General features: G+C 40.2%; 8 protein-coding genes across 10 annotated transcripts; 2 read left to right on the top strand and 6 right to left on the bottom strand.

The window, feature by feature from the left end:
• Positions 1 to 1127: 1127 nt before the first annotated feature.
• On the top strand, positions 1128 to 44252 carry cecr2 (CECR2 histone acetyl-lysine reader). Its single transcript, XM_084735107.1, has 19 exons — positions 1128 to 1756; positions 22492 to 22586; positions 25116 to 25299; positions 26185 to 26312; positions 26544 to 26627; positions 27296 to 27363; positions 27520 to 27680; positions 31426 to 31515; positions 31762 to 31915; positions 32865 to 32994; positions 33088 to 33125; positions 33218 to 33309; positions 33459 to 33585; positions 34316 to 34695; positions 36204 to 36380; positions 36584 to 37388; positions 37929 to 39999; positions 41039 to 41106; positions 41396 to 44252. The coding sequence occupies exons 1-18, from the start codon at positions 1637 to 1639 to the stop codon at positions 41088 to 41090; spliced, it is 4956 nt and encodes a 1651-aa protein (XP_084591233.1). The 5' UTR covers positions 1128 to 1636; the 3' UTR covers positions 41091 to 41106; positions 41396 to 44252.
• A 1362-nt stretch (positions 44253 to 45614) lies between these two features.
• On the top strand, positions 45615 to 51916 carry ada2a (adenosine deaminase 2a). Of its 2 annotated transcripts, XM_084735109.1 has the most exons (10): positions 45615 to 45917; positions 46171 to 46500; positions 47333 to 47552; positions 48860 to 49073; positions 49154 to 49281; positions 49380 to 49470; positions 49583 to 49691; positions 50694 to 50851; positions 50992 to 51194; positions 51302 to 51916. In XM_084735109.1, exons 2-10 carry the CDS (start codon positions 46194 to 46196, stop codon positions 51390 to 51392), a joined length of 1521 nt encoding a protein of 506 aa, XP_084591235.1. In that variant the 5' UTR covers positions 45615 to 45917; positions 46171 to 46193; the 3' UTR covers positions 51393 to 51916. The 2 variants fall into 2 exon arrangements, with proteins under 2 accessions (XP_084591235.1, XP_084591234.1); XM_084735108.1 differs by lacking the exon at positions 45615 to 45917 and having other exon boundaries at positions 46155 to 46500.
• Position 51917: 1 nt separating this feature from the next.
• Positions 51918 to 55648, bottom strand: ribc2 (RIB43A domain with coiled-coils 2). The gene is made up of 7 exons (XM_084735110.1): positions 55432 to 55648; positions 54371 to 54452; positions 53814 to 54128; positions 53086 to 53204; positions 52602 to 52766; positions 52323 to 52489; positions 51918 to 52210 (listed from the first exon to the last, which is right to left on the bottom strand). Exons 1-7 carry the CDS (start codon positions 55546 to 55548, stop codon positions 52141 to 52143), a joined length of 1035 nt encoding a protein of 344 aa, XP_084591236.1. The 5' UTR covers positions 55549 to 55648; the 3' UTR covers positions 51918 to 52140.
• Positions 55649 to 58423: 2775 nt separating this feature from the next.
• LOC146316159 (putative polypeptide N-acetylgalactosaminyltransferase 8) lies at positions 58424 to 66343 on the bottom strand. Its single transcript, XM_084733859.1, has 11 exons — positions 66150 to 66343; positions 65106 to 65454; positions 64714 to 64880; positions 63657 to 63843; positions 62664 to 62861; positions 62404 to 62518; positions 60966 to 61151; positions 59555 to 59692; positions 59319 to 59411; positions 59021 to 59191; positions 58424 to 58885 (listed from the first exon to the last, which is right to left on the bottom strand). The coding sequence occupies exons 1-11, from the start codon at positions 66319 to 66321 to the stop codon at positions 58766 to 58768; spliced, it is 1896 nt and encodes a 631-aa protein (XP_084589985.1). The 5' UTR covers positions 66322 to 66343; the 3' UTR covers positions 58424 to 58765.
• An 806-nt stretch (positions 66344 to 67149) lies between these two features.
• Positions 67150 to 76118, bottom strand: LOC146316160 (putative polypeptide N-acetylgalactosaminyltransferase 8). Its single transcript, XM_084733860.1, has 11 exons — positions 75707 to 76118; positions 74442 to 74685; positions 73786 to 73952; positions 73427 to 73610; positions 72617 to 72814; positions 71944 to 72058; positions 71648 to 71833; positions 69936 to 70073; positions 67723 to 67818; positions 67468 to 67635; positions 67150 to 67298 (listed from the first exon to the last, which is right to left on the bottom strand). Exons 1-11 carry the CDS (start codon positions 75879 to 75881, stop codon positions 67164 to 67166), a joined length of 1806 nt encoding a protein of 601 aa, XP_084589986.1. The 5' UTR covers positions 75882 to 76118; the 3' UTR covers positions 67150 to 67163.
• Positions 76119 to 77192: 1074 nt separating this feature from the next.
• ndufa9a (NADH:ubiquinone oxidoreductase subunit A9a) lies at positions 77193 to 87722 on the bottom strand. Its single transcript, XM_084734679.1, has 11 exons — positions 87620 to 87722; positions 83350 to 83523; positions 82685 to 82782; positions 82457 to 82548; positions 82175 to 82316; positions 81602 to 81704; positions 79676 to 79746; positions 79166 to 79242; positions 78695 to 78790; positions 77620 to 77686; positions 77193 to 77467 (listed from the first exon to the last, which is right to left on the bottom strand). Exons 1-11 carry the CDS (start codon positions 87672 to 87674, stop codon positions 77297 to 77299), a joined length of 1146 nt encoding a protein of 381 aa, XP_084590805.1. The 5' UTR covers positions 87675 to 87722; the 3' UTR covers positions 77193 to 77296.
• Positions 87723 to 88509: 787 nt separating this feature from the next.
• dyrk4 (dual-specificity tyrosine-(Y)-phosphorylation regulated kinase 4) lies at positions 88510 to 104508 on the bottom strand. 2 transcript variants are annotated; one of them, XM_084734564.1, is made up of 14 exons: positions 104085 to 104506; positions 100813 to 100896; positions 98638 to 98790; positions 98252 to 98402; positions 97836 to 97999; positions 95768 to 95904; positions 93781 to 93921; positions 92462 to 92600; positions 92242 to 92323; positions 91526 to 91698; positions 91345 to 91405; positions 91098 to 91227; positions 90783 to 90964; positions 88510 to 90344 (listed from the first exon to the last, which is right to left on the bottom strand). In XM_084734564.1, the coding sequence occupies exons 1-14, from the start codon at positions 104106 to 104108 to the stop codon at positions 90067 to 90069; spliced, it is 1899 nt and encodes a 632-aa protein (XP_084590690.1). In that variant the 5' UTR covers positions 104109 to 104506; the 3' UTR covers positions 88510 to 90066. The 2 variants fall into 2 exon arrangements, with proteins under 2 accessions (XP_084590690.1, XP_084590691.1); XM_084734565.1 differs by lacking the exon at positions 98638 to 98790 and having other exon boundaries at positions 104085 to 104508.
• A 20294-nt stretch (positions 104509 to 124802) lies between these two features.
• On the bottom strand, positions 124803 to 143407 carry wfdc1 (WAP four-disulfide core domain 1). The gene is made up of 7 exons (XM_084735008.1): positions 142880 to 143407; positions 127916 to 128111; positions 127735 to 127818; positions 127206 to 127346; positions 125895 to 125945; positions 125737 to 125796; positions 124803 to 125637 (listed from the first exon to the last, which is right to left on the bottom strand). The coding sequence occupies exons 1-6, from the start codon at positions 142970 to 142972 to the stop codon at positions 125738 to 125740; spliced, it is 624 nt and encodes a 207-aa protein (XP_084591134.1). The 5' UTR covers positions 142973 to 143407; the 3' UTR covers positions 124803 to 125637; position 125737.
• Between the last annotated feature and the right edge of the window lie 111 nt (positions 143408 to 143518).

Below are 143518 nucleotides of genomic sequence, written 5' to 3' on the forward strand. Positions count from 1 at the left end.
CAGATGTAATAGTAAAACACTGGCAGTGGCTATTTCTGTGCAGAATGGGTACTTTTACATTATGTAATTTAAATACATTTGGCAGGACGTATACTTGTTGTGTAGTATTTTCATAGTGTTATGTAAGTACTTTTACTCAAATAAAGGATCTGAGTACTTCTTCCACCACTGTATATACTGTGTATCATGTATTTATTAGGTTTTCAACACAGTGAACTTTGCCCCTGTTGCAGAATTCATGAGCTTTCCTCTTGCACCACCTTTAGGCCAAAATGTAAACTTGCACACAGGACATCTCAAGAATAACCTAATTAATTTAATTTAATGCTGTAATTTGCTGATCACATTTGTGCTTTCAAGAAGATGAAATCCTTTTGATAAAAAAAAGAGCCCATCATGCATTTTTGTCTAACCATTGATACGTAAATATAATTAGGTGCAATAAAGCTGCATCCTCTAGGGGCCCCTTGAGTGGGCTTTATGTCTTTGACTTTAGGTCTAGCTAATTGCATAAGATGATTTGTCAGCCTTTATTTATTAATTTATATATTAAGGTTAATTTGGTCATTTCAATGCCTACAAGCTATATCAGTAAAACATTTTATAAAGAGAAATAATTTTATCCCAATATACAATGCTATATTTTTTTCTGAAACTGACAACTGTTTGCCTTATCCTACAGTAGTATTTATTTTTTTTTTCCCCTTTGGCAAACACCTGAATTAGAATGGGGGAAAATGTAACGTCCGATATCATACACTCTTTAAAAAAAAAAAATCTCTAAAATCGCATATAATAAGGCATCAAGTCTGCAAACAGCCCTACAGAGTAGAGTGCCCGCCTGTCATTTACAGCATGCACTTTTCACATATTGCGTTGGGGGGAGCCCCTGTGTTGCGTATTGCATCCAAACATTTCGCGTTGTTGTTTACAAAATCTAAATGTAATTGTCATTTTACTATAAGCGACACTGATCACCTTAACGAGGCTATTTTGGTTGAAGGTCTGTTTGAAAACAGTTGTTGTGAGTAAACTGAAGAATGATACGTAAATATACTGATAACTGAACGAAAATAAGCAAAATAATGACAACTGAAAGATGTTCTCCACACACACATAGCAAACTGATGTGTGTACAGCAAGTTACCTGGCTCCTACCTGTTTTAACTTTTTTTTTTTTTTATTTATTCACCATTCACAACCATTCCCTTTAAACGGTGGCGGCACCATTAAGCTCATGGGGTACAGTAGACTATATATCTTTTTTTTAACTAACGAAGGGACGAATCCAATTGCAAACATGTTGAACAGTTACAAGTTGTTGTCTTAAGATGCCAATATGCTCTACACAATAAAGACTACTTATGCTCATAGATAGTTTTAACATATACAGTTAAGTAGCCGCCCCCCCTCCTCGGCGTGCGGTGGTATCGCCCTCCCCATCTGTTCAGCTCCTGTGAGATTCTGATTGAAACAGATTGTAGCGCTCCGTGGATCGCAATGGCAAGTGTCCGGACAGAACGGCAGCAGCAACAACTTTTGTCGTATTTGTAATGTCACGGAGACATTTTAAGTCGCTGAAGAAACTACTTTCTAATGTGAGAAGCAAACGTTACACAATTTCTCCAGTCCGAAAATGTCCCAGGGATGTACAGTTTCTGTGGAAGAGATCCAGTCTTGGTGGGAAGTCCCCGCCATAGCCCACTTCTGCTCGCTGTTCAGGACAGCGTTCAACCTCCCAGACTTTGAAATAGAGGTAAATTAGTACTGTTGTTACTTTTATTAACGTTGAATGTCTTTCATTACGGAAATGAAGAGTTGTTTGTGTCAGCTTTTTTGTCAAAGTGGTCTGACGAACGAATTTTGTGTGAACTATCTGGTTAACGTTAACCAGCTTAGCAGTGTTCTCTGAACTTCTCATTCGTTAACATTACTAAGGCAATCCTGTTAGGTAACGAGCTAGCCACCTCGGTAGCACAGCTAAATGCTAGCCTTAATTGCTAATTGTTGGCCCCATAAGTTGAAAATGGCTTAAGAAACGTCAACTGAATATAGCGTTGATGATACAGTTTAATGACCAGATAGCTATATTAACGTTACGTGTTGCACTATGTGTAAGGATGCTCGGGTGTTCCTGAGTAACTTTAGATGGAGGTTCTCTTGTAACAGAACCATGTGCCGCTCGTTTGTTTTCATTTGGCCGGAGCCTCATGTTTATGTTGAAGAGCGGCATTAGTTCAGGTCACTTAAACGAAAAGCAAATGAAAGCAGATAATAAGAATATGCTTGGGGAAAAGTGACAAAACAATACAAAACTTGAGAACATTTAAGTCATAACGTTTAAATATATTTATGCGTCTATAGAAAAGTGTTTATAGAACGAGAAGTCGCGCACTAACTCAAATCGTTGTCCTGCACACTGTTTGGACAATGCTACTGTGTTTTGCTTCTATTTCTGTCATATAAAGTTAAGTTCATGGCGTGAGGTTCGAGTTTATTGTCTTCCAGTTGCAAGCCATCTGGCTTGGGTAGCCATAGGGACGCAGATGCTCTTCAGGCATTGTTTGCTCGCCCAAGACCCGTTTTGTTGCAAGAATCGATGGTTTTAACGTTTGTTTGCGATACCAATGGTAGAATAAGTTATAGGGGAAAGATCGTCCGTCGGCTCTCTGCTTTATCATAGAATAAACGAAATTTATTATACCACGATTACAAAATTAACTTTATCACTTGATTCCACCCACCCTGTTGTTTAAAATGTACTCGGGAGTTCACAGCTTATTCCGATATGCATCTAATGAAGTATTACATCATAGTCGATGGAGATTGTTTAATACATCGAGGAATGATTGCACTTGGTAAGGTCAACATCACGCTTCAACAGTCTCCATCACTCATTCATCCCCACCCCCTTCGGCAGAGAAACACACGCAGGCATCGCTTTGTTATTAAACGAGGTGCAAGCCAGATGGGGAATCGCATTGCGCCTAGTTTACATGAAAGTTGAGGATCTTGTGCTGTTGCATTTCTCATTGAGATGGGTTTTAATTCACACGAAAAACGCGTTATTTTAAGATGATTATGTCTTATCCAGTTGCAAAGAACTAATTGAGCTTCTTAATTTTAACTTAAGAAATGCTTAGGTCGACCAAACATGTTTCGAGCCACCCTTCAACGCGAGGGTTGTTCTGCTGCTACAGTGCAAATGATAAATTCGTCTTTAACTGCATCACTAAGCAGATAACATGTACGGATACACTCCTTCAGCTGGATTTCGAGGAAATATTTAGATTTATGTAGTAGTCTTATACTTTGACATCTTAATTATACACACAAGTGCTCAAGGTCATAACTTATTTGATTGCCAGAATAATTATCTGCCAGTGCAATTATGTTATAATAGCTAAATAGTAAATGTTAACAGAAGCTTACTGCTTTAGGTCTTTGATTGAAAGCCAGTGGAAAGGATAGTGCTTTGAGAAATGTTGTTTCTGTGCTATGTATTGTCAGTGCTGAAACCTCCACATTAAACTGTATAGGATGAAATTTTTTTTTGCATGTTTGTGATATTAGAAACCAGTGTGAAATTACCGAATGAATTGTGGGATGATTGTGTCAGATAATGAAATGGCTATGTGGCATTAACTACAGCATATGTTGTCAACTTTAACAAACTGTGTCCAGGTGTGGGTGATGAATGCTCTCTGCATGGGAAACAAGAAGTCATATTTTTCTAGTTTATGATTTCTGTATTGAATAAAATAGGTAGTTTTCTTAGTTTGCTCTGTACAATTAAAATGCTTTTAATGCTGCTAAGCTTTCTGCTCAGGGTGAATGGAAGACTAAATGTACTTGAGTAACTGTGTTGATATGAAAACTTTTTCCAGGAATAGTTTAAGTAAGATGCCAATCACAGCTGAAGTACTTCATGGGGCCATCCTGATCAGAATAAACTGGCCCATTATGAAATCTGTCATGTAAAGGACTTTTTTGCTTGCATTGGATTTTTAAATATCTACACACCCTTACATTCGTACTGGATTAAGTGATGTCCCTTAAACAGTATGCCCACTGCCTGCTCATGTATTGTGCCCCCATAGGGCTGCATCAGAATGTGGTCTTGAGATGACTATATGGACAAGATTGCATACTACGCTGAAATCCCATCTGTAGAGTGGCAAACTTCATAGCTTTGGTGAGGCTGCCTTTTTATTGTAAGGGAGGAAAATGGCTATACATTCACAGTTAATACACATATTCTGGGTGTATATTGAGAACCAACTGCCAGAGTGCGATTCCAAAACAGCATGCATTTAAAGGGAGAGTTATATCCCAGTCTGTTCAGAACTTCGTCTTGATTTATGTTTCTCTCCTCTTGTTTTTTTCATGGAAAGGATATCGGCTCTTAGGCTGAAAGCAAATGTAAAGAATGCTGCTTTTATACCAGTGTGCACAATGCCATTTTGTGAAATGGACTTTTGGAGAGATTTCAGTGTCATTAAGTCATAAAAATTAGACAGTGCGGACCACCTTAGTCCTCACTTCTGTCTCCAGCACAGCAGATATCAGGGGGGCTCTGCACAAATCACTGCACTTACAATATAATGATATTAAGATATCAGTTGATATATAGTCTTGTCCTATTAGCCTGTTTCTTGGTGCTCTGCACGTTTTCAAATTCAAATATTCGCAGTCAACTTCTGATACTCCAGTAATATTAAACCATAGTCAACCATGACTTGTTTCAGAGTCAGGATATGTGGATCCAATGTGTTTACTCACTGAGGACTTTGTATTGTAGAAGTAAGAGGAAACTGTCAGACAGACGTGTTTGTTTTGTTTAATGCCACATACCAGCAACAAGACAAGCTGGCCTGGGCACTGTCACGAGTGTAGCACTTTAAGGAGCTGACTCTCATTTACCTTTGTCCTTTTCTTGACTGTATAGTTAAGGTTGATGAAAATTGATGAGCCACTTGTAATGGTCAATCAATATAATTTGACAGATGACAGTCTTTCCACTTGAAGATCATTTTCCTTTGTCTTCCTCTAACAGTGGAAGTGTAAGAATGGTTGTGTGATGTCCATCACCTCCAGTTGCAATCCTATCTCAGGACGTATAGGTTGACTTACCCAAGAATTGAGGGGTTAAAAAGGGGGCAGGAAATGGCTGTCACTGGTCATGACAGAGTGGGGGGCGTTGAGTGATTTCACTCAATCCTGGGCTTTAGCGTCAACATGCTCTGACACCATTAGTCCTTCCTTGTGGACAATGCATCTTCTATTGGTTGCTGACATGAGTCTTTGCCACACTCTTCCTATGTTTTAGACAGTAGGGGTCAGTAATGTGGTTGTTGAGGACCCCAAACATCTATGCATATCAAAATATTTGCACGTGTTTCCTTGTTGGACATCTGTTCAGGTTTTCCAGCTGATGTCAGCTTTTGGAGGTGAGTAAAGCCTGGATTATACTCCCAAAGGGCACGTACACACACCGCTATGGAGACCATGGATGCACAGTAAATCTGTTAATACTACCTTTTGGAGCTTGTGTGTAAGACGCCTTACACATGTGCAGTAGATCTACAAGGTCTGTCTGTGGTCAAGTCCACGTACAGTCACAACAATTTCAGAATAAGCAGATGTCTGCACAGAGCCTGCTCATACAACCTCTGATGGCAGCATTTATGTCACACAGACCTTCTCCCACTCGCAGATGCAGAAGGGCTTGAGACTGTGCATGCTTCTACAGTATTAGTTTGTTGTGGAGCTGAACTATTAAAGGGAAACTTCACCCCAAACCGACAAATACACATTTTTCTTCTGGCTTGTAGTACTATTTATCCATCTGAATTGTTTTAGTGTGAGTCACTGAGTTTTGGAGATAGCAGCCATAGAGCCTTTTCTCAAATGTAATGGAACTACATGCAACTAAATGGCAAAATCTGAAAACTCAAAAGCAATGTCTCTTTCCAAAATGTATGACCTGGTTACTCAGCTCTTGGTGTAAGCTGCTTTATTTCTATGGTATAAATAAAACACTTCCATCATGAAACTGGTCACAACACAGTCTGTGGATTAGTGCAATGATTATTTTCATTATCGATTAGTCTGTTGATTAGTTGTTTGGTTCATAAAAATGTTGCAAAATGGTGAAAAATGTTCAAATTTCCCAAAGCCCAAGATGATGTCCTAAAATGTCTTGTTATGTCCACAACCCAAAGGTATTCAGTTTACTGCCATAGTGGACTAATGAAATCAGAAATATTCCCTGTTGAGAAGCTAAAATCATATCATGTCAAAATGAAAAAAAATGATTAGCAAAATATTTGGTGATTAATTTAATAGTGATCAATAATTGATTAATCTTTGCACCACAAGCCCAGTCCTAGTTCCATTATGTTTTAAAGAGGGCAGACTGCTGATAATTCCAAAATTGACAACCTACACCAAAACAATCTAGAGGGAAATAGCACTACAGACTACGGCTAGGTGAAATGGACAAAATCACATATCATGATAACTTTTACCAAATGTCTATTTATCAATAATACAACAATATTGTAGGAATGACGAATCATACTTTCACAAAATATTGATTTGATTTATTGATTTGGGGGGGTAACCTGTCTCTTTTAAGAGTTACTCTGAGGTTTTGTTGCCTATTTCATTACATTAAAAACATTAAGAACTGTTGGAGTCGAGTAAGTTTTAGGGGATTTTTTTCTGTGCAAGATTATGTATGATAAGGATGGAGAACTCAGGATGGCTAAGGCAGCTGACTAAACGTCTGCTGCAGTTGTGTCACTGAAACACCTGTTCCTTTTTTCCCATAATGAAGACTTTAGTAATGAATGTCACATTTGAGACCACAATGTTTTGTACCCTGTGGAACTGCTACCAGGATGATATTGACAACCTCAGTGATTCAGTGAAACAGTGCTGTTGTGATACTGTTGGGGCAGCTCTCTTTCCACAGTGCTGGTCAGTGATAATGGAGTCACCCCCCAATCTCCTCGGCTAGCCTTACAGAACAGACCCTTGCACATTGTTCCTGGGCTGATACACTTCACTGTCGCTGGTTTCCACTTTCCTCAGGCTGCAGGCAGTGAGCTGGGCAAAGTGTGTGTGTGTCTGTATGTGGGGTGTGGACGAGAGGGTCGAGTGGGTGAGATGGAGAGGAAAGAAAGAATGAGTGGGAGGTAAGGGGAAAGAGGGGAAGTGGAGAAAAAGTGACAGTGAGAAAGCAAAAGCACATCAGTATGAAAAAGTGAGAGAGCAATTTGTAGGAAAGATGCCCACGGTCAACATGTCTCCATTGCCTGGCTTTTTGTCTTTGTAGCATATGCTTGATTTCTGTGAAATGATGCCTGAAATCCTACAGCCAACAGACACTACAGGCCTCTGCTGCTGGACCCTCAATGATTTTCCCTTCATTGCCAGACATAGCCCTTTATGCCAAGGACCTCTGTCCCTGTTATCTTCCCTCTCTGAGCCCTCTTGGCAGTCTGTTTGGCACATTGTCATACATTTATTCCATGTATCTTCATCAGCTGCCTGTCACCATCTCAGTTGTGCCTTAAACTGGCCTCCTCCTCAGAGATGTTCATTATAAACTAGTGATGATTTAAATGACACTTAAAACCCTTTAAATTAGGCATCTGGTTTGTTCTAGCTGGAAAATAATCTTTGTAGAGTATGGGCATAAAAACAGTATGGCGCCTTGGCCATTCATGCAGCATATCTCTATGGATGGCGATGTCAGTCTGTCTGTGAGTTGGTCCACCATTTTGGTCTAGGCTGAATGTATCAACAACTACTGGATGGAATCCTAATACCTTTTGTCATCCCCTGGCTTTTCAAGGCAATTTTGAGCATTTCAAAGAGCTTACATATCCTGGAAATATCTTAATTTCTACTAGATGGCTAGCACATTGGAATGCACTGATCAATTTGCTTGATACCAGAATCAGTTCAAGTCTTTGGTTGGTTGATCCATCAGTATCACATACCTGATTCTGTGCCTGTCATATTCACACACATGGTCCGCATTATGGTCATTTCATGCGTCCAGTAACAGTAATGTCACAGTGACAACAGCGCTGGTCACAGCCACACATGCTTGCATGAGGTCAGCGTTAGCGATAGATTCTAAGAACAGGATAAAGAGGAGACAGACAGTCTGCAAGGAGACTGAGCAGCTGATTGTGTCGCTGAAAATGGTAACTTTCTAGCTCTTCAGGCTAATGTTAGTCAGCAGCATTCTACAACTCACAAATTGACAGTTAAAATCTCACCTCTTGTTCTGGCTGAAGAATAAATAACCTGTGTTGATGTGTCTCCTCAATCTTTTTTTTTTTAAATCCAGACTCGTTAAACTTCTCCTTCTGTTGCACTATGTTAGTCTCCAGTTTGTTTACATCTGCTTCCACAAGATCACATGAATCACGGTTATTGCAAGATCTTGCTCCCCTCTAGTACATAACCTCAATGCAATAATATATTAAGGCCTGGCTGTAACCTGGAGCCCTTTTCGAGAAATGTAAAAGTTATTTAATAGCCAGTGTTTTATTATATGTCCAATTTAATTTTACATTCAAGAAATGTTACAAAAATATTTGCATATTCTGTCAATTATAGTTCTTAGACTGAACGTCAGAATTGGCCAGAATTGTAATTGGAAGGTCAGGCCCATCAAAAATTGGAATCAGCCAAGAAAATTGCAATCGGTCTGACTGACTTCCCCTCAAGCGCCAGAAATTTCAATTTCTAATACATTTATGACCAAAAATGTGCAAAACTCAAATAAAAAAATCATCATCATCCACCACTGTACTTTGTGTTCAGTCCTAATTAGCATGTTAGCATAACATGATAAACTACTATATTGTGCATGCTAAACGTCAGCATCTTAGCGTTGTCATTGTGAGCATATTAGCATGGTAGCAGCAGACTCTTGAGGTGTACTATTAGTCCTGTTTGAAGGTTACAAAATATGTGCTTCTTAGTTTTACTTTGATTTATTCTAAAAAGTATAGTTTTTTTCTGTTATTGATACAATCATTAAAGGCTTCAAATGTGAAAGTGTTGAAGCTGGGCTTAGGATTGACCTTAAATTTTACAGTCATGGGCCATTTGGGTTATAGTGGCTGTTCTTTTATAGCAGGTCTGGTTTAAGTCCTATCCCAGAAGGTTTCAAGTCATAACCATTAGGCAAGGGCTTGTTGCTGCCCTGGTGTGAGAAGAATGTCACTTACTGTTCCCAACTGACCAAATTCCATTCATTATTGAATATGGTTGCGTATTGGCAAGAATATGATGATACCATATGTATCCCGATACAAGGTTTCCAATTCAATATATTGTGATACTGTAACTGTGACATGTGCATGGCTTTTTTCAGTCTAATGTTAGGGAACATGTAGTATAAATAACATAACACTACAGAGATAGATAACAACACTACCATTCATATTTAAACCGACAGGGTACCGGTACTGATAATTGGTACCCAATGATAGCTTTTTTAGGTACTTAACTCTTGCTGTAATGATAAAAATGTACTCACCACAGGAAGTAAAATCCCTCCTTAACTCCATGTCATCTCCCAGAACTGTCCCTACAACCTGCAGCCTGTTAGTCTGTCCTTAGTTTGTCCTTGGGGCATTTAACACTGTTGGGTCATGGAGGAACCACATGCTTTGCCACCGTCAAACAAGACAACCCAGTTATATCAAACAAAATTAATCCAACTAGGTAATTAAGTTTAAATGCCTTACTTATAGTTTTATTGTCCATGGAGGGTTAGGTTAAACGTTTTAATTGCTGGCCACTGTAACATATCTTTGCATGTATCACAATATCATGATACAGTGTTTTTTAGAATTGATGCTGTATGACAAAATATAACATTGCAATACTCAAGTGTATTTGATTTTCCACATCCCTAGTATCGAATTTGCTTGTTATTTATAAGACATGTTACTGACTCTGGTCAACGAAATTTCAGCAGTGTCAGTGCTGTTTTTGAATGTCTGATCCTCAGTATAAGTCATCCCAGTAATATAGTAATGCATTAGTTTTGCTTTTTTGCTTGTTATTACTGTCTCTGTCTTTCTTGTGTACATAATTTTGCTTACCTTGTCATAGTTTTTTCCATTTTAAATTCCAATCCTGAAGTTCACTTCGGAACCAGAAAGCTGTAGCCTATTTACAGTAATGAATACACCTCCAGTGTTGGTCACATCAGTTATTTTGAAAATAACTATTTCTTCTTGTAGCATAAAAATTCGACATCCTGATAAACAGAGTCTGCTAAAGCAACTTGGCTTTGCCTGCTGAGTATTTACTCTCAAAGCACTTAATTGCAGGTATTGCACATTTGTTAAGTTGTACTGTGTTGTTATTTTGTGATTGGTTAATTTGACTTTTTATATCTTTGTGTTGTAATTGTTTGATCAGTGATGTTATTATTGGTTAGTTGGATTATGTGATTGTTGCAACACATGTGATATTCGTATGATGGCCTCAGGCAAAGAGCTCAGCTATTACAGTGCAGTGAACTGCAGCAATGAGCAGATACTAACTCTTAAAAAGAAAATTTGTTTCTGACACCACTTCTGCTGTTTCACACTGGGTACAAAAATATTTTTGTCTATCCACTGGTCTCCATGGCACCCAATTTTAGTACCCAGTTTGAGTTTTTAATGTGTCCTTACATCCCTATACCTATATTGTTTTGATCACAACCATACCTGAATTTTATTGTGCTACCCTTTCAAAATTATGGCCTCTTTGGTATCTCCTGAACACCTATTATCCTTCCACACGGGTGTTTTCACTTATGTTGCCTGATTAAAACTCTTTGGTTTGTCTCTGTACAGACATCTGCATACCCTGATAAATAAAATGGGTAACATATTTGGACATCAACTTACAGAATGGGTTTTAATATATGATAGTATTGATCATTTTGTGCCTCCTAGGGGGCTGCCGTTGTTGTGTGATGTCAGACAACTTCTTCTCCATAAAGTCAAGGTAGAAGCATAGACATACTGTACATATACATAGACACTGCACTGGCCTCTGGATCATATGTGTATGTTGCTGCCATTTTCACTTTGGCAAGACTGACCTTTGAACAAATACATGTAAATGGGGGGGCTGCATTTTTTCCTGAATTAAAAAAAAACAAAAACAAAAAAACATTGTCTTTATTTTAGTTTATTCATGATCTACATGGAATGACAGGAAAAGTTTTTCTTTTTTTTTCTAACTCACACCACATAGATGATGGCTCCTTGAATATGAAACCACTCATTGAGATGAGTTGAAAAAGAAATGTAGTGCTTTTCATTGAGAAAAACCACAGCTCCATCATTTACATGTATTTGTTGACAGGTTAGACTTGACCTAGGGAAAATGGCACCAACAAAGCACAGCAACAAGCCAAAGTGGTCAATGCAGTGTCTAAGTATATATGTCTATGGGGTAGATGGATTTGCCCCAAGTTCACAAGTAGGAACTCCGACTTTGAGGGGCATGCCATTGTACTTTTTCTAGTAGGAGGTCTGAAAGTTTTTTATTATATTATTTTTTGTGCTTTTTGCCTTTATGTAGATAGGACAGCTGAAGATATGACAGGAGAAGGGGGAGAGAGAGAGGGGATGACATACAGCAAATGTGCTGCAGGCGGGAATCGAACCGGCAGTCGCTGCAGAGGACTGATAGCCTTAACACATGGTGCGCACACCCTACCAACTGAGCTATAGGGGTGCCCCGGAGGTCTGAAATTTTTGAGTACTGATTTGCCTGGAATGCAGCAATAGAGTTAATGACATCTTGTAATTCCCAACAAAGCCATACTTAATATCAACCTGACTAGCTGTTTAATCAGCCAGAGTATTTGAAAATTCCCGTTGAGACATGCAGAGCCTTGATTATCTCAATAAGCTTTTATTTCTGGTCTTGTTAATGAATTTTGAAATGATGTCTTGCTCATCTATACAAGCCAAAGTACTGCAACACAGCTTCATCTGCATCAACCCTGCATCCAAGGACCTGCCTCTCTATGTACCTTTCCCCAAGACCCATCTTCATTGCCATCACTTGTCTCTGTACACCATACCCATTAGCAGTCACTCTACCCCATCCCCTTCTGGAGCCCCAGCAGTCTCCCTGTCCCTGAGCCCCAGCCCCTGGCATCACCATGACTAAACCCCAGATGGTTGTTCTTTCTTTCCCTTCCCCCTGGAGGGTAGAGGCTCTCCACTCTGACTGGGTGCTAGCCGCTGCTGCTGCAGCCTTTCTGGGGAGGGGGCTCCTATTTTCGTAAAGCCCCCAGTGTGATTGTAAAAGAAGATTTAGTCCTATTAGATCTGGCAAATAAGCAAGAGCAGGCTGCCTGTGAGTATGTCCTTGTTTCTGTTGTCTAGAAAGCAAATGGATTAACGGGGAATAGGATCATGGCTCTTGCTCCATCATGGCCCAAATTCAGACACACACACACACTTGCTGATTCCTAGTTTTTGTGGATTATATCAGCAGATATCAGTCACTAAATATGTGTTGCCAAGCTGGCCTCAAACAGGGGGCTTAAATGTGAGTGCCAACAATGGTTGTGGTGAAGATATGTGGCAGGATGTCACTAGCAAAAGCAAGCAGCAGTTGGAATTTGGTGATTTTTCTTCTTCTGTATCTTCATAATGTGTAAAAGAGTCTTTGCTGTGATATCTGCACCATCATCATCAGGGGTTGGTGACTTAAATCACTGAAAATATGTTTACCTTCAAGCTTGGCCAGCTTTTACCTCCCTAGTCAATTCCAGAGAGGAGATAGGAGCCCCTCTTACAGCAATAATGATCCATTCTCATCCAAGATCTGCACTGTTCACTCATCCCTTGCATCCCTTTTTCCCCTCTGTCTCACCCACTGACACATCCCCAACTCAGCCCTTCTTACAGCCTCACAGACACCAACCTCTGACACTCCTCTCTCCAAATCAGGCTACACATTAAGCCTTTAAAACTTTTTTGCACTCTGTGAGTACCTCTGGAAGATTAGGAATCTGTTTGCATGTTTTCTTTTAATGCCCTCCCTTACACACACTGTGAGGGGGCTTTGAAGGAGCCTGCTGCCCCTCCCCCAGTTGTGATTGACAAGTGAGAGCAGCAGTACATGCATCAGATGGTTTCACATGGGGAGTGTGTGCACAGAGGGGGAGGCAGAGGGAGAGGCAGAGGGGCAGATACACCGGGGTTTGTTTCAGCCAGCTCCATTGTTGCAACTCCCCATGGTTCCCTCTCTCTGTCTCCAGTCTGGGGCGGCATCCCTCCAGTGTTGCTTTCTCACTCTGTGCCTTTGCAGCTGGTTATGTAGCAGAGATGAGAAGCTTGAGAGAAACAACATGATAATAACTTCACCAAACCAGGTCTTATCCAGTGGGAGCCCTGGAAAACATACTGGAGTCACAGGCTAATATATGTTGTTCAGCTTGCCTAGAAACAGTGTTCTCTGTTGTATTTGTGTCTTGTGTGATGCAACATCACACTGCGAAGACGTAATAAAGAGAGAGCTTTATTAGAGAACATGTTGCTGTTTGTTCCTATAGAAAGAAATAGTATAGGAAAGAGTTTTTAAAAAGTACAACATAAAGAGGGAATGAGTATTGGGAATATATGAGCTACATCAGAACTACTTTAGAGCAATGCTGCCTAGAAAGTTGTGTGAGAGCTGGCACAATCTAGGAGGGGTGTGGATCTGTGAGGCTTTAGTGGGGTGCAGACTGGCACACACTTGTCTGAATAAATGGATTGCGGGAGGCCACAGACTTAAATAAAGATTTCTGGCTGGCATACTCTGAGTGTTCTTAACTCCAGTGTTTCGCTTTACAGAGTTTGTTTTAAAAAATATTAACTAGTGATGAAATATGTAGGCTAGGCTATTCCACGCCTGTTGCTGTTACTGATGGATGTATGACACTGTAATTTGGAAATAAAAGGCCTGTGTGGGCATTAAGACTGAAAACAGTCCTGCGATATGAAAAGGTTACATGTTGCATTGTTGAGACTGTGGTTTCAGTCACTGGCAACACAATGTAATTACAATCCAGGAAAGCTGGTTTGAGCAATAGACACAAGTTATCAAAGGTGACAATCATATCTTTCATCTGATGATTGATTTCCAGATAAATAACAGAAATTTGGCATTGATGATATTTAGGAGTCTTTGCACATGAGCAGCGTCTCCATACTGTCAGTTACCTTTTGGAAAGTGATACATTTCTGTTTTCATTTTGCCACTTAACGTGTGAAAATGAAATATTTTCTTTAAAGGCCACTTTTGTTTGGCTATATTCCTCTCCTGTGAGGTATTAGTGTCTCCATATGTCTGTGCATTTAATTCCAAGCATGCAAGTCATGTGCTTCATGTGTTTTTCCCCGTTTCAAGACTCATCGTTCACAACCACACTGGTCAGGGACTATTTGTTTTCTCCTCTGTGCCAGCAGGCTTAGTTTTAACAATCTGTTTTTGTACATGTATATGCAGGTGCATGTTTATATAGTCAGAGAATGGGACCCCTGGGATGTCAGCTGACACAGGAAGCTCTATTTTATATGAGGAAGTTGATGATGTGTTTTCCTCAGAGCTGGCAGTGGAAGTATGAGAGAGGCGCTGGGCTGCCGTGGGTGGCCTCCCATCTCCTGTGCTTAATGATCTTCTCCCACATACCCAACAAGCAAGGCCAAGGCAAAGGGTCTCCATCCATTTGGAGAGAGCTTGTCTCAGGAAGTATCTGTCACCGCCCATCCCTGAACCCCCACACTGTCTCCTCTACTACCCCTTCATACAGCCCAGCCACCTGTCTCACCTGTCCCTGACATTGATGCTATAATAAAACTCAGTTGAAAGTTGAAACTGACCTTACAGTTGTGTTGTGTATGAGCTATATTTAGCGCTTGTCACTCTTCCCTCATGGTAGTGCCGCTCATTTAGACCAACCTGAAGTTGTTCTTCCTGTTCACATATTTTCATGAACAAATGGTGTTTTTGCCTGGGGGCTGTAATTAGTTGAATGTGTTAAAATGCTAGTTAAGGCAGGTGTGGAGGACACAACTTTTCACTCTGGCTCTAACAGACAAAAGACTGGTTGTACAGACAAATCAGCCAACAATTTCTTGTTTTGGTGTGACAGTCAAATGTGTCTGGCAGCAACTCAAAGATGTTGATGCTTTTCTCTGATGATCAGATGAACGGTACATCCTGAGGATGCGAGGGCGTTTTCCTGTGGTGTTATGGCTGTGTGTGCATGTTTGTCATGTGGCAGGAGGTGGTTATGTGTGGGGGAGGAGGGTGTTGTCAGATGATGGCTCCTGGAGGAACCATGTGTGAGATGAAAGTGGGAGGGGAGTGGGGGAGGAAGAAATAAAGAAAGAAGCAAAGGAGAGGAAGAGAGGAGCCTTTACACAACAAACGGGCCTCCCTTCCCCCTCCAGCTAGCTGTGCACACGTCCTCCAACTGTTGGTGATATAGACCCCGGAGGAGCTGTTAACGGCAGTGGCATGGAAAGTGTCTGCTGTGAGTGTAGCCAGAGAGGCCAACCCCCTGATACTACAGGCTCTGTGGATCAGCCACAACCTTGGAGCCGTTGATATGAATGCTGCCACTCTGTTTATCACAACCCCGTCTCTCTCTCTCACTTGCAGCCTGCGTTTGCCAGACGCACATATTTTATCAGTTTTCTCTCTCTCTTCAGATATGAATTCGGACACATGATGGGTCCATTCATGTCCACAGAGGAAAGCACATTTCACTTTTATCTGCAAATGCAGATGGTCTATTCTGCCTTGAAGTCAGTTTAACATTGATGTCTCCTTTCTTTTAAAAAGTCTGGTCCTCTCCTCTTCTCAGTTGATTCATGTCTTCTCGTGTCTCGTAATTTTTACCATCCTGGGTTTCTTGTCAAACAGAGACCTAGAGTTTTGTCCTCATAGGAGGAGACTCATCTTTAGCTAGACATGAAGCTCTTTTCATACAGATGCAAGCCTGATGCAGATTTTCTGAATACATGCTGAATCAACTCTTATGGCATAGTTGTCACAGGTTAATCTCTGTTTGTTATTTTTAACAAGGACACTAGTCTGCAGTACTTTGAACGTAGAATCACACATCTTTCTTTCTCTCTCTTTTTGGGGTCTTCTTAATTACGTCAACAATATCATTACATTATTTCCAATTCTATTAGAGACATTCTATTATGATCCCCGAAGCCAGGCATCTGACCAGGTGTCTGATCCAATGTTTGATTGACAGGAGGGTTGCAAAGTGTCACATGTTGACCCATTCAAATAGAATGCACTACACAGTTTTGGCCTGACTGATTAGTTAAAATACAGAGAGACTAAAATCTGAAATGTATTTGAGCAAGCCAAGCATTTTTATCTCTAGTATTCTGGGCTTTATATATGTGAGAGAGATGGACTCTAGCAAGGGCAAAGAGGCTCATGCTTCAACAATATTGTACCATGTCCAAGCATACAAGAGGAGAGAAGTTTTATGGAAAGCCTTCTAGCTTTTGCAAAATCTGCCCCATTTGCTGTTGTTTAGTTGTTGTTTTTTTTTTTTTTTTTGTATTGTTTACTGATTCTGACATCCTACAATAAAGTGAAACCTTTAGCCTTGTGTCTGTGTTTAAACTGTACTTGCGATTTTCTATGAAGTAAGAGGAAAATAGAGGTAGACTACCACTTTATCAAGCTCTTTTGACAGCGTCAAGCCTACCTGACTGACAAACTGCTTGTGTGTACTTTATGGACTGGATAGTAAGGGAATCTGCACAGCTCCACCTTTTAATTGTCTCAGTGGGCTGTAGGCCAGGGTGTATTCTACACAAGAAACAAGATTTGTTCCATGCACACACATTGTACAAACACTGTAAAACTCATAGACCAACGATTTGCTTCCATGAAACCACTCTCAAAATCTAAAATTTCAAAATGGCAACTCTATCACTGATGCAGTGATTTTACTATATGTTCCAGTTTGTTGCGGCCCATTTCTATTGACAACTGAAGCATTAGCTCAGTGCATTAAATCATTATCTGTACTCTGCTTTGCTGGATAGATAATGCAACCTAAATAATGTAAAGGACACTTAAGGAAACCCTCCTGCAAGGTACTAGCAGCAAGTGAAATTGAAATTTTCATGAAGGTTTGCCCTTGTCGATATTAAGTGATAGGGATGAGATTAGAAAATCACGCAAGTCTGTGACTTAAGTTACTTTTACATTGTCATTTTTGTTTCCTTCATGTTAGCCATAGGTCCAGCCTAAGCATAGCAAAACAGCAGCAGTTTTGATTGGTCCCCAATGAAGACAAAAGATACATTTCCAGTAATTTGACCTTGAGACAGTAATTCTTTTAGCTGTCATGCTTTTTCAGGAAGCATGACAGTTTGAAAAACCTACTCTTGGCATATTACATGAGTGATCTTTTAAAGCAATAGTTCACCCAAAAATGAAATTTCACTCAATATCTTCTCGCCCCTGTGCTGATGTGAGGATGGGTGAAGATCTCCAGTTCACAAAAACACTCCTGGAGCTTCAGCGGAAAACTGTGTTGCAGCCAAATCCAGTTCAATTGAAGTGAATGGTGACCAGTTTTAAAATGTAAAAAAAGAACACAAAAAACATAAAATGGCTCCATACTGCTTGTGTGGTGTAATCCAAGTGTCCGTAAGCTGTGACATTAAAATATGCAAGTTGGTCTGCCATCAGGCATGATGACACATGCGGTGCCAGCCTTCTCCTGGACTCGTGCACCTGTTGGCTTTGAATGTGAACATCTGACTGTCTCGGCTTAATAGAATGACTTTGACACAACAAATGACTTGTTTTAACAAATTTCATTAGTTTATGACATGAAGAATTGTAAAATATCACTTCCACAAGGCTGTTCAGTCAGACAGTGACAGATCACTGGTAATAAACTTGGCAGCTGCAGCCAAGTTGAAGCTGCTGCACAGGTTATGTTCATTCTAAAGCTGATTAATATAAATGTTGTACGTCTTCCTCAACAATTATACCACCAAATAACACACTAAAACTCAGGCTGGGAACCCACATTATTCTCTGTTGCACTTTGTGTTGCTTGAATTAAAACATGTGTGTTTTGACTGTAGCTGAGGTTTTACTTTAAGGTGTGCTTTTGTTCAGGGGTAGAAAATGTTACAGTTTTGTGAAGAATATTGATCCTTAGTGCATAGCCCTGTACTGGCATGCCACAGTAAAGCATGTTCATTTTTATATGTCAAAACATTTATCACGATAATCAATCTGTGTCGTGGGCAGTATGGCACCAGTGGTGGTGACGCCACCGGTATATTGTCCACCCTTAATGCTAGGGTATTGAAAAGTTGGCTGTTTCCACTTTAAGGGGTTACAGTGTATCTATTGCAATTGAGTAGGCCATTAAGTTACATTGTAGGCTATGTTGCAGCTTATGGCTTTGGCAGCTACCAACATACTGTATAGTGACAGCAAGAATTGTGACTGGTCAGCAACAAATTTCTGATGTTGATAGAAATTGTTCAGAGTGAGGACAATATGAAGCAAGTTAAAAAAAAAAACACAGCAGTCCTCTCCTTGTCTGTAACCCCTCTCTCTATTACAATGAAACTGCACAGAATAGTTTTATATTTAGTAATGAAATGAAGTGGACCTTCCCACTGTCTCACATTTCACATTGTTAACACAGTAACTGTGGGGAATAGAACTAGTGTTGCAGGATTACCATCAACAGGTAAAATGTAAAACTAGATCTAAAAACCTGCGCTTCAGGGACTATAATTACAGTAAGACTGCACTTATGTTGGTTATGAAATCCTGCTAAACCTTCATACAGGCATTTTTTAAAACAAAATATTAAACACCACAATTAGATTAAGGCATTGCTTGTGTGAATGACAGAGGCTGCTACCTTACCAGGGAAAGTGCAGCCATTTTATTCTGTTCATTGTGGAGGTACATTAGGTGTGACAGGGCCTTGTGAGGTAGAGTAACGTGGCTGTAAGCTTTACTGACACCACAGGTGTTACTTTTTACACTGTTTGTTATTTCGTTGAATAGATGAATAGGTGTGACAGTGCCTGAAACAATTGTTTTAAGTAGAGATTTTAAGACCAGACACTGCCTTCTCTTTCCAGCCATACTTAGAAATGATTTTGGGAGAATCGCGTCCAATCACTTTCTCATTTTACTATTCAGAATCTGCACTGTCTTCAGCTACAGTGGAGCCAGAAACTGGCTGGAGTAGGGATAATGTGTGGAGGAAGAGGAGAGATAAGGAAGACGGAGAAGGGAAAAAGAGTGGGGTGGAAAGAGGAGCAAGGGTGTTGTCAGGGGAATAATAGAATGCCTCAGAGGCCCTCATAGACACTGGGAAGCAGGACAAGGGGAGGAAAATGGTGTGGACGAGAGGAAGAAGAGGTTAAGCCAGTGAGAGAAGCAGAGAGAGAGAAACAGCAGGGGAGTCGGGTGAGAGAAGTGGCAAATACCTTTGGGGTGAATTGCTGATTGCAAGCCAGGCCTACAGAGGGGTTGTGGTGATGACACACCTTTTGACTAAGCCTTGACTCACCCTCCAATCTTTGTCCCAGTGTGTGAATACGAATAGCCTGTTTTGTTCACAGTAGTAGCTTGGTGATAAATCACTTTAGCTCTCTGATTTAAACTCTTTATAGTTTATCACTTATCCAGCACTCTTATCTTTGAGTCCCATTGATCATTAATGTGAAGCAGCCAAAGTACTCCACTGTGTTTATTCTGCTTAGACACGTGCGTGAATGAATGTCAGTAGAAGTGAGTGCTTTTGTCTGTTGTTTACTATGTTTGGTGGTGTGTTGTGTCCTTGTAGTGAGTTTGGACCCTACTTTTGTGTATATGTTCTTGTAGAGGGGAAAGGTTCCCACAGGACATGTCCAGCTGCAGCTGAGTGTCCCTTGCAGCCCTTCATCAAGCTGAGTGTTTGTTAGCACCAGGCCACAGACTAGCTAGATGGATGGCTAAAGAAAGGGCATGCACACCACATTAATTCCCCTTCCCTCTGCCATCTGAGATGCCGTGTGGCACTTCAAAGGTGGAGCAGGGTGGTGTTAATCCAAGGGGCTGTAGCAAGCCCTCCACTCTGCTGTGCTCTACTCAATTCTCTCTTCCCCCGGCCCTGGCCCCTAGCTTTTTCGAAGTGTGATCAAAGTGCAGTCTGTGTCTGATGGATGGGCCCACTCTGGCCCAGAGGCTGCCTGACAAGGGACCAGGAAGTGGAGGGGAGTGTGGCACAGGATCTCTCAGTATCCTATCACATGCGTTTGTGCACACAGAGATACAGACACTATCTTTCTTTCCTTAATGATCAGAGCTCATGGCCATGAGTTCTACAGATGGATAGCATACATAGATATGAACAAGGCATGACAACATATGCTTCTTTTAGAAACATTCTCTTTGTTGTCAAAGCTCGGCCTCCCTTGTCATCCCTTGCCAGATGTACGCCATGCAGTATCACAGTTTAGGTAGGTTTCATTTGACTGTGTTTTGACACTACTTGGTACTGGTTTATTTCGACTGATACCTTAAAGGTATGGAGTACCAATAGCCAACAGTATTTACCACAGAATGGACGAATATCTCTTTTATTACTAAAACACCAGTAGCAGTAGATACAGTGCTCGCTGGCTGCCATGGCTGGTCAATGCACAGATTAAGATGCAGATTGTGCATTGTGGATGGATCAGGAAGCAAATGTAGATGCCTGCATCATCGCTTCCAAAACTCTCCATTTTAGGGGTAAAATACTCAAATGCTGGGTGGATGCTGGGCATAAACTTAGCAGAAGTTATATGTTCCAAAACAAAAACATATAAGTATGGATGTAGCATTACTCTGACATGCACCCAAAAATTCCATAACCTTGGATCCTCCTATTAAAGTCTTGATGTTGAATTATCCTCAAAATCTATTTGAATCTGACTCATTTGTCACTGTGAGCACATCGATCCGCAGGCTTTTGAATTGTTCATTAGAATATGGTCATAAAACTTAATGAACTGCTCCTCCTTTGTGTCATGAGACATAGCTGTTTTTTGTCTTGTGTCATCTAACTTGCTCTCCTAGTGTGTTTCTAGTAGCTAGAATCAGAAGCCAGGAATAAGCTGTCTTGAGTTTTCCCTCATACTCTTTTCTAACCTCAAGCAGAAACTTATCCTGTTTTTCAACTTCTTTCTCAACCTCTGCCTCTCCCCACCTCTCCTCCACCTACTCTGTTTTTCATCGTGCTTATGTGTTGGCTCCTAGCTTCCGTAGTTCTCCATGGCCGGGAGGTGTGTATGCTGCCCTTTGTTGACCCCTGAGCTCAACCAGGTTCCTCTACAGATAGGCAGACTGAGAGGAGACAAGTGAGCACACAATATTTAAATGGGCCTCCTCGTCCTTGAGATAATTTGGGACCATTTTTTCCTCCTGAACCTGCAGTGGTACTTTTGTAAATGTTTATGAGAGGGAGGAAGAATGACAGAGAGTTTGGATATGTTGTTAATGTGAGAGCAAGGACCAGGAGGAGTAAGGAGTGGTCAGCTGCAGTCAGTCATGTTCTCTTTCTGAAGAGTGACTGGTTAGGCCTAAGCCTGAAGGGGCTACTTTGCATCCTGCAAAAGGGGGCTTTAAGTGAAATGGACACTTGGCTGACAGAGCACTTTGCATTTGCATTTCTGCCCTCTCAGCCTCCTGTTCACTCTTTCTCCCTTCCTGTTCTACTCTAGAGCCTTTGGGTATCATTTAGGGAGAGTAGTGCATGCTGGGAAGCTGTGTGGGGTGCTGTGTCTTGGTTGGTCAGCAGACGAGAGGAGGGGGCATGGCTGTGTTGCAGCTCTAGGCCCCTGCTGCCCGCCATCTCTCTTTGGTGCTTTCAGGTCTTTTAGAGTTTGCTCTGCCGGTTACTGCCGCTTCATAAAACCTCAATGGCTGAAACACAATGCCAGGCAGGAGAGGGGTCATGGCTGAACTTGAACCTCGGCTCCAGCCAAACAACCACTGGCAAACCAAGAAGCCCTAATCAGACAACTTGCAATGTCCAACCATCTCTCCTGCTGTTTGCACTGCCAGCTTACCATATACTGATACCCACGTGAATGCTGAGAACTTTGATCCATCATCTCACAGCTGAGATTTGCCTTCTGCCTTTGTTTCTTATAATGATTCAAACAATATTTGGATACATCAAAAACCACCTGTGTTTTTCACATAATGCTTTGTGTTATGCATTGCAGGAAACTCATCTGGTTCTATCATTGAGCAGCTAAGCTGTGGCAACATGGATAATGTGTAATATGAGTAAACTTGTACCTTTGCACTAATATCTCTTGTTTGTTAAGTACAACTACTTGCAGAGTTCTTTACATGTGTATTGACCATCCTATTTTCATCGTTGTATGTGTCCAGGAGCTGGAGAAAGCCCTGTCAGAGCAGGACTTGGACTTCCTCGGGGACCTCATTGCTTGTCTGTTGCAGGGATGCTACCAGCGCAATGACATCACGTAAGTATAGCATAATAAAAATAATCTGCAGTGTTGGAAGAGGCTGTGGAAAGTAATGTTGTTGCAATTGAAAGAACAATTTTCTAAGATTGGGGCAGGGGGGTGGGGGGGATGTTTCAGTAGAATATGGCAGAAATGGAATGTAATATTCATATAATAAGTATAAATAAGTGTAGTAGAAGTATGTTGAGATTATAATTGCCTGAAGAATGAGACCTCTATACAGGATGTAGGTCCTCTTCCACAGAGGTTGTCTTGTTGCACCACTGTGTTTCTCCAGTAGCACAGAACAGTTCTCGTAAATGCTGTGCTTAAATCGGTTGTAAACCTGTACTGACTTGTATTGTTGACCTAAGTTTAGGCCTTAACCTGTCAGAACCAGAACAGCGGAAGCATGTGCTGCAATTTTTAAATAAAACATCAGAGGCACAATGGAAAATAATCACTTAACATTGTTTGAGCAGCCAAAATAAAACCAGCATTTCCACCTCCATCAAATTAGTCATAGCACCCAGGAACCTTCATAGGAAGTCTGAGTCACCAGCTGAGGAGTCAGAATTTACTCACCATATGGTGACTGGCTCTGTGGTGAAATCATGTTTTACTACTACTGTGGTATATGAAAGTAGCATTACCACTGAAACTTTTCTCTCCCCCGTGATCAAATGATGGGAGAAAGTGAGTGTGTAGCACAGGTTGTTATTTAAATCCTCAGATATGTGCAATACCTCATGGGGCTGTCCCCTTCATACAGCACCTACACTTAAGCCATCATTATAAAGTAGCATAGTGATACTAGTGAACCGATAATCAGAGAGCCAGGAATGATCCAGTTTTTCCACCCAGGCAACCGGTAACAGGAGGACAACCTGCTTTATTGGACTGGACAGGCGCTGGCATCCTGGGGGTGGCTGCTCAGCACTGGCCTTTCACAGAGCTGCCCTTTTCATCCGCACGTGTTAAACGCTCTGCCGGAGCGGGGGAAAGGAGGGAGGGAAGATGTTGGAGAGAACGAGGGACAGAAAGTAGGAGAGAGATGGGGTAGCGAGGAGGGGGTAGCCTGCAGCTGTGTGAAAAGTGCACACTGCTCTTTCAAGATAAGCCATTTTTTCTGTCTCTCTTTCTCTGCACCGTTGCATAGATGCTCACCCCTGCCCCAAGCCCTTGTTCTGTTCATCTGAGTTGGAACTGAAAGGTACAGATTAATCGGCTAGACCTGAACCGGAACCAACATTTATTTACCAGCTCCCACTCATAGAAGAGATACAACCCCACTCCCATTCAAAGAAACTGGTCTTTATTTTCAGCCCCACCTCCCCTCTCTCACTGGCCACTATGGTAGTTTGAACTTTGTTTGTTTCCTAAGCTATGCATTACAAAAGGACACTAGCTGATATTGAAACATTGTGTGTTGGCTTTATAATGTGCACACAGCATTTGCAATTGAATTGGTTACATTTATCCATACTGACAGATCTCAATGGACCAAAAACCCACTTCAGTCTGGTTTACTTTTTTAATTATTTGATATATTAAGTATCATATGAGTTTGTAAACATCTTAATTTGTAGTTAACACAATCATTACACTCCTTATAATCTTATAATAGAAAAAATGTATAAGCACAGTCAGATTTATAAATCTAACATAAAATAATTAAAAATTGTCAAGGGTTTTAAATGTACTACAAGGAGTTTTAAACTGGTCATGAAATAGTCTGATTTTAATACTGATGCCTCTATGTGACCAACTGCAAGCAAGACCATCCGCAAGAGGAATAGCTATTTCTGTATGGTTATTCTTAATGCCTCTTCTCTTTGAAATCAGATGAAACAAGTCTGTGTTAACATTTTCTCTGGCAAAGTCACAGTGAGTAGTACATTAGCAGATTAAAAGGAAGCTGGAGAAGTTTTTTTTAATTTCGTAATTTTGTTTTTGATGTTATCTTTTGTGATTATGGCATGGGAAACTATTGTTTTTGTCCACAAGTGCCTCCACAATCTACACAATATGAGTTCCCTGTATTAGATTTAACTAACTGTTAACCTTTCTTGGGAATTCATGCCCCTTCTGTGGACCTGCATGGGAGCTAACTTAAAAAAAATATGAACTGTAGTCAACAAATTATTTTTTGATCCTGTTTGAATTGTGCCACAAATCACACATGTGATGTTTGTCAATTTAAGAGATACTTCTTCAAGTCAAGACAGTTGCAGTTTGTCATAAAACCGTTGAAGTATTACCGTGACAAAATGTATTTTGAAAGACTACACACCCAGAAGTTGTGTAAGTTGCATCATGAGTCTCTTCCTCCAAAAGCTAACGTTAGCTGCTGAAGATATGATGCCTGTGTGCTTTCACACCAGGATGTAGCCACACAACAACCAGTCTTACTTGTTCTATCTCTTAACGGCTTATTAAAGGACAAGGAGTCACTGTATAAAATGCCTTTATTTGGTCTTGAGAAACATGTAAGACATGCCTATCTCAATCTGTCTCTCTCTTCTGTTCTTTTTCTCTGCCCTTTAGCCCGCAGGCATTCAGCAGTTACCTGGACGACATCATCAGCTACCGGTGGGAACTGGAAGAAGGGAAGCCCAACCCACTTCGAGAGGGCCCTTTTGAGAATCTCCCTGCTCGCACTCAGGTGGAACTGCTGCACCGGCTGTGTGACTACCGTCTGGATGCTGCTGATGTTTTTGACCTACTTAAGGTACACAAGAACAGGGATCAGCCAAAACAATCTGATTATATTTGTTTTCATGCACACAGTTTGTTTAAAAATGATTTCATGCATTACAATAGTTAAAAGGTTTTAAGTTATTGTCACAACTGAACTGAAATCAAAGCTATACAAAACACCAGTGACGCTATATTAGTTAATGCATAACAAATGAAATATGGTGGTCCCTAGGCTACAAGCATTGTATCCGTTAACATTTTATGGTAGGTACATGAGAAATACTAACATTTATTTAATTAGGTATTACCTTTTTCAGTAGAAGTTGTTTTAATGAGTATTAGTAGGATTCTGATTTTAAACCATAATATATTCTGTTCAGGGTAACCCAGAACTAGTCGCTGAATTTTAAAGCACCATAAGAATTATCATTCTTTTAATGATTTAATAACATTACTATGGTGTTTTAAAGTGGCTTGAAGAGAAGCTGTTAGATTTTAATTTCAGTTTACATTTGTAATAGAATGCTAGCAGGCTAACTGAATTTACAAGTAATGTCACTTTTTATTACATCTGACAAAGATAACCTCTTGGACAGTAGCTTAATGTAAATCCTGCCATCATCATATAACAAAGAATAACCTGACAGTTTTACCTTCATGTTGTCTGTCAGTTTATCATTTTTCCTTGATATATTTTCTCAAGAGAGAAGATTTTTGAAAATAATTTATCAAATTCAATTTATGAATGCACTCAGTGAAGATACTGAAAGCGCTTCAGTTCTGTCAGTGTATGATTCACACTCGTGTAGGCTCAAAGGACTGAATGACATCACCCACTAATGACTGATGATTTAAAAACACAGTCCTGGACATGGTGTGATAAATGTAGTGTCTCCACTCCCACCCCCCCATTCAGGGACTCGATGCAGACAGTCTGAGGGTAGAACCACTGGGGCAGGATGGAAATGGAGCCCTCTACTGGTACTTTTATGGCACTCGTATGTACAAAGAGGAGCCAGTCAAGAGGAAAGCAGAAAAGATCAGGTAAACAACTTTTTGCTCTGTCCAATACACCAAGAATGAATGTTATGTCACCGGTCCTGTTTTCTGTGGCTAACTAGTGAATGTTGTAAATGTGTAATTGCACCAGTACTTAAGCACTTGTTTACAGGACAGTTAAGGGTTAATTATAGAGCTCTCCCGTTGCTAATTACCCTTGTTAAAAGGCTATCATTTTAAAGAGTTCTTTTCTATGTTATGATGTTTCTCCAACAGTGAACCCACTGAACTACTGTTACCAGAGAAAAAGAAAAGGGGAAGACCACCAAAGAAGAAAAAAATGGAAGACCCTCAGCTAAGGTGAGGAAAACATGTTTGTTTGTTATCAGTGTCAACAAGCCATTGCGGAGAAATGCTTACATGTGTTAGCTGTGCATGTGTTGTGCAGATGTACTGGTAAATACAAAATATGCATTTAACTACCACAGCATGGCTATTTGACATGTGGTGTTTGAGTACATTGTAGATGTAAGAATTTGTACAAGTTTGTACAATAATGTAGAAAACAAAAAAGTTGTTAAAGCTGTTCTAGAAAATTATATTTTATCAGATTTTGTGGACCTATATTACCAATTCCTTTGCTCTCAGACAGTTATTGACTGATCTGTAGCCTGCTGCAAGATCTGACAGGCAAGAAATGATTATAAATGAGTATTTAGTGGCTGTATACTCTGCAACCATATTCTAGCCTTGGCTCTGCCACCATGTTTGACCATGGAAAATATCATGGATGTAATTGCAATCATAAATGGCATTATGAATTTTTGTCTTCCAAAATTTACTGTTGTTTACTACATAGCTTAGGTTTGTCTTTAAGTGATAAGAAGCTGAAAGATTAGTAGAAGGCTGTGGAAGACCTTGCAGTTATAAGTCCTTTACCTCTATATTGCATTTTCTGCTAGTTTAATCTCTTTATAGGAATGTTTTGATCTGTTATTCTCCAATGTTTTTTTTTTTTTACCTTTCAGTGAGGTGGAGAGTGAAGTAACAGAAGTGAAGACAGAAAATGGGCTGGAAGATCTCCGCCCGAGCACAGGTGAAAGGATCTCATTAAGAGAAGCAAATTCATTTTTATGTTGTTGACAGTGAGGAAACTGTGTATTTGTTTTGACTACGCACTTCACTGATTTAATTGTGTCTACATATTTTGTTTAGAATCAATATGCCAATGTCTCTTCTCCTTTTCTACCAGGCCGTAAGCGAGGCGCTTGGTCCCTCGTGTGTGATTCAGAGGAACAATGGGTCAGTCTGGCAGAGAGCATCAAGGACAAAACCTCTCCACAGGACCGCCACCTTTACCGTGTCATCAGCCAGAACTTCCTGCCTGAGATCAGCAGCATGATTGAACACAAGGTCACCAAAGAGACACAACTACAATTAGTCCCCATTACAGCAGCTCATAATATCTTGCTTTTAGATAAATCTGGGTAAAATTTGTCAGCTGTTATCCAGAGTTTTCATCTGAAAATGCTAATAGAAACTTAAAAAGTTTTGTTTATTTGTCACAGTCAATATACAATTTGTCATGCATCAACTATCTACATGAATCCTAACTTACTCTTGGCCATTCTCATTTTAATTAAATTTTAAAAATAAAACACCCAATCTTAGACTTGCACCCATAGACTTGGAAAGCCAGTCTGTGCTTGCATTTAATTATGCACACCAGCTTGGTAATGAAGGTTGCCCTAGGCCTTTAACTTGAGCCTGACTGCAGAGAACTATTCTCTCATGCTAGTTTTTTGTAATGAAGACTCAAGTTCTATAGTCAGCAGCTCCATTGGGCTTGACCAGGTATTGGGTCATGCTCATTTGTCTGTCATAACTTCCTTGGAATGTGTCAGGTACCTGAGGGGGGTATTATGTACATACTTGTTGCCCTGTTCATAGCAAGTATGAGTCAGAGCCAACACTACCCACTCAGTTTTCCTTGCAGCGTATTTCTGTAGTTTTCAGTGGAATTCATTTCTGTCAATGAATGCTACATCTTGTCAAAACTACCTGTTTTTTCACTCCTGTGATATATAACCAGCACTGACTGTTGCTATAGAAACCCTCTCAGCCTTTTTCCATCATCATCAGTGAAGAACCGCGCTGATAGTTTGATGTTGGCAGAGCGGTCAGTCACTTGTCTTGTCCTTCATCGACTGTATACTGTACACAGCTGTACTACTAATATTCACATTATATATCATGTTCAAAAGGACCTCACTAGCTTTTCTCCATGCAGAATATTAGCGAAGCATTGTAGTGGTTTTGTAATGATGCTGGTCAGTAGGGGAGCATCTGGTAGACTTTTTGTGCTTGTTTATTTGCTCATACATTCAATCTGCATGCATTTTTGAAAGCATGAAATTCCACTACAGCATGGTATACTGCAAGAGAGAACAGAACAGACCTCTCTTTCCACTTTACATGTTTTCTATCAGACATGATCACAGAATTGAAAAAAAAAAAAAGACTAATTAATTACTTTGCTCAAGAACATACTCAATTGAATGGAAGCACAGTCCTTTAATGTTCTTCTTTTATTCAAATAAATTCCACTGATGTCAAACAGCAGGAGTTCAAAATATCCTGCCTATTAATTACATGATTATTACATCACCACATTTTACTGTGGTACTGTGCAGTCTGTGCTTGATTAACTGTTTAAGACCAAATTTATCTGACACAACCACAAGGGAAACACTAAAGTCTTTAAACTTCACAAAGGATAGTTATCTTTTTTCACTTTGTTATTGGGTGGTGTCTAACTACTTTAAGCCTCCTACTTTATATGAAGTCTTGTGATGAGTAACAATTTGCCCAGAGCCCAAAGTATCATCTTTAAATTGGTGGTTTTGTTTCACCAATTGTCCAAAATAATTAAATTTACAAAGATATAGAAAAAAGAAAAGCAGTCAATCTTCATATTAGAGAAGTGAGAACCAGTAAATGTCTGTTATTTGCCTGATGAATGACTTCAGCTGTTTAACAGCTATCAAAATTGTGTCCATAGCGCAGCATTGAATAAATACAGTCACTTTATGTGGGGTGTGCATGCAAGCATGTCAAATACATACTGTGTGTAGCCTCTGAATCTTTCCCTCAGTGTGTCTTAGGCGGCTGTCACCAGCCATTTCATGGGGCACTGACAGCAGGCGGGAGCTCACCTTGAGGCAGGATGGAGCCTCTTGAATGACAGCTCTGCTGTGCTGCAGGATTCTCTCGACCTCTATGTATCTCTAAGCGGTGACACCAGAGGCACTCTATCTTGTGCGTGCTGGATGGTGGGGAGGGTGGGGGGATTTAGTGCTGGTGGTAATGTAGGGAGGAATTGTGGAGCCCTAGGACATGCCAGTGCCTCACACTAAGACGAGGCAGATATGGAGTGCAGACAAAAGAGTTGTGCAGGGCATTACAGATCAGATCATGAACATCTGTCTATTTTTTCTTCTCTCCCCACCCACATCTTCCTTCCTCTTTTGCATCCTCACCTGCACACAGACACAGCCTTTATACAGCTGCTAATTCATTTTTGGCCTCCCATGTTGTTTTATGGCCAGAGGCTTGACTGTGACGCCTCTGAGTGCTGTTGACTGTGCCAGGCTGGCAGTTATTCACAGCCCGGCTTCCCTGATGAACTCTGACATGAGCTGCAGAGGCCAGTCCCTGATATAGACAGGCTTTCAAGGGATCTGCTTAGAGCTCTCTGTTGGCTGGTGATTCCCTCCTTTACTGTGTGCTATATCTGGATCACTAATGTGGATTCAGATGTGGATTGTAAACTGTATATGTAATGTTAGGTGCATACTGAAGGATTGAATATATAGCACTAAAATGTTGCAGGATTGTTATCTGGTGCCATATCTCTGTGTAATGCACTTGTCAAACTGGACAGCAAGCCTTTACACGATCCCTTCCATTTCTTCAGTGGAGCATTACATATGTTTGGAGCGTCATAGGGAACACACAGGGTTTGATAGTTTTTTTTTCCAGGGAAAGGTGGGGGGAATGCAAGCAGCAGAGAGAGGGGGGGTGACTTTCATGGCGGGGAGAGCTGAGCCAGTGACCTCTCAATACTTGCTGCTCTGCCACATCTCCCCAGGGACTGTCAGTGTGTTGGCTTGTGTGTGGTTGTCTGTCTTGCAGTCTTGAAGACTCAATCAGTAATTTGTTGGCAGTATAAATGGAGTGGCATGTTTGTGTGTCATTAGACATAAAAAAAACACATGGAACTGTAGATGAAACATTTTAATGATTGAAAATTTGATTATCATTATCAGACAAACAAACATAACTCAAGTTGTCATCTGCTGCTACTAAGCTTAATAACACTAGAACAGCCAGGGCGGTCATTTTGACAAAATTGTAATGTGTAATGAAAAAATATGATGGTGCTAGTACCAGACTTTTCGTAAGTGTCTGTATTTTCATTTAAAAGGTTTTTTTTTAATATAAATTACTCAAAGGGTAAATAAAGAGATCATTTTTACCTGTTTGCAGTCATATTGACCACATGGAACTTGCCACCTTGCTTAGCAACTATCGTTGTCTCTGACAATAAAACCTCACAAGTGGACTCGATTTCCAATTTCCTGACATTAAAATACAGACAATTAATTAATTAGGCTCAATTAAAAATAAAGTAGGGGAGACCAGGGACGGTTGTAACACTTGTTGCCTCAGCACCTATAACTCACTAAATTTGTGTTAAAGCTCTCAAATTTTTAAACTAAGTAGCCTAATTTATTACAAATCGCAATGTGTCCAACTTTTTTTTTTTTTTTGGGGGGGGGGGGGGGTTATACTTATTTCCAGTCCTTTCTTATAGGCCATAATTATTTTTTGTGATTGTTTGAAGTAGAAATTAGTTATTATTGCTTTTGTTAAAATATCATGTGCCAGAAACATTAAATGTATTTTATGATTAATCTAAAATTTTAATCAGATCACTGATGGTTATTGTAGAAAAAAAATACTGCTGTTAATATATGTTTTGGAGCAACAGGAGGTTCCAATCTGGGACTGCTCTTTTTTGGATCACAGACTGTGTCGCCTTGAACGGTGAGAAAGAGCGGAGCTGAACTTCATCTTTTCTTATTTTTTCCTTTAGGAGCGGGAGCAGAAACAGAAGCTCCTGGATCCAACCCCAGTTCGCACATCACAACGGTTCTCTGAAAAACACATTAACCAAGAGGAGGAGGTTTGTCTATGTTAATGTGCATATCTAGTTGGGTTTTCAAAATTCAGTACCTCTCTGGTCCACCCAGCAGTATTTTTTGGCTTGGGTCTGCCAGTTATCTACATTGTTTCTATACATTATTTTTGGTGTTGTATGCACAAAATTGATATAGTTAAGCATATCCAGCTTTCAGCCTCCACTTATTCATTACATGCAGTTCTTCCGTGAGTCTAGAGTAGACTAATGGGCTTGTGTGTATGCATCCAGGATGATCTGAAGGCCACAGCAGAGGAGGAGGAGAAGAAGAAAGATGAAGAGCTGGACAGGCAGGTCCTACTGGCTGAACAGCGGCGAGAAGAGGAAAGGCTTCTGCAGGAAGAACAACAGAGAGAAAAGATGGAGAAGATCAAAGCTGTGGAGGGTAAGATGGATGACTACATAGATGGATGGAACACAAATGGAAAGGCAACTGTTTGTGTAAAAAGTGGTCTTATTTTCAAATGCAAATAATATCCCTGCTGTGCTGTAGCAGCTCTCATACTGATAAAGGTTTTAAAATGAACATGATGCTTAGTGCCAAAAGTCAAGTATCAAGGAGCAGCAATAATTTCACATTCTTTCATCAGCGACCTGCCAGCAGCAGGTAGGGGGCTTCCGTACTCTTATTCTAACTCAGAGATCACAGACAGAATGGATGTGAAGGGCACCCCACGCACAGACTTTCACATCTCCATTGCTGTGGTTTGGCTCTTTAACGGCTAAAAAATCTGCAGTAACATAGCAGCGCTCAAAGCCTTGTGATTTATGTATAGTACACAGAGACTGTGAGAGGGAATGTTCAGGGCCTTTAATCACAGGATCACTTCTCTTTTTCTCCCCCCCTCTGATGTCATCTGTCAAGGGTTAATGAACTGCTGATTGTGCTTCAGTGGAGGAGCCTCATTAATGTATTATAGATGAACAGCAGGACCTGGCCTGCTCTCTGTGTGGATTGCATATGTGGAATCCTCCCTCAAACCTCTTTAATCCACACAGCAGGGGGGGCTGGCAGGCCTCTCATGTTAAAAGATAAAGCAGCGATACATATGCACCCTCTCTACTCTGTTCTGCTCTTTTGATCAACTGGGCCTGAGAAAAGATGGCTGACGAATCGTTCTCTTTCTACTTATCTGAGCTGCCGCTGTCTCTGATGGCCAAGGCCTGGTTTTCATTGACTCTCCCAACAGCTTCAACGGGCAGCTAGTGTGGATTATACTGTAACTCAAGAGCCTGAAAAAGCGATTAAAACATTGTTTGACTGCAGCCCCAGAGATTGGCGTTTTTTATTGTTTATGCCTCTAATTGCCCCCTGTGTCCATCCTCTCCCTCAGAGCGAGCCAAGAGGCGGAAGATGAGAGAGGAAAAGGCCTGGTTGCTGTCTCAAGGAAAAGACCTGCCACCTGAACTCCTTAATCTGGAACCTTCCTCTCCTGTCCACAGAACACGCAAGACTAAAGAATTGTAAGAGACCCTGTACATTTGACTTCAGATTTCACTTTGTACTAATGACTCAGGGTTGATTATTTGTAATCTGTTGTGTGTTCCACATTTCAGCTATGAAATTGATGATGACTACACTGCTCTCTACAAAGGTATGCTTACTGAGTGGTAACTCAAGACTATTTATTTATCTCAGTCTCCAATAATATTTGTTCTTATGTCTGATCTGGTTACTTTTTTATAGTGCTTGAGGCTTTGAAAGCCCATAAAGATGCTTGGCCTTTCTTGGAGCCTGTGGATGATTCCTACGCCCCTAATTACCATGAGATCATCAAGGTACTAAAGATAAGACAGTAATAGCTGGTAATAGTAGTTAATTGTGTTTGTGTGTTTGGTTCACATCCTTACTTATGTATTCAACTAAAAATATTTATTAGCTGAGGTTTTTAATTGTTTATTTTTTATTGTTCATTCAATCCCCTCAGACTCCCATGGACCTGTCCACCATTGAAAAGAAGCTCAATGATGGAGACTACATTACTAAGGAGGAGTTTGTTGCCGACGTGAAGCTCATGTTTGAAAACTGCGTTGAGTACAATGGAGAAGACAGTGGTAAATAAACACAGTTACACAAACAGAAACCAGCTTCACCCCAAAATTCTTGCATCCTCCAATCAGAATTTGACCTCAGTATAAAATAAATGCATCAAAATCCATTTCAGTTTGTGTATGTTGTGTTGTGCATGTATATTTTTGGGGGGTGAGACTTGTGGTGAGAGAAGGAGACAGAGCAAAAGAAAAGGGGGCTGGACTTGGTGCTGTGTTGGGGCCGGGGCCAGGGCAGCCTTGACAGTGATTAATGAGGAGTGATTGAGCTGTGCTCCAGTGCTCAGGGGGATCTGAGCCCTGCAGTGCCAGAGAAACATTCCAGCCCCTAAGCCCCCTGTCTGGAGCCATCCATCCAACTGAATACTCTCTCCAGGGACAGGGGGGAGGAGAGTGGTAAGGGGGCCCAGGGTGGAGCAGGAGAAGGAGGAGGAGGAAAGGGTTTGAGGACCAGGGGTCAATCTATGCCCTCTGACCTGGTCAGTCAGCCAGCGCTGTGCTGAGAACAGAGGAGCAAGTGTGTGTCTATGGGTACATGGCATATATATTAGTTTGAGTGCAAGAGAATGACTGAGAGATGGAGTGAGGTGTGTGTGGCTGTATTTGTCAGTGAAAGGAAGTGTATTGCAGCATGCTGATGAAAAGTTATTATTTGCATATACATGAGTAGATGAGCAGTAGTAGTTTGTGTTTTATCATATGATCGTAGCTGAAGTTTATGTCTGCTTTTCCCCAGAGTACACTATCATGGCGGAGTCTCTTGAACGGTGTTTTAGCCGGGCCTTATTAAAACACTTTCCATCAGAGGATGGTGACACAGACGAAGAATTCCACATCAGCAGTGAAGACAAGGAACGTAAGGACAAAAAGCGCAACCGTGGTAATAAACATTTGGGACCTGAAAGTCTGATCAAGGCTACTGAGCAAGTCCAACGTAAGCGAAATTCCCATGGGGGCAAAGGCAGCACACCCTCAGAAGAAGAGGTCAACAAACCAACAAGACCACCTCCTCCCCCTCATTGGGCTAATGGCCCCCCTCACCTTCACAGCCTGCCTCCAAGCCAGCAGCACATCCATGAAGGCGACATCAGAGGAATGTACCACCCAGGGCAACAGGTATTCACAGGATGTCTTTGCTTGGTTATTGAAGTTCGTCTAAAGTTTTAAAAGCCTGTGCACAAAACTGTCACTTATTGCTCACAATATTTAAACTAGTGAATGTTTGTTTGAGACAAAGGTGGTTAAGGTTGGCGAACGTGTGTGGTGTGCAGGGCTGTGCACAGTTTAGGCGCGCACCTTCAGTGGAAAAAAAAATCACAATTTCACTTTTTGCTTAGCAAGTTGAGGGCAGGTAAAGAAACAGGAAAGAAAAAGGACAAAAGGACAGAGCCTGATATTGAAATAAAATGATGAATTTTACTGAAATATATCAATATAGAAAAGGGACAAACACTAAAATTCGATTAAAAAATTGGTTATGTCCTAGTTATCCACTGTAGTAATACAATTTAGTATTGCTTTTGAGGCACTGGGTCATATGAAATGGAAGTTATTGAAAAAAGTGCAATTGTTATTTACTCAAATATTTATGTATTTATGGATTTTTCACTAAAAGGGGGGCAAGTGTCTTTCAAACAGTAATTTATTAACAGTATGCCACATTTACTGTTTCAGGTTGTTGCAACATAATGTTGCTGCTGCTGCCATTTTCATTAGGTCAAGACTGACCTGTGAACAAATACATATAAACTGGGGAGCTATAGGTTTTCAAGATAAGACGAAGTACCTACCTGATTGTATTTGTTCACAGATCAGTATTGATCTAATGAAAATGGTGGCAACAAACCAAGGGGTAAATGTGGCATCTACATAAATACAGTATGTCTTTGGCTTTCACACCTGTGGTTCAGTTCATTTGGTATAGAAAAGAAATTATCATCAGTGCATCATCAGGACCAACAAGGGGAAATCAAACTGATGACTGACAGAAGTTTATGCAGCACTTGTTGCATCTGATAAGGTAAAGACAAAAAGGAAGCACCTTGTGCAACAATGATTCGGGCCTTATTAGTGTGGGATTGCTGTCACGCTTCTTTTAATGAACTTAATGAACTAACAGAGTAGGATATAGCACAGCAGTTACAGCAGCTTTTGACCTTTTTAATCAGGGAAATACCCATGCTGATGTGCACATGTGCATGTACTGGCACTCAAAAGTGGCTACTGAGGTTCAATATCCAGTCCTATTAACTTCTGTAACATGAGCTAACCTTGCATTCATAATAACATGCATTCATTTGGTTCACAACTATCCTGATCTTACAGAAATTGTGATAATTTATGTTGCCCCCACATTTGAGTGCCATGCTTGGTGTTGGTGCACTAGAGCAGTTTCTTATGAATGGCAAAGTAGTTGAGGCATTAAAAAAGCCTTTAGGCCTACATTTATATTGAAATTTTCAACAAAGGCAATGGCCAAAAGTACAAAGGCAGCCCACCTTTGAGTAAGATAGAAAACCATGACATCTTTTTGATATCTTTTCATTTCATTTTTTTTCTCTTGATTTCAGTCTCAAATGTAGAATAAAAACTTCAATAGTGAATTCTTTCTTCTATCTTACCAGCTTCGTCATCCCCCTGGTCCTCATGGTCCCCCTGGTCCTCATGGTCCCCCTGGTCCTCATGGTCAACACATGTATGCCCAAAGAATGGCAATGGATCCCCGCTTCGCTTACCCAGCTCACATTCCTAGACATGGAGACCCACGTTTGAACCGTATGCCCCACAACTTTAACATGCAGGTATACATACCAAATTAAACCTTTCTTAACATAATTCCAACACTTCTTGAGTTACAGTGTTAACCAAAGGACCATCTTATTATGTGTGTGATCTACTAAAATTTGGCCTGTCAAATGTGTGTTTCGATGCCAGTAGAACAGACTGATGCACCGGTGTACTGATCAAAACCACTAACATGAATTCTTTTTTCTTTTTCTCTCAGCATCGCATGGTAGATGGACATCACATGGGTCCTAGGTATCCAATGGGCCCGGATCCTAATCAGCAGCAGGCTCCACACCAGCAGCAGCATCCGTACGTGGGTCCGACTCATGGCCCATCTCTGGGCCCACGTCCCGTGGCTCTCCAGCCTGGACCTCCTCCTGAAGCCAGCATGTACCCATCCCACCACCGTCCAGAAGGCCACAATATGCACCCCATGGGCAACAGATTCTCAGGGCCAGAAGGACCACCTCAGCAACACTACCCAGGCTTGAGGCCTCCTGGTATGGGCCTGTCTAACATGTGGTCTGGTATGAATCACCAGGAGAGACCCAATGGGATGCGCATGCAAGATCCAAACATGGTGAACCAGCGCAACTTTAGTTACGGTGGAGTACCCCCTCCAGTGGGGCATAAACCATGGCCAGAAGCTGCTGGATATCCCCACCCTCCGCCAAATGCCCAGTATCAAACGTCTGCAGCGGTCAGCTCCCCAGGGCCCTTGTCCTCCCGTCCCCCTATTCCCAACCCAGACTCCTCTGGCAGGACACGCTTGGCTTCCATGCTGGAAAGCCCAGAGATGCTGGCCCTGCAGCAGCTGTCAGCCTCTTCTGGACCCCCTGCTGGTGCCCCTCATCAGCACATGGGCAACTTTGAGCAGCCTGGGCCCCCATCAGGAATTGGCAGCATCCCAGCTCACCCCTCTCAGCAGCCTCCCCCTGCCCCTGAGGTTCAGCTGCTGCGTCCTGCTAGAGACAATGGGCCAGACAGCCAGCCTTCCCAACAGACAGACATGCAGCCCAAAGGTAGACCTGACCTTCTCTCTTCGTATTTTACCAGGCGTCTGTATTCTGTATGAAGGAGCCCAAGCACAGTCTAACCTTACATTGTAGTTTCTCAATTTGTTCATCAGCACAGCCCCCATCCGTGTCCTTCCTCTGTGTCAAGTACTTTTTGCAATTTGATTTTAATTATTTTTCACAGTAAGTGGTAAATTGAATATTCATTAATGAACTTTCTTGCTGGTTGCTTTGAGGATACACGGGAGACATGTCATCAGTTAAGCTTCACTGGCAAGCTTATGAGTGTTTGCATTCTCACTTTAAGGGAATGGAACAAGACATAAGTACATTTTTAATTGGTTAGCTTTGTGTTCATTTGGTTTGGATAAATAGTATAACATATTACAAACATGCTTCATGTGTTTTAAAAAACTGCACAGCATAATACAATGATACTGACTTATAACCTTGTTCTTGTAATGATAGTTAATCACTCTTCAATGCAGTCTTTGTTCCATTATTTTTTGATGATAACTTTTCTTTTATTATTTGGTATGTTAACAGACTCAACGTCAGAGAACAAAATGGCTGCCAACAACATTTCCAGTGAAGCTTCATCTCACAAAAACATTGAGCACCTGTCCCTCCCTAGCCCCACCACAAGACACCAGACTGGGCCGGCAGAGGAACTGCAGAGCCCCGCTGCTCCTAACTCAGGCAGATCACAGGAGAATCCTTCTGGACCAAGGCTCCCACAAAGTTCAACAGAGAGCCACAAACAGGAGGTAGATGGCCAGAGACTATCTGCAAGCCACTGCCCCCCTCAACACAGTAGTTCCACCACTGTTTCCTCCCATCCCAACATGAGTAACAACAGCTCTACTGATCCCACTCTACCCAACCTCCCTGAGCATGCACAGAACAGTCCGCAGGACAAAGCTCCGAACCCCGCACTTTTTCACCAGAACGTACCACCACTGCATGTTGCAGCATCTCAGAATTCCCCTCAGCAAATGTTACAGAACAGCTTGCCACACACAGAGAATGCACATCAAAGTGAGCACCAGCAGAAGAACCAAAAACAGCAACAACCTCAGGCAACCAAGAGTACCCCTCCTCAAGGCCACCCTCAGAGCTCTCCCCAGCAGATGACCCAGAACACACAGCAACACAATTCTCTGCTACCTCCCCATCATGTCCCCCAAAACAGCTCGCCACAACGTCCTACACAGAGCAGCCCCATGCACGGGATGCCCCAGAGTGCCACACAAGGAGCCCAGCCTGGACCCCCTCAGCCGGCCCCTCTCACCTCTTTACCACCCAGTCATCCTACCCCACTATTACCTTCCCATCCTAGCCCAGCAGACCATGGAGATCAAAGACCTAGTGAGCCTACAAGTAGACCAGACACGGAAGGCACTGCTGTTCCTCCACAGCACACCATAATGAAATCTGAACCTGCAAATGGTATTTATAAACACCAGGCCTTTAGCCCCAATCACCATCAGACCCTGCTGGGTGGTAGTAACCCAGGTATGCAGGCTCAGAGAGAGCCAGCATCTGCTCACAATCCAGCCATGCCTCAACAGTCCCAAGGCCAGGCGAATGGAGCCATGGGTCCATATGGCATGGGGAACCATCCACATCCACACTATAGCCAGACAAACATGACCAGGCCCATGCCCCCGTCTGCTCAACACCCTTATTCCAACCAGGCCATTAACCCCCTCCACAATCCCACTCACCATCCTGCCTACCACCAGCAGGGTGGGACTGCCTACTCCTACCACATGCCAGGCCAACAGCACCCTCAGGCCCACCCCAACATGTACCCACCTCATCAGTACCAGCAGCAACATTACTACCCCCAACTCCATCCCCAAGCTCAGGCCCATAATCAGGCCAACAGCAGAGGCAGTTATCCTCCAGAGGACTGGCATCGGTTTCATTATCAGCCTCGTCAGCCGATGCCTCCCAGTGCTTACCTACCTGTAGCTAGTGCCAGAGGCAGCGGTCAGTTAAAGGAGAGCAGTGTGTCACCACTGGGGTCTGAGGGTTCCAGCGGTGCTAGTTTGGTGTCCCCTGGCCCTTTACCTGAAGTAGGACTGCGCTCTGGAGGCCCAGAGGATGGGAAGTGTGAAAGCAGGGAGCAGCCCAGTGGTGGTAGCAGCCCAGCGAAGCAGGCTCATACAGAAAGCTCAGAGCGACCTGAAAGCCCTAAAGAAATCCTGGACCTCGACAGTCATAATGCTGCCGCCCGCCGCCGTAGCGCCCAGCCACAACAGCGCCCTCCTGCCTCTGCTGCACACATGATGTCTGGCTTCATGTATGACCCTCGTGCCGTGCACCCTGGGATGCAGCAAGGTGGTGTTCCTCCACCCCACATGATGTCTCAGGCCCATGGAGGTGGTAATGGAGCCCCTTACCCTGGCCAGCCATACCCCGATCCAGGACGTTATACTGCACAAAGACCTCATCCACACCTGATGGAGGCTCTGCAGCGCCCCCAGCAGCTGCCCTACTCCCCAGGTCAGACGCGCATGGCTATGTACAGACACCCCCGGCCTGCGGGGCACTTCCAGGGTATGATGATTCAGCAGAGAGGCCTGGCACCAGAACACTTCCTACACCCAGGGTAAAATGATTAAGTCAGTCTTGTGTACTTTATAAATTATTATACTCCCTGTATTTGTAGTTTTATGTCTGAGTCAGTATTTTAGTATTCAAAGTATTTACTTTTAGTATTCAAAGTATTTACTTTTTATACTTTTGTCCATTTGTCTATCTAACTAGTATTTTTTTTTCTTTGAATGTGAAGGTACACAGGCCATTGTTCTGTTCAGTTCATCTTTTAAAGATGCAAAAAATACGTATTATGGGGAAAAAAATCTTGAAATTGCATTTGGTTTATGTTTGGCTAGCCACACATATCAAACTTTTGCAGTGCCTCGTTCATCATTACTGCCTAATACACTGTGACTTGCAGTTACCTTGTGATTGGTTGATTTTTTTTTTTTTTAGGGATGGACAATATGGATTTTTTCAGCCAATACTGATTACCTGCTTCCCGTGACCAATACCAATAAAATAACTGATCATTTCACATTTTTGTATTTTATAAAGAAATTACAGCCTGTAGGTTAGAATGGCTGATGTAGTGATCAAAAATGGATGATTTTAATATTCCATAGATCTGACCGTATCAGATCTAACTGACATCACTATACAACAAAAACAAAGAACAGCTCTGTCTCTTCAAATGTTCATAGTTTACTACTGTTTTGGAAATTGTAATCCATTACACTACCCGTTACTTGTTAGAAATGGCAAATGTTTGCAGCTTCTTAAATGTGATGATTCCCCTCTTTTCTCTGTTGTGCCATATTGAATATCATTGGTTTTAGTGTTAGACAAAACAAGAGGCCACCAAGACGGCATTTTCTGACATTTTATTGACTAAAGGATCAGTAAAAAATAATGGTTAATTAATAATGAAAAAAAATGGTGCTTGCAGAGTTAAAGTGAGTAAACTGGCTTTTCTTTTCAAATGTGACTTCAGTAACTGCCTTTATGAAGCTTCATTTTGTTTGGAGTATACTGCTGGTATGCTGACCTTAAGTGTTAACAACAATCTTACAACATTCATTGTGTTTTTTTTGTCTTTATGGTCACAGGCAACAGATGATGGCTGCTCCAGGCGGCCCGAGCAGTAAACAAGGAGTGTGACAAGTACCATATCAGAGTGAGTAAAAATAACTTTTGACATGTTACGCTATATGTTCAAACTTTGTCTCACAGCTTCCAGCAATTTCTCATTTCATTATCCTTCCCTGAATATAAACACAAATACAGTTCCAAGGCATCTATTCTTAAGAATATGAACATACTGTCAAAAGACTTTCGTCCGTCTCTGAAGGACCAGAACACAGAAATGATACTATGATGCTGTCGAGCTACGTTTGTGTTGTGTGTTAGGCTTGAATGTGCTCAAGTTGTAGCTGTTAATTTAATTGTTTTTCTTCTCCTTTTAGGAATGTTATTATCAAAGAACATCTGGACAAAGCAGTGAGCCAAAAGAATATGTGGGCATGCTGACGGGGCTAACAGAGACTGTAGAAGGGATACTGTGCTCCACATATGTCTCTTACTGAATTTCTTACACTGGATAAAAACTTTTGGCTCCAGTTTGCCCACCACTGGACTTGAAGATCCACACAGGCAGCTGGTATTACTTAGATAATAATAATGTGAAATGTTACTGAGCCCTGGAGAGCAGCTCTCTTTGTGCTTGCCCTTCTTCACATAGAGCTCAAGGTCAGTTAGAGAACAGCTCTGTGAAACTGGTAGGGATTCACTGACTTGCTAAATGACACTTCCCCAGAGATGGTTGCTCCCCAACATGAGTGTTTGCTGGAGGATCCTCGTTCAGACCGGCAGCCTGTTAAACCACTCGGCCAACCTGTCAAACACAGGGGACACTTCCTTCAAGAACACTGGACAGCCCTCAACTCTCCGTGGAAATATGAATGGATGAAAGGCCACTGAACACAACCTGCCTGTCTTGTTCATAGACCGTTGCTTCATGGAGCTGTTAATCTACTGACAGAACTGTGATGAAGACTAGAGACACTGTTGATTTTACTGATATTTTCTGTTCCAACCATATTTTTAAACTCAGGTGTAGAAAAGGAGGTACTATGAGACTATCACCCTAACCCAGTCAAGTCACAGGCTCCTTACAGTTGCCTTGTTTTCCTTTGTGAATGTATGAGTGAAAGTGCAGACGATAAGGTGTGTGCAGCACATTTGCTGCATGTTAAGGGACACGAACACTGATAATTTGTTCGGAGCATGAACCGTCCTGAAAAAGGCCCAGTTATTGTCCATTTCCACCCCAACTCTAAAAGTGTTTCTCTAGTTCTGGAGTAAACACGCAGTATATGCATCTTTCAAAGCGGCCTTCATTGTTAAGAATGTCTTTGACTAGAAGAGAGGGACTGGCAAAGATGGCGCAATTTTTATTCAACTGTACTTAACTCTGTTATGCACTATGGATTTTGTTAGTCTAGACATCCTGGAATTGAGTGGCCTTGGATAGTCTTATTTATAGTCAAACGCATATATGAATGAAAATATATCCTTACCTCTTGTCCCTGATGAGGGATTTCTAAAATTGTCAAGACAGTGACATGTTCTAATAGCTGATATAATATGCACATACACAGAACAAATGCGTACAAATCAAATTCTGCTGCTGTTTTGGATTTTTTAAAGTGTGACTTTTGTTGCATTCCACCTTCAAGTTTGTAGCATTAGCTTTTGTTCATTCACAGCTCTGCCCTTTGCATGGTTGCTCCTTTGAGTGCTTCCTCTTCCCCATTTCAATACTAAATGTATCCTCAGGGTGTACAGTTTCTATATACGGGTATTTTTCTCCATTATTTGAAGGAAGAGCAACATAAGGAAAACGGGACTGCAACTGTGGCAAATCAATCCACCTCATGTGAAGAACCTAACCTTTAAGGATCTGTATTCATTGTCCTTAACAATATTTGGCTGAGCACACTGCCAACCTGTTGAACTTTTCCCCATAAAAACATATCCCCGAATCTGAGATATTTTGCATTCCTATTGATCTGATGATACTGTTTTTCATCACAATGATGATCACAATCTACCTCATCTAGCCAATCGATGGCATCTACAGAGTCCCTCCACTTCCGCTCCCGCTCTGCGAGACTCCTGCAGGTGACCAGCTGATGATTTCAGCACCACTTTTAGTTTTTATGCTTACAGAACTGATAAATGGCCTTACCATCTTGGGAGAAAATCTAATGGGTCAGGTTGCCGTGTTAAATGACAGTGGCAACCGACCATCTCAACAAGATGCTGACGTGATTATCCAGCTGTCAGTTTGACATTCACAGATGTTGTGTAAATGAAGCAATCCTTGAAAGTGTACACTATAGGTTTAATGGGACAGCACTTTCTTCCTCAATTGTTTTGAATGTCATCATTTGAGTATGGTGGCCCATATTACATCATATGTCTGAATGGGACTCTGTAAGTTGGTCTCTTTAGTTGTACAGATTGCATGCCTTCCTGCCTACAGGTTGTTGAAACTAGACAAAGTAGGCAGTATTCCAGTCTAGTGTGTGTAATAGACCGCATAGAGTTCGGCGGTATTATGGGGAATTTCCTTAGTAATAGGTACCTAAGGCATTGTAAGGAAATATTTGTGGAAGGATGGCGGAATAGGAAAGTGCTAGAAGCTGTGAGACAATTTACTAAATGTGTCACACAACACTTGTCACTGATGATTTTTGGCTATTTTGTTAAAATAGGGAATTGTCTATTTAGTGGGCCTAATAGAGCCACTTCAGAGGTAGTGTGTTCACTCATGCTGTCTAATGTATGAAGGACAGTGTTTATTTCAAAGGTCCGTGAGGTTGTGATGCTGTCTTGTGGTGTACAGGTGTGTGCGTGCGTGTGTGTGTCTGTGTCTGGTGTGTAGAATCGGCACCAGATGATCGGAAGTGTGCATTCAACTCACTTTTTCTCTGCTGTCATCTCTCTGCACTAGTGAAAACCATTTAGACGTGATTAAATGTGAATCATATTTATTTGCTCTTTTAAGAATTTTTGTACATTTTTGGACTTGTTTTAATATAAATGTGGTTTATGTTTCTTTTTTTCCTTGATGTTTTTAAAGCAGTTGTCTTTTTACCTCGGTAGCATGGTGGCATTGAAAAAAAAAGACCTGTACGTTTCATTTTTAAGTGACGTTTACAAGTTCTTATCTGACTGAGATAGATTATTTTGGAAATGGAACGGAGTATTTTCTATACTGTACATTTCTCAGAAATAAATAACTTTTCTTGAACAAGAGTTTTCTCATTGTCAGTTTAAAAAAAATTAAGGGGGGAAAAAAAATCTACTTTTCAGTCTTAGTCACATCACTATTATAACAGCAGATCAGTGGATTTTTCTTCCTTGTAACAATCTTTCTTGACACTGTTGTGAATGAGAAGACATAAAACTAGACTGTGCCATTCCAATCGTAATGAGGCCTCTATCTATAATCCGTTAAAGAAACTGAAAGGCCAAAAGTAATGAAATGCAAACAGACAAAACAAGAGGGCCAATGCAAGACAGTGCATTAATCTATTTGAGCGCCTCACGCCATCGCCTTCAATTAGTGCTTATCCTCTTGACGAACACCCTCCACAGATTGTATGTTGCTTCGTCTGACCCTTCTCATGTCTGCAGGAGTCAGTGATGTGTTGTGATGTCAGCACGGCTCTTCAGGCTTCCTTCAAGGGGCTCCTATTAAGCTAACAACTAATATATTCTTTTGTTCAGGCCTAATGAGGACAAACTTGGCAGTGGAAAAACATGCAGATGAGGCATGTAATTAAGGCACTTTAATTGGGCTTAAGTTAGCGGGTTGGAAAACTAAATTCTCAAAGTGGGAAAACAAGAACATGTGTAACAGTAAACAAACAGCTTAATAGTAAAAAATTATGTAGTAGAATTTAAGGTTTGTTGATACAGATTTCATCTCATGCTTTTAACCTCTAACAGTCTTACATGATTACAATGATGAAAATAAGTGCAGGACTTCATCGTTTGGTCCCTGACAAAAATATGTTTCTGTCTGAATGATTTCAGTAAAACTAAGTCAAGTCAGAAAGAAGCATTTGTTTGTCAAATGTTTGTCAGGAGGTGCAATGTCCAATACAACTCTTCCAACAACTTTGAAAATATTTGTCTACAATTGAATCTTCAAGTCAAGTATTATGTATCTGGCTTTTTAGGTGATCAGTCCTTCATTCATATGAATCTTTTTTAATTTGGAAAAGACACCATCTAAAATACTTAAAATATATTTATGAATTACCTTTATTCCAGAATTTTACATTTTATGGATCATGAGTTGGTTTGTTGGTGATGTTGTATGCCATGTTACAAAAAATGTGTTTAAAATTTGCATTTATATCACTTGTCATACGTGTAGTGATGCAAAGTGCACCAAAAACAGAAACAAACCTTTTAACAGCACGGTTCATGGATATTTGTCCCCTACTTTTTGTCTTGCCGGTTATTGCGCACAACTCCCGACTTCACCAATCAAATGGTTAGCAGGGTTAGGTTTCAACCAATCATAGTGGGACAGGGCGGGACTTACGTGCAGGCTGAAAAAAGCGTTTGCCTGACAGTCAAAGACCAGGGAACAAATTACTCAATGTCTGTTTAAAATACAAGGTCCCCACAGCGGAAACCCACTGTAGCTTTAGGGGTGTCTTTCGCGAGCTTATTTTCGTGACTCTACCATCATAAAATAAGCTATTTGATAAACGTATACACGTATTTCCAGTTGACACCATCAGGCAAGGCTTGCTGTGGTCTGCTGTCTTTAAAGTGAGTTTCAACTGGACTGTTTACCAAATCGTCGCCTGTTTTCGAGGCACCAGCTAAGCTACCTATTGTACACTAACCTGCCGTAACGCTACAGTATTTTACATTTATCAAACTGTGCACAGCTACATTCAAGTAATCAAACTTTAACATGTATTGTTATTTAGCCTCTTGTTAGCCGTGTGTCTGTTTGCACTTGGTAGTTATTGTAGGAAACATGGTAGGAATGATTACTGAAGACCAAACATCTGGCTGTTTTTTTTTTTTCTTTAGTCCAGCTGGCGTTGTATAATTATTTTTGCCTCACTTAGCGTTTTCGGTTCTTGAAACAGGCTCTCTGCCTCTCTGTAATGTCGGCTGTAACCCTTGTTCATGTTTTCTCTCAAAGCCAGTTCCACAGTCACTCGTTGGATGATGGCAGTGTTGCTGCAGCGCCCCCACGCGGCTGCGGCCTGTCTGCTCTTGTACTTCTTGAGCGGTGGCCTGTCCGTCCCAGACCCCAGGCAGAGAGAGGCCCTGATTGAGCTGGAGGCCTCCATGCAGACAGGTGGGCAGATGGCGCTGACTGATGCTGAGCAGCAGCTGGACGCTCTTCTGTTCAAAATGAAGCAGAAGGAGATAATGAGGGCGAACTTTCCTCCCGCCATGCACTTTTTCAAGGCCAGGCCCCTCATCAGGACCAGTCCCATCTTTAGCCTGCTCCAGAAGATGCCCAAAGGTGTGTTCAGTTTCACAACTCACTGTGTTTCAAGTGTATACACATCTTGCACTTTTGCAGTTCTCTTTGTAGTGTGTTGGTTGTTTGCTTTCATCATTTCTCACAACATTTGAGCTGTCGTGGATATTTAAACGGACACTTGTCCAGAGTAGGTAGTAAGTCTGCACAATTAATCACAATTGCAATGAAATTTCAATATGGCCAAGTGCAATATTCAAATTGCAGAACCCTAACCAAATCGCAATATTTCGAAAAAGGAAAAATGTATGAGCAAACAGCAATATAATGAGGTGCTGTAGTGCTTCATAGATGACCTGACCTAAAAATCTTATTCTCCAGATAAAAGAAAACATGTTTGTTTGGTACAAACCTCAATAAATATCACATCAGCATGAAAATTGTAATGTGAAACAGATTATGTCCACTAATCGTATTACATATTGATTGATATTGCAATCACAGTTTCTGTCAAAATAATTACAATTTGTCTTTTTTACCAAATCATGCAGCTGTAGTATAGACAGTTATAGTCACCATTGCCTGATGTCCAATGGACTTTAAAGTTTTATCAATTAATAGAGGCAATTATTTGCAGATGATTAAGAGCAGCTCCAGCAGGCTGTGGAGAGGACAGTCATGCTGGTGCTGGTTTCTTGCTAGTCTGACACTGATCTGCTGTTTTTTATAATGTTCTTAAAAGATTCTGAGAAATCACAACATTTGAATTCCTTCACTCAGAGAATATTTACAAATTCTTAATGAACAGAGTGAATCGATGAATCAAAGTCTTTCTAGCCTTTATATCTTTATTAATCCTGTACAATTCTTCAAGGGGGAGCTCTTCATGTCCATGACTTCTCTATGGCTAGCGTGGAATGGCTAGTGAAGAACGTGACCTATTGGCCCTACTGCTACATGTGCGTCACTGACAACCACTCAATCAGATTCATCTTCTCATCCCAGAAGCCCAAAGCTCTGCCACATTGCTCACCCTGGACCCTGCTGGAAAACATCAGGGCTAAGATGGTCAACACCACAGATCTAGACGACAGGTACTTACTCATGGAAGCAAATTAATTTTTTTTTTCAAAGAATTTCATAAAACAGAAAACACTCACAGCACTGTATGTTTTTATTTTATGTCATCACATCCCAATAATTTGACCCTTAATTCCCCTTGAAGCTTCATATTTTTTCCAGTATTTGTGCTTGTTTTCCTGTGTGTGTCATGTCCACACCTTAGAGGAACCTCATTTATTTTACTGAAAAATGTACATTGCACATCAACCATGTTTTCTTTTAAGTTTTTTGAGGTCTTTTAAGACCTCAAATGCATCTTCAATTTCTCAATGTCCACACAAATTACACATTTAGATTTTTTTTAAAGTGGGGTTGTGTGAGCTACTTATCCATAGTCAGTGTATTAACGACAGTGGTTGGCACACCCCCAGTAATGGGGAAACGGGGGGGAAGTAAATGTATGGAAGCTAAGCAATGTACTTCCATGGGCAGGGTCAGCAGCAAAGGTATTTTAGCCCCAAAAAGATCAATATCAGTTTCACTGTATGGTATATTTAGAATATTTTCACTGCTTTACCCTGACGTCAGACAGCCTTTTCCATTGCTCATTCCAATGCCACTAGACCGCTTTGACAAAAAAAGTAATTTAACCTCACAGAACACAGGAGTTGATTGTCTACCACTAACTTCAGTGAATCCTTTTAAAACAGCAAAGTCATAAACTAACAAACAAACAAACTAATAGAGGCAGCAGTATAATAACAATTCCCATGTTCTGCAAGATAAAATTTCTGTTACTATCAAAGGAGTCTGGGTTTGGAGAATATAATGGCTTCAGTTTATCGTTGCAAAAGGCTGTCTGACGGCAAGCTTATGTGGTGAAAATATTCTAAATATAACATACACTTAAACAAAATTCAAATGCATTACTTTTTATTTCATCTGTATATTGTTGCCAGAATTGAGTGGCTTTAGGTCAGTGAATAATTTCACTCTGTTACCACTGTCAGTCACTGGCAGTTTAATTTGGAGGTACCTTTAATGTAATAGTTTTATTTTAAAGGTCCCATAAAACTATATCATTACTTTCTTTTGTGATGCATTTCCTTTTGAAACAAGATGGCAAAAGGTTGGATTGTTTAAACATTTTTGATTACTTTATTTGTTGTACTTTTTGTTCAGATCCACTTATGCAGCATGAGGTTGCCACTGTAAATGCACCGTTTTCCAGAAAGGTCAACGTCTTTTACAAAGAAATGTTAAGAAATAAATGTTGACAGTCTGAAATAGACCCAAAATGACAAAGATAATCTAATCACAACTGCATCTTCACTCTCAGCATCATGGGCAACCTGACGATCTTCACTGACCAGGATCCAGAAGCGGTGTACCCCAGCCAGGATGTGATATGGGATAGGTTTGAACAGGCTTTCCTTGCAATGTGGGGTCTGGTCACATACGCTCCTGTCTTCAGAGACTACTACTACAAAGGCCTCACCGAGTTTTACATGGATAACGTCATGTATTTGGAACTGCGGGCTTTACTCCCGGAGGTAGACTAATACCATTCTCAGTGCTTTCACTCTTCTGTTAATTTATTGATAATTAAGTTGTGGGTTTTTCTGGTGCTCAGATATATGAGCTGGACGGCAGCACTCATGACAGAGCCTGGACTCTGAAGACCTACCAGGATGTCACCAGACAGTTCACAGCAGAGCACCCAGACTTCTTCGGAGCAAGAATCATCTTCACAATCCACAGGTGACTGCTCTCAATGTCCTTACAATGGATTTTTACTTACTAGTTTGAATGACAGGTTGGTACATACTTTGATTCTGCTTCAACACTGTTTGTTTCAGGGGAGTGAATATATCCGTGATGACTGGAGTTGTGGAGGAGGCTATGCAACTACAGAAAGATTTTCCAGATATCATGGCTGGTTTTGATCTGGTGAGAGGCAACAGCAGTGTTTGGTAACAAGGGGAACCGTTTGTTTAATTATGTAATAGCATGACTTCTCTGTTTGTTAGTTAAGGTGTTAACTTCCTCTCTTTGTGTTCAGGTGGGCCGCGAGGATAGTGGCAGACCCCTGTGGTATTTCAGAGATGCCTTGTCACTGCCTGCAGATAGAGGAGTGACTCTTCCTTTCTTTTTCCATGCTGGAGAGACTGGTGAGCTCATCAGTGCCTGCTGTATAAAACTTCAACATTCAGTTTGTATTGCACATTATATACTGCAGCCTGTGGCTCAGATGATCAGTGTGTGTAAAACAGGTAGCTGTCTGGATGCTCGTGCCTTATGTGTAAAATAAGAAGTAAGATTCAAAGTGCAAATAAGATGCAACAGTAACATCTGTTTGGATTAATGCGTTTAAAGGAATTTATTAGACACACCCTCTTTTCTGTAGGTTGCAGGTAATTGGCACTAGTAGCAGAGGGTAGTTATTCGTGGTTTAAAGATACAAGATACAAATAGAATAAACAGCTCTAAATAATATATCTAAGTGTACAATATATTTCACATATCTTGCCTTTTTATGTGGCTAAAATACGTTTTGGCTGCTGTGCACCGTAGTACATTGTTTAGCTTCCTACACTGTACTCCTGCAGCTTCTCCAAACTGGGATCATGGCAGCTGCCATCTACTGTAGGTAGTACACTGACTATGATGAACCTCATACAATCCCACTTACCAAAAAAAAAAAAAATATCGAAACTATCCCTTTAATGTGTAACTAATTGTAAGCAAGTTAACTGCCAAATGTAACATCAGAAATAATGTAATTTTTAAATAGTTCAGACAAAAAGTTCCTTTGTCAAAGAGTTCTTAGGGTTTAAATCAATTGTAGTATTTGAATGTTTGATTTATCACAAATGCAATGGGGAGTTTAGTAGTTTAATGAAGAAATCAAGACATGTATTTTCACACTTTTGACTGTTAAAGCCCTAAAGCAAAAATAAGATACCATGCAAACATTATCATGAGCATATCTGAATATCTTTGTCCTTTTCTGCCTGTTTGTCCTTTTCCAAATTGTTGCAAAAATAAAGAAATTGTCTTTACCAAGAGCAGAAAGGAAAGGGAAATACAAGTCATTTAAGAACATCTTACTGTATCATTTTGTGCTATAAAACAAAATAACATGCATTTTGATTTCTCTGCACTATATGAAGATCTCGAGGGCACAGAGGTGGACCAGAACATGCTGGACGCTCTTCTGTTTAACACGTCTCGTATTGGACATGGTTTTGCTCTGCTTCGCCACCCAGTGGCCAAAGATCTGTCAAGGAGGAGAGGAGTGGCTTTGGAAGTGTGCCCCATCTCCAACCAGGTACACTATCATCTTGTAAACTGTATTGTAAAATAAAAATATGCACATTTTTCAGTTAAAAATCTAATACTTAAAACCGGGCTATACTTAAGTGACCTTGCATCTTGTAAACAAATAGCCCCTTTTCTATTCTCATTCAGGTGATGATGCTGGTAAAAGATCTGCGAAACCATCCAGCAGCTGCACTGATGTCGGAGAACCACCCGCTGGTCATCAGTTCTGATGACCCTGCCATGTTCGGTGCCTCTGGACTCTCTTATGACTTCTATGAAGCTTTTGTGGGCTTTGGTGGTATCAGATCCAATGTAGGCTCCCTCAAACAGTTGGCCATAAACTCTATTAGGTGAGGTTCAGCTAGGATGACAAATTTACAAATCACAAATGACTCATGTGTGAGGGCTCACGTGCTGCAGCACACCTCTACCTGACATTTCTTTGTCTTTCTTTCAGGTATAGTTCTTTGACTCCGAAGCAACAGGAGGAAGCCCTGGCTCTGTGGCAGAAAAGATGGGATAAGTTTGTCTCTGAAAACGTTTTATAAGAACGAAATTAGCTTTTTTTTAAACACTGTCTGTAGTACAATCTTCAAATGCCTTCACGCCATCACGCCTTTTAGCAAAGGTAAATTATAAATGGAATGTTAAAGTGTTTTTCCTACCATGACAAGTTGCATCTGCTGTAACAAACGCCTGCTGTTCCGTGTTGTAGCATGAAAAAGACCTGAGCTATGCCCCATAAAATTTATGATCATTACTTGAACAACAAATGTGAAATAGCTTAAATCAAAGGCACCTTGTTATGTCTGGTTTTATAACAGATTTTTAATGTATTTGCACTTTAAAATTCAGGTTTGTGTATATTTCTGGGAACAGCAACAGAGCAGGGTGATTTCTCTTTGTAGTGTGTTTGTGGTTTGCTTGTGCTTTGTAAGAGTGAAACATGCAGCTTGTTAAATCTGTGAAAAATCTTGTGCTTTTTAGATTTTTAACTCTCATGGATATATAAAAGGGCTTAACTGAACTTGCACATTTGATGTAATCTATTAAAAAAACTCCCTTAGAAACAGACATATTCTACCTGCCTGAGGATATTTTTTGAAGCCTTAGCCAGAATTCAACTGTCAGCATCATCCAGACGTATTTAAATGTTGTGAAGTGCTAAACTTAAATTTTACATAATTAAACATAAAAACAACCTTTGATTTACTGCGTGGTTCTGTTTATTCAGTGTTCTTTCTATGTAGCGCCATTATCAGTGCTGAGTGAGTCTTCAGTGAAGCGTGTTGTCCATCATCTGCTGCAGGTGTTGAACTGGGAGAAGAAGCTGTCATCAATGCGTCCTCTTTCAATGTCTGGTTTCCTTAAAATGACACCAGGACACAAAGTGAGACATTAGTTTGTTTGTTTTTTCTTGAAAACAGGCCTATGTGTAGACCCGACCAAAAAAAATCTGTTTTCTTCATGTTACTGACTGTTCTTTGTGTGTTTGGGCCAGCTTCATGTTAGTGCTGTCCAGCTGTCGTCTCAGCTGCTTGTTCAGTCTTGCCTGCTGCCTCTCCATTAACACAGCTGTATGAGCCGAGTCCACACGGACACCGTCATATTGCTGCTCCTCTTGCTTTTTCTCAAATTCCATCCTCTGCAGATGACACAAATGTAACACAGTGAACAGCTTCCTAGTGACTGCTTTTCAAATGAAAATGGGGAAAAAAAATAGCATGTGTTTTGAGTGTCATTTGTTCCTCTTTCACCTTTTTCTCCTCTATTTGATATTTCTGGAACTGAATGATCTGCTGCAGGCTCTCTGGAGGCGCTCTCCTATCGCTGCCTGGACAAAGACCAGGCACTCCCATCATGCCCGGGGTGGGTTCATCATCTATACCTGCCAGTTGTCCTTGCTGCCCCTTCTCTTCAATCTTTGCCCATCCAGACCCAGCAAAAAAAATTTGAGTTGACAGAAAAGTGTTGTTACTGCACCTCAACTCACAACAACTCCAGTTCAATGTCTAACATTAACCAAAATAACTTTTTTAAAGAAAATATATCGATGAAATAAAAGCTGCTAAGGTTTTACTTTAAAAAATTATACAATTTAACACAAGACATTTAAACAAAAAAACATGCGTGCAGTTAAAATGTCATTCTCGTGCGTTTCCAAGCTTTGACATTCCTATTTAATTCTATTTAATTAATTCATATTTTCAAAGACACTTTAACCACCACCATCAGGTTTACCTTGGTTAGATTGTACTTCATAGTGGCAATAGCTGCTGCTTTTCTCCTCTCCATCTCAACACTCTGAAGCTGCAGAGCTTTGTTGTCCATTTCTACTCTGCTTTGCTCATAGTGCTGCTCTGAAGAAGTACAGACAAGGAAGTCAGTGTGCGTTTTGTATCTGTGTGTGAACTTAGCATGTGTATCTTGAATAGCACGCCTATTCAACTGGTAACCAGTGGCAGGAATCCAGCCCTTTAAGGATCTCAATCCAGCTCTTTGATCATTTTAGAAATGTTAAAAAAAACAGTAATTGTGATTATTTAAATTACTTGCTAACAAGTTTATGGGTGTTTACATTGTTCATTAGAAAATAATCATTTTATTAGTGGGCTAATAAACCCACTAATTGGTTTTCATTGGTCTTTTTTTTTTTTTTTAACTCTGTTTTAGCAGAGGGAATTTAGCAGTCAAACTGAGTAAAAAAAAAGGATGCTGAATGCAACAGTGTGTTTATTAAAACAACAAGCTACTTCTGATCTAGAATTACAAAGGTTCAATGTTTTCCTATACTTTTGTACATATTCTTCTTCTTCTTCAAACTAATAAAGTGGAGGGAAAAAAATAAATTCCTCACTGTACAGGTACATACTGTACATAGGTTAAGTAAATGTCCGGCCCCTTGGCACTTTTTTCAAATCTGGCCCTTCTATACATGTAATTGAATAGACCTGTTGTGTTGGATCTACCTTCCAGCTTTTGTTGGTGCTTTTCTGCTGCTCTCTCACTCTGCTGCTGGATGAGCCACTCTCTGAGCTGCTGCTTCTGTCTCTGCCGTCTGCTCTGACTGTCCGGATCTTCGCCCACCAGGTCCGAGAGTATCATCTGTACATCACCGGCTTTTCTGCAGCGGTCTGGGTCGTTCAGGTCGTGCTCCCGCCGGCTGCAAGGCTGCTGGTACTGATGCCGGTAGTTGTCAACGGCCCTTTCCATTGCACGCTTCTCCTTCACTTGTCTGTGATGGAGAAGGCAAGCTAATTTGCTATTTTGGCGCATATCAGCATCTGTAATAAAAAAACAACAACAAAGAAACACAGACATCACAATGCACTTCATTAGAAATTCTTCATTATTTTTTGATTAGATACTGTTCTCTGTCAGAGAGTAAAAGGACATTATTCAAGTTAACTCTTCTGTTAACAGTAAGGCTGTTTTCTCTGTGATAAGCTGCCCTCCCAGAACACATTATCACTGACAAAACCATTACAATAAGTTAACATGAGGAAGCCATGTTTAGCCAACTCACCATAAGCATTATGTTCCTCTTTTGCTGCCTCTTCTTGTTTCTTCTTTTCTTTCACTTGTATGTCCAGGGCTTCCTTGTCAACCTATAACACAGACCACGGTCATGACATCTAGCTAAAGATTAAACAGTGGTGAACTACTAATGACTATTGTCATTATAGATGAATCTTTTGATCATTTTCTTGATTAATCCATTAGTTATTTGGTCCATAATGTCAGGATATTAAGAAAAATGTCGATCACTGTTTTTCAAAGCTCAAAGTGATGTCCTTAAATGTCTTGTTTTGTCTACAACAGATATTCACTTTACTGTCATAGAGGACTACAGAAATCAGACATTTAAGAAGGTGAAATCATAGAATTTGGACATTTTTCTTAAAAAAAACAAAAAAACTCAAAACCATAAAAAAGTAGTACGATAGTTAAAAAATAGTTGGTGATTAATTTAGTAGTTGTAAAAAAAAAAAAAAAAATAGTTGCAGCTCCAGTGGAATATAATACTTGAGTTCTTTCATGACACTTTCTTTTACTCTTATGTTTCAGAGAGTAATATAGTACTTTTTCTTGACCAAAAATATTTGGTAACTTATAGATTTTGCATACAAACCAATAACAGTTTATGTTTTGTTATAAACTACGCTATCTAGTAATATATTCAGGTACAGCTGAAACTATTAGTTGATCGATAGAAAATTAAGTAGCAGCTATTCTTAAAATCGTTTGTCATGCAAATATTTTATTGCTCCAGCCTGTTAAGTAAGGATTTGCTGCTTTTCCTTTTAATTATTTCAATAATTTTGAATTCTGTGTTATTGGTTGGACAAAACAAGCCTTCTTTTACAAAAAGTGAAAATAATCAGATGTAGGTCATAAGAGTTTTCCTGATTAAACTTGATATTTTCAATGCAGGATTTTTACAGGATAACATTCATACTTTTACTTAAGTGATGGATCTGAATACTTTATAAACCACTGTAGTTAATGCCTGTATAGAGCAAGGTTAGCATAATTAGCATTGCTCTGCTACAGAGACAGTCGAACACCGAGCAAATCTTCTCTTACCCCGATCGTCCTCAGTTTGTCATTAAAAATCCTCTCTTGTCTCTCTGTCTCTTTGTCTCGACGTCTTTGCAGACTTGCTCTAGCGATGCGGTCTGAGAGTAATTCAACGTTAAACATTTTGACCAGAAAATAGTGTATTAAGTAACGCTATGTGGTGTTGTAGTTCAAACAAACTGTCGACAAACTCAGCTAACTTGTCAACACACTGGTTGCTAAGAAACCATAGTTCGTGCGCCTTCGGAGGTTGTCGGCTTTTCCCGGCATCTGCCACCATATGGGGTCTTAAGATGCTTGTTGTTTCGTTGGAACGCGTTACAAAAACAAAGAATAAATATTTTTCGCAGCTCTAAAATTACATACAGACGAAAGTTATGACGAAGCCAAAAGTCAGTGTGGGTCAAAATGCCATAACAGGCTGTTTTATTACAATGAAGGGTCGCTAACATCAATTAAAAGGTTAAAAAGTAGCATATCTCGCTGCAGGGGGTGGTGGCACACCAGTCAGCAGGCTGGTGCACTGATAGTATACTAGAAGTGAACAAAACAAAACAATATAATTAAATACCAAAACTAGAAAACAAAATAAACCCTCTTTACTCCAACAGAAACACACCCAAACTAATACCGGTGCCACCAAGGATAGCACCACAAATCAATGGGTGAACTCCCACTGCACCAGCTGCTCCTGTGACCAAAGGCCAACACCAGCTGCAGCACTAAAACAAAAAGCAGAGCTGTAAGTTAGCCATATACTCAAACTACTAAACTCAATAAACAAAATCCAAATAATATAATAGGTTGTAAACAGCAACCAGCACTTTCCCTGTAAATTTAACAGAGCACGTATGTTAAATCTCAGTCTACAGACATGCAAACAATGCTTGGTAATAAGGAGACATTCTCATACCTTGCCACTGGCACAATTCTGGGACTGTTAGGACCCTTTACAAAAGAAAGAATAAATTATTGGCAGACCCACATTTTTATAAAGATTCCCTATTTGCATAATATATACAAATAAATTACCTCAGGGTGCAAACAGAACAGGATTTGTTTGGTTTACCAAGGAAGCATGTGCACAGGAGTAATCTCAGTAGCATGAGTGAAGCTTACACACCTGTGCTTCATGGGCCTCTTAACAACTCTCCTCCTGATTGGCCAATTGTACCTGACTCCCAGTATCCCCCTGCTACACATCCACACATGTGATGTCACATATTTTGACTCCACCTTCAACCTAAGCAGAAGCATAATCAAATGGAATAAAAAATAAAACTATATACTGTATACTGGTCATTACAGGATTGATTACAACATAAGCATCCATTAAATTTGTTGGCAGTAATTCATTGCCAAAAAATTGAAAGAAGATCCTTCAGCCATCACCCGTCATCTTCAGGCATGATTCATTTAAAGTTGTTGGAGAAGATGGTGGTGGTTGCTTTATTCCCCCCAACAAAGGTGATCAAATGCATGATTTCCTCCTTAATCTCATGCAATATACAGCCCAGCTCATAGATTTAAAGGGCATTTTATTTTGACCTGTTGATCAGTCTGCTGTGTCTGCGCAGAAAGCCACATCAAAAACTAGACCTTTTCACATGAAAGTCTGCGCAAAGTAAATGATCCCTCACACTCTGAAAGTCTTTTGTTGCCAGTGGGTGGAAAACCCCTCAAAGATGGTCAGTGCAAGAATCTCTTCTCAAAAGCACGCAACTGAGCTACATCAGCACTCACCAAATGCAACAGAACAGAGATTTGCTCAGTTGACTCAGGGCTTTGATTTAGCAGTATCCACTTGTCAAAGGCTCTTTTTTTCTTCTTTTTTTTCCCACCAAACACACTTCTTTTAACATGAGTGTCTTGGGCACCTAGCCTCTTAGAGTTTTTTTTTAAAAAAACATCAAAACCAAAAACAACCAGTTTTGGAAATCAAATTTTATTTCTCAGACATAAAAAACAATATTTGAAACAAACAGGCCTTTGCCTCAGCACTACAGAACAAAACTTTGTTGGCCTGCCAACACCCATCGTGTATAAATCTATGAACTAAGTCCCAAATATCCCTGTACCTTCTCACTGGAGGTGTAGACGCTTTCCAGGAGAGCACTGCCCAAACTTGTCCATGCCAAGGCCCCCAAATAGCAATAGATTATCGCCAGTGCCCCATTAACCATACTATGACAAACAATAAAAACAGAAAAGGAAAAACTAAATTAATTATCTCCATTCCTTGAATTTTTAATTGTTTCAATGGGTTGAAGAGAAAAGACAACACATGAGTTTTTATATACAGTAGCATGGGAACCAGACAAATCTGTTTAGCTCATTTTTTCATTTGCTCCAGCAGACAATTAGTTTTTATAGTTAGTGCAAACATTTCATGTAACCACTACTTTTAGTGTTTTTCAACAGCTTGCCAATCATTAGAGGTTCCTTTATAATTTATTTAACACAAATTAAAAAATAAGAACACTTTTATGTAAATGTAAATGGATTGTGCTAATGAACAAATAAGTTCATTCACCTTTGAACAAGTGGACTTAACAAAATTTCTCATGATTACAAAAACAAGCCTGAAAATCCAGTTTATAAAGGGGCATTTTAAAATATAATCCCACGTGAACAACAACAACAACTAGACAAATCTTTAATAATAATTGAACACCACAGTATGGTAGATTTAAACCTGCAGAGTCTTTATGGATGACAGTGTCTTTGTAAGTTCTGCACGACTCATAAGTCAGTGAGGACACTTCTGTACCACTGAATGTCACCTCAGGAATGTACACTGATGTTTCCTACTCTATAAACGCTTTATTTTCTCAGTCTACTCATTTTATACCAGCAATGGTCTTTACTTCATTTAATTTTCCTTCATCATATGATTTGCCTTGTTTGACCACTGCTGCCCTAGCAAAAAAAAAAAAAAAATCTGTAACCGTTGTACCCAAAACTTAACTTTAGCAACAAAGTAAGGCAAAGCTTAAAATCTGGGGTATAGCAACAGTTAATAGGTTTATTATAAGAACAATCCAAACATTTGCATTAGTTTTTATATAATACACGTGGTGTCTATGAGTGGAAAGAATGGAGGGTGTAAAGTATTAACTTGTATTTTTAAATTGCATAATGGGTTTGTCCTTTAAAAGCAGGCTGAGGTAAAGTGTCTATAATAAAATGGAATATCTGTGACATACAGGGAAATTGCTTGCACACTGAGAGTTATCAGAGCTGTACTCAGAACAGCATCAACTCGACTATGTAACACATCATGTTATTACACACTTATGAGCAGAAAAGTGCACTTCCTGTTGGCCATACACACACATTTTTAAAAGGCTTTGATTATGTTTTGGATTTCCCATTTTTGGCCAGAGCATTCCTGTATTAGAAGTTTGCCGTTTGTAATCTCCAGACATCTTTTTGTCTCTCTGTTCTTCAGTTCTTTGCCCTAAAAAAGAGAATAAGGGTCAAAAGTGCTGATGCACAGTATGTCACATGACATTCAGACAGCTACAGCCAATATTTTAAGCTACACGAGTCACCCTAAACTCATCCACCCTCTGATGTCGAGGTGTTGTAGTACCTGAGTGAAGTCCCAGTAAATCCCCATTCCTTTCTGCACGGCCTCTTTGCAGTTGTAAAGGCCAGGCTCCGTTTCTTTTTTGCCGACATCAGCTAAACAGCGGTTGTCATTGTACTTGTGGGACTTGATGCCACCGATGTAGAGTTCACCGTTCTCACGATAATAAGTGAACTAAATTATAAAAAACAGCAGCATCAGCAAGCAAGTTAGTCACAACAGGGACAAATTTCCGCTTACCGCTAACTTTTCAGAGACATAATCATTAATCTTGGTAACCACATTTAGCTGCTTTACTTACCTGAGGTCCATAGTAGTGGCATACATAGGCGATGGGTGTGTGACCTGGCACTGGGCCTTGGTCTACACACATGTTACTGTCAAGATTCTTCATCTGTAATGGGGCGTTCATCATTTTGTCAAAGTCAGTGAAAATTTTTTAACCACTATGGCTAAAAGGAGTGAGTCACTAACACACAATTTAACATGGCAATGCATGAGGCACACATACAAAGCACTATTGAAAATTAAACTTACTCCTCCAAAGGCGAGTAGGTTGTCCCAGGGATCCAACTTGGGATACACATTTTCCAGGTACCATTTGAAAGGTTTACAGTTCAACCGCTCTCTGAGTTTTTTCCTCTCCGAGATATCCCCAATGTCAATTCCGTGATTCTGCAGAGGCAAAGAATACGGCATGATTTGTTTGTGATATTGGAACAAAAATAATTCAAATGACTTCACTTTAGTTTAAGAGCTGAGAGCGAGTAAAAATGCACTAATACTTTAATATCTAAGAAAGGAAGGGCTTCTAATGTGAAGCCTTGAATGTTTTTATCCAGCATCCTGTGTGTAGAAGCATGCAGTCTATCAGGGATGTGCACAGACATTTTGGGGTGACGGTGCTCAAGTGAAAAAAAGGGAAACCCACCCATTATCTAGCTAACTAAATATTTCTCCCATTACTATAAAGCAAGGAATCTCTGTCTGTATGTAGCTCATTTATCCGAGAAACGCTCATCTGATCTACTTCAAACCTGGCATGTATATTGTTTGGGCCCAAAGGAAGTGCAGTGGATACATGCAACACGTTCAACATTAATACATTTAGAATAAACAGGTGAACATGCTCTACGCAGCAGCGGGGGCTGGGACTCATTGACATAATCAGTGTCATTGATTACGACATGGCGCATCGCAAAGATGGCTGCACCCTGTCAGAGAGCCAACTGCAGCCAGTGGTGGAAAGAGTACTGAAAATCTGTACTCAAGTACAAGTAAATAATAAATCAATTAATCATTCATAATTGATGTGATATAAACCAAGTGTTTTATCACTCATTTTGACTGGCTGTTTTTTGTTTTGTCTTTTTTTTCCCTCTCAATTTCCTTATTCAGCAAATGTCTCCAGCAGACAAAACAAAGCTAGATAAGGTGCAGTTACTGTCACAACTATTGATTAAATATCCATGAATACATTTTTAACTGGTTAAATTCTTAATGAAAAATCAATTAAAGATCAGTCATTAACATACTTTTTTTTTTTTTTTAATTTGTTTTGTTTTTTGTCCACATGTCCTGGTTTTCATTGGCTTTTTTACTATCAAATCACTTTATTGGCTACAAAAATGCAGATACAGGGCACCGGTGAAGGCAAGGAGATCATGCTGCCCAATTTGCATGTGTTACCTGCATGGCAGTGACCAGGGAGTCAAACAGGGAGGGGCTTGTGCAGTCTTGCAGAATTACAACTCAAATGCAGTTGTGTGCATTATAACGCCTTTTTAGTGAAAATTGATGTGACAGAAGATAAGAAAAAGTGTCTTGGCAAAAAGGGGCCATTCTCTGGCCAGAGGCCAAAGGACCCACTGGGATCTGTGTGCATGGACCTTCAGTATACCATAAAAAGGGCATCATCATTTTTGTTGTTTGACTACATTTTAAGTACCTCAAATGGCAAGTTCCACGCCAAGTTGATGTTGTGTTTGTATTCATCCATCCAAACTGCTGCTACTCTCAGGGCATTTCTCTTCATGGCATTGCTCAGGTCAGGCATGTAGGGCTTGTGGTTCCTCTCGATGTGGGCGATCTTGGAGCATGGAACTACTTCAATACTGCCTCCGCATGTCCACACCTATGAGCAAAAACATACAACAGATTAAAAAAAACAAACAGCAAAACACTTTTAACCTCATACAACGCAATAAAATATAATTGTGTGAGTGTAATGCATGAGAAAAAACAAACGTTAACAGGAGCTAAAAGATACTTGTTTACAATGCTGACAACCTATGGGCAAAGGGCAAAGGGATAGTTCAGGTTATCTGAAGTGGAGTTGTATGAGGTAATCAGATCCATAATCAGTGTATTACTGCAGTAAGTGGTTGGTCAATCCAGTTTAGAAAAGCGAAGAGGAGTACTGGCACAGAAGCAAAGAAATGTATGTATGAGTATTTTCATTGCTTTACTTTTGCAGTGCGTTGGCCAAAAAATTGACATACTGACTAACTTTACATCACAGAACACATAAGTTGCTGGTCTGTCTTGCCTTGATCAATTTGTTTGTTTGTTATTGTGAGACTTTGGTGAATCCAAACTGATCCTTAAAAGGATTTAGGATTTAGTGGCATCTAGTGGTGAACTTGCAGACTGACCACCAGATGAACACCTTCACTTACTCTCCCCTTCAAAGTGTGTACAGGAGTATCTACAGTGGCTGTGAACCTTGCACAAAGGCTGCATCTGTGGCCAGTGCTTGGTTTGTACATTCTGGGCTACTGTAGAAAAACTGTGGAGTAACATGGCAGACTCCATGGAAGGACCTGCACCCTCTGTAAATGGGTATTCTATGGTAACAAAAACACAATTCTTATTTTCAGGTAATCTTACAGTAATGAAAACTTGCTTATTATATTTACATTATTATTATGATCAATTTTTGCCATTTAATACCAATAAATCCCCATATTAACCGCACACACTGGACCTTTTGAGCTCTAAAAGGAACTTTAAAACCCTACCGATGTGCACTAGTTACTTGTGAAGTAACAGGCCCTGCTGTTGTCTGTGTGTGTGTGTGTGTGTTTACTGGCAGACATACTGCCTTGTTTTGTGTGTGCATTAGGCAACAAACTGCTTCAGGCACTGCTGACAAGACAAAATACAATCCATTTAAGTAATCAATGAGTTTCCAGGATTATCAGATGGCAAACACTGTACATCTGTTTATAATACTATAGATGGCAGCAATCACTTTATCGTTCCTCCCAAAGATTGTGAGGTAAACACTAAAGTGAGAGGGGTAACTGTTCTGAAACCAGGATCTGAACTCCTTTGTTTTTCCAGAAAGTTTAGGATTTGCTGTTCAATGAGTGCGGCCTACTCACACGAATTCCCAGCTCAACATTTTCTCCGCCATACACTTGCATTCCTTCATCAAGGAGTCCAATTTCTCCTAGAAATTTCCTTTCAGCGACGAGGATCCCCATGACAGACGGACTTCTGAATTGAAAGATGACAACTGTCGGTGCTGTATCATTTAAAACATCAAGAATGCCTTGCTCACCATACAATTATTAAGACAATGGTGTCATATTTGTCCGACATGTAAATCACAACAAGATTGGTTGATTTTACTGTAACTTACTTTCCAGGCAATGAGCCGTCGTTGAGTTTATAATACTCGGGCGAAAAACCCTCATACATGCACCATAAAGCCCAGTCGAAGGCGTGTGCTGCTGGCAGGTACTTAATGACCTTGAGGTCATCAAAGTTGACTCTGTCAAACACTGGGGACACCACCACTGTCCGGTTGGCTTTGATCTGTGTCAGTAGGGGTTCAGCCCTGCATGAAAGTAAGGGAGGAGAGGCAGGTCTTTTGTTTGTGTCATTCATAATATGTCATTGTCTTTTACTGAATAAAGTCATGTGAGACTGCTGGTTCAATAATTGTCTTTTTGCACAATCTATTGTTGAAGCAGGTTGTGTGTGTGTGTGTGTCCGAAATACAGAGCTGTGCCTATTGTTATCCAAATAAGATAAAATAGGGCAAAGCCAGTTTGCCACAACACTGCACTGGGTTTCTCCTTAATAAATGAGTCTGTGGTGAGAAGGTTGCAAGTCTGAGCAGCACTCACCCCTCCCTCATTACCAACACTACAAACCCCTTATGCAATGCCTTTAAGCCCTGATTGCCCCACCGGAGCTGCTCAGGGGCCAACAGACCAGACTGTGGTTGTACTGGGATGTTGCAAAAGCACGCACCTGTACAAACAGGGCGTTCCTGAAAAAGATCATTGCTCCCAGCAAAATCCTCCTGGTTTAACAAAAGCTAAAATGTGAGGCTAACTTCAACATCACCAGTCAGTTTGTACTCTGATGTGGGTTCTGCCCTGTGACAAATTTAGTAGATATATTATATATTGTAACGTTGTCAGTGGTGGTGGTAAGCTAATAAGCTATTCTGAAATTTGAAAAAAACCACCTATCTTCAGAAAGATACTGCTGCAACTAATATATAATATTAAAGACTGCTTATTGCACATTTAATCTGTAATCAAATATTACACACAAAACAGTGAGAGTATTATAAACAGTGAAAAATGTTACACAAACTATTGTTTTTAAACCACATTCTTACCACATCTCATGAACTTCAATATGTGCGTCCAGGATGGCCACCACATCCGCAGTGGCAGCCCTCCACCCAGAAGCCCTGGCGTAAGCAAGGCCCTTCTGCTCTGTGTGCCTCACTCTTGCAATGCGAAGACTTGGATTCTGCTGCTCAAGCAACTGCACGTAATTATCAAGGTCTCCCTTCAGGTCCTCTGAATTGAAAAGAGAATGTGGGCACATAAGGGGCCTGGCAGATATAGTTTTTACAACAGTAAGCGATACCGATTACCCAGATTACCCATTACCCAAACAGACAATTAGCATGCTGAATTTAGGAACAACAGTTCTGATCACAGACAGGGCACATATACTGTTCCTCATCTGTTAAATGCAAAAAATAACTGGAGTTGCTTCACCTGTCCAAGAAATAGTCCAGCAGACAACTCCCATAAACCAAGAATTTTTTGTTTTTACAGTTGGGTTTTTGTACAGATTAAACAAACAACATAACATCTTAATTAGTGAGCTTTAGAGTTGCTTGTAAGGAGGTTGTTTTTTGGACAGAGTCAGTCTGTTTCCAGTTTGTGCTCGGCTAAGCTAACCTAATCAGCTCCTGGCTTAGTCTTTGTGTTTACCAAACACATACAAGTGTGATACCAATCTTCTCATCCCGGAGAAGGCAAGAAAGCCAATAAGCATTTTGCCCAAAATGTCGAACTGTTGTTTTAAAGGTGCAAGTTCATTTGACAAAATGCATCCAGGCAGAAGACTGCTTGAGAAAAACTGATACGTTTAAAAAAACATGTAATTTACAATCCCAAAATAACACCTGGCATTCATATACTGCCATATATTCAAGCTTGACAGTATCCACGAGAAGGATTAAAAAATACATCTGCAAAGCACTCAAAACCTAAAAAACTGGAAGTTACATGCTTTATCATGTCCGATTACAATGAAAGAACAAAATATGACCAACAATTTACCGTGTCAACATGACATCTAAAATGAACAAAGTTATAATACTCTATTAAAAGCCACTGTATTGTGAATGTAGTGGTTTGCTTTGGTAACCAACCAACCATTGGAGCTATTGTCATCCACCATTATTATCTCCTTCAATAGGCTTTTAGGGGTGCGGTCTATGATGCTGCGCAGGGCTCTCTGGATGATAGACAGGGCCTCGTTCAGGTAGATCAGCACCACTCCAAGACTTGGCAGGTCCTTTGGGTAACTTTTTTTCAAACACCTATTCAGAAACAGAAGGATTTTTGTTTGTTTTTTTTTAACTAGAACTACAATGTCTTTTGCATAAACTGTGTAAATGCTTTAACTAAAGATAAACCATGTGATCAGAAAGGTGAAGGATTAGCTTTTTAAACAAACTGAGTGGAGTCCATAAGGGACCATTACTTCATCCTCTCTGTCAGAATGAGAGGTCTGCCATCACAGGAAATGAGGATTAAAGCTGTACCTTGGATCCCTGGTATCTGGAAGAGCTCGATCTAGAGGAAGGCGATCACTGAGAAAAACATTATATCCGTATCTCTCAAACAAAGCCTGTGCCTCTCTTTGGTCAGCCTCAGACAGATTCTTCCCCCACTCCTTGAATAGGGCCGATGTGGGGAACAGTATACTGGGCTTCTTCTCTTTGGGGGCCTCCTGCTGGTCCTGGACCTTTGCTTCGGGCTGCTCTTTCTTCTGCGGGTGCTTTTTGACTGGATGCTGTTCGACCTCTACAGCTTTTTTCCGTCTGTCTCGGTCCTCTTCAATCATTTTATGCATTGCATCCTGCTTTCGCTCAAAAGCTTTGAGTGCATTGTCTTGACAAATATGTGAGGATCAAGGATGACAAAGAGGGAACAAAATGAGCCAGAGGTATGCTTGATTTCTGCTAGAAATAATAGACTAGATTAGAGCTGAACAATTCATTTAAATACTATTGAAATATCAATATGGCCAGGTGCAACATCCAAACTGCAGGAGCTGCAGGTAAAATGTGTCACAACACACCATTATAAATGAAGCATTGCACCAGCAAAAAGTACATTCACTTCCAAGTAGAGACCATAATCTCTAGATGTAAGGAAAGGGAACATCTATCAAAAATCAAATTAAATCTGTTTCTAAATCAAAACGTTGATTGATTGATTTATTCTACATAAACATTTTGTTGATGCCCAGTGAAAAATCACGTGTTACTGCAGCACAAGAGACATCAGATAAAACACAGCAAAAACCTAACAAAATACACAAAAAACCATGTGAAAATTACTGTCTATTGAAGTATATGTTCAGTGAAACAAGACAAACGTCAGGAAAAATAGACTTGACAAAATTTATCTAGCCTTATATTACAAAACACATCTTCATGATCAAACATTTTTCTTCCTAAACAAATAAACTGGTGACAGACAGTCGATATTTTCTTTCTTTAGTGACTGATTAAACTGAGTAAAGCCTATGCGAAAAAAAAAAGAAAGAAAGAAAGATACACAATAACTTGCAGTCCACTCACGGATGTTGACGATGCTTTCCTTCAGTTCAGAGCTGCTGTTCGCACGCGACCTGTCCAGCTGTTTTTCAGCCACGCGCACATATCCAGTTGTCAGCAACATGCCCATGCAGACGACGAACACAACTCCCCCCAGTATGAGGACGGGTCGCTTTAACCATCTCACTGCTCTCATGCTGATAACGCAGTGTTCCCCAGCCCTGTTCCTCAGGGAACCCTGCCCTGCATGTGTTATAGGTTTCCCTGCTCCAGCACACCTGATTCAAATGATCAGGGTGTTGTCAGGCGTCTGCAGAGGCTTGATGACCAGCTGATCGTTTGAATCAGGTGTGACAAATAAAGATCTGCGTGTCAAAAAAAACGAGCCTCTGCATTAATCCAGAAAGAACTGTTTAATCTTGCAGCTAAACTGAGTGACTAAGTGCAAAACATGGAAAGAGAGTCTTAAACATCAGGTTGCTCAGAGGTGGTGAATCCACCGACGCCACAAGTGGTGGGTGATGCATTTAGGCGTGTCACAGACAGTCTGGATAGTTGAGCATAAACATGAACATAACATAATAGGTGTAGTTGCTTGCAACATATGGGACATGAAATGACCTGACTGAACAGATTTGTTGAAAATAGCTGAGGCGTCTTTCCACAGTACACTGTCTGTCTGTCTGTCTGTGTTTGGATTCAGCACATTTGATCACAAATATCCATCAGTTTATCTGTACCTGCAGGGTCCAAACTCATACTGATCACTAAGATATGATTTGAAGTCTGTTGTGGTAATTTGAACTTGTAGTTCTGATCTCCTCCTTGCTTTGTCTTTGAGCTGTATGCAGAGTTCATCTGTGGGAAAGTGTGTGAGCCCTGACACTGAAATATTTTGAAGGGCCTTCACTTCCAGCTCGGCACTTTAGATCACTGATCAACATTTTGCTTGAATCAGTAAAAAGTGTAATTAAGATCCAGTTTGTTATTACCCTCATACATACACCATACACAGTGGATGCAGTTTAAGATCTAAACTTAAAAACTTGTGATGACATGTTCAATATTCCACCTCTGACCAGTGCACTGCTGAATGACGAGCTCATAGTAATAGTTTTCTCCCTGAGCGACCTCAAGACATCTGTTTGTCGCTCTGTTTTTGATCGCTTGGCCCTGCAAAAGTTTAATCAAGAGAAGAAAAAAAACTTATGAGACAGTAGCATATTTTAAATGGCATATGTCTAGGATTTGAATAGTTATGAGTATGGCGCTTCCTAATGTGGATATCTGAAAATACACTGTACTGTGGACAAAATGCTACCATGATTGTATGCAGTCTTACTTGTTTGAAGTCCCAGTACATGTGTAGTCGGGTTACTTTAGCCACCAAACACTCCTGCAGAGTGGGAGTGCTGCCAGAACCAGGGTCAACCAGGCAGCGGTTGGTGTTATATTTGTGAGATTTAATCACCCCAATGATGATTTCACCTTCTGTGGTGTAGTAGCAGTGCTAGTGAAAAGAATATGTTTTGGTTTAAAATGATGTTTTATTAGTATCATTTCAGTATCATGGTCTCAGTCTGTCTTCATAGATTACCTGTGGCTGCTGGTAGTGGCATTCATGCAGCATGGGGATGTTTCCTGGAACAGGTCCTTGGTCCACACAATAACTCCTAAAAATGCTGTTCTGCAGCTGTACAGGTGAGTGTCATGTTAAAGGGATAGTTCACCCAGAAATGAAAATTGAAAAATTGAAAATTGAAAATGCCGATTGGGGGTTGGGTTTATTTTGTTAGCTCACAAGACACTGCTGGAAAGAAACATAAAATGCCTCCATCCTGCATCCTCAGTGTGCATGTTCATGTGAACGTGGTGCCAAGCTAAGAATCTATAGTGAAGATTCAGGCTAAAAAGACAGTGTAAATAACATTTTTCTTGTCAGTCTGACATGTCGAGGCTTTGGGAGACACCAGACGAGCAGTATGGAGGCATTTTATGTTTTATATCAGCATTAACTTCCATTGTCTGGGAGATTCTGACTGAGAATAATGACTGAATTTTCATTTTGGGGTGAACTATCCCTTTAAGAAAGGTATTTATTTGCTTTGAACATTCATTGACTGTGTTTTATATCTCTATAAAATTTAGTGTTCAATCACAGCTTCACCATGGACATATTTTCAGGACTTCGTTGCAACATTTTATTGCTACATTTAGTGTCGTCATTGAAGACAGAATTCGTTACATGAAGTCTTGAGTTGACTGTGTAAATATTTCAGGCTCACACATGTAACACTCATAAAATATGGACTGTTACATCAGAAAATTACGGTGGCCGACAAGTGCAAACGCGCTGCATATACAGACAGGCGTTGCAAATACAGAAACGCGCTGCATATAAGAAAACAGATGTAAAAGGAAAACGCTGCAAATACAGAAACGCGCTGCATAAACAGAAACGTGCTGCAAATACAGAAACGTGCTGCATATAGGAAAACAGATGCAAAACGAAATCGCTGCAAATACAGAAACGCGCTGCATATAAGAAAACAGATGCAAAACGAAAATGCTGCAAATACAGAAACGCGCTGCAAATGAGAAAACAAATGCAAAAAGAAAACGCCGCATATACAGAAACGCGCTGCAAATGAGAAAACAAATGCAAAACGAAAACGCCGCATATACAGTCACACAACGGAAGTGCTCCAGGCCTCTAGGGGCAGTGCTGAGCTTTCCCCCGAGAGACAGACAACGGACGAATCAACCTGCGGAGGAGAGGAATAGGCCAACGTGAAAATATTATGGCACATATTGCTAGATAAAATCCTTACTGTCTGTTATGTATTATGCACTCCCTGTACTTTACTGTTGTTTTATGTATGAGTGTTGTCATGTTGCTTATATAATGTCATGTTTCTTTGTATGTCTTCAACATGACAATAAAGTTTGTTTAAAAAAATAATAAAATAAAATAAAAAAAAAATCCCGAAAGGGGAAACGTAATTATGAAGAATAAACATCCCGTAACTGTTTTTTAAACTAAAAAAAAAAAAAAAAATAGGCCTATGTGAGAAGTAGAAAGTTATTGGTGAGAGGAAAATTGGAGGTGGGAGAGGCTACATGAAAAAGCACGGGGTTTTTTTTCTTTTTCTTTCTTTCTTTCTTTTTTCCACATGTGGCCCTCATCTTTTACTGTATTATGAAAGTGCAGCTGATTTACATTTTTACATTTTTGTTTGTTTGTCGGATTTACATTTTCTGATTTTTTGCCTCTCCCGCCTCCAATTTTCCTCTCACCAATAACTTTCTACTTCTCACGTAGGCCTATTCCTCTCCTCCGCAGGTTGATTCGTCCGTTGTCTGTCTCTCGGGGGAAAGCTCAGCACTGCCCCTAGAGGCCTGGAGCACTTCCGTTGTGTGACTGTATATGCGGCGTTTTCGTTTTGCATTTGTTTTCTCATTTGCAGCGCGTTTCTGTATATGCGGCGTTTTCTTTTTGCATTTGTTTTCTCATTTGCAGCGCGTTTCTGTATTTGCAGCATTTTCGTTTTGCATCTGTTTTCTTATATGCAGCGCGTTTCTGTATTTGCAGCGATTTCGTTTTGCATCTGTTTTCCTATATGCAGCGCGTTTCTGTATTTGCAGCACGTTTCTGTTTATGCAGCGCGTTTCTGTATTTGCAGCGTTTTCCTTTTGCATCTGTTTTCTTATATGCAGCGCGTTTCTGTATTTGCAGCACCTGTCTGTATATGCAGCGCGTTTGCACTTGTCGGCCACCGTACAAAATGAATGACTGAAAATGCGTCTTACCACACCGTATGCCAAGAGGGTATCCAATGTGTCCAGACTTGGATAAACATTGTCCAGGTACCACTTGAAAGGTTTACATTTCAGCTCTTCTCTCAGCCTCTTCCTCTCGGACACATCACCAATATCAATTCCATGATTCTGTGTATCATATCAGAAACTGAATGAACAATGCAAACATATATATCATTGCTGTTGGGCGCAAAAACCTCATATCTCAATATTTTGACTTTTTTTCATAAATCAATGCTGTTGGTCATCCTTGATATTTGTCTGTGGGTTTACAGATATTTAACCCTTAGAAAGTGTTAGACAGTTGCAGCATTCAAACTCTGTTTAAAACCTTTTGTAAATATGAGGTTTCTGCCCAACAGTGCTGATATTTATTGTGTAAAGCTGAAGAAATACATGAGGAAACACTGGCTCTAATGGCAACTTTTAATGTGATTCTTGTTAAAATGACACTTTAACCTAAAACCAGGGACATAGAGACACAGTGTTGTTAAAAATGATGCAGTGTGTATTTTTATTGCTTTCATTAGGCCTTTTTCACAGCACACATTTTACCATTGTTACTATTAACATTAACACTGGCTCTGTTCTATTCAAGTGTCCCAGTAAGTCATGACAGAGACCCTGAAGCTCAAGCAGCTAAATGGAACTCAGCCATCATTCATTTTATTATTTTCACCTGTACTTTTCCTAAATGTCTGCTGTGAAAAAGGCCTGTTACTACTGCAGCAGTGAAGGGTATCGATGAGCTAGCTCCATTTAAGTATTAAGCCATATTTGGGGTTTCAAATACAATGAGCACATGGATGGAAAGAAGCGGGGTATTGTTTAATTTAAGAGGAGTCTATTTTGATACTTTTTTCACCAATGTGACAACTGGATTGGTGGCAAATTATAATGAATACTAGCAGAGGGTGGTGAGGAAGATGTGTGTATGATATTTAAAACAACTATTTTGCAAATTATAAGTATGTTTTCTGGGAGAAAACAGACAACCACTGAATACAGTAAAACAAGGGGATAAAGCGAAGAGCTAACAGGGATAGAAATGTACCAGCTAGTAAAATGTGATGCTCCAGGAAATATGTTTGTGTTCAAATCAGCTAGTGACCTGAAGGCATTAGACATAAAGATGTGTACCTTCTCTCGAATAGAATGGAACTAAATGGAACTCGGCTTGTGATGCTAAGAGTGCCAAAAAACAAACAATTTTTTTTTTTTGAAAAACTGAAAAACCAATGTCTCTTTCCAGGAATTATGACCTGTTTTTCTCAAGATAATCCACAGATCCTGTGGTGAGCAGTTTCACGTTGAAGCTGCTCACAACAAGGTCTGAATCATCTTTAGTAAAGGGGTCATAATTTCTGAAAACATTGCTTTTGAAAGGCTGATATCTCCAAAACTCTGCAACCCACACCAAAACAATCTGGATGGATAAACAGCACTACAAGCAAGAGGAAAAATATGTATTTTTGATTTTGAGAACTGTCCCTTAAAATTCACATTATTCCTGTCAGACCTAAAAAGTAGTTTGAACCAGTTGAGATGTGATTCGTGTGATGCACATTAACGTTATAGACACTTTCATGACACTTTCATGAACATTTCATTAATGTAGTCTGTCACTAACTGAGATGGCTTCTGTAGCAGTTCTGTGCATGAAAAGTGAAAATAATCTTGGGAACATAAATCATTGTGTCAACCTTAAGAGGAAGGTCCCAGGCAATGAACACGTTCTTCTTGTAATCATCCAACCAGATTTCTGCAACTCTCAAGGCATTTCTCCTCATGGAAGGGTTGAGATCAGGTGCATATGGTTTATGTGCCCTCTCAATGTGAGCTATCCTGGAGCAAGGCACAACCTCTACACTTCCTCCACACAGCCACACCTGAGCAGTCAAGACACAGTCATTAGTGATTCTGCAAATCTTCAGCCTTTAATGATTTCAGATTCTGCACCATGTTAAATTCTTATTACTTAACAGATTTGGCTACTCACTCGAATCCCAAGTTCAACATTTTCTCCTCCGTAAACTGTCATTCCACCATCAAGCCCACCGATTTCTCCAAGGAAGCGTCTGTCTGCTGCAAAGATTCCCATAACAGAGGGACTCCTGTCCGAAAGAAACATAACAATGCTACTAGTGATGTCGCAACATTTGCGCTGCTTAAAAAATGTTACATGTGTTTGTCTTATCCCATGTGTGTTATTTTGCTAGAAATCTTACAGAGAAAATGCCCCATAAGTGACATGCAGACAGATTTAAAGCCTATGAAATTCCTTGATCCTTAAGTTTTAAATAAGTTTGGCACAGTCTTTGATCAATGTGGTGCAACAACACATACTATTTGTGCAGTTTGCACTTTTATTGTCTGTTATATTGTGAAACACCTTAGACATTTTACTGTTTGGAAAGTGAAGCAGTATGCTTTTTTTCTTACATAGAAATAAGACAAAGACACATCTAAAATGTGTGCAAATGTGCAAATCCAAGTGCCTCATAGAATAGTCTGACTACTCCTTTGTGTAAGCGTCCAAAGTAAAATTTTAGCATTGAAATCAAACCGACCAATCCCTGAGGAAAACACTTGAACTTTTCTAGCTGAGGGTCTGACTCAATCATTCCAGTCACAGTGATCTGGCTGAATAAAACATTGCTTGTTCCACATACTTCCCAGGCTGCGATTCATCTGCCTTCTTCAGCCACGCTGGGCTGAAGGACTCGTACATGCACCACAAAGCCCAGTCAAAGCCATGGGCAAATGAGATGTATCTTTCAACATGTAGGTCATCAAAATGAACCTTATCAAACACGGGAGACACTACCACTGTCCGGTCGGCTTTGATCCTGGCCAGCAGAGGCTCTGCCCTGGAAAGGACACCAAAATGAAGCAGAATGAGGAGGAGGAGGAGGAGGTGGTGGTGAAATTCATCATTTTTATCTGCAACCAGCAGTTCTATAAGCTATTCACTCAGCCCACCAAAATTCCCCAGGCTCTGGCAGCCACAGTTTCCACACTAGGAAGTTAAAATTTGGCATAGGAGTCAAGAGTGTGAGTGTGTGTTTGATTGCATGCCAGCTTGCTTAAGGTGGCTTGGCAATGGGAGTGGCCTCTTCAATAAGGTGCATAACCTTTAAATTAATTCAGAAACTTCAGTGGAAAAGTTGTCGTAGACTCTTGTGGGATGCATCACTGGTCTGAGTATTTCAGTGTTGCAAGATAAACCCACCAAAATACTTTAGCCCAGAGTAACTTATTGTCTGTTTATTTCAGGCACTTGTGGGAGTTATTGGATTGAGGAGAATTAAGTCTTCATTGGTGATGGTTTGCCATTTACCGTTGTGTCCTGGTCACAGCTATTGTGCATTTGCGCTTGTTTAATAGTATTAATGTCAGATCATAACAGGAAGTAGTGAATGAATTTCACTTCACAAAGGCTAATTTACTCATTGTTTCCCTGAAATATTATTTGTACATACCATCCTTCTGTGGCTTCAATATGGGCATCCAAAATGGCCACAACATCAGCTGTGGCATGCTCCCAACCTGAGATCCGGGACTGGGACAAGCCCATTTGTTGCTGATGCCGTACTTTCTTTATGAGTCCAGGCCTGTCTTTGTGAATCTGGCGTATGTAGTCTTGTAACGGTTTTCCAAGGTCATCTGAAAATGTAGTCCACAGTCAAATCTATAAATAAAGGAGTACAGATAACCACAGCTGCGAGGTAAACTCTGTGTAGCAGTGAGCGATCTGATGCGAAGCGTTACTGGTTGATGTAGACCAGAAAACTGAGACAAATGAGAGGAACATGGCATATAAGTGCACAGTTAAACTTACTGTAAGTGCTGTAGTCATCCACCAGAATGATTTCCTTCAGCAGATGCCCTGGAGTGTGGGTGATGATACTTCGTATTGCCCTTTGAATGACAGACAGAGCCTCGTTTATGTAGATCAGTACCACGCTGATGGTTGGCAGATCCCGGGGATAAGTCTTCGTCAGACATCTAAATAGTGCGAGAGGTGGCAACCTGGTTAATTTTCCAGCCTTTTGGCGCTCAGGCTGAAGAGAACTGCAGAGAGAACGACTGAAAGGATGTTATATCATGTAGCGTGTGTTGTCCAGATGTTTTCCACACTGTATGATGTACTGTATGGTGTTGTGAGCAATTGTACAACCTGGCCTGACAACAGAAGGGGACAAAACAAAGAGTATGAACTGACTGAAAAAAGTGTATGAAAGCATACACAGTGAAATTAGATCTTTATTAGACCTGTTCTGTGCAGTATTGATGGTGATTCTGTGATTTGTTCTGAATGAAGGGTGCCATTATGTGACAGTTATCTTGCCATGTGGTATTCAGACTGGTAGTTGTTAATAGTACGACCCAGAAGTTGGAGTTCGATGACTGTGCCCATCCTTATAGCGAAGGGCAGAGCACAAAATGATCAATTCCCTTTTAAAAATAGTTAGAATCCATACGAACGAATGTTACCTGCTGTCTCTTGTATCTGGAAGCTTCCTGTCGAGTGGCAACTGGTTACTCAGGAAGACATTGTATCCATAAATCTGAAACAGAGCTTCAGCCTCTTTCTGGTCCTTTTCTGGCAGGTTATCGCCCCACTTGGCAAACAGGAAGGAGTCTGGATATAACTTTGGAACCACGATCTTATCTTTTTCTTTATCCATGCTCGGAACAAATTCATTGCTCTTCTGACCTGATACTTCTATCAGTTTTGCTTTGGTGGATCGTGTTCAGAAAAAATAGACAGGTTAACATGTTAATTATGAAAAGCGTCTTTCTATTTTACTGTTCTTTTAACTCAGAGAAACTTCATGTTATTCTAATTGCTTTTTCTCTGCTAAATCAAATGTAGTATACAACATCTTGCCACCTAGTTTTCTGTCCTTTTCCAGTACAGACCTACATACCCAAGGTGTGGTGGAAAGTAGAGCAAAGTTTTTTGCCAATTTGACTTTTGAACTTGGCCTTTGGTCAGTGGTGTGGAGGCCCCAGCCAGTAACAGTGAAATAAAACGTAGCGACCAATGGTTAAATCACTGTCTCTGTCTCTCTGCTCTGATTTCTGCTGCAGAGAGAGCTACAAACATACACAACAAACACAGGCAGAGAGCAGCATGAGGACACAGACAGGTTGAAGGTTCCCCTTGACTGCATTCACATAAAATCAAAGTTATACAGAGGTGTGGCCATGTTTACTTATGGTATGGAATATAGTCGCTGTGACACAATCGGAAGATAATCTTTTACTCTGTGGCACTCTATCTCTCTTGTTTGTTGAGCCAAAGAGGAGGGGCCAACTTTGATTGCTTCGCTTACAAACGGCAACCAACATATATTCTGCCTTAAGCATTATGTAACGAACTGTAGTGGGAACTACTTGACTCAAGGATGTTAACTTTCATACCAAAGAAGGCCTACAGAGATTATCAATAATAATCTGAGTGCTGGTGTAAATGAAGCCGCTCTGAACCAGACATGAGATTCTCATCAAACTGTTAAATCAAAGCTCTACTGTGAACTAAAATTTCGTAATAGGGTGCCACATTTGGTTGCAAAAACTAGATGGCAAAGATGTAAAATTTGTTAAAAACAATTAGGGTGATTTAGTTGCAATTAACTGAATTTAACTCAGCAAACTCTCTCAACTACATGAATCTTGCTTGTGCTTGTGGACTTCAATAACTTGTACATCATTATTAATAGGTTTACTAAAATAAAATCACAAAGCGTACTCACCCAGCTTGCTAAGGGTCTCTTCAATTCTGTCCAGTTTTATCCTCACAGCCTCTTGATCTGTGAATCCCTCTGGAAAAGATTTGCCCGCTCTCCAACTCACAGTCATGTAGGTGATGATGTAAACAAAAATTAGAAAAGGTGCAATTATTCCAGCTCTTCGCAAATATGCCTTCATTGTGGTTTCTCACATATCACATCAATGTCATTCTGTCCTCTGCGCCTACAACTCCACACTTTGCTGCTCAGGCTGCACAATAAAGGTCGTCTTATCTTAAAGATAACATTTCCTACCTTTCATACCTTAAATAACTATTTCAGTTGAGTCTTTCAGTTTACAGTTAGTGTCCAGTTAAAACAGTCAATGCAACGCCTTTAAAGGAAACTATACTCACGTACGACCTATTAGTATCTTACTGACTTGAGTGTTGAGAGGCGGAAATTTATATTGTTATCTACCCAACAATATATTGGAGGTTTCAAAGTACACTTCAGAGTTTACTGTACCTATAAAGCTATTCAGCCCCGCTCTGGTGCGAGCAAGCTTTGTTTTACAGCAATAAATCACAGTGGATGTTACAGTCAAAAAGGTTTAGGGTCCAAATTTATGAATATCTTTAGCATTCAGTGCTAACAACAACAGTGGCTTTTATTATATCATTATTTAGTGTACACATATTATAGTTAACATTATGATCCTGTTCAACTTTTATTTTCTGTTATTCTGTATTTTTTTTCTTATAATTTGGGTTTTTACTTTTGTTTCTTGGCTCTCTCTCTTTTTGTATTTTAGGTTTATATGTTTGTGAGTTTTCTTCTGGGCATAATTAGGGGTCTTTTAGCTTTACACATCTGAACATTTCCATTTTTCTTTATCCTCAGTTGCTTAGGCTCTGTTGTTTTTTGTAATAATGGTTGCATTTTAAAATTTTACACATTTGAATCTTAACTTCTCCCCACCAGGACATTAACACTGTTATTTTAAGTTTGCTGTTGACCTGATGCAAAATAAATCCTCTTTAAAGACCCTCTGTTAAACCTGCGGGTCTGCTAATTATAGACACAAAACAATATTATTATGTTTTCAAAGACTGCACACTTCAACCACTTCCTGCCTATAGCCATGGTCTCTTTTTACTGCCAGAATATTTAATATATGAAATAAATAACTGGTGACAAATCTAGACTGATCATCAGGGGGAAGTCAGAAATATTATTTCCATTCTGTAATCTCAGTCAGAGCACTATTGTTTTAAGGTTTGCTGTTGCTCTGATGGAAAATTAATTTCCTCCCAAGTGTCAGTTTTCCTGCACACTGCAGCAGAGTTTTGTATTGTCTCAGGTGTCTGTGCTGATTAATATTCAAAGGTAGTAAAACAATGACATGTAAAAGTCCCACAGGTTGAATGTCTCAAGAGACACTATAATTGTAATGTCTTTAATAATGAAAAAAAACAAACAAACAAAAAAACACTCAAAACAAGAAAACTGTTAGAGGATCCTTTTTTATTTATGTACACAATATAGTTAAAGAGCAGTGAGAGGCTCACATCCTGTGGCTGCCCAGGTGATGTTGGGAAATTGTTGAGTAGTTTAATAGTTGACAGTCTTGGCAGGCTTTGTCTCATCCAGTTCAGTCTCCTGGTAACGGAACCGGCGGTGGCGACGCAAAATCTCAATAGCCTTTTGTTCTACAGTGGAAGGAGTGATACCAAGATCCTCCAGACCAGGAAGCCCTGGGTACTTCATGTCTGTTGTGTGAAACTGGAAAGTAAAATCGCAGCACAGAATAACAATTTAAGTACTGGTTATTTGGGAAAAAAAGCACATTCCTGCAGAGTGTTGGCTGTAGAGGCTCCTCAGTAGGTGGTACAATTTGCAAGTTTAAAGTTATACCAAAATAATGTTTTTCTTACCCTTTCAACTTTGTCTGGGGTTGTCCAGGGCTCAAATGGGTTCATCCCGAAAATCTGAGCAGCAAGGCTGAAGTGAAAAAACAGAACAGTAGCTATCACCTCACTGTGCAATGGTACATAACTAGGGTCGTGCCCTGATAGTCTAGACTCTTCTAGTTGAGCACTTGTTTTTTTTCTTATGTCAGTCAGTGTAATTTATAGTTACAAGATAAAACGGATAGAAACTTACAGAAAGACACAGGGAGAACTTTTCAGTGAAGAGTTAAGGGTAATCATGAATATATATTTTTATGTTAGCTGTAGCACTTATTTAAAAAATTCTCATCACACTGTGGTTAAGTGATGAGAGCAGGTGAAATAAGTGGTTGGTAAACAAGTGTCAGTGCTTGTGTTTTTATAGGTGCATCACTGCACAAAGAGCACTGAAACAGCATGATAGTCTGTAAACTTTCCAACGGTAGTCTCAAAATCACCACAAACCACAAAACCAACTGTGATGAAAGCAGAGAAGAAACAGGACATAGGTGACGTGCTGCCAGCCACAGCACACGGTGGAGTGTGCTTAGCAGGTGATGCTTGCTTGTTTTTGCCTGTGACAGGCTCAGATTGTTGTTATAAATGTCTGACAACATTATGGATTTTTTTCTAATGAGTAAGATGCATTTTGTTCAATCACAGACAGCTAATACATTGTTCTTACCATACTCCTCAGACTTTTACAAAACATCAGTATCTTCAGCTTCATTTAAACACAACAGAAACAAAATACCACTCTCCAAAAATGTCTTAGTTCATCTTTCCACTGGTCAAACAATCACCAACTCTGGTTTAGCTGGAAATTCACCGTGTGAAGGAGCAGAGAGCCTGCAGGGCAGGTGACAAATGACAGCAGCTGCAGACCTGCAGCAGCCTTAGGAGAGAAGCTCCACAGGTGGAATCTGCTCATGTATGTCATGTTTATAGCACACATGACTGTAAGCAAGGCAATTTTTAACCATCTTCTTTGTTTAGAGACACACCTTAAGTATGGTTTCATGCTCGAGCTGTAATGCTTGAATGTGTAAAAATCACTTACTGATAGAGTGGCCGGGGCAAAGGGTAGGGCACAAAAGGTCTGTGTGCCACTGCGTAGATGTATTCTACCAGGTCATGAAGGAGGTAACGGTTGGGACTAGACAGCGAGAGAAAACAGGAAGAAAACAAATTGTGAAGCAGAGTCCTCATGTGAATCTGTGCTCACAACAAGGGTGTGAACCACAGATCAACATATGCTGGCACAAGATGCCCATACACACATAGTCTTGTACATTAACTTCAAAACACAAGTTTTTTTTTTTATGGACATAAACTGTAAGGACGTTACTAAGGCATGCTTTATCATCAGAGTACTTGGTCATACTCAACACAATTTAGGATACTCATCAATCAAAATGACTTTCACAGTCTTAGCTATAAAACTAGAACTAAATTATTTGTGCTTTGTATCCAAACTGTTGTCAAATTTCAATATTTGCTGAACTCCTGGACACAGTTTTTGACCACCTACCCAACCAAAGCATATGTCTTCCCATTAGCATCAGGGTCTCTGACCGCGTTGATAATGGCCTTGGCCACATCCACCACCTGATGGAGAAAAGAAAACAGTTTACTTGGGATAATTTCATAGGCACATTCAGTGAGCTGAGTGATTCTGTGAGGTGCACATTTTTCCTTCAGACAATACAGGACAAGATTAAATATTGTAAATATTGTAAAAGTTAACCAGACAATCATTTTGTTTGAAAGTACACTGTGATTGTAAGAGGGCTCATAACCAATATAACTTGGGTGGTGCCACAAAACTGAATGATGAGTCTAAGGTACGCAAGTCTTTGATCATTCCTGTTTCTAAAATACCAGTGTAAACTGTACTAGTAAGGATGGCTTCATTGTAAACAAGCACACAAATCGATGGAAAGTTGCTACCAGCCATACTCCCATTAAAATTTGAGAAATTATTTCATGATGTCTGAATTCATTAAAAGGGAAAATATTAAAATCCTTTCAATAAGCTTACATGCACAGGCTGCTTCACAGTCTTCTTCCCCATGGCAATGAGTGGAATAGCATTGCCAAACCAGCGCATGTCTGAAAAAGAAATAAAGGCACACATTAAATTATCACTGGCGAGAACAAGTATATGTTGAGTCAGACTTCCATCACTCAGACACTGACATATCAGCATCCAGTCTATGAACACTACTGTCTATTATTTGCCAGCAAATGGCAGAACTTTGTCTTTGTTTACAAGAACAGTAAAAAGGCAGGTCCATTAAAAACACAACATATCACATCCAAACAAAATACACTGAAAAACACTTAAATATAAGCACAATAGAAGCTACTTTAAAAAGAGCACCAGGTGCTTCATGGATTGAGCTGAGATGAGGAGAAACAGTAAACACATGTAAAGTACTGTGTGTTGAGGTAGTGGGCTGACTATAAAAGGTGCCTGATTAAGATATTTTATGGGAACAGGAATAAACGATTTTCTGTAGATGTTTTTCTTTGCACAGGGGACTCGGTAACTTTGCCCTGATGGCTGTAGCTGACAGTAGTGATTTAGAGGATGGCTGTGGTCATCTAAAATTTTGCTACTGCCACGGTGACAGGACAGTTGGGCTTGTTTGCAGCCTGTAATTGATCTGCCAGGTTTAACTACTTTGGAAAGCTTTGTCTTGCTTTTACCACTTAGATGCTCAAACCAGGACACAATATTAAAAGTGAGTATACTTTGAATTAGGGATTGATATACTCTGTTTAAAGTGCATTGGTCTTAGTTTATGCAGTAGGAAGAATTTTTGCTGTGCTTTTTTTCGAAGTACATTCCACATGGTCTGTAAAGGTAAGACACTGGTCCAAAACAGTTCCCAGGTACTTAAAGGACCTCACTAGCTCCACCTCTTGGATCTGAACTGTAATTGGTTCAAATAGAGGGTTTAACAGGTTATTCTTGTTACCTGGTAGACACGTCTTTTGATTAAGTTACAGTCGGTAAAAGATGACTGGCATCAAACCACTTTACTAGTTCTACAATATAGTCAAGATACACATTTAATGACTGTACACTTATGGAGCGTGCCACTAAAGCCATGTCTTCTGCGTACTAGTGTCGGACACATACTTTCATTTATGTATACTGAAAATAAAACTGGTGATAAAATACAATTGCGGGGGACTACCGTGCTTAAAACAAGACTGTCAGACATAAAATCAGTTCCTTAAACTTTTATCCAGCAGATAATGGCTGAATCTACCTGCAGATTAAAAAGACAAAATAACAAAATTTCTATATTCTTCGTGTTAAATGCAGAGAAGTCCATAAGTAATACCTGTGTACAGTTTTTTGGCTTATCCAGGTGTTCCTTCACTGACTGTATTAGTGTTAAGCTGGCATCCTCAACCCCCCTCTTAGCCCTGTATGCAAACTGGAGTGGGTCTAGACGTTCAGAGTGACAGTGCTAGATGGTTGCAAATGACTCTCTCCATAATGATGATGGAAGTGAGGACAACGGGGCAAAAATCCTACATTTCTTTGGCTCTGGTTTTCCTAGAAATGGGCATTATTTTTGATGTTTTCCATAATGATGGAATAGAGCTTGTGGACAGGTTTGGTGAATACATCTCCTCGCTGTTGAGCACAGTCTTTAAGAAATCTCCCTCCTAATCTGTCCAGTTCTTTAGCTTTGTGTGGGCTCACCTTCCTGAGAACAGCCACCACCTCTGTTGTTATTTGGAACGACCTGTTTGTATTTTCAATAGGGAGGAGTTCAGCTGTTATATGTTGATGATTAAAATGGCTGAAAAAAGTATTGAGTTTATTTGCAAAGATGGTGGGATCATTGCAGTGGATGCTTTGTTTCTCATGTGCTCTGCCCATCATCAGTTTGAGGTCCCACCATGCCTTCCTAACATTACCACATGAAAAAAACAGCTGTCTTACTTGCGTAATGGTTGAAGAATCTGTCCTCCCTTCCAAATATCTCAGAGGGCTTCATGATGATGGCGTCAGGAAACTCATCTCTCACGGCTGTCTCTCCTACAGCCTGTAGGGGAACATAGGTAGCCAGTGCAGCGATTTTAAAACAGGTGTTATGTGGTCTCCTGGTCGTAGTCAGCACATGACCAGCTGAATTTTGTTCAAGTTGCAGCTGACTGATAGCTTATTTTGGTAGACCGGACAGGAAGACATTACAATAATCAAGTCTATTAGTGATAAAAGCATGAAAAGGTTTTTCAGCATGGGCCTAGGAGACAAGCGGACCTCACGTAAACAATGCAAGGTAAGATGTGAACCACTTAAGAACAATGCCTGAGAAGCCCACCCAGTTATGTGGTCTATCTATGAAACAGGAGGTTCGAAATTGGTCTAGAATTGCTAAGAAGAGATGGGCCAAAGGCTGTTTTTCTTCTTTCACCATAGTGGTCTTAAGTGAGATTGGAAAAGGCTGGAGATACACTAGCTAGACTGAGTAAGATAAGATGTGCAGTGTGTGGTGAAACAACAGCCGTGTACCTTGTTCCTCAGGTATTTGGATGAGCTCCGTATGTCAGCATTGAGGTGAGACATGTGAACGAACTTTGTGATGCCGGCCTCTCTGGCAGCCTTGGCAATCTGCTGAGGGATGGACACGAAGACGTCCTCAAAGCGATAGTTCCTTTATACAAAAACAGAAAAAATACTTGCATGTGAAAGCTTACCTACAATTTCTAAACCGACAGCTATGTAAATGTTCTGTTTCATGTGAACATAACATAACATATATCAGATGCTTTAAGATATTTGTCCTGTTTATACCTTGTCTCCCACTCTCTGCCCACCAGGTTGATGACAACATTAGAGTGCTCCAGGGCTCGTTTGATGGAGTCTTTGTTCCTGGCATCCCACTCCTGCAGCGAGAAAGAACAGAGACCACAGTTTGCATTTAAGACTGTAAATGTATAAGTACATGCAGATTAAAGATTTCACCATCCACGAGAATTGCAACATTTCTGCAAGTTGCTTGTGTGTCTGTATGGCCCTTACCATGAAAATGATTTGTCCAAGATCACCCATGGGTCTGAGGTACATGACATCATACTGATCACAACGGTGAGGGACTATGATCTGGGAGCCAATCCGACCTGCAAATCATCAGTACGTAAAAACATACAGGGATTGTTTTTAAATTAGTAACTTGGAAATTGAGAGCAGTAAGTAACTACAAATAGAAAGTAGTTCAAACCCATTATTTCAACATCTACATGAACTACAGTACTGGAAACTAGATTGTTTGCTTTGTCAGAGGTAATTTTCATGTCAGCCACTGAGTTTCAAAACCACTAACTTTACATACCTGTCATGTTTTGGACACCTACATCAATTACTATCCAGAGTCACGCTGAGCAACCGGCTCTAAAATATAACTGTATCTGTGTACCCATAAACAACCATCACCACCATAGTGACAGCACTGTATGGAAATATCTTGAGTTACATTAATCCCTTCTTTGATACTACCTCTTAATGTTGACATTATCTCAGACAACATTACAGCTCTGATGAGATCTTATTTAGGACACTGGGATGCAGGATTAAATGTTTGCAAGCAGTAGTTTATAAAGAAAATACATATTTGCTGAATGTTAAGTAAATATTTGTGTGCATATACCTTAGCAGCAGTATTTACCATCAGTATCATTTTAACTCACCCAGCCTATTGACCACATATCGGCCCAGAAAACCGGTGGCACCAAACACCGTTGCTGCTATTCCACTGGAGGAGGAGCGTCCTCCTTTCCCTTTGGGGATGACAGCATGGTGCAGCTTCCTCTGCTGAACTGTGGTGACGGAGGCCACTGACAGTACTGCAGGGGAGCAGCTACCTGTTGAGGGGAGAGGGACACAGAAAGTGTGTTATTAGCATCAAGAGTTAAAATACACTCAGTTGAAATGTACAATTTTATTAGGAACACCATCCTAAAACTAATTAAGTAAAGTAAATCCCTTCCTTCATGAAGATTATACTGTTATTTTTAATGAAAACTGTTTTATAGCAGGGCTGAAATGATTCCTTTACTCATTTGAATAACTCATTACTAAAAAGCCTAAAAGCAAATTATTAAGAATTCAAACTATTTGCCTCAAGGCTTTATTTAAATGCGGACCACTATACAGCGCACTGTGTTTCGCACGTAGGGATGGGTACTGAAACTGGTATTAAATATACCCTGGAGCTGAATCATCAGAGACAGGATTGATAAGCTCTAGCATTTAAGGTCTGATATAATTTATTATCATGTGGCTGCAGTGCCTCTCCTCCTCTGTGTGTGTAAAATCATCGAAACCACTGAATGACATCAACACCAGATCTTACTACATAACAGTATAGGCAGGCCTGTACATTAAGGCGATAGTTCACCCAAAAATGAAATTTCACTCAATATCTACTCACCCCTGTGCTGATGTGAGGATGGGTGAAGATCTCCAGTTTACAAAACACTCCCAGAGCTTCAGCGCAAAAAAGGCATTGCAGCCAAATCCAGTATAATTGAAGTAAATGGTGACCAGTTTTAAAATGTAAAAAAAGAACACAAACCCCCCCCCACAAAATGTTTCCATACTGCTCGTGCGGTGTAATCCAAGTGTCCGTAAACCGCAACGTTAAAAGTTGACCCAAAAAGACGCCATCTACACCCTGTTTTTAGCCTAGATGTCAACTGTAGCCTCTCAGACTGGATCTGCGTGCACATGCCTGAAGCGGGTACACAGGCTCTCGCCCAAGTGGCACAACACTAAATATATGAGATCTCGCGATACCTTCACATCTGTTTACATGCTACCTCGAAGTGACTCAGACAACAGAGAAGTTCATTCTTTTTTTTACATTTTAAAACCGGTCACCATTCACTTCAATCATACTAAATTTGGCTGCAACGCTGTTTTCCGCTGAAGCTCTGGGAATGTTTTGTGAACTGGAGATCTTCACCCATCCTCACATCAGCACAGGGGTGAGTAGATATTGGGTGAAATTTCAACATTTTAAACATGGGAGACTATGGGTGTGTTTCTCTGTCAGAAACTGCCAGAACTTATCACAGCAGAGCAAACAGGTGATCGGTAGGAGGGCAGACAGATCACTAATCAATCATGGATGCCATCATCCTCTTGGACTGATTAAAAAAAAAGCCAAAACTGATCACAAAATGCACATGGGTGTTCACCAATGTGCATGGGTCTGTGTGGGAAACACTGCAGAGTTTATCATCATGCTGTTCACAGACAGGTCTGCTGTCATGACTTTGACAGAGACAGGGTCATGTCTAGAAAGGAACCCCAGACCCATGAAAAATTGTGTAAGTTTGATTATTTTACAAGAAATAATGGGTAAAAATGTCATGACTTTGGCAAATAAAGGGTTCCCTTCTAGACATAACTACAGGAGGTGCACAGCTCCAAAAATAGAAAATCATTTCGTGGTGGCCAATGTTTTTAATGGCAAGCTGCCATTAAAAAAAAATTCACTCAGTCAAACAGAGAGTATGCAGAAACATTGATTATTGCTCTGCAGTGAGGAGATACCAGGAGACTGGCCATTACACGAGGAGAGCTGGAGAGGGCCGTAGAAGGGCAACAACCCAACAGCAGGACTGGTATCAGCTCCTTTGTGCGAGGAGGAACAGAAGGAACACTGGCAGAGCCCTACACAATGACCTCCAGTGGGCTACTTATGTGCATGTTTCTGACCAATCTGTCAGAAACAGACTTCACGAGGGTTGCATGAAAGCCCAACATGCTCTAGTGGGACCTATGGTCAGAGCCCAGCCCTGTTCTCTTCACAGATGAGAACAGGTTCACAATGAGCACATGTGACAGACGTGAAAGAGTCTGGAGATGCCATGGTGAATGTTATGCTGCCTGCAACATCATCCAGCATGACCACTTGCTCAGACCTTAATCCAGTTGAGAACCTCTGGGATGTTATTGGTACATCCGACGCTGCCAAGTAGTGCCACAGACTGTCCAGGAGCTCACTTGATGCACTGATTCAGGTGTAGGAGGAGATCCCTCAGGACACCATCTGTTGTCTCATCAGGAGCATGCCAAAACATTGTCGGGAGTGCATACAGGTATGTGGGGGCCACACACACACTACAAAGACACACTATGAGTTGTCATGATGAAATTCATGCAAGTTGGATCAACCTGTGGTTTCAATTTTTCGCTTTGATTTTTGGTATGATTTTGAATCCAGACCTCAATGGGTTAATGATTTTGGTTTTCTCTGACCGTTCTTACGTCATTTTGTTTGCAACAAAATACACAATGATGACATCAATCCATCACTAAAGACTTTCAAGTTGAATATATTTTTCATCAAGATCCGATGTGTGTTTTAAGTGTTACCTTATTTTTTTCAGCAGTGTAAAAACATAACCCACATTATACAAATACTTAATTACAAGTAAAAATCCTGCATGTACTGTAAAAATACTAAAGAAAGCAAGGTAACTTTACTTTTACTGCAGTACCTTACTTAGTACTTTTTACTTAAGTTCTAAAGTAAAGGCAGTAATGGCTGCAGGAAACACCAACATGAAAAAATTGCAAAGCATGTAATATTTTCTCATTTGATTATTTAATTAATCATCAGAATGACTGACAGATTACTTAATACTAAAAAATATAGCTGCAGCCCTGTTTTAAAGAAGTTTGTGGTGCTCTTGAATGGCATAGCATTATAGTGAGAAGTGTTTTTAACTTAATGTATTAACCTTGTTGATATACAAGGGGTGGACAGATATTAGAAACACCTTCCACTGTAACACAATACAACTCAACATCTCCACAAACTACAGCCTCAAAAACACCATAGTTGAATCAACAGTTCTCTAAAACTGCAGATAAATCACTCAGACAATGTGACACTGAGTATTTTACTGTGGTGGTGTAGTATGTCACTATTATATTAAAAATTCTTTAGGGATGCCAACAGAATGATCAGTACGGCCAGATAAATAATTTAAAATGAACTACTTCTATCGACCGGAAATAAACATTTCTGCTCATATGACATCTAAATAATAGGATAAGAATAATAAGATGACACTTTTAGACGCATGCAAGAAGTCTACAATGTGGAGTTTTTTGGAAGCACTTTTGTATTTTTGACAGTGAAGGTGTACAGTTTGAAAAGCTTTATGTTTTGTGTTTGTATCTGCCACTTGGTCACCACAATAAAAGTGGGCCTAGTAATACGTTAATTCAATGACAGGAGAAACGTATGTTCTCTGCAATTAGATGAAAAGATGAAAATCAAGAACACACGAGCAAGAAGGCATCTTAAAAGGGCTATAAGCTTCCTCATGAATGATAAAATTGTTAACAGGATCCTTGTATTGAGCGAGTGGATGAATAGTGCAAACCAGTTGATGTAAAACATGTAGCAGATAGGAAGTGACGCTAGCTCAATGTCACTGTACAGACGCTTATTATTGCCAGCATCGTTACTTACATCGCTAGTTATCACTGTAAAACAACAGGTCATTCAGTCAAACATCTAAGACTAGTGATATATTTTCAAAATAACAACTTATCCTCACGTTCATTTGTTTGTATGGCGTTAAACAGAAAATGTTTCGAGTGACCATAACAGACGCCACGTCAAGGCAGACAGTGGAAACGTAACGCATTATTCTTCATTTATTTTTAACGCTACTCCAGCAAGGTTACATAATCAGCTATCTCATAATGTTAGACTATTCAGAAAGGTCCAAATGTGAGCTAACTACCTGCTAGCTAGCTAAAGCCCTTGCTAGCAGGTGACTAGCTGAGCCTGTTAGCAAGGTCACTGGAGCCGAATGTGTGGTCAAACTGTGAGTCTATGTTAGCCTGACATGTCTGTAAAGACATTAAATCACAACATTACACTCTAACATGTCTTTGTCATTATTAAATGCCTACTGTTTTGATATCACTCACTTGAAATCCTTGGAAGGACACTCGCAGGACGGCTAACCAGTACCACAGCCGCCATCTTTCCGTCTACGGCAGACCGTGTGGGCCAAAAACGTCCAAGTTTCGACTTCGTTGTAGCGAAGTGCAAGACAAAAATAAAGCTAATATAGATATGCAAACACCACGCTTTCGTACGAAAATGTCGCAGAATCTACATTTTTATGCTAAAGGAATATGTAACTGTTACGACCATTCAATAATGTTATCATAATATATATTTTTGATTTGATTGTACCATGTTTTTCCTGCTATCTGACAGTGTCTGTTCCTAAACTACCACTGAAATGGGACATACTTACATATATGTCTCTTGATCACTGTGGAGGGGGTTATACATTTACATTTTATTGATAAAATAATAATAATAATGATAATGGTAATGATAATGCAGTGTAGCATGTAGCAGCTGGAACACTACTGACATATCTTTAATGATAAAGAGAAAAGTGAAAACTGCAGATGTTAAAGTAAAAGACAAATTCATTTTGAGATACAATATAACTAAATAGAAATAATCAAATACAAAAAAATATAATTGTGTTTATAAAACTTTTTTTTACACATATAATTTACAATTAAATTTTTAATTTATCAATTTCTCAGAATCAGGCTGTGAAAATTAAACAAATAATTAGAAATTACTATTAAATGACAACTTTATTCTAATTTAACACTAACCGTACAACTCAACACTGCAGTATATTATATTATAGTCTATTGTGTGCTTTGGATTGGTCTGATTCAGATTTGTTCAATGTCTTAACGACGCCTCAGTATCATTTCATTCATATGATTTAAATCAAGGGAAATAGAAACAAAATTATGAGAATAAAAAGTATAAAATATGAAACCACTTTCTCTTTGAAACAACTTTTTATTTAATCATAAAAGACATAAAAATGTATTTTCTTCACTTTTCATATTTCAGCTACAATCTATCCTCTCTGGATCTCTGGTTGTTAATAGATAGTGTGGGCACAGATCTTTGATTTAAATTCGATCTCCGCTAGCAACTAAAGACATTAATCAATTGTACAAAGATGGTCAAAAATGAAACAAGTGTTTCATTATGTCCTGTAACAACAGATGAGACAATATTCTGTCAAATTTAAAAGGAACCTGGCAGGGTAATCTGAACCCTCGTCTGTGCAACAGGTAAGTATCCAATGATTTCTAATCCAGGTGTACACACACAATAGTAAAGTGCAAGATTTCTAATACTGCAAGGCACAAACTATCAATAATAGGATTGTCTTTTTGTTTCTAATATAAAAAATATTATGAATAACACAGACATACAAAATGTTTTCATACAGAAACAACACAACAAGTAAAACCTTGTCTAAAACCTCAACAAATATCTGAAATATTTTCTTAAAATATGTTCAGTTTTACACATACTTAGGAAATTACAGCAGAAATATATACAATAAAGTCTATTACAAATACACATTTTATGATTGTTGAATTAAATTCTTGAACAAATATGAAACAGGATAAAACTTATTCCATAATAAATAAGTAAAATCATTAATAATCAACATGTCATCAACTGCATTCTACACTTATAAAGTACATAATTATTTCTTTAACATTTAATTAAAAAACATTTTTTGGCTCAGCCTTTATTGCACATATGAAAGTAACGCTAAAATATCTAAAAGAAAAAAGAATAAAAAGCAAAAAACAAATATTTGAACAATTTTCTCTACATGCACATTTTAAAGTCAGATACTTTGTTTTTTAACATTGAAACTAAGAAAAGTAAATGTTCGAAGTCTAAACTTTTTATTAAAGATTTCAATGCACAGCAAAGATCGGGCTCAAAAATAATACAGGAGACAGTGACAGCACCATGTTGATGCTATACTATGAAATATGTTTTTAACCACTTGATCTAAATTCAGTATGTGCATTATTATGTGGCAGACAGAGCGACGTCTCTATTGTGACACATTAAAACAAAACGCCTGCCTGCAACTGTTTCCTAACTCATTTGTATAAAAAACAAGTACAGCTGGTTGATAAACTTCACTGTCATACGAACTCAAAGTTCCACAGAAAAAAAATAATACACTACAGTATGACTGTATACTTAAAACAATAAATAGAAGATGTCCCTCTTTGCTGATCATCAATGTATCGCCTCCATACATCAATAATTTGTTCACAGCATGTGGGAACTGGTTTGTTTTGTACCTGCCAGGAGGAAACTTGAGCTGTTTTCCAACTCTTTTCTCTGACTCTTACTTCCCTTACATGTATGTTTTGTGACCTTATGTGGACACAAATGCAACATGGCAGTGTTTGTAGCAATTTTTTTTATTTTCTGGGTGTGGAGGACCAAACAGATGTAATTTTCTCTCAACCGTCTGCGTACTTCCACTTCCAAAATTCATTCCCTTTCACTGTTAGATGATAGGAGGCAAACACTGGGACGGTTCCTGGCTATCTTTCCTCTCTGTGTCCGCTTCCTCTTGGGGCTTGATGATGATGTGAACGGGCCTCTCTCCACCTCCTTCTTGCTGCTTGGTATCCGTGGAGAGCTTGCCCTCATTTTCACACACCTCCTCCTCCGCTGAGGCCCCGATGGGCCGCAGACGCTCGGCGGAGGCCATCTTTGTTCCTGTTGCTGAACCGTCTCTCTTCAGCTTGTCAGCACTGCTGCTCTCTGAGCTGACCTTCTCCACTGTGCCATGGAAACAAAGGTCATTACATGTCAGCTCAAGGTGAACAGAAAAGAACTCTGTAAGTATGTTTGCAGCTGTGGTGGAAGCTAGTAGTTATTCTAATATCCAGGGCTGAGAACCAGAGGGGCATAAGTAACATTTTGGGTGAAAATGGGTTGTAGATATACAAAACAAAAGCTATTAATCAAAGAGCAACTGAACTATTTGGGGCTAAGTGGGTGTGAGTGCAAATTAATTTTTCTCTTAAACATACTCTCAGCCACATGACATAAAGACACATGACATAAAGAAGTTTTAATATTAAAGACTGGATTTATTAAATACAGTCAGGTCAAAGTATGGTCATTTTTGTGTTGGCAAGTTAGTTAAATGTCTCTGGTTTTCACCCCTTGATATGTAATATATAGTATGGATAATGAAATGGGTCGTGCTCCTACCAGGCTTGCCATTAGCTTGTTTGCGGGAACTGAGCTCGCTGCTGTTTTCCGTGCTGGTTGAACTGTCGGAGACCTTCTTCACTGCTGGCTTGGTCCTTGTCCGGACTTTGTTGAAGTTTCCCTCCAGGATCCATTCATGCTGTAACCCCTCATCAGGAGTCATACGCTTGGTTGGATCCCAACTGAAAAGCACGGAGAAATAATTTAAAACAAGTGTTTGATCTTTAATAAACTACCATTGAGGATACTTTAATTAGAAAAGTCCAGGTTTTATGCAGCCAGACAGATGTTTAGAGATAATCAGAGTGAACATACGTGAGGCAGCGCTTGATGAAGTCCAAGAACAAAGGATCATTAGTTTTCAATGCAGCTGACAGCTCCTTGGAGTTCGGCCTCCTTTTCTTCCCTTTGCTATTAGTGATGTTCCTGGGGTTTCCTTTTGAGTCTGCACATAATTATCAAACACAGTATTAGACTATTATTCTTGCTGTACAAGATATAAAATATCCACATAAAGAAGATATCAAAGAAGATCAGAAACAATACAAAGATAGATTCTCACCAAAGAACAACCTCCTCCTCGATGCAGACTGAACAAAATCATTTGGAGGCATTCCGAGAACCTGTGAGTTAAATATCAAGACACTTTAACACACTGAAGCAACTCACCAACCACATGCTATACATTTACATTTGTAAAATGTAAATGATGCAATAAATGTGGACACATTTCAACGTCATACCTCCATTATGCAAGCTATCTGCTCTACTTCGCTCTCCCCTGGGAAGAGAGGATAGCCTGTGTAGAGTTCAGCGAGGATGCATCCCAGACTCCACATGTCAATGGCCATGCTGTAGGGATGACCCAGGATGACCTCTGGAGAGCGGTAGAAGCGACTCTGGATGTAGGTGTACACTAGTGGAAAAGAAAGACTGTTTAAAATATGTTTTACTGAGCCAAAGATGATTTTAAATACAATATACTGTTGTGTCAATGCTCATTTTCATAATATCAGAGAATAACAAAATTATATTATGTGCATTCACAGATATGGCACATGATATAAAGGTATGAGGATTGGGATTTGGGATTGGAACAGTATCAAAAATAAGCAAATCAAAAAAAAGGATGCTAAAACTACGCTAGATATAAAACTAAAAGAGGAAGGATGAATCTAAGAGTAGGCACATAACTCAGTCTAGGAGCCTTCAGCTCACTGTGGTTAGTCTTCACACTTCACAATTAGTGAAGGTTCTGGCTGTAGCAGAGTATTAATAATTTCTGAGATTTTTTTGAAGACATCATTTTTACCTTGGAGTAATGGAATCTATGATGTATGAAACAGATAAGGCTATACTGCAAAGTCTCTGGACCAAACCTGGCCATTCTTTTGAATATTTTCTGACAAGTTAAAAAGGTTTAGTTATATGTCGTGTCAGATGAGTTTTATTCTCTTACCCCTTTGTTGTTCATAACAGCTTGATCCAAAGTCAACCACCTTGATGTTTCCTGGTCCTCGCTGAGACAGAAGGATGTTCTCCTGTTCAGAAGTAGAACCAAGAACGTTCAAATACGCTGCAAGATTTTACTGCTCCACAAGATGGAGCCAAATTCACACAACCACTCTGGGGAGTCTGCTGCATAATATTAAAGAATATCAGTGCAGTGAAGTATTTACCGGTTTGAGGTCACAGTGGATTATCTTCTCCCTGTGCAGCATCTGCAGGCACCTGAGAAGAGCGTGGGTGAAGCGACGGATGAGAGCGAGGCTGAAGCCCTGGAAGTTGTTTTTTTTGATGAGCTCGTACAAGTTCACCCTGATGAGAGAAACAAAGTGTGATGTGTGGTTAGTTCATTTCCAAAAGATCCACGGCACTCTTTTGGCAAGAAGTTAAAAAGTCTTTATTCAGATGGCTTTTTCACAGTGAAATTCTAAAAACACAGACAGTGGGAACAGGGTGGCTCACACCTGAAGAAGGCTGCCAATACACGTGGTTTGTGACACAGCTCTATTTTAACATGTAGAAGTATTGTCCATGTTTTTAGAATTTTGCTATGAAATAGCCTTTTTAACTTTTTGTCGGAAGAATGCCTTGGATCTTTTTTCTTTCTAAACTTCAGTGTTCCTCACCAAAGAGCACCTTCATTACATGTGTTTGAACTTCCAAGCACTTCAGGAGCTTTCTATTTAGATTAAAAAAAACCCTTTCCCTCATTGCATTTTAAATATTTTGATTTATATCAATGCACTTTGTTCACACGGGACTAAGGAATAAATAGTAGAGTGAGCTCAAATCCACTTATAAAAAGATACACCACTTTAAGAACTTCCTCATGATCTTTAAATACACTCTGAAAAAAGAAAGCTGCTAAGTTTGATGTTACTCTACACTTTACATGACTACTAATAATAAAACATCCGCTGACTGCTGAATGAATTCTGGGAAATAAATTATGATTGTGCTCGCATTCAGAGGGAGACAGACACAGCTATTTCCTGCTACTTGTGATAAGCATAAACATCTTTAGACTGTGTAACTGGAGCCTTCACACCATGAAGCAAGAAGGGGTAAGAGATAGGGCCCTAATCAAGGCCTTAACTAAAGGATTCGGTGACAGTAATGTTAGACAAGGTGGCAGTCCAAGACGTCCTCTAAAGGTCATTCAGCCAGAGTGATACACAAAACTATCTCTCTTCAAATAGATATCAGTGGCAATCCACACTAAAACACACCTGGCTTAAGGTACACAGGTGATCACTTAACTCCTGATTGACTGCAATCATGTAGTATGAGAAGTAATGAAGAGAGACAAGTGAGAAGTGCCTTTGATGAGACAGTAACCCTGGTGTTGTATCCGGGGAAAGATGGCTCACGACGAATACTTTTGATTAACAAATTAATTATTCAGCAATGTCGTTATGGTCTCCTGTAAGACTAACTTCTGAGCATGCAGGCCCGCTTGTGTGCGTGCAGAGTACGAGTGGCACGCACTAACCCGAGAAGCTCAAAGGAGATGCAAAGGTGATTGCGGAAGTAGAAGTACTCCTTCATGTGGATAACGTTGTGGAGGTTGTCTTTGTCTTTCCTCTTTATTACATCCAGGATCTTCAGCTCAACCAGAGCCTGGTGGTGAAACCTGCAGACCGATTTACATGAGCTGTTAGATACAGAAAAACATCATTTTTGACATCATTGCTTTCAGAGTCTCTGGGTATTTAAGTGTCAAATTCTGATATACCAAAATGTGATAAATATTGGGACCCATTGGAAACAGGGCCTATGATGCATTATAATGCATTATAGACATACTTATAATGCACTATACTATATAAATGTATAATTATAAAGACTCATAGATATTCAGAATGTGTTATAACAATAACCATAACACATTATAAAGAATTTTATAATGAAATCAAGTGTTGTAATACTAAATGGGTATAGGGTATTATAATTGTAATTGTTGTAATACATTATAACATTACATTATAACATGTCATATAGTCACTGTTATATTGCATTGGAAAATATTGATACTTGACCTCAGAAGTCATGTGTTGTAATATTGTTATAAAACATTATAAATGTTTATGAGTGCTTATAATTGCAATTATACATTACTATCAACACTGTTCAACTGTTTCAACACATCACTATATTATTCTTATAGCAATAATTATAGTTGTAAACACTCATAAATCATAACACATTATAAAGCATGTTATAATAACTTATAAGGTAAAGTATCAATACTTAACATATTATAAAACATTTCAGTAATGTATTACTTATAATGCATGATTAAAATGTAATGTTATAATTTATGTATAAGTGCTTATAATTAATTACACATCACTATAAGCACAGTGTAACACACTGTAAGTATGTTCACAATGCATTATAATGCATTACAGACATAGGGGTCATGGAAAGTGTTGCCATATACTATATGTGTTAGGGATGTAACAAAAAGATAATACCACAAAAGAGTCCACTATACCTTTATTTCAACATTAAAAAACAAGGAAAAATTAAGACTTCAAAAAAATTTCCTTTAATGAATAATGATGTGTACAAGATTTTTTGCTCATATGGATTTTTTCTTTCCCTTTTAATGTGAATGCTTGTGTTTCCTTCTTGAGTAAAATAAAAAAGGGCAGTTGTGACCTCAGCATGTGAAAAAAATGGCATGAATTTTCTTTGTCAATGAATGATATAATTATAAAAACTTAAATTGTGAAATATAATTAAATAAAACAATTAAGCATGCAATATCACGGTAGGTATCATCACTGTCTGGTGTGATTTTGAGACTTTATTATTATCATATCATAATATTTGATATATTGTTATATCCACATTTCTATTGTCATTGTCTTCTGATAGAGAGGTTTCTTCAAGCGCATCAGTGCATAAATTTCCTGGATGTCTCTCATTGTCAGCCAATAACAATCCTCCCTCAGGAGATAAGATCGATCCAGAGTTCTCCTGAGGCACCGCCGTGGCAGTTTGCACCCATTTTGTTTTCTGCATTATTGAAGTGGTGGTAAGACCCAATGGCTACCGCATCTAACCTACAGGATTCGACGGGGAGTCGCTGCCACAGCGAGGAAGGACAGGTAAGATAACACCACGAGGTGCCGACTTCTACCATGCTAAATCAGGATCTCAACGATTTGGCAGACTCCTAACATGTAAAATGATCCTGGTGCAGACATGTGGGAAAACCTGACAACGGAGTATCAGATCTCAAATGAATGCCAAAAGTTGACTCCTTGAATGTGACAAATAAGTTGTTCTATCTAATGAAGTATAATGTCATTTAAGTACGGGATGTATTTTATAATTTGAAGATATTTTCCAGGAAACATTAAATCAGCAACAAATACACAAGAGACAGAATAAAAACAATAAATACATACATGTAAATATGTACATAAGTAAATAAGGGAAAATAGAATGAAATGTTTGGTATTACATACCTTTTCTTATTGCGTATCATCTTGATGGCTACGAGTTCATTGTTCTTGTGGTCCAGACATTTCAGGACCTGCCCAAAGGAGCCTTTCCCGATCACTTCAAGCACTTCAAACCTGTAGCCGATGTGGTCATGCAGCACCTGGAAAAACACGAGGAGGAACACTGTGAATATTTGAGCTGACTTCACTATTATGTACTGTATGCTTTTATTGAAATAAAAATAATTACTGAAATAAAAACTGAGGCTTTGAGCCTGTGACAGTGGATGAGTCTCTGACAGAGTCAAAACGATGGTCAGTCATTCAGCCTTAAACAGCTCATTCATTACATTTTGTCTGACACACAAATGCCAGTCAGTTACCTGTTTTATACCAGACAGTTAAGCCTGCTGTTGCACGGTTTGATGGCCTCAGTTCAGATTATTGTAAACACAATTCAACAATGAAGTCAGTCCAGCAGACTGGCTGGTTCATGTCTGCAGCTGCTGGATTAAGGTCATACGAAGGCATCTGGTCATGTACAGTTCAGCTTAGGCAGCTTGAAAGTCTGTGTATGTCTGAGTGTGTGAAATCAGAACTATTGTTTTGTTTTCACATTTTCATCTGACCTTCTTACTTTGAAATAATTAAAAAAAAACTCTCTGCACAAAATGAAATACAATTTGACATAATTTCTGACCTATTTATGAACTATATTCCAAGTTTTTAGACTGAATTCTCATTTCACAGTAGCTATAATGTTAGTCCTTGTTACCACTTTCTGATAGCCAACTTTCTTTAAATCTGCTAGAGACATGGTACATAATTCATCAACATTTAGTCAGCTTTTTTGGTCAAAGCTAGGAAAGTTTAGAAAACTCTTTTTTGGTGCATTCAAGCGCCTCTGGGAAATGCTAACATCTAAGACTTGAAAGCCGACTGCAAAACTGCAAACTTTTCAGTGCAAGATGCTCAAGCATATCTTTTTCATGATGCTTGTTTAATATTTGTGTGCTGGGTAACAAAGCTGTTTCTTGGCAGCCGACAATAGTTCAAAAGCATTAACCATGAGTGACAAGGAAGGAGAGTCTCTGCTTGTAACTGCTTAATCCAACAATAACATAACTTCACTTCACTACCCATCTAAATCATTATTATAGTCTCTGCAAGTTGATTTCATACGGGCATGAACTGAGACATTTTTATAGCATTGATGCAAAAGGGTAAACAGAGCTGTTAGCAATGATACTAACTCATTCCATTGTGTCATATAGTCATATACTCATTCCATTTAGTGTAGCAGAGCCTTTCCAGTGAGTCAACATACACAGCAGCACCCTGGCTGTGTTTGACCTGAATGGCCTTCATTAGTATAACAATGTAAAAGAGCTTAACTAGTAATCGTGAAGATTTTCATTTAAAGAAACTTGAGTTAAGTCACTATCTATTACTGAATAAGATAACACAGTGGTGATTAAAACTATGGCCCACTGCATTTGCAGTATTAGTGAAGTGTTTTCAATCCTGATTGGTGTGCCAGAGAGGGCAGAGAAAACTGAACAAACAAGGAAAAGATCAATGACTATAAACCTGTTATGGAGGTGTGACTCAGGTGCCAACTACCATCTAACTGATTTCCAACAGGTGACAGTGGTTTTCTTTGAAAGTGAGGTCCAAAACCCACCTGCAATTACTGCTTATTGCCATAAAACAAAGTGGAGATCTTCGAGATTGTTACTTTAAATGAGATTCAGTGTCGTATATTCGTAGACAAGTAGTTGTCGTGCCATCCATGGAGTCACCCGTAGGTTTCTGAAGAGCCATTTTGAAGCTCAGAGTAGTGAGTGTGGGTGAAGCTGAGGTAGCTCAAATAAGTGACTACTGGCCATAACTTATAACTGCTTAAACAATGTAATACGGGGGTCTATGGAGGATGACTTGCTTTTGGAAAGCACCTCGATTGGCCATTTGAGGAATTGCAGTTTTTTTTTACACTTCACAGTTGTTGGCTTCATTTTTCAGCCCTGGAGGTTGCTGCTTGAGTGAATCCTAGAATAACCAGAGGTTTGGTCTTTTAATGCTAACACATTACCCTGATGTAGCTTCCGTGCTCGTCATCGTATCCGGAGTTCTGCGGCGTGCCTTGGGAACCCTCAATCTTCTGAGAGCCCAGACCCATGAACCAGATCTCTGCGTAGTCCATGATTTCCTCCTGCTCAAACTCCGTCAGCCGGTCCTGGAAGTTCTTCAGTGCCTCTGCAACAGGAAGTAAGAGGAGGAGGAGGATGGGATGATTCACTTCATATTGATTACACCTCTGCAAGAGCAGAGGATTGTGAATCAACTTCAATGCCAGCATGCTATTTTTATTGCATCAGTACAACAATTTAAAATTGTTACTTAGTTACATGTTTGTGTTGGAACACCCTCAAAAGACTCAAAATGTGACATAACGTCTCTACGCCTTCCTAATTCTGTTGTATTATATTCTTATCCATAGCAACACACCTATGGGGGACATGGGTAACCTCAGTCCCTCATATGACTTCTCCTTCTCCAGCTTGTTGCTGAAAATCTTGCTGTTGCGTGAGACTGACACTTTATCCATTGCTGCACCAAAGCGCATGGCAAACTGCTGGGTGGGCTTCGGCCTCTCATCCTGTACAATAAACACATGTAGAGAAATTGGAGTCCATTGTTATTTTGAGCACACAAACGATTAACAATGTGACCTTCATATTATTTTTACAATGAACGTTGGCCACTTATATGTTTTGGGTTATATAAGCTATTTTGGAGAAAAGCTGATGCTTGAATCTTTTTCCTCTCATCAGAAGCATCCTGAGAAACAAATCTAGCTGCTACTGTTGGACTTTAGTGCAGGAGAGCCTCACCGGGTGTGTCTGATAGTTGTTTTGGCCCCCTTTGTTGGCAATTTGGGGCAGGATGTTGTCCGACTGCTGGTGTTGGTTTTTGGCATTGCTGACCACCACCTGGACCACCGGTGGCTCAAGCTGAGGCAAGGTCCCCACACTGGGGCCAAACTTCTGTAAATCAGAAGGACCATTTTAGTTTTACTGCCTTCACTAAAGAAATTAGAAACACTGCTACATAAAGACAAAACTTAACAGAGACAAAAATAAAATAGGGTCATATGATGGAGGAAACAAGATCTCACAGCAGTTTTTTCAAACTCTGAAAGCGTAGAAATTATAGCAGGAAACTAGATGAAATCAGACCATGATCTAGTTGACATAAAGTGAGAATACTCATGAAAATCAACAAATAAATTGTCCAACTTTCACAGCAAGAAAGTTTTTTTTCTGTAGGAAATACCCCTTTGTATTTCAATAAAGCAGAATGACAAATACTGAACAACACATCCAGCTATAAACAGGCATCAAAGGCAGCCAGAAAGAGTAGGTCAACAAGTGTGAAGTCTAAATGCATTATTCTTTTTACACTGTAGCTACAAGCTTCTTATAGCCCCTTTCATTTTTTCATGAGAGTGTGTTTGTGTTGGGCTGCACCTCGTCAGATTTGGTTTGTGTTCTCAGCTAGTGATCTACATCCTCCTTTCATATGCACTTGGTCTGCGGAGGCTCAGGTGACAGGGACCCCCAGCAGGTATGGCGGCTGGAATTACTGATCAGGGTGAGAGTGAAATGGGGACAAAGCCTGTGAGGCTGGGTCCTGACAGAATCTGTCTGTGGTGGCTCTGAGGGGGAGTTGAAGAGCGGCAACCTGCTTTTCTCTGACTGCCATCCTGCTTGCTCTGAGAGCACGATTACATGTGTCTCCGCCTTGACGGGCTCGGCGCTGTCAGTGATGGGCAAAATTAGACCTCTGTTCTATGCCAAGTTGTCTGGGAAAAAATTGCTATTCTACAGAAGTGTATCTGTGTCAAGAGGGATTTACAGTGTGTATTTAAGAGCAGCAATTCCACTCTTATTTCAGATGGAAAAATTCAAAATAGAGCCACCCCCAACATGCTGCATGCTATCATGTACCATTCAGCAATGAGCTGCATTAGCAACATAATAAATTCCTTCATATTAATTATTAACAGCATTCTAGGGAAAAAAAGGCATTCCCAATTATACAGTAGACAGTTCAGATTTTTCATGTCACGTGTTTAGAGCTGCTGCAGGATCTGCCAACTTGGTTATGACGCATAGAGATAGGGCTAAATATAGTTGCAAGCACCTGCCACAACAGGCAGAGGAAGTAAACACAGTTACGTGCCTGTACATAACCGGGGGGCATGCTGCTTCAGTAACATGTACAGATATCAATGGAAATGTGTGATACGTTACACCACATAACCACATCTGTGCAGACAGATGTGCAAAGTCACACCCATGCTTCTCTAAGACCTTGTGTAAATAAATGTCAGTATAGAATTATGAGGGAGAAAAAAAAGGAGGAAAATTCTTTCTCATTCTGTGTTTTTAGGTGTTGATAAAATAGTAAAAGTACACTTTATGAATGCAAACTCTCAGTTATGAGACTAGTTACCATCTTAGATTTTGAAATTGTAATATTGTGATATGGCACAAGTGTTATCTTTTTCTGGTTTAAAGGCTGCATTACAGTAAAGTCATGTAATTTTCTGAACTTACCAGACTGTTCAGGCAGTTGTATTACTTGCCTTCATCTACTTAGTCTTGATATCCACATTACCAATGCTTCTTTATTAAATATCTTATTGTGTTAATATTACAATTTTGTCGCAAAATTGATATTGAGGTATTTGGTCAAAAATATTGTGATCAGGACTGCAACTACTAATTATTCTCATTGTGTATTATTTTCTCAATTAATCAATAGCTGTTCTCTCCATAAAATGTGTTTTCCACAGTCTCAGATGCCTTTTTTGATTAAAATAAGCAAACACTTTAACATTTAAGAAGCTGGAATCAGAGAATTCTGGCATTTTTTCTTCCAAAAATGACTCAGAATGATTTATCCAGTTAAAATAAATCAAAATAGTTGACCATTAATTTAATAATTGACAACCATTCAGTCACTTGTTTCACCATCACCTATTCCACTCTGGAAGTGCTGACCTGTGAGCAGGGTCGGTTCGTTCCGAGGCGGCTGCCTTCTGCTGGGAGTCTGTGAGGGTGAGGGAAGGCCTCCGGTCGTGACGTCTGTGGGAGGAACGAGAGCAATTCATAAAATACACAGAAAGATGAGAAAGAAACATGCACATGTTTCTGTCTCTGAGAGCAACCATGTTTCTCCTCTGCACTGATTTTTCACACAGCACAGTGCTTAACAGCATCACCTCCAAAGTGTGATTTGGGAATCATCTCGCACCAACAGAGATTACAACTGTCATGTTAAATAATAATGAAAGGGCTTTTTGTGTTCACGCTGCATGGATTCTCCAGCCTCTTCAGAAACACACAGCCTGTGGGCAGCTGAGCGAGGTCGCAGCCACACTAGCGGAAATAATGCACTATGATCCTAAAATAGATTTCTTCTGTGGAAAAAAAAACCCAGCAACAAAGATCCAGTATCCTCTGTGTACCTGCGGGTCTGTGCAGGTGTGTGCACATGTGTACGTCCATGTGTCTGGCAGTGGATGTACACGTGCCTGTGCACACCGGAGATCCACACTTGCCTCAATGTGTTAAGGGGAAGCGATGATTGTTGTAATAAAGCAACAGAGTTCCGGATATTCTAAAAAAAAAAAACACAAACAAAACGAGCACCACGCACATTTGGGATGATTCTGCACGCTTCCCTCTGACACCAAGCCAGCTTACACGTGCCTTATTAATCAGTGGGTGAGTGTGCAGCTGCGTTCAGCGACAACATATGGGTGAAATAAAGCTTAGTCCCATATGGGGATACGTGCTAAACTCACCCTGCCAGCCTGGCTGTTGCGGGAAGGAGGGAGGGAGGGAGGGAGGGAAGGGGTGAGACAGGCTGGGTGGGGTGGTGTCCACAGGTGCTAGATAGAAAACAGCTTCCCAATCATAATCTTAAAGGCGTAATTTTCCTAAAAAACAATGTATAGACTCAGAAACCTAATCTCTTTCAATCATCACTTTTGACACACCAGGAGTGTGTCGGGGTGGTTTTATCTGCAAAGACCCTGCCCTCTGCTAGTATTTCTCATTATTTTGCTGTGCTCGGGATGCTTTACCAACCCAAAATGTTGGTATCTGATGCCCAGGGAATGAGACTCAACAAGCAGCAATCTTTGTGGTATGTTTACGAACAGCTTGGACAAATCCTGCTGATTGCTTTAATCTTTATCTCTGATTGAGAAGCAGAAGCAACATCACATCAGTGTCATGACGGTATCTTCCAGGGTGAGAGGAAGCTGATCTTATTCATCTCAACCAGGATGAGACACTGAACTGACAAACTTACTGGTCACTGGATAAAAGCCAGTGAGAGTTTGCTCTTCACATTAAAGGTACAAGTTGCTCAAAAACGCACTAGACAGACGCCAGAATGTAGAATACTCATGTTTTGGGCTGCTCCCTACTTTCCCAAGTCCCGCAAAATAATAAGGCACAGCCACCTCCACACAGATTGAAAGGGATTTTGTTCTTATATTATTTTTTAGGAAAATCCTGCATAATATGCATTTTAAGCAGACACGTCAGTAGTTCAAGTGGCACCTAGCCAAAGACAAATGTGACACAATGATGTGGTCATGTTACAATCTCAGGAGTGCTGTGAGTGACAGCAGGAGCCATGTAGGTCAATGTGGCAGGTTGGCTTGTAAAAAAACATCACCTGTAAAGGTCTGCTGTAAGCCTGGCTAATGAGCACTGAGCCAGTGGAAACCCTGTGACATCTTAACATGTGAGTGCCAAAGAAAAATAGCAACTGTGACCTTTTATTCCACTGTGAGTGTCTGTATCTTAAGTATATAAAGTAACCATAAAGACAATCCATGATAGAAATCAGCGCGAGTTGTTATGGCAAATGAATGCACACATTTCCCACCTCTGCTATTAAAACATGATAGAATTCTCCTTTTTTAAGATAAAAACAGTGTGGTTAAATATATTAGTATACATCTGTGCTTTCAGTTCTGCAAAAGAATGACATAAGACTTCAAACAGATATACCGTTATTTCATTGGATAATACTGTTAAATGTCTTTTCTGTGTGCACATATGTGGAATTTATATTCTGCACAAATGCAACATACATAAAATGATAAAACATGCACTGGCTCTCAAATGATATGTAAATAAATTAATGTAAAGACAAGAAAACACAAGTCAAGAGCAATCTTCTTTTTGTGTGAGCGGGGGTCTTTGCTGGAGGCAGGATCATCCCAGCAGGTGTGTGAGAGTGGCTTTGGCTCATTAAGGGTCAGTCCTCCAGGGTCAGTTGGTCAGAGGGTCAGCAAAGCAATAAAAAGCACTGAGGGTAAACATCAACAAACTGTAAAACTGTGCTCGCTCACACTATCAGCTGTCAGACACGCATTTTTCAACATATCAACACTTTGCACTGTCATTTTCATTACTGCCTCTCATTGGCAATTAATTTGACCACAGGTACGTATAATCACTGATCAATCCATGTGATTGCAATGAGCGTTGGCCATTAAATTGATTTGCTTGTGTCTCACTTCTGTTACTAAAACAGAAAGAAACACGAAATTGCTTTTATGATCCAAAAACAGCTGGAGTTAAATTTATATCACTTTCCATGTAAGGTGTGAAGAATAGACCAGAACGCATATAGACTTACAGAATCTGTCAGCACAACAAACACTGAAATAAGTAGGCTAAACAACGACTGAAATAGAAATGGATCAGATTTTTCATCATAACTTGGCACACAGTCAGGAGAAAGGGGGCGGACTAAAAAAAAATAAGCATTCAAAATGGGATAACTTGTAGAGGAGAAAGGGAAAATAGTGAGAATAACTTCACATTCTTGGCACGGATCAATAAAGATAAATAGGCATAAATAGAGAATGTACATTGAATGGGTTTTAGTTTAGTTTATCATTGTAAAAAGACACCTGTGGAGGGATTTTCCCAAAATGGAAATAGCCTGGAGTGAAGCCCTGTATCTGGGCAAAAGAAAGCCTTATTCCATTGAAAAACATATAGAGGAAATCTGCAAGTTCATGATAGAGGAATGTTAAAGTGACACTATGTGAGATAAAAAAAAAAAATATAAGGAATGTTCTCAGTGATTAGATGACCAGCCATCATTAGAAAATCACAGTGATACTGATAGTCCATAATTTGCCTTTAAATGAACAGAAACTACAGTCACATTATTTACACACAGGGAATAGCTATTTTTACCTACAAACCAATCAACTTTCCGACAAATTAAAGGGTCTCACCTTGTTATTTATTTCTGGCAACATGCTGTGTGATCAGTGTCAGTCTTTATAGCTGCTTGACAATCCAAACACAGAGGAGAGATTATAAAATCCAACAAAGAGTCATTGTATCCAACTCTTGTCGGTCCAGCCTCAAAACCAAGACGCGCTTTCCAAGACACAAAAGTCCAACTTCGTGACTGAATCAACACTGGCGAGTGAAAATCCCGAAGGCTGATCACAACCACGGACCCGAACCTGCCGTACTCGTGGTTTTACGCGCTGTCGTCAGAGAGGCGATTAGCGAGCGAAGCAAGCTGTTGAGGGTCTCTGCGCCTTGACGCGCACTGCTAAGACACTGAAGGGGCCACCTGTTCAGGTTTCTGCCGCTGACAGCTGGGGCTGTCCCGATATAGATTTGTTTTTTTATCCGTGTGCTTTCGTCCACCTACACCACGTTGTGCATGACTGATGCGCTCTCCAACACCGACGCTGGAAGGGAGAGGGCTGACACCGACGCACGCACGTCTTGGCCGCACTCAATTTACAGTGTTATGTTATGTATGTTATGTAGACTGCTCCCTCTCAAACTGAGCTCCAGAGAGGGTGTACACTGTTAAAAACGTGTCAGAAGAAAATCGAAAATTGTTACGTTTTTTCAAGGGTTTTAACACTCGAAGGAGCTGCAATATATCAGAAGGAAAACAGAATATAAGATGGATTACTCCAGAAAACATCTAAGGTGCATTAAGTTGGATCGGAATGAAATGACATTATATCACAAAAATAGTTTTTAGTATTTAATGAAAAGTTAAATAGGCTACTTACAATGGACAGCCTTTGAAGATTTCGTGCTAAAACGGACAATAATGATATTTAATTATTGATGACAGTGGCTGTTTGAGAGGCAGTGCCATAAACAAAAAAATAAAAAAGGGCACCAGCACAGCAACAGTCATGATGCATTCGTGGTGATCTGATTACAGTTGTCTTATTATGTGACTTAAAGTACAACAGCACTTACAACTCTAAAATACTCACTGAACAATTTAAAGGCACTTATAGGCAAATTCATTTTCTAGCATGAAGGGCAGCCTGTATGTCCCTGCATTGTTGAACCGTTGGACAAGGCTTTGTCCATTGTGATGGTTGACAGTCATTGACCACGGAGCCCTCTACCATCGCAGCACTGTGATTTTTGTGTGTTTATTGTCTAATCATAACTAATGGTCATGTGGTGGTAACAAGAAGACCCTGTTAGACCCAGCAATAATACTGTTGTTGATGTTTCATTGTGGACACTGCCATATGCCAGTTTGTTAGACATCGTCCAACCCTACTGCATTGTTTGTTCTTCACTGGAGGGGTACCCTAGAGGGAACTTGATTGCAGTTTCTGCATGGCAGGGCAGAAGGCACTTTATCATGTTTTATCTACCACTGGGGCAACCAAGAGGGCACCAGAATATTTTGTGTGAATCTTCCAGAACTTCTAACGTATTAAAAAATGCAAAAACAGACAGTGAGAGGACAGCTGCCCATGTCAGCATATACAGAAATAGACAAGTGTAGATACATTCTCAAACTATGATACACAGACAGTACTATTATTTACCTAGAACAGTCTTTTGATACCTAAGTAATCTCTGAAACGTTAAATTGTCAGAAAAAAAAAAAAAAAAAGACCACAATATTTTCAGCAGCGGAGCAGCAGAGTTGACAGACTTCAAATTTCATTCAACCAAGGGATGCCCAATTTTTTCCAACCCAAACTTCAGTTTAACGGCATGTAAAAAGAGTCAAAGGTTTCCCCTCTGACCACAGTGATATGAGAAATAACACCTTGTAACAAGAGACCTGACATTTCAGCATTAACACTGCGTCATTATTTGTTTTCCAATGACTAATCCCCACTGCAGGGGAGGAAACAACCCTGTTGCTCCATGTTATGAACAAGTACAGCAGATGAATATGATTAGATGATAGCTGTTATGTAACAGTGATGGCCACTTCAGTAATCAGCCTCAGTCCAGGGACAGGATGAGATGAGATGAACTTTCGAGGAAGCCGCTCATGCCCTCCTTATAACAGCCTTATTACACTCTCATAATCTATTCCAGTATTAACCTAATCTGTTGTTGCCTTTAAGAAGATAACCTGACAATAAAACAATGAATAATCACTTATTTAAGTCACTGGACCTACATCAGATGTGAAGGGCTGCTGACAAACATGCAAGAACTGATTTTAGTATTTATGCAGAGCCACGAGTGTGATTGGCCCCTGCTGGTGGAGTGGCCCTTCAGGAGAGTGGGGAAACAAGAGGGATTACAGGAGCCAAATAGGGGAAACTCTCAGAAGTGGTAGGCTGCTTTAAATCTAGCCTGATTGATAAGGACAAGAGCTGCAGTGGGAGATTCATCTTTCACAATGTAGATTACAGCTAGACCACAACAGAGTAAAATGCTACTGTGATGACATTTTAAACAAAATCACATCACATCACACAACTCTACATCTCATTTTATCTTTACAATGCTAATAGAAAAATAGTAAATACAATAAGAATAGTAAATACAATAAGAATAGAATTATAATATCCACATACTCATATGTAGCATAGAAAACATATTTGATATATTGAGAAATGTGTTTGTTCACTGTCTTGTCAAGAGTTAGATGACAATATTGATAATAACAATAATAGCTGACTCATTGCAGCAATGGGCTGAAGAGGTCAGTGCGGTGTCTACCTATATGTCACCGTCTGCTACCATGGTTAGCATAACTTAGTGTAAAGACTTGAAACATGGGAAAAAAGCTTGCCTGGCTCTGTCCAATGTTAAGGAAACCTGTCTAACAGCAGCTCTAAAATTCACTAATTAAAGGCCCAGTGTGTAAAATTTAGCGGGAAATCATTGACAGAATATGGCAGAAATTAAATGTAATATTCTTATGCATTCTTTCATTAGTGTATAATCACCTGATAACAGGAATTGTCGTGTTTTCCTTACTTTAGAATGAGCCCTTTATATCTGCAGTGGGTCCCATGAATTTAGAGAACTGGATACAGCTTTGGAGGCAGGCCTCCATTCATTCCTATGAGAGCTGCTCAGTGTCGCATGAAGCTAAGTTCTCCATATGACCTTCTGCATATGCTTCCACATTATGTGGCCCAAGCACAGTAGACTTCCCTCGACTGAGAAGTTAGCTTCCAGTTAAGCCCTCTGATTATGTGAATGGGGGTAAAATAAATGTAACGCAGCTCTACTAGGCTTTTCAACTGTTACTGTTCCAAATAAATCAAAACCAGATAATAAAACAAGTCATTTCTCGGGGGTAATGACGCTCAAAAAACTGTATTATAGCCCTTTTTTCACAACATAAGTATATGGGGAAAAAGTCTTTTTGGGCTCCTGTGCATCGCGAGATGTTGTCATTACACGGTTTGGCCACTATGTCAAATGCCTTTCAAAGCCTGGCACTCCTCCAAGGGACTTGGTAGGTCCTCTTCCATGGAGGCTGCCATGTTACACCACCATGTTTCAACAGTAGACAAACCAAACACTGGCTCTAGATAGCCTTTGTGCAAGTTTCACAGCCATCATTGGCTCTCCAACAGCTTGGAAAGGGAGGGTGAGGTGAGGTGTTTGCAGACTCCTAGTTCACCTTGCTAGATCCAATAAATCCTACACACTGGTCCTTAAACACAGTATATCTAGTGTATTTAATAATGTACGTAAACTGAAGTGTAAAAACATTAAGTTGTGGTTTTTAAGGGGGTTATTTCTTGGCTGAGCTCAGTAATGTCCTGGAGTGTCTGCAGGCTCCTTGGCATATTAATCCTGCTAAAAAACACTAGGTAGACTTTTTACCTTTGGATAGAGCCAGGCAAGGCAAGCTGTTTCTCAGTATTTCCAGTCTTCATGCTATGCTAAGCTAACAAGCTGGTGGTTATAGCTTCATATTTAGCACAGATAGGATGATGGTATTAATTCTCTCATCTAACTCTCAAAACAGATAAGGGTCTGTCCCAAACTATCAAAGTGTTCCTTTAATATTGAAGCATGCAAAAAAAGAAAAGAAAAGCACAAGTCATGCTCTCACTCTGAGCTGTTGTACAGTATCTTCAGAATGTAGCAGAGATCACACAGCACATATTTAAACTGTAAGCAAGTCAGCCACTGTAAAGCTTGCCACAGTTCACCTGGGAGACTCATTATGCTGTGTGCATTTTGTCACCCAGGTGACAACGCATTAACGATGAGACGCAGCTGGAGAAAAACAATGCAGATACAGTATATATCACCATGACAACCAAAGATTAATGAAACAAAGCATCACAGTTTATGTATGTCTGACATCAGCCAAAACAATGAGGACTGTGCTGCCAGTCAGCCAATCTAAAAATAGACTTTAGTGCTCGGAACAGGACAGACAACGGAAAGAGAAAGAAAGAGTCTAAGCGTGGGCATGTAGATGAAACAAATAGTTGTCTGATGTCCTGTCCTCTGTTCCTGTTCCCTTCAAACATACCTCAGGCTGGACCCTCCTGCTCCTGCCCCAGCAACATCCCTGGAGGAGGCTAAATCCACAGCAGGCGGTTGAGGTCCCGTCTTCCCACATAGCACATCTCCCCCATGCTGCCACGACCACACCCTGAAGCCCACCTCAGCCTCCACACACCATCTCCAGCCAGAGAGGGGACGAAGATACTCAGCAGGTCAGAGTGTGGATGAGACACTCTCAGAAGCAAAGCATTGCCTTCTTTTTTAGTCTAGAAACTGCATGTGTTCCTTGACTCCATTTGCCAAAGTAAAATTCTTCTTGAAGTTAAAAGAACTTTGACACTGTTAAATTCAGTTATGTTGACTTTCCATTGTCTTCTTTAGATGTGTATAAATGCTGAAAATAAGAATGACTTCTTATTGCAGAACTTGCTGTGGTTCCTCATAACTCTCCCCTGCACTCTAGGCTGCATTATACTCATATAAGGTTACATTCTGGTTGTTTGAGACCTCTCTTGTTTTCTTCCACGTCAGGTTCTCCCAAACTATTTTTCTCTGCTGCAGGATACAGACGGTGTAGAGAGGCAGGCTGCAGACACACAGTGCGAGGATGCTGTTGCTTTGTGCTGTTGCTAGTCTTGCTGGTGAGGGAGTGCTCTGTGTCTTTGCCGCTGCCAGTGACGTATGGATGGGACTTGACGAGGGACCCATCCTGAGCCGGAGACACAGCAGCAGGGGCCTGGCACTTAGCTTCCTGTAAAAGAGGCCTCTGGGAGCGCAGGTTGGCAGAGGAGAGGGGTGGGTGGGGGAAGTTGTGAGATTGTAGGTACAGATCCCATGATCCTCCCAGGTGGGCTCTTCGTGGGGCTGAGGAAGTCAGACAGGGAGGAGGTGCAGCTCTAATAGGCCTCCCATGGGGTTCAACAGATGCCTGCAACTTTCCTCTGCCTTCTCACTTGCCACTGTATCTTGGAGACAAAGCCAGTGGGGCTGTCAGTCTCTTACTCTTCCCTCCTCCATCTCTTCTACCGTTCTCCACCTGCTTTGCTGCTGCCACAAGCCCCTGTGGGATTGCTACAGTCTTGCTGACAAAATAGTACGAAGGTGAAAGCTTATCCCACCACACCCTGGCTGCCCCTGGCCTCCTGCCTGCCAGCACACAGCAGCAGAGGGAGTCCACTGCAGGACAGAGCACAGATGCTGAGTTTGAGGTTTATACTGCAGGTATAAAGCTCAGATTTGTAAGTGTACCTCGCTATTCATTGATGATGATTAAAGGTCCCATATGTACAGGGATTTATTGGCAGAATATGGCAGAAAAAATGTTTTCATTATTGCATAATCACTGGAAAATAAGAATTGTTGTGTGTGACAACCCTTCATTGCCTTCATTCGTGGCCTGATTGATAACTTTTTTCCCCATGTGATCTCAGAGAACTCTGATTCACCAGTACTAGTTGCCTCCATTGGTTAGCTTGGTTAAGGATGGGGTGGGGTTAGGGGCAGCCAATCAGAATAGAAAAAACGATCATTACTTTTGTGACGTGGCTGGTTTAAATTCTTGTGTTGCTGCTTTGATGTTTTTTTGTTTTTTGTTTTTTTTTTTTAAATAAAATTTCAAATGAATTCTTGAATTATTTTGTTAATAAATAGTCTTTCTTGAGTAATATAGTTTGGGCAAATTGTACCTGGTATTAGTGGATAAACATATGTTTACAGTGTGATAACACATATTATAGAAGTTACCTTGCACATATATGAGTTTTTTGCTTACCCTTTGATGTGCCCTGGGTAGAAAAGGATTTACTGGAGACAAATAAAAGATGATCAAGTAGCAACTCTCTGTTTTACAGTGCAGCATTTTATTTTAAATGTTTGTATACCAAAGGACACGTTTGGTTAGTGACTGTAAGTATATTTGCTCATATGAGTTCTGCCCCCTGACCAAAAATAAAATCTGTAAATCACCTTGTTTTGGTGACAGCAAACATGTTGCTATTTCTGTAGTATGAAGCACCAGGCTACTGTATTTCATTACTGCTCTGTCAGCCAGTCTTGATGCTTATATGACACAGAGTGGTAGCTGCTGTATCTCTTTTCTTCCTACACATCTTTGGGTTTTCAGAACTATAATACAGTAATCTGACAGGCTGATGGACTCTCAGAGCCACACCTTTGAACCATCAGGCCAGATCTGGATAGACTGAACAGCAGGTGGTTAGTCAGGCCACACCAGGCCAGATGAGACTCAGTCAAAGCAGGGCTAAATGACCTCCTCTTAGAGGGCCATAACCCGGTGCCTTACATTCTGTTGGGCCTTGACTAATCACTGCCAGACGAAGCAAACTGAAGCCAGGTGAGCTGCCAGCCAAAACAGACAGTATCAGAGTCTCCTTCCATTTGGCAGGGGGGAGTGTGGGTAGTTTGACCTGGCTGGCAGGTGGACTGCAGCATCTACAGTTTTAGATGCACAGCAGGCTTCTCAGTGACAGCATGTCACCATGTGAGATATGGGTCGAGTTCACAAGTTGACACAAGCGCATGCACTTAGACACACTCACAGACATGCGGGTGATTATAGGCTCAATTGTGACTGTACGTGACATATTGATGGCATGTGGCAGTATAAAGAAGTGCAGATTGACAAAGTGGTTGTGGTAATGTGCCCTCAGGTTTTTATCCAGCTCTCTATGAATGGAGACTCAGTAAACCAAGACTTCAAGGAACACTTCCCTTTAATCAACCTGGTGGCTAACTAGCAAACCCATCTACCAATCATTACGTAGCTAGTTACATCTGAATCTGCATCAATCTGAGCAACCTAGCTCACCATTTTCAAAATTTGTTTTTCTTCTCAACAAAGACAAGCCTAGTGTCTAGCATATCTAAGTAGCTTACAGGAAATAGAAAAGGAGACAATTGATTGAGGTTCTTCCGGATATCAAACTTGGTCAATTGTTATTGGAGTGCAGAGCAAAAGGCGCAGGTCTTAGGAAATGTTTCAACTGTGGAAATGAATATTCTTCTTATTCTTCTTTTGAATAATATTCAAAACTGAAACCTTTACTATAAATAAGTTCTTATCTGAACGATATGGTTTATATTTGCTCAGTGGCGACTGACTCAACTAGAACTACTGTAACAATCAGAGCTGATGAACAACCAGCCCCAAGTATTAAAAGAACATCCAATGAGCTATAACTATTGTGAAGCAATTACAATCAGGTCAAATTCTGAATGCTCGCCTGATTATCCTCATTCACTCTCAGAAGGACTGAGTGATTTCGTTCGTGTGTGACTGTGCGTATCTCTTTGTCTGGGTAAATCTGTGCGTGTGTATGTGTGTGTGTGATTGTAGATGTGGACACAGCTGAAAATTAAGCGGGGCTCAGGCCAAGCCAAATCTCATTAGCCATGTGGAGAGGCTCACTCCAACGTGGTAAAGAGGGTGAGACAAAAAAACAAACTCCTTAATTCATCTCGTGTCCAACAGCAGAGACACAAGCCAGTGACTGATTGTAGGCAAGCTCTGTCAGGGTCTAAATGCATTCAGACCTTCTTTGAACTATATGTTTGCTGGAACATTCTGTACCGTAATGTAAAGTATATATATGTAGGGTGGGTATCAGTGATCTGTGCAGCTGTGTCAGAGAAGAAGATGACGGCAAGTTCTTGTGTCTTGATGACACACACTGTAACACTGTAATAAATACTGTGACTCACTTCACCCTTTGATAAAAAACTGACAAAAAAATAGAACAAATCATTGACAGCAGAGATAACAAACAATGAACATTATAAAATCATATAATTGTCACAGGGCTGGGTAATACATCAATATATATATGGACATTGTGATATGAGACTAGATATCACCTTAAATTTTGAACATTGTTATAATGTGATAATGCAGAAGTGTGGTCTTCTCCTGGTTTTAAAGGCTGCATTACCATAAAGTGATGTCATTTTCTGAACGTACCAGAATGTTCTAGCTATTCTATTATGTTCCCCACTTAGTCATTATAACCTCATCACTGATGATTATTCATCAGTACTCATTTTATGAAAGCACCAATAGTCATCCCTACAATATTGTTGCAATATAAATAAATATTGATATTGAGGTGTTTGCTCAAAAATATTGTGATATTTTATTTTGCCTTAAATTTTCACTCATATGTTTTTTTAAACCATTGTTACTATCAATGGTAGGGCTAGTAGGGCTGGACTGTATAGTTAAAATTAATAATATAGTTGAAAGGATTAGGCAATATTCTTTGGCTGCAGTCTGTATCATTGTAATTACATTAGTAGTACATTTATCTGACATTGATATATCTCTATATAAATCTCACTAGGCAAATGCACACAATATCACACACAAATTACACTAATATTCAAAGAAACAAACTATTCTAAGTTGAGTAATTCATATGGAACTAATGTAATGAAATGTTTATGATGACTGGAGGACTTACTGCATCCTTGCTTAACTTTGTAAGAAATATTTTAGTTGCCTAATTGCCAAGGGTATTATATAAACAGCAATGTCTGAGCTCAGATGTACATAACTACCATAGCAGGCACACTACTGGTGATAGATTTACACTACCCAAAGTGAAAACAAGCATGTTGAAGAACATGGCAAAGTACAGAGCTGTAGTTACATGAAACTCTCTGCCTACAGAGTTCTGCAGGAGAAAGGAGAAAGCAGTGGGCTTTTTGAAAGGGTTTTTTTGGTTAGATGCCTGAAATGAGGTCCGTGGTTGACACGAATTTAACAGATTATCATGTTTTGCTCTACAACATGTAATATGGCACTATTTACCACACTTGTGAATTTTGAAGCTTTTACGTGTCTTGAAAAAAACGGTTGCTAGCAAGTGGCTAAATTAGACGATAAAGAACAACTTAAAAGTGAGACATATTTCTCTGTAGAAGTCTTCGGTTTTAGATTTTCACTAACAAGAGCTTGATCTTGTTTTGTGTTGCACTGCTTTGTATGTTGCTGTCGTGGTGGGAGGTGGTTTGTGATCACATACTGTCATGTATAGAGTATTGTGTTTAGTATGGATCCTAATATATGAAAATGAAAAAAAAAGTCTATGTAAAACAAAAACATCAGTAACTGATTTTTTACTTTTTAATTAATGCTTGTGTAGAAATTTGTGTCTGAATTATTGCACATTATCATTTTTATCTTTGCATTCCTACTGATAACTTCTGTGTACACTGATGAAGTTTTGAATATCTGTGGGTGTGTTTGTGTGGGATGATTGATGGAGGTGGAGGCTGACCTTCTACTTCATATTTGTGTCAACTGTGCCAGCCAGTCGAGACCACCTACATACACAGAGAACATGTAATCCTCTCGTGCTCTATAATACATGACACATCATTTCATGTACTGTAATAACTACAAAGAGACACTCAAGGACGTCCTGTCTGTCTTCTTTATCAGACAGAGACCCAGACTGTCACAAAAATTGCCAGAACTGGGCCACAGGTCACATTCCCTGGCTTTGTTTAGCAGATGATTGGACCACGGTGGTATTACAAACAATAGCCCTTTTTTTACCCCCATTTCCCCAAGCGTGCGTCTGAAAAATTAATCCCTCACTGTCTAGTCTAGTGTAAAATACAGACATTTTAACTAATCCTGTGCCCTGATACCAAAACATCCTGATGTATGACTCATTTATTCTCGTCATCTAGTGCCGTGTCACCAAAAACTCAAATCAGCAGTCAGGAAACTCTATTCCTGCTGTTTGCTGTCTCACCATCCCCACCCATCTCTTATTCCTTGGCATTGCAGCCAAATGGAGATGGAGCCTTCAAAGAAACATGACCTGGAAAAATGTCATTGGTGCAGCAGAAAAAGTTTCTTTTTTCTTCTGGCAATGTAATTCTCTCAAAAAAGATTTTTAAAGACACAGTCAGAGCTTAATGTGTCATACATGAAAGTTAGAGATTAGAAACACAGGAATATTTAACATTAGCACTGACATATTTAAAATATCGACATGGTAATACATTGTAACCATTGTTGATATCCCAAATTGCAGACTGGCAAAGGCAAAATGTCTGTCAAAACAACATAATTATAATGAGGTGTTGCAGTGCTGCAGAGATGCCCTGGCTTACATATCTTGTTCTCCAGATGTAATAAAACATGTTTATTTAGTAGAGACCCCAACAAATGTCCTTTCATTGTGTTTTTTTTCTACTGACAATGAAAGTTGTGATCCAAAAATGATTATTCTCAATAATTATGAATGATGTCGCAATTGCAATATCTATCAAAATAATCACAATTTAATTTTTTTTTGCCATATCATGCGGCCATACTTTCAGTTTTTCTGTCCAACCCCCCAGAGAAATGTATAGAAGATACTCAGCATTCAGTACTGAAACTGGTTGACAGGTAAGAAGGTTCTACAGCTGTTCCCATGCAACCAGTCTGTACTTTCTCAGAGCAACATATTCAGCTGTCTTTCTCTCTAAATTGCCACAGCCTTAGAAGTCTTACCTCATTAATCATTCTGTCATCTAAGATCTGCCGCTTCCCATCCCTGGAGTGAGACCCGACCAGGGACCCATGTCTGGCTGTGCACGCCTCACACAACGTCACAGTTATTTCAATAAAGCCGATCGGATGAAATAACTGGCCCACTTGCAAGACAGCTGAGGCAGGTGTGGCGTAAAAACATTGCGCAGGTGCATGTGTGTGTATGAGATTTCTCTCTGAGCCTGTAAGTTTAGCTCCATAATCAAAATGTGTGTGTCACAGGTCTCAGTGTTACATATTCTTACAACCCTGCAGGCTTCAGCCCCCTATCATGTGCGGTGCAGGTGTTGACCTGAATGCCCCAGACTGCCCTGCCAGGCCTGAGAACCTGAGGATGGAGGAGATGGGCCCCTGCAGCCAGGCCTGTGTGAGTGACGATGGCCTGGCATCTCTGGCAGCTGTGTGGCCACACACCTTGTCCTCACATGGCACTGATGTTGCTCCCAAAGAAGCAAAATCTCTAGGCAACACAGCTAGTCACCACATCTCATTTTCCATTTTTAACTTTCCAAGGATTCATCCCCCTCTCTTTTCACTTAATTCAAATCTTCCTGCAGTCACTAAATCCAGCTAAGTTACAGGTTATTCCATCGCTGCCCGTATCCCACCACCCTGCCCTCTGAAATCCTGCCTCCCTGGTCCTACAGGGGTGATGGGCAGAGGTAAGATGAGAGTTGTGAACCCTTCTTATGACCCCATAAGCACTAACTCTCATGTCACCTTCCACAGCAGCCTCGCAAGGTGATCCGCTTTTGTCGCCACCTGGATACAAAAGACCACATGTCCAACCTAGATTGACACAGACAATACACTGCCTTCAAATTGTAACAATTAGCGCAAATTGGAGGCCCTAATCTGATGACACGTGTGGCAGATGTGGACAATGAGGACTGGAACGCTTGTTGTCTTTGGGTGCCAAACACAAGAGGCTCTACTGTTCCACACACACAGTGCTGTCAAAACGCAGCGGACAGATTGAGTAAAGGAGTAAAGGAGATCCCGTCTTAGACTCTGAGGGCTTTATTATCCAAGGCTCAGGTGTAATCTACCAAGGTGCTGCAGGTATATACTGACACACCCTGGCCTGTGAGTCCAACACAGGGATGACTAAAATCTTAATCCTGATTATTGTGATCACAATTATGAAACACGATTATCAGCAGAAAATGCATTTTCTCTAATCTATCTTTAATCATCAAATAACTTTATATACCTAACATTTTTACAAACACACAAACTCTAAAAGTTTGCTGATTTGTGCGTTTTACTACCAGAAATGGAATCCGAGATAAAAAAAATAAATAAAAGATCATGAAATAGTAGTACATTATCATGTATCAGTCAGCCTTACAAGGCAACAACAAGTGTATCATCTTATATAAGAATATTTTAGATAAGACTCACACATTATTACACAACAATGCTACTGAGCCTATGGAGATGGAAGGAGAGGGTGCGACGGGGGAGGATGTTGGCATACCCTGTTTAGCAGCCCGGTATTGCATGACTCACTGTTAAAGGAAAACAGACACTTCATGCGGCCAAGCCAGCCACTCATTAACAAAAACTCCCTGGGTGGCTGTTTACCCAGCATTCTTTGTAAACCCAATTAATGTTTATCAGACTTTGGGAGTGTTCTCAGTCCAGCTGTCGTCTCTGGAGTAACACCACAATACGTCCCCTCCCTGAAAACCTGCGGCTGTGACATGGCAAGTACGCTCGTCTCAGTCCTGGCAGTGATATATAAAGCCAAACGCTGCCCAGGACCAGTGGGAGGGATAACAGTCATCCATAGCAGTGAGGATGCTGCTATGCCTGGGTCTATTATGGTGCTGCTGAGAGAAGCATGGAGATTCACATGTTGAGAAGCATGGGCCATGTGACGGCCCTGACAACAAGCCAGAGGCCTTTCTGCTGGCACACATGAATGATTGCAACTTAAATTGCACGCATGACAGCACAATCTTATGCACACACATTATGCATAAGTAGAAACACGCAGAGAGGTGATTAAGGACTGCAAGCAAGCGTATAATGGTTGTAATATAATTTATACACAGTCCGTGATGCACGGTATTGTGTCTGTGTGAACCCTGTGCTGCTCAGTGACACCGATATCAGCGTGTAATTCAGCAGAGGTGAGCTCTCCCTCGCTCTAAATGACCGGCTTTAATTCAGGGGGTCCGGTGTCAACAAGGGACAAAGCTGTGATAAGAAACCCTATCAGGGGCAGGGTTCATCAGAATAATGGGGAGGCACGCTCCCTATTCCACAGTCTGTGGGGGTGAAGGCTGGGCCAGTTGCATGGGTCTGACCTGATAAACAATACTCTTAAGCGGGTCAGGAAGCGCGCAAAACATAATCGAGGTCGTGATCTAACAGAGTGTAGTGGCATCGTTTTTATATTGGGTTTCATCAGAGCTTGATTGACAGATTAGTCGACGGACAGAAAATGAAACTGGAAAAATTTTGATTAATTGTTTAAAAGTCCAGTGTGAAAAAGTCAAAAGGCCATATCTAGACCCAGTGTTTGTTGTGTCTGTTCTGAGCTACTGTGGAAACATGCAGTGCGACATGGTGACTCGATGGAAGACGACTTCCCCCCTTCATAGATATCAACGCCTCATTCTAGGGTAACAAAACCACAATGATTGTTATATATGCTTTAATATTGTTTCACTTCTGTCATATTCTGACAACTAATCCCCATAAATCTTACACACTCCTCTTTTAAGTATTTTTTACGCAACAACATCCACCATTCTCTTGTTTCAGTTTTGCTGAGATTAGCTGTTTTTCTATGTTTTATATTATAAACTGAAATTTTTTGGACTATTGACCTTGGGGTCTGGAAAACTGTGACAGACATTTTTAAGTATTTTCTAAAATTTTACAGAAACTATTTACAGATCGAAGTGGAAACGGACACCTTTTTAAGTCTCCTCCTTGCATTTCCAAGTGGTATTATCACACCACTAACATCTGTACACAACACTGGAACACTTGCCATTTCCTCAGAGCCTTTCTCCGTGGAGAAATGATCAACACCACCAAGGAAGACACACGTTCACTAAAGAGGTAATTTGAAAGCTATTATAATGATGTGTGTTGTATAGTAATAACCTAGTTTGAGTGACGTTAGCTTATAGCTTCACACAAACAAGTAACTCCAGTCGAGGTCAAAATGAAAGCCTAAAGCAAAAAATCATGCCCGCTGGCAGACAGATTGGCACAGTGAAAGTGGGGCTTAGAGGGAACCAATCTATATGTGAATGATGTCTGGATGGTTCTTTTATAGCCATTCCACTGTGCAGTCAACAATTAATTCATAATTACAGGTTAAAGCAAAAAGGTTCTCCATTTCCATTTTAATTGAGGAAATATTTAGCAGATTAATCGATACAGAAATAGTTGAAGCCCCAACTGCAAGCCTGATTCCTGCCAGTTTGATAAAAGTTAAAAACTTTCACGAATGCTGCCATTAGAACATACTAAAGTCTCTGGACAGAAAGTGGAATCCTGCATAAAGGCCCCAATATAGCAGTGCTGCAGACCTACTACAGCAGCTATTAATATTTTGGCACAAAGCTTCAAGATTAGTCTTCAGCGAGTGGATGAATGCCCAAAAACAAGTTATGTATGTCCGTGCAGCACAAACTGGAAGGATCTAGCAACACTTTGTGATATAAAAAGAAGGCTTAAATGCCGAAGGTGGACGTCAGCAGTGAGTCATATCATGTAAAAGCTGCGAACATGAAAACGCTGCGTGCTACAGTCTCAAGACATTTCACATCTTGAGGGGATACGGTGCATCTGCTGAGAGCAGCTGCTTGCGTCTGTATTTTGTAATGACGCAAATGCTCTCTATTGATATTCTAACTTTGAAAAAGAGAAACTCTTTTGAACTGACACCCTGAGCGTGGAGTCCACTCACAGCGTAAACCCTAACAGCTTCAGACAACGCCTCAGATACTGCTCTTTCCAATTTCTCACTGATGTTCAAAGATTTTCAGCGTTCTTATCTTGAGTGTCTCACAGCTTAGCAACCTGTTGCCAGTTGCCATTGCTAATTAATGAGAATATCTGTGTGTGGGGGGGGGCTTTTTTTAAAGTGCCGAGATCAAAGCAAAGAAAAGGGCCGTGATAGGATAAAGCATTAAAGAGTCTGGCCAACACACCCTGCAGCATGCAACAATGACGTCTGAGCCTGTGTTATATTCTGTGTTTTAATGGCCATGATTATAGTTGTGATGTGTTCTCTTCTGTTGGGCATTGAAAGGCCCCCTTCTTCTCTCTCTCTCTCACACACACACCTGCGCACACATACAAAAAGCAGCCATTCATTCCTTTCTATTATCTGAATCTGATGTCTCGCATGTCCTATTTTCATATCGACATTGTTTCCTCTCCATTCATCTATTTCCTCATCAAACCATGTCTGTTATAAATAGAGCCTGAATAAACCCTGAGCCCAGGTACCCTCAGAGTGAGACAAACCGCAGCGCCCTTTACAATATTTCACTTCAAAGTGACTCAGTCACTCCTGCTGAACCAGCATGCCTACCCTTATGGCAAAGAGGTCCAAACTGTGTTGAAAGTTTAATCGACGGTAAGTAGAAAAGAGTCCTATAGGGCTCAGTGAGGGGCTTTGAAGCACTCTAATCCCTCCATGCATGAAGGGAGGGGCTGAATCAGACCACTGCTGCGTGGACCCGTCCTTGTAGGGCAGAGCTGAAAGTTGTGGAACTTTCCAGGAAGAGGGGATGACGGGGTTAACGCAGGTGGTGTCGGAACGGAGGACCTCTCGGCCTTCTGGTGGCACAGGGTTGGGCAGTTCCTCTCTCCCAACATTTGCGAACAGGCAAAGGGCACCTCTCTCAGACGTGCAGGCCAAGAACATCACACGGCAGAGTATGTTCCCTAATAAATCACTTCTGCTGAGTGCACACAATCACCTAAATAACATTTATTTAATGGCCTGCAGATCAACACAGGGTGTAGGGTTGCTGCTCAGAGGCCCACAGAAACATGGCCACCACCATAACTTAGAGTGATATACTGAAGCAGTCAGGCTGACAAGAAAAATAAAAGCACGAGTCTATCAAAGATTTTGTATGCAATTCAACTTTTGACACATGAAATATTAATCAGGACTAAATAGCTACCTTGATCAGCAGTGGAAAGGTGCCTTTTCTCTCCTTTAAGAGCTTGTCCAGCTTATTTTTGGAGCCATTTCTGTCCAAAGGAAAAACAAATCTGAGTTAATATGACTGCATGTACTGCATTTGCATGGAAAATATTCTTCAGTGATGCCAATGCATATTGCATCAGGGTTCAAAAATAAATTTGTTGTACAAAGAAGCGAATGCCCTGCTGACCTTGACTGAGATGAGAAGCCATATTAAAAATCACAATGTTTAGATGACACGAATTTGTGAGCTATTTTCTCTTATAGACAGTCACAGCTGTAAGATCCGGAGCCTCTTCCATTGCATAAACTACACTGACACCTTCTGGGCACATGTTTGTCTTATAGCCTATTAAATTCAACGAGGAGAACTGCCTGTTTTATAGAGCTGTCAAGTCAGTGCTAACTACCAGGGTTAAGTATCCTTTTCAGTACATATACAATAATCATCTAAAATTATATAAGTTTTATAAATGGTACCTGACAAAAAAACCCATATATTATAGGTATTATACTATTGTGTCTCAGATTAATAAAATTAGATAAACTTAAAAATATATAATAAATAAACTCTAAGCACAAACTATATTCCTGATATACACCTTGCACTTTAAGAGATATATAGATAAAGACTAATAATACAATAACACTAATACTACTAATCATATTATTTATGTAGCACTTTTCAAGCTGAAACACAAAGTGATGCTCATATTAAAAGATCTGCAGAACAAGAAAAATAATTTAAAAAAAAGAAACAGAAACCCACAAAATCCCACCCCACTAATTAGGTTGTAAACACTTTATAAATAATTAATTAGCTATTACAACACATTAGATGGAAAAGGACAACAATAACCTCTAGCTCGCCAAATAATGAGCCTACATCTGTATTATTACAGCTCTTATTCCTAACTCTGACTTTTCTATCAGCCTGCATTTATCCCTGTCACTTCATCAGATATTTTTTAATACGCAAGCATTTAACTATTATCGTATATTATAGTCAACAACTTTTATTTGACACAATCAAATTAACATATCATATTACCAGATTCATAGACTTGGCAATATTGTTTGCCTTAACAGGTGCAGCACGCAATGCACAGTTTTACACTTTACAATAAGGCTCCCATTTGCCAGTTCTAAATGTTAGTAACTCATTAGTGAGATTAATTAGTCGTAAGCAGTAACTGGATCTTGCCAAATAGTGAGCCCACTGCGATGAAGGAAAATGTGCTAGAACTTAACTGCTAATTAACTTTAATTAATTGAATTATAAAGTGTTAACAACCTAATAACCTAATTCTAAATCATTTATAGGGGTTGTCCTATTGTAAAGTAGTACCCAAAAATGAACTACAAAAATGTCATTTATTGTCCTCAAACTTAGAATTGGATATTGGCACTAACCTTTTCTCAGCTGATTTGTTCGGCGCGGTCATGGTGGAATCGATCAGCAGGGTGGCAGTGATGATGAAGCGGTCACGCGCGACATGCCCAGCGGTGAGAGCGGCTGATGACACGCAGCTGACAGACAGCCTGTGTGCTGCGGAGCGTTATCACCACCGGCTTATCCAAAAACACAATGACCCGCTCTACTCTCCACACTAAGTACTCACTGACTGTTTGATTCTCCTTTTTTTTTTTTTTTTCTCCGACGCAGCTTTCAGACAGGTGCTCACGTGCGTGCCTCCGTATGAGGACGGAGAGGGGAGAGGGAGAGAGCGCGAGACAGAAGGAGAGACAGACACCCACTGGGCGATACATTTCCCTCAAACTGTACAATAGGTCACTATGCTAACAGAATATTTCCCTCCTGTACAAAGGTGAATTTTACATCAGGAGTGCAAACTTCTGGATTTTAAAGATAGGTATAGGTTGTTGCTGTTGTATCAGGTTGCTCTGAAAAAGATAATATGTAAAAAAAAAAAAAAAAAAAAAAAAAAAAAGAATAATTAATGCAGATGCAAATGTTGAAATTGTTAAAAAAAATTTAATGTAGGGCAGACTTGGAACAAGGGACAGTTGCAACAAGTCTTATTCCTCCAATCACCAACCTGATGATACTGCACATGCTCAGTTAGACTCTCTCTGCACAAGAAAGTTTGGAGACACATTCAACATCTGCATCAGTGTCTCCAGCACATGAAGTTTTGTCATGGCTGATAGGATGGTGACAAGCTAAGCAGCCATATCAAAACAGACGACACAACAGCATTTTTAAAAATATATATACATAAACGAGTTGTTATTGTAGCTTGTATAATACATACAGGTGTAATAAAAGTTTGTTGTTTGCAAATTATTCCATTCTTCCTGTCTCACACAAAAACAGAAAGAGATTGAACAGCATCTTTAACGCACTGACTCAATTAATATTACTAAATAAATAAAAAAAATACTATAATATTATTGTAAAACAATGCATAATTTCAGAATTTGTTAAATTTAATGTATTTTTATTTTTGTGTAGCAACTGTCTGTAGGGTTAGGGTCAGTTGCTATGTAAAAATTATGAACGATTCGTCATATGTAATCATCTTTAGGTGGTATAGGTAATTAGCATATAGATCTAACTTCACTGTATAAAAATTTGGTTGGTCTTGTCCAAGTAGTTTCTGAGAAACTGAGAGAAATGACAATAGTTTTACAACTGTCCTTTGTCTTCCCAGTTTCCTATACTATACCAGCATAAAATGAGAAAGAAATGGGAAGAAAAGGTTTCTCACATTTTTGTGTTGACTGAATTTATCTGAGAGAATATAAAGTGGTACACCTGTTTAATGGAAACACGTAAATGTATAATAAAAAAACTTCAAAAGCCGTTTGGTCTCTCAACCTGACTGTGATTGAGGATGAGACGGGAAAACACTGTAATGGATACAGTGTGAATCTTTTATGAGGGAATTGTCTCTGTATTGTAAAATACAACTCTTATCCTCCAAAACCCCAAACAGAACTCTCCCAGTGACTCAGAGGATACTGAAATGGACACAGTCCAGTTAAATTATTCTCTCCAAATAAGCTACAATACAACAAATTTCTAGTTTCTCGTTTTAATAAGCTTGACACATTTCATCATGGTATCTTTCTCAAAAGCTTAGTGTAGACCAGTGATTTCCAGTGCTGCAGCCCACTGGTGGGTCATGACTAAATGTGCATATTTGATGATGCTGGAATTTATGTGTTGTCCATATATAGTTTTAATAGGCTGCCACTGACTGAGTCAGGTGTATAGAGTTTGTCACAGCAGCCATTTTGACATTAAATAGTAGTGTGAACACAGATATTCACATATATTCGTTGAGAGGAGCCAGCTGAGGTGGCTAAGGCATCTATATGGAAGGTGTTCTGGGCATGTCCCACTGGGAGGAGGCCCCGGGGAAGACCCAGGACACGCTGGAGGGACTATGTCACTTGGCTGGTCTGGGAACGCCCTGGGATCCTCCTGGAAGACCTGGAGGAAGTGTCCAGGGAGAGGAAAGTCTGGGCATCCCTGCTTAGGCTGCTGCCCCCGCAACCCAGCCCCGGACAAGCGGAAGAAGATGGATGGATGGTAATTCTTACACATTTTGGGCGAATTATAGGCTGTAAAATGATGGTGAAACTAAACCTAATCTAAACTGAACATTTTTTATTTTTCTGGTGGAAACTGTGAGAAAGACTCCCTGAAGTCCTGATGCCTTATTTCACAAGTTTGAGCACTGCAACAAAACTAAGCAAACTAAACACTGAATTCACCTGGATGTACACAGCTAAAGAATAATGACAAAACAAGACAGGATCATTAACATCCAAAACACTTTACTTGACATGAAGAGAAGACTGTGGTGGTTGTCACAGCAATGGCATCATCATCTCCGTCATTTGTCTAACCTCAGCTTTGTTCATACAGAAAACAGAAAAACTCAGAGTTCAACAATGTGGTTTATTTAGAATAAACAAGGCAACATTAGAGCACCAGTCAGAAGGCAACATTCAGACATCACTTTAGTTCTGCACATAGAGAATGGTTCCAGCTTTTGTTTTATACCTTCAGCTTATTAAGTGACCAGCTTATTTTTCTGTTATTATAGGCAGCAATGAAACTGAGCACCATTTGAATTGATAACTGAAGCTGAACAGGTTGAAAATAACAAAGATCTTTTCACCAGTTTTAAATATCTGCTCTGTTCGAAAGCCCTTTTTTATTATTATGTCGGTATGGTAACAGGGGCTGTGATAGTGCAGGGTTATTTAGAAATGATGCAGTGTGATTATTCAACATTATAAAATGTTTGAGTCACCATACTGCACTGGAAGTTATTAGCTGTATCTTATATTGTTGTTTCATTCAAAACATGTCATCCCAGTTAGTTTATTTAAGAAAATTAATTACAAATTTAAAACTGTACATAAAGAGTTCAGGTTTAAAGGGATAATACACCCCAAATCAATTTTGAGTATCAAAGACAAAGAGGAATGTTTATTTAATTATTGTGTTTTTTATAGTTGTTTCCTTCTTTACAGGTGGAGCATCTGTTCAAATCTATAAATCTCTTTCAAGTGAAACTGTTTTTTCATATTTTACTTCTGCTTTTCAGCATCTGTTGGCTGAAACTAACAGCTGTTCCAAATCCTTTGAAACTCACACAATCCAAACACTCATATGGCATTTCTTCTTTTAACTAAACCTATTAGTTAGAATATTATACCACATTTGTGTTTGATTTAAAGATGCAACCACTACAGCTGGAATTTGTCCTATTTGTCCCTAAAACTTTCCAGATTTCAGTTCTGGAAATTTGAGCCCCAGCCTTCTGAAAACAAGCGAGGCAGAATGAGTAACAGGACCACATGGTCTTGATTTTCTCTGCTGACCAGCCTTCAGGTTATAGAGTGTGTTTGTGTGTGAGAATAGAAATGAGTTATAGGGAGAGAGAGGGGTGTAAAGAAACAAGGACAAAATGGCATGGGTTCCTTATTTCCTTTTGAGACATTTGATAATTAGCTTTGGTGCGCACCCTCTGCTTCACCACCGACGCCCTCTGCTCCATCCTTTCACACACACCAGACAGGGAGACAAAAAAAAAAAAAAAAGCACTTATTTCTTTGGCTGTGCACTGTAGGTACGGCAGTCTCATCTCCCAAAGGACTTCACCACTGAGGCCGCGAGACGGGGCTTTGCAAAGAGGAGGTAGCAGCTGTCGGTCTGGTAAAAAGGTCAGATCTGATTCCTGGTTCAGGCGTGATGAGAGCAGATCGAACAGGAGTGGTCTGATGTCTGAGGTGGTGTTACGGTCGTAGCTGAGGCTGAGGTCAGGTTGATCTGAGAGCAGATACAACAGAAAACATAAGGTTTAGTCAAATGGGAGATGAAGGTGCTGAAGTGTTTGGTCCAAAAGTGAAAACAAAAGCGAAAACGTACTTCATCCCAGGTGCTTGTGATGATGTTTTTCGTAGCCTACTGCATTGTTAGAACTGGTACCTGTTGGTGATGAGGCCAGCATCATGTCAGACAGACTGGTGCTATCTCTGATTCAGTAATAGTGCAGGTTTTCAAATTATCCACATTGCCTCACTTACCTAAGTAGTCCTTGTAGTCTTTGAAGTATTTGTGCCTCAGACCACGTCCATCTGTAAATTACATGGGCAAAATGAGAAAACAAAACATCTCCATATCACACATTACGCTTCAGTGAAGGGGAAAGTTTTCATGTGGATGTCCAGTCAGTGTTGAGTGATGAATTTCTCACTGTGTGCTATATTGACTGAGGAAGCTGAGGTCTCCTGCTGCAAAATCTGTAAAAGTAAAGTATATAGGCTAAGGTAGTGATACACTGCAACACAGGTTTGGACATCTGAAGCTTGTGTACAAGCATCCTGCTAAATTTAGGCACTGCTAGCACCACTCCATGAGCATGAGAACTCAGCTTTCTTGGCCAGTATAGCGCACACTGAGGAATTTATGGCTTCAATTGACTACACTTGCCATCAGCACTGACTGGACATCCACATGAAAAGTGCCAAAATGCCCCTTTAAAACAAGGCTCTCCAACAGGTGGTCTGTGAACCCTAAGGGTGCCTCAGAGTTATTGAAAGTTTATAGAAAGTTTTGTGTGTTTTTTCAAATACACATTAACACAACTCCAACATGTAATTCACAAAAATGAATTTGCCAATTTGTTAAAAAAAAATCCCTAATCATTTATTTTGACAAAAGGCAAACCATTAATCCTTGTGCGATCATGTGAGCAAACTAATGTAGTAAATCCCTCTGTGGCACCTAAGCATTATTATTAATACATATTGGCCAATTGACACACCCTCTACAACACAAGGCTAACACATATTAGCCATGCTACAGCTGCAGCTAACTTAGCAGCTACAGGTAAATGCAAATGAGAGAAGACTGGAAAACATCCAGTGCAGTATTAGTAGTAGGGGCTCCCTACCCTTCCTCCCTGTTCTGTCTCTGTGTCAACTAAGGGGTTCATGGCCTGAAAAACATCGTAGACTCTTGCTTTAAAAGATATATAAAGTACAAATGTCATCTTCTTTTGATTAAATCATTAGTTTAATATTTCAGCCAACAGATTCAGTCACGGATCATAAGTCTAGACAGTCTACTGAGTTGCCAGGTCACTCCAATTTGTATATTATTTATAGATCAATTTAATAGGAGAAACTTGGCACTTAATGGCATGTAATCTGCCAAGAGGTGCCAGGCCAGACTCAAAGACAGCTGCTGGCAACGCCCGGCATCCTTTCTCTATCCCCTGGTGCTTATAAGAAGCTCAAACTTTGGAGAGAAGTTTCATTAGATCAGACAAGGAGCTTAGTTATAAAAAATAACTTTAAGATGACTTAAATTCAACTGTTTTAGTCTGGCCATACCGGAGTTGCCACGTTGCTTGATGCACTGTCCCCGGTTAGGGATGCCTGCTGCAGGGTTTCCTGGATTAATGATGTGGCACTCATAGCCTGTCGGACAGTGAAGAGGCTCGTCTCCATCCTCAGTTGTGCTGCAGGCCTCAGCTAGTAGACAGAAAACATATGTGCATGTGCATTAGAAGAACTTACAAACATGAAATGCAGTAATTTTCATGTTTTAGTGACAGTGGAGGAATAGTTTAATGCTTGTGCACAAAAGTGAGACTTCCTGTTTTGATTCTAAAGGATGGACACCAAAATGTGACCTCTACTGCTGATGTTTTAGATCACTCATGCACACATAACAGGAGAGTAGAACTATGGTGGAAATCAAAGCCAAATGCGCTGAACGGCATTAGCATTTGAAGGGTCTGTGAACACTGTGATCATTTCAGTGTGAGGATTTCAGTTAGGTGAAAGTCATGCAGGCTGACCAGCTGGACTTACAAATGTTTTCTCTGACCTCAGTGACTGCTCAGGTTAGTGTACTTACCCTGCAGAACCTCCTCAGGGCCGTCTAACAGCCAGCCATTACCCCCCAGCCACCGAGGCTTGGGCTGCACCAGCCAGTCCAACACTGTTCAGAGCACACACACAAACATTTTACTCTCTCTGCTATGTAACCTTAAAACCAAAACACCATCTGTAACCATCTGCCTGCGGGTTCTGCTGACCTGGTGGCGGCTGGACAGACTCCAGGCAGGCGTAGATGCAGCCGTTGTAGCAACAGCGTTTGTGGCGCTCACACTCTGAGTCTGAGCGGCAGCCCGGCACCTCACAGGCTCTTTCTGGCAGCATCTGGGGTGGCGGTGGACACCGGTCATTCTTCTGGTGCTGTGTGGACTGGGGGTGGTTGGCATACTCATAGTCCTGGGAGAGAAAAAAGAAACACATGTCCAATTATAGCTTCAAGCCATGATGCTCGGGCCTCTGCAACGTATTGTTGTGTGCAGCTGCAGTTGCCTTGTTGCTGGTTGGCAACTGGTCCAAAAGGCTCTGAATTTTCACGTTTTGGACAGGTCAAGGAGTCAAGGAGTGCAGTGTCACTTCCTGTCTCCACTAGGTGGTGCTACAGAACAGCGAATACTTATATGTTATGTTTCGGTATATCACGTGTAGACACCATTAAAATTCATTTGAATCGAATGATGATTGTCACATCAGGCTTACTTCCTGTTGCCAGTAGGTGGTGCTATAACCATGACAGAATTATTTTTATTGTTATTGTGCCACTTGACTTTTGTTATGTTAATAATTAGATGGCAAACGCTTTATTGATAATTAATACATAATTACAAACAGGGTGCACTGCTGGTATCAAATATCACAGTTACTGGTTACTATTTATTAATTTTACTAACAGTAAAATGTATAACAAGCAAAAGAAAGCCTTATTGTGAAGTGTAAAACATTAAAACTTATGAAAAAGTATCTGATGAAGCTGATGGAGAAGACACACGAAGCTCAGCAAGCAATAAGATCTGAAGCCTAACAGAACAGATAAATGTAGGCTCACTATTTGGCAGGCAACAGGCCACTGTGGACCTTTTTATCTAATGTGTTGTAACAGCTTATTAATGATTTATAAAGTGTTTACAACCTTATTAACAACCTAATTAAGAACCATTTCTAAATCATTTGCAAGGGTGGTCTTATTGTTAGGCTGTACCTGTGTTTATGTCCTGCATGATGCCCTCCCTGTACACAGGAACTTTGTTCAAAGTTTGGCTCTAAATAGGCTAATATCAGCAGAGGTTCTGGGTCTATAAAAAGCTGCTACAGTCTGCAGCCGTGGTGAAAAGGAATAACCTCAGTGGGTAAGAAAATGAATGAACAGGTGCAGGGGAAGGACCTGTAAACACTCAGGGGATGATTATGTAATGGCAGCAGGCCAGGAGGAGGTCACACAAGGCATCAGGTAACACCATCGAAACTGTCAGGGGTTATATTGCTTCACGCAACCTCTTCCTCAGGCTGTGAGACTCTTCAATTCATCCTCCACATGCCACCATCTTTTTTCAATTTTCTTTGCTTTGTGTGTGGTGTGAAGGGTCTACAACCCTGCCTTGTAGAATTATAAATAAATTAACCTCAAATCCTGAACTTAGGCCTGAGCTGAGCTCCACTGTCTGCCATCCAAATCACACCCTGTTGGGGGTCAGCTTAATATATTCCTCTGTAGAATTTCAATATTTTTTTTCCCTGCTGTGTGACGTGCATTAGTACAAGAGGTTTTCAGTTTCAGAATTACTGCAAACTTGGAACTTAAAACTTGCTCTAAGCCTGTATATTATTGCAGATAAGGTAGCTGCCTAAGTGCAAAGTTCTGACTATTTTGACAAATGAACAGGAATTGAATTTTTTTGTAAACCACAAATTTAATGTAAAAACAACAAACAAACAAACAAATTATCTGCCACTGGCAATGCATTCTGGAAATGTGCCATTAGTTTTGCAAGTATTTGATCATGAACTAAAGTATTGGACCAATGAAAAATAGGACCTCATTGTGAAGTCATTGGCATGAATGAATCATGAATGCCTGTGCAGCATTTTGTGCTAATCCATCAGGGAGATATTTCATGGGATAAACAAACATTTGAGCATACATTTTCACACTATGGGTAAAATGGAACAACACTGGACTGTACTCTTGTACTTGTAAGTGTACATGCACATCCACATGATGTGAAATTAAACCTCTTATTTGGTTCCAAATAATAAAAAAAGACTCTGCTTCACTTCACTGTAGAATTGCCATAGCTGTATTTATCCATCAGAGGGCAGCAATGATCTGAGTGATCTCATCTCAGCTCAGCAGAGCCACAACAGAGACGCTGAAGGCTTGGCTTTAGTATGCATGCCTGCCTGCTAACGTCTTGATCTGGATTGAGAAGGTGATTCACTGTGGGAACAAACACTTCCCTGGTGAGCCTCACAGAGAAAGTAGGCCACAGGACCCCGAGCTGAGACACACTTCTCACAGCTTTGACAGAAGTGCAAGACTGCATGCACACATGCACGAGTACACTCACAACAATGGCTGCACATTTCTGCTGTTGCTGACAAGATATGCTTTGTGTGATCTGTATTATAGCCATGGTCTTTATCAGTTTTACCAAGCTGCATCTCTTTATAGATTCCTACTCACTGGTTTAAACATGGCCTTAGCACAATTTATTGGTTTATATTATTTCACACTGCTGCTGGTATCAAATATCACAAGTTCTGTGCCACAGCAAAGGCAGACATTCATTGTTCTGGGTTAAATACACATGGGAAATATTACAGCAAAACCCCCAGAAACACAGCTGCCCTTGACTAAACATGGACTCTCATATTGTCTCACACACTGTGTTTGCTTTCATATAACAAGCTACAGTGTGATCAAGTTTCCAGTTCATTCCACTCATTTCTTCTTACTGCTGGCATTGGACAAATACTCTGCTGTTAACTGGCTGGTCTTTTACAACAACATAACAAGGAACAATTTAAAGATACCTTTTTTTATGGGCCATTGCTGCAATATTAGGTGTTAAACTTCTTGAGCTTCACCTGCACGCAAAGTTATGCAGCTGGTTGTTTATTTAATTAATTCCTCACCATTGTCTTTTCCCAGCAGGTGTTTCTTGTCATTCTGGCCTGGTTTAAAGGAAATGTGCAACACCCTGGCATTCAAAAATTGCTTACTGCTGTTCAAATTCAAAATAGTGAGTTGAGGTGACTCGAAGCTCAGGCAGGTTGCCTACAGGCTGCAGAGACAGTGATGCTACACACGCACAAGACAGAGCGCAACATTATGACAAGCAACAATGCCTACTATATTATAAGATGATCAGCTGCATTGTACTTGTCTTTCAGTGTAAAAGCTAAGCCTGATAACCTGAAAGCAAAAACTCACTCCTCTAAAAATGCTCTGGAGTTGGACTTGAGTGACTGCCAGCTTTACATGTTTCCATAGCCTGATATCACTGCACTATTTTTCCATATTCAGTCTGACATTGCCTCCACTCTAGCCAATTTCCCTGGGGTGGGGGGGGGGGTTTACTTTCCCCTAACAATCACTAGAGGCCCAACGTCATTTTGTGTTGGCACTGGCATGGTGCCATGCCAACATACTTTGTTTTTGCCCCTTTAGTCTTTGGCTTTGTGAGAGAGAGTTAGTATGTAAAGGATGATTACATTAGTCAACCATAAAGTGTGTATATCAGGTTTGTGTTGTGTTTGCTGCCACTGAAAGAAATGCATCTTCATGTATTCTTCACAGAATATATCTGTTTGCCATACTGTGTGGTAGCTACAAAGACAAGCTAAAGACAATTAAAACAATGGCTCCGATAAGGACTCTGACTCCGTGAAACGGAGGATGGGCATCGCAATATTGTCACATGTAAGGCGATGGATTACAAATTTTTTTTTAACAGACTAGAGCTAATGATTGTGGAATCTAACACTGATTTTTGGTGAGTTTTGTTTCTGTTGAGTTTGAAGTGAGTTTTATGGACAAGCTCATCTTAGTTCAGTAAAAGAGAGAAACTTGAATTCAGAAGGTGTATTTATTACGGACAAGTGGTGTAAGAATATTTTCCTTTTTTTTGATATTTTAGTTAGTTTATATTGTTTTTTAGACCATAAAGTTGCAGCATCACCATTCATATACATCTCCCAGCTGAGACTACGGGAGGCTTGGACTTTGTCCATCAGTGCTGTAACATACCTACATACCCTACAAGTCATAAACAGATACTAATTTTTCAAACACTCTGCATTAATTTCAATTCCATGTAAAGTTAATTAACATGAAATGGGCAGTGTGGCAAAACAAAAACAGATGTTCTGCACAGAACATTCAAAGGAGAACATGCTGACTGTAGTGCTGTGTCAGATGTTGACAGCCGATGATTTAGCACAGTAAATTTATTACATTTCTCCTTTAATGATCATAAGTCGTTTGTCTTACTGTCATTATGGTTGTTAAAAGGCTGAGAACACATGGCGTGTCACAGTTTTTACGAATGTATGTCTTTTCAGTCGTGTGGGTGAATTTCTCCCACAGTCTCAGCCATTAATTTCGGGGGGTGTTTCGGAGAGAGAGAGAGAGAGAGAGATGGGTGTTTTTTTTCTACACCAGATTAGTAATTAGATAATCAGCTTGTGGGTTGCAGATGCTCATTAAAACTGTGCTGTTTATTTGGCAGGCTTAGTGAACGCTCTTACAAACCAACCAGAAAAGCGAAAGCAAATGTTTGGCGCTGACGTGGTATCGCTCACACTGTGTGTGTTCACTTTAAACACACATTAACTTGTTCTGGCAGCTGCAAGCTTAGTGGGTGGATGGTTCTTTAGAGGTGGGTGGGTGGGGGGGGGGGGGGGGGGTAGACTCATACCATGGAGGAATGAAGGGAATAATGTGTGGCACTGAAAGTCAGAGCTTTGGGGTAATTATTATAACCCCAGTTCCAAGAAAGTTGGGACATTCTGTAAAACATAAATAAAAACAGAATGCAGTGATCTGAAAAAAAGGCTTTGACGTATGTTCATTTTAATACAGTACAAAAACAGGATATTTAATGCTCAAAAAATTGTTCTTTTTACAAAATATGCTAATTCTGAATTTTGATGCCTGCAACTCATTCCAAAAGTTGTGACAGGGGCATGTTCACCATTGTAACATTGCCTTTCCTGTAACAACAGTCAGTTAGTGTGTGGGAACTGAGGACAATAATCACTGAAGTTTTGAAAGTGAAATTCTTTCCCATTCTTGCTTGATATACAACTTCAAGTGCTCAACAGTCAATAGCCTCCATTGTCCTATTTTGTGCTTCATAAACCACGCTGTTGTAACAGATGCAAAATGTGTCTTGGCATTGTCTTGCTGAAACAAGAAAGGACATCTCTGAAAAAGACATCATCTGAATGGCAGCATATTTTTCTCCAAAACCTGTATGTACCATTCAGCATCAATGAAGCCTTCAGAGAAGCCCATGACAGCCATGCCATGGGCACTAACACACCCCCATCCCATCACAGATGCTGGTCTTTGAAGTTAGTGCTGGTAACAATCTGGATGGTCCTTTTCCCTTTGAATCTGGAGGTTGTTACATCCATGATGTCTGAAAACAATTTGAAATGTGGACTCATCAGACCACAGCACATTTTTCCACTGTCCATCAGTCCATCTCAGATCAGCTTGGGCTTTTTTTTTTTTTTTTGGTTAGTTTATGTATACAACATCCATAGTACTGTGCAATGATCTGCTTCAGTATACATCCATTTAATAAATCAATGTTTATGAACAACTTTTCTGTATAGACTTTAAAATATGATAATATGCACGCCTATAACACTGACTCATGATGGACAGTCCGCCTCAAGTAGAGATGAAGAGTGGGCTACAGAGGTCTGGTAAGCTCACTCCTTTCTAACTCCACTCCTCCAGGTTCTTTTCATTTTCAAACTTGTAGTCCTCAGCCCCAGCCAACCAAGTGACATACCCTGAGGCAATTTATCAGATTCATGCAGCTCCCTTCGGAGCTGCAGAAGCCTTTCTACAACACATGCAGTAGTAGGTCCTCAACCTGTAAACAGACTCTGAAGTATAAAATTGGTGAAGTCCTCCTAAGACACAACTAAACACTTATAAATTTGTAAAGTTTTCTGTTAGTTTGGTATCTGTTGACTTGCTGATTCTGTGCATCAAAAGAACTGTCTGTCTCTTTTATCTATGTAGGGCAGGCTTTGTTTGTATCTCTGTATTTTTCACAGTTTTTATTGGTTTTTATTTTTCTATGCCTTTATTCTTGCCATCTGTGCTTTCAACTATTGCTTGCCTGGGAACTACAGATGAAAACTAGTTTATATTTTATTTTATATTTTCAGAAAAGTTATTAATATACACCATCCCCATCAGTGAAAGTAATAACCTGAGCCAAACTAATCACACCAATGGCTGTTAAGTTAACTGCAGTCAGCATCCTGTTGCTTGTCACTTGCTTGCATTATGTAGGTACAAATGAGCATCCTGTCTCAAAAGCAATACCTCAAACAATATCCAACTTTAAAAACTTGACCACCTTTTTTTACAGCTACTTCTACTGGTACGTGGTCCCACACACTGTAGACTACAGGTCTTTCATACTCTTCATTCATGGCTCTCAAGAGGTAAGTGGAGCCACAGGGTGCACAATGTTTCCTGGAGCAATTAGACCTATGAATGAGGACTACAAAGTCTGCTGTAATGGGATAATGACATAATACTAGTGTTGTCTCCCCTTGTCTCATGTCCGATCAGCTCCTAGAGTCTCCTGCAAATGTCTCCTACAAAAGGTCAAGTGTACCCTTCCTGTTTATTTGACAGCATGTACATATGAATACTGTACACTTCAGAAGCCATTCATTCTTTAATATGTGATTACTGTACTGATCCTCGAGGCTTAGGGCGTGAGTCATTCAGCTCTTTCTGTAACTGCTTCACTCTCATAGCTCATCATGTGTCTTCTCCAAGACCTTCATGTCTTTGTTTGCCAGAAGGGCCACAATGCTCAACATCCTGAGCTCTATCACACAATCCTGCGCTCATCTCTCTGATGTTCCACACTGTTTATTTACCATCCTGTCTGCTGCTCTCCCGTAGACACTGCCAGCAGGCCTGCGTGTGATGTTCATGTCTATCTGTGGGCATGTTTTCCCCTGTCTTTATCGCCTTGATATTTTCCTCTCCCTTTCTTCCTCTGTGGCATGATGGTGGCGGTAACGACTGATCTCAAAGTGCTCTTTTTGTCTGTCTGTCTTTCTCTGCCTCTCGTTTTCGTGCTCTTGCTCTTGTGGGGAAACGCCACTGGAGACCCTGTCTGGCTCCATAACTGTAGATCAGGCCGTTCATGGTTCCATGCAGAGATCTCAGACAGATAGTGAGATTTTCTGCTTCCTATACACAGTCACACACCCAGTCTCAGACGTATACAGACATAGTACTACAGGATCAAGGTTGTGCACACATATGCATAAACAAGGAAAAACTGTGTACATTCAAGTACAAGTGTCAACTCCAATGCACCAGATCCCCCATGTCTACTAAATTAAGTAGCCACCAACACACATCTGGTTAGCTTTTGGGTTGTCAGGATTCATTTCCTGTCTCTACACTCGCAGTCAGTTTGACAGAAAGATAGACAGACGTGCAGATAGATGGAGACACAGCAGGCTAGTCTGTGAGGCTAACGGACAGCCTGTAAATCATGAGACTTTCAATGAGTGATGGAAAGATATGCTAACAGACAAACAGGTAGATGCACAGCGAGGAAAACCAGATTGTTAAGTGTGAACAGACTGGCAGAGGGGTGATGTCTAACCTTGAAATGCCGACTGAACCCATATGAGGAGTGGTTTACCCAACAGGCCAGAAGTAAACCAACTGTGAGTGTAGTTAATTACTGTTGGGAAAACAGTGTGAAATAATGTCTGCTACCTGCCAGTCATAACCTCAGGTAGCAGGGTCTGCTACTGGACGCTTATTAGGGTTGTAATGTACCAGACATTCTTGCCTCAAACAGCTGTCTGTGATCTCCCAGACATGGAATCTACCTCAATAAGGCTGTTGTGTTTGTCTGCCTCAGCAGTATTTAAGTGGGATGTGACAGTACATGGCCCACTTGACTTGTACGTTACATTAACTTCCATTTGTACGATTTAGAGCTGAATTAACTGTGTTAATGTACTGTATTAAGATGTGTGATCACGACATAGAATAGTGATTGTTTACATGGATAATGCTGTGCCGTTTTCATTGAAAATAAAAGTACACCGATCATTTGGAAATAAAATTTGAAAATACACTAACTTGTCTGCTTTTATAAATTCTGCAAGTTGAATATTTTCTTGTATGTAGAAATTAAAGGAAAGCCTTAAAAGTTGGAAAAAGGTGAGTGAGCCACTGTGGAAATTGGTCAGCAGTGAAGTAATGTACATATGAGTTATAATAGGCGAGACAAAATATAGAAACACTACCATTGTCTTTTAAAATAGATAAAAGATAAAAGTTCTACAGTGTCTCACTTGACTTTTTTCCTACTATCCAGGCTTCCAATCACTTGTACGTACAGGACAATACTGCAGAATTTTTAAAAGCAATAATAAAAATTTGAATTTCCTTTTGATTGCCCAATATGCTGGAACAAAGCTGTTTTTTTACCCAACAACTCAGGCAGTACTATCAGCCCAACATGGTGAGTGAAAGTAACCCAGTGCTGACATCTGGGGTGCCTTTCCACTGGTGCCCCACCACATACAGCTGGTGCCCTTCTTATTGTGTTTTCTCTTGCTGTTCACAACCTGAACCTGCCACTGAGCAGGGATGGCCATGATAGATGTCCCCATAATCTTATCCACTGTATTACTCTTGATTCACCTTGTGTCGTGCAGCAGCCGACAAATGTTGAAATATTGAAAAAGAAAACAGTGGAACAATTTGAGAATATGTTTTTATTTAAGAACAGCTATGTCTGTACTTTGGTATGCAGAGTTATGGATCCAAGCATGTGGTCTCAGTACTCAGACACAGATATTCTGTGAGTTTTCTTTCTGTGGTTGGTGATGATATAATGTGGAAAAGGAATGTCTGGAACAGACGGCCAGAGGGTCTAGATGAACAAAAGGGAGACAGTAGCTGATTTTATAAATTAGTTGGTTTGTTTGTTTGGTTTGTGTGTTTATTTTATGTATCTGCACCATGTATGAACACCTCTGCACTTGACTGACTGCTCCAGTGTAAGTCCGGTTATGTGCTTCTGACTGGTAGGCTCACATCATCTGACTGGGATTAGTCCTGCTCAGAGCTGCACACACCAAGTAAAGAAACTGCTGGTAAACTGGATGACTGATTACAGTAACTCCCATCTTTGCAGAGATCCATAAAATTCATAGTATTTATAAATCAAAGACAAAAACTATCATAAAATGTAGACGACATTCCCTTATATTTATGCCGCTAAGTCACTAGACACAGTCAAAATATCGTGTTTACTCCCCCTTGCATTTTGTTCATCCTTGTACTCCATTTCTTCAGTAAAAGAAAAAAGGAAGACAGAAAATCAAAGTCTCACAGCTAACATGTTTGCGAGCTTAGCTCACTTGCTAACAGGACCATAATTTCACACCATTTATTCAAGAGGCCTTTTTTTGTAGCAGTGACTTCTGTCCACAAACCTTGTCTGTTTTGTGAAGCTTTAAAGTTTGTAATTCAACAGAGGAGGTTAAATGACAGTAAATGGTGCAATAGTGTCAGCTACTAAGCTGCAAGACTTTATGGACTCTCTGTCCCCTCACATGTCAGCTCTTTCAAGACAGCTTGCTATTGGTCATTGGCATGAAGTTGGTCAAAGTTCACCAAAGTTGACTTAGATTTACCTTGCTGAATTCTCTAATCACAGAGATTTATTGAAAAGAATAAAAGTTGATGCAAAATTTGCTGTTTTAAAATGCTGGTGCAAGGATCTGCAGCCAGTGCTTGCCATTGCTGGGCTGAATTTGTCATGCATTCCCAGGATTTGTCAACTCTCAGCCTTAAAGGCCACAAACTATTTGCAGATGATTGCACTCAGCAGTGAAATGCAAAACAGCTCAGAGACGAAAATGGCACATTTCAGCTGTGTTGACAAGACAAATCATCACACAAAACAAGCTTAAATGTTGAAAAGAGTAAACTTGACCATAATTTTCCTTGATATTCATATAGCAGGACAGTCAGACAGTGCTGTGTAATTCAGTTACATTTAAAACAAGCTGATTCTCAACCACTTTAATCGAAACTTCACTTTAAATCCCCTGCAATTCAACTCAATTGACATGACGCCCCTGTTTTACTTTTATTTGACAGCAGTAGGGGCCATTACAAAGTGTAACATAATATTATCTTTACAAGTATCACTTCCTTAAAAGCGACAAATTTCCATTAGTGTACAGATCTGTTTTGTTTTAGGTAGCGGCCTCAAACAAAGTCAAACTGCCCAAGAACAGGAAGTGCACATCTTTCTGAGCAAGTGCAGGGCCCCCGTCTTAATACCAGCTGCTGTCTGAATGCTCCACATAACATCAAATAAATGAAACTGTGAAGATTTATGATGGTAGCCGTCAGACACTGTTCGTGCTCACGGACATGCTCAGGCAGGTTTCTGAGACAGACTGTGTTTTGGCTGTATGAGATTAAATCATCTGGTCTGTACGTGTGGGTGTTTGTGTGCGTGCAATGTGAATCTGGAGGTTGCGAATCAGGAGCCATGAGTTGTTGAGAGGCTGCAACTTAAAAATTTATCAGTTTTCAGATGGTGCTTGAGGCGTCTCAGACATGAGATATTGCTCAGACTTTGTTGCTTTGGGGGGGAAAAATTGTGTTTTAAATTTATAATTTGCCACAAACCTGGGTTTAATAAACCTTTTCATAACCAACATGATAATGTTAAAATATATTATCAAGTGTTGGTCCTGAAAAATGGAATTACTATTTTTTAGATACATGATTTCCATCTGTTTGCATTGCAATCAATAAGCTACCAAACAAACTAAACTTAAAGGAATAGTTTGGATTATTTGATGTGGGTTTGTATGAGGTACGTATCAATAGTAAAATGTATCTATCGCTCTCTTCCAAACAGCCACACCCTATAAGTGAAATCAGTCATTTTACTTCACAGAACATGGGAGTTGCTGCTTCTCCACACTGGGCGCATCTACTGTAGCTAATATACTGACTATTGAGAAGTGCCTATCGACTTCAAATAATTCTAACTACCAGTTTATGGTCTCTGTCATTATCATTTCTGTCACGCCCCTTTCCTCTTTCCCTCCTGCCGCCCACGCCCACATTCTCTCATCTACCCATCAAACATCCTCTCTTGATTGTACGTTTGCCTCTAATGCCTATTTCTTACCTCTATACCCTTATTATGTGCCGTGCATTACTTGGCAGGTGTTTCCCTGTCAAACACAGAGAGGAAATGAGGAAAGTGCTCCTGATGAACTTTGAACCTTGTGGCAGGGGGAGGTCTAGATAAGAGTGGACAAGACTCTGATCTCCAAGACCATCTGACCCAGAGTTCAAACACACTTTTCTAGTGAGAGCTTTACATACAAGCCAGATAAAGGCAGTTAAGGCCAAGCTTGGGAAGACAGTAATATACAGAGGCAAATAAACCATGTTATATAAAGTGTAGATTTCATAACACGCTTAAAAACTGGCTGCTTATTTGAAATGTACATAGTAAAGGAAAGTTTTATTTATTGAATTTAATTAAACTTTTAAAAAGAACTTATTTTCAGAACACTTCAGAACTTAAAAACTTAAAAGTTCTTCTAACTTGAAGTCTTTTGACTTGAAATGATGAGTTGAATGAATATACTATGCAGAGTTCAATCAACTCATTAAATTAAGTGTATGACAAAACATGAATAACATCAGCAGACATTCCAGCATGCATCCTTTGAGTTAAAACTCTCCCAAGACCTTTTTGAAGATAATATATATGATGAAAACTTGCTGCGTGTCTCTAATACACATAAGAAAAATCATGGTTGAAAACACTGCAAACCATACTGGAGACCTTGTTACATACCGCCTCACTCTTGAGCATTAATAAATTCATTGGGAGCAGTTTCACATCTTGTCTTTGTGCCAGCGCTGGAGCAAAGTAGCTCCAACAGGAGCAGCTGCAGCTGTAAATTCTTTGTGTGAAATGAAGACGTGACTGTTTGAACTGAGAAAGTATAGAGGGAAATCAAATTAGCTTGGAATATTTGTCAGTGTGACAAAAAAATTGTTGGTTCAACTCATGATCCTAAGCTTATTGAACATGATTGCTCAAGTACAACTGAAGTAATATCAATCTAATTTGACTAGAAAAGGTAATTTGTTCCAAATTACCTTAACTTGTCTTTTCAAACATTTCAAACTAATTTTAAGGCAGCCCAGACACTCACTGTTTTATTTTTATTTTTATAGTGTTGTACTGTAATTGCATTTAGGGTTTTAAATATCAAAAACTACTTTTGAAGGTAACAGTTTCACATCATCGCTAATCAAGCACTTTGGAAAATTTCCTTACTTATTGGCCTCATCTAGATGTTTTGACTAATTACAATTCAGTGTGTATTTTGATAAATAAATCTGCAGAAATATAGTATATTCAGAGAACAAGAGGGGCCATGAATTAAAAGCCAGATACTGAGTACGCTGGTGGCCTGGTTTGTTTTAAATTTTTACCAATTTTCCTTTCAAGACACACTATTCCATAGCGCAGTGCCTACGTGAAATACTCAGTGACTATAATTTGTCTTTCTGCACAGCCCCGGTGTTATGAATGAGACTGAGGGTGTGTATATGCGCATGTGGGGGAGGTGGTTAAAAAAAATGAAAGATTGAAAGATGCAGAGATGAAAAGGTTCAAACTCCATCTGCACAGCCGTCTCAGCATGTTCCAATTACAGCAGCTTTGAAGCACAGTCCAGCAGGACCGTGCTTTTGGCCCATCCTGAGAGCAGGAGGAGACGAGAGAAAAGAGATTTGAAAGAGGGAAAATGGGGGGTGGTATGCTGAGAGAGCCACATGGGCGAGGGGCGGCAGAAAGCAGGGCAGAGAGAGAGGGTGAAAGGGTAACTGATTCATAGGGGAGAGGAGAAGAGAGATAAAGGCTGAGAATGAGAAAAAGAAAAAGGGGCACTGAGGGCATAAACCACTTAGAAAGTGAGAACATTGAAGCTGGAGAGGTTGCAGAGAGGGGAAAAAGGAAGAGAAGGCAGCACGCTACAGTGAGTCCTTGTTAGAGATGATCAATCAGCTACACTGAGCTGAGTTAACAAGCAGGGGCCCGGTCTGCAAGTTCAGTTCCTGCCCTAATAATCCACTGCAAACACACACACACCACACACACTCAACACACAGAGACAAAAGTTGTACATCCAGTGTGCCCTTCAATTACTCATATGGAAAGCTGAAAATCAGCGACTTATTCCAACCTGTTGCACACTCATCACTCATCAAAACTGAATACCTCTCCTGTCAATGCAGATTTTTCATGCCCCAAAATCAAAGCGTGTCTTCTCACAAACTGTTTCTTTTCCAGGGGTGGAAGAAATTTTCAGATAGCAATATCACAATGTATCAATGCTCCACTGCAAGTAAAAGTCCTGAGATTTCAATTTAACATAAAAGCACAGAGGCATTAACAGTTAAATCAAGTATCAAGTATCAAAAATACTCAGCAGAATTTTCAAAGTGCTACATTATTGTGTTATTGTATTTAGGAATCCATTAACGTGTAATCAGCATTTTATGTTGTAGCTTCTGGTTGAAATTAAACTAATTTTGACTACACTGTACATATAGTGCAATAAAACTATATTTCTATATCCTTAAATGCCTAATATGTAAATTTTGCCATGAGGGGTGTCTCTTACATTAACACAAGATGCAGTTTGATGACTTTGTGAAGTAGCATGGAATCATGGAAGTTGTTTTTTTTTTCACTTTTAAAAACCACATAGTTGATATGGCATGGTTCGGGAAGAAAGTATGTTAATGGACTAGGTAATATTAAAGATTTATTCATGTTATGTTCAGTCATTTTCCTCATTCTCCGATGTTTCTGGTGTATCTCATATTTTCCCAGAAGTTATAACAACTAGCAGCTAGCAGCTAGCTTGTAATACCAAGCAGGTAACGTGCCATTTCCTTCAATTAATTAAAGATTTCTTTGTGTTAAAATTACATTTGTTTAGCATTTTTAGACATTTTAAGGCAGAAATGTTACATATTATAACTTTAAATTTAGTATTAAATGGATGTAAACAAGTAAAGTATAAGTTCATAAAAAAATCACACTTAATTGACATAACTGCACAGTAAATGTAAGGGTAAAGCCATCAGCCAGTTAGCTTAGCTTAGCATAAAGACTAGAAATGAGTACACATACATCTGACTTTTTAATCCATGAAAAAAATGAAGTCTAAAAACAAGAAGTATGTTTTATCCTGTTTGTTTAATCCATATAAAAACAAAATGAAAAACAATAAGTCACAGTTATCTTCTGGATGTCACAGCTCCTATAGCTCCTATAACCCATCATGAGACAGAAAACATGTCAATTTTGCAGTTTGCATCCAGCAAACATGATATAATGAGTTCATTTGTGAACTTTAGAGTTGATGCTCATCAGATTGAATTGTGTTTGGACAAAGCCAACCTTGCTGTTTTGTTAGTTGTTGCTTCCAGTCTTAGACAAGAGTGGTACTAATCCTCTGATCTAACTCTTGGCAAAAAATAAGCACATTTCCCTAAACACTGAACTATTTATTTAAGCACAGTACTTGTACTTAGCACAGTAAATACACTTAATTAATTTGCATCACTATTCTGTTAATTACTGGATTAAAATACTCACTCCAGGTCAAGTTGGCCACCTCTCACCTCAGCCACAAAAATGCTCTCACTCTGTGAAGCTAGCTCTCTCTAACAGAGCTGGTATTGTACTGTAATACTGTGAGCTCTCACCTAATTCCACTTTTGAGAACATTCTGAAAACAGCCTTAAAACAGAGACGGAAAAGAACCCCCCCAAAACAAAAAGTCAAAGGTGAGGATAGCAGCCCCACCTTATGGTTGAGTCCTCTTTTCCTGATTCTCCTGGCATCACTTCCTGTGGACAGGACCAACAGGGACAGCAGCAGCACCACAGAGCCCGGCATGGTCCGTGTCCTGCACCCCCAACTCCAAACTCTTTCTGTGTCTCCCTCCTCCCTCCCTGTCTCGGAGGTATTCCTTCTTCTTCTCCTTAATCCAAAATTTGTCCTTTTATTCGTCCGTGGGTCTTCTGTTGTGCTGCCTGTCCAGCTGAAGCAAGAACTCTGCGGTGCTCATGTGCAGCCAGAGATTACACAAGCCCTCTCCCTCCAACAGGACCTGCCTTTATATCCGCCTGAGGAAAAAGTGCAGGGCAGAATGACAGAGTAGAGGGAAGGAAGGGGAAAGTACAGAGGGGATGAATGGAGGCAGTGTAGGGAAGAAACGAAAGGAGAATAGTTCGGGGAGCAAAAGGAGGGGAAAGGGAGAAACAGCAGCTGTCTGTGCATCAGTTGCTGAGAGCTGAAACTGTCTGCTGGCACAGCGTGCGCACATGTCTCTGGGACAGAGGAAGGGAAAAGAGGGGAGGGGAGGGGGGTCGAAAGGAGGGAGGGGAGAGTGTTAGAGAGGGCAGTGTGTGTGTGAGACCTCCCCCCTGCCCCCATGTTGCA

This window comes from Lutjanus erythropterus, chromosome 13, assembly GCF_056507025.1.
Source record: "Lutjanus erythropterus isolate fLutEry1 chromosome 13, fLutEry1.hap2, whole genome shotgun sequence".
Lineage (NCBI taxonomy): Eukaryota > Metazoa > Chordata > Actinopteri > Lutjaniformes > Lutjanidae > Lutjanus > Lutjanus erythropterus.

Bases quoted from the DNA above. Each gene is read 5' to 3' on its own strand.
- cecr2 (XM_084735107.1), top strand. From the start codon at position 1,637: ATGTCCCAGGGATGTACAGTTTCTGTGGAAGAGATCCAGTCTTGGTGG. The intron at 22,587-25,115 runs GTAAGTATAGCA...TCTGCCCTTTAG, and splicing joins TACCAGCGCAATGACATCAC to CCCGCAGGCATTCAGCAGTT. The intron at 27,681-31,425 runs GTCACCAAAGAG...TTTTTCCTTTAG, and splicing joins GCAGCATGATTGAACACAAG to GAGCGGGAGCAGAAACAGAA.
- ada2a (XM_084735108.1), top strand. From the start codon at position 46,155: ATGTTTTCTCTCAAAGCCAGTTCCACAGTCACTCGTTGGATGATGGCA. The intron at 46,501-47,332 runs GTGTGTTCAGTT...CAATTCTTCAAG, and splicing joins GCTCCAGAAGATGCCCAAAG to GGGGAGCTCTTCATGTCCAT. The intron at 49,282-49,379 runs GTGACTGCTCTC...TGTTTGTTTCAG, and splicing joins ATCATCTTCACAATCCACAG to GGGAGTGAATATATCCGTGA.
- ribc2 (XM_084735110.1), bottom strand. From the start codon at position 55,548: ATGTTTAACGTTGAATTACTCTCAGACCGCATCGCTAGAGCAAGTCTG. The intron at 54,129-54,370 runs GTGAGTTGGCTA...TTTTTATTACAG, and splicing joins AGAGGAACATAATGCTTATG to ATGCTGATATGCGCCAAAAT. The intron at 52,211-52,322 runs GTCAGTAACATG...TGTCATTTTAAG, and splicing joins GCCCAAACACACAAAGAACA to GAAACCAGACATTGAAAGAG.
- LOC146316159 (XM_084733859.1), bottom strand. From the start codon at position 66,321: ATGAGAGCAGTGAGATGGTTAAAGCGACCCGTCCTCATACTGGGGGGA. The intron at 65,455-66,149 runs GTGAGTGGACTG...ATATTTGTCAAG, and splicing joins GGAAAGCATCGTCAACATCC to ACAATGCACTCAAAGCTTTT. The intron at 63,844-64,713 runs GTTGGTTGGTTA...TTTTCAATTCAG, and splicing joins GGATGACAATAGCTCCAATG to AGGACCTGAAGGGAGACCTT.
- LOC146316160 (XM_084733860.1), bottom strand. From the start codon at position 75,881: ATGAAGGCATATTTGCGAAGAGCTGGAATAATTGCACCTTTTCTAATT. The intron at 72,815-73,426 runs GTATGTACAAAT...TGTCCTTTCCAG, and splicing joins ATTGAAGCCACAGAAGGATG to GGCAGAGCCTCTGCTGGCCA. The intron at 67,299-67,467 runs GTAAGACTGCAT...AAACTTTTGCAG, and splicing joins TGTACTGGGACTTCAAACAA to GGCCAAGCGATCAAAAACAG.
- ndufa9a (XM_084734679.1), bottom strand. From the start codon at position 87,674: ATGGCGGCTGTGGTACTGGTTAGCCGTCCTGCGAGTGTCCTTCCAAGG. The intron at 82,317-82,456 runs GTATAAACAGGA...TTTTGTATAAAG, and splicing joins GGCAGAGAGTGGGAGACAAG to GAACTATCGCTTTGAGGACG. The intron at 77,687-78,694 runs GTAAGTGATTTT...TTTTCACTTCAG, and splicing joins TTGCCCCGGCCACTCTATCA to CCTTGCTGCTCAGATTTTCG.
- dyrk4 (XM_084734564.1), bottom strand. From the start codon at position 104,108: ATGTTGCCAGAAATAAATAACAAG. The intron at 100,897-104,084 runs GTGAGACCCTTT...TTCCTCCCACAG, and splicing joins TGCCAGAAATAAATAACAAG to ACGTCACGACCGGAGGCCTT. The intron at 92,324-92,461 runs GTAAATACTTCA...ACTTCTGAACAG, and splicing joins TCCACTGTGACCTCAAACCG to GAGAACATCCTTCTGTCTCA.
- wfdc1 (XM_084735008.1), bottom strand. From the start codon at position 142,972: ATGCCGGGCTCTGTGGTGCTGCTGCTGTCCCTGTTGGTCCTGTCCACA. The intron at 127,347-127,734 runs GTAAGTACACTA...TCTGTCTACTAG, and splicing joins CCCTGAGGAGGTTCTGCAGG to CTGAGGCCTGCAGCACAACT. The intron at 125,797-125,894 runs GTAAGTGAGGCA...CATCACCAACAG, and splicing joins AGACTACAAGGACTACTTAG to GTACCAGTTCTAACAATGCA.